Source organism: Sinohyriopsis cumingii, chromosome 5 (genome assembly GCF_028554795.1).
Source record: "Sinohyriopsis cumingii isolate HCF-2022 chromosome 5, ASM2855479v2, whole genome shotgun sequence".
NCBI lineage: Eukaryota > Metazoa > Mollusca > Bivalvia > Unionida > Unionidae > Sinohyriopsis > Sinohyriopsis cumingii.
The window spans coordinates 60181576-60325754 of record NC_142965.1 but is presented as its reverse complement, the minus strand read 5'-3'; the positions used below and the strand labels follow the sequence as shown (position 1 = coordinate 60325754).

General features: G+C 38.3%; 1 protein-coding gene across 2 annotated transcripts; it reads left to right on the top strand.

Moving 5' to 3' along the window:
• The first annotated feature begins 75867 nt into the window (after positions 1 to 75867).
• Positions 75868 to 112144, top strand: LOC149799262 (leucine carboxyl methyltransferase 1-like). 2 transcript variants are annotated; one of them, XR_016421126.1, is made up of 7 exons: positions 75868 to 76134; positions 80185 to 80368; positions 83437 to 83678; positions 88353 to 88459; positions 96548 to 96631; positions 107061 to 108542; positions 108619 to 112144. XR_016421126.1 is itself a non-coding variant. In XM_089958568.1 (6 exons), exons 1-6 carry the CDS (start codon positions 75937 to 75939, stop codon positions 107179 to 107181), a joined length of 936 nt encoding a protein of 311 aa, XP_089814694.1. In that variant the 5' UTR covers positions 75868 to 75936; the 3' UTR covers positions 107182 to 112144. The 2 variants fall into 2 exon arrangements, 1 of the variants encoding a protein (XP_089814694.1); XM_089958568.1 differs by having other exon boundaries at positions 107061 to 112144.
• Positions 112145 to 144179: the final 32035 nt, after the last annotated feature.

The window sequence follows — 144179 nt, the reverse complement described above, 5'->3', positions numbered from 1 at the left end:
TTCCACCACTTGGTATCCTTCCTGTTCCAACTTTAGGCGCCGCTGACAAGTGTCCTGGTACAAGTTTTCCATGGTTCGTTGTAAAAACTGATTTTTAGTGCTACGATCAGGGTAACAGACAGGACATCCGTGAAATAAGCAACCATTAAACTCGTACACGATCTTTGGGTTTTCTAAGTCCCAGCCATCTACCGAATACGTTCCGATGGTCTTTTCACCCCCTCCGTTGCGGGCATGCTGAATCCATTTGTTTTCCTTGTCGCACAAGTAATGTAACCAACGTAGGGCTTTGACCTAGTATTGACGTTTGACAAAGTTGGTCGTTTGAGGGCTGATGACAGCCACGGTGTTTTCAGGCATGAATCGTTGTCGATACACTAAGGAACACGCTTTGGCAATGGTGCAAGCTTCTTTCAAAGGATCGACCCCTCCGTGTTCCATGAACAGTTCTCGAAATTTTCCACAGCAACGCCGTAAAATGTCCACGTCGGAACGACAATACTTTAGCATTTCTTCCTGAAAGTCGAAAGGGTCCGAGGCGTGAGCCTGGTACCAAGCGTAGAAAGCTTCTCTTTGTTCGGTACGCATGTTGTCGGGGTCGTAATAGTGAGCCTCAGGTAAATGGGGTAGAACGGCGTGTTGATTGGCTTCCGTATTGAAAAAGTGTGGAAAGTACCCTTTAGCCATTTCTGTCATTCCAAACGTTTTAGGCATTCGACTCAAAGGCATGGCCAAATAGCTCATCGAATCTTTAAACTGTACTTGTCCCACTTGCATGAAAATGATTTTGGCTCCGTTCAAAGTCACTTTAGGACGTTCGGTGCCATGTTCCGTATAGTATCTGAGAAGAAACTGTCCATCGTATCCGGAGAAATTGTGAGCCATCACCGTGGCATGACGATGACAATCTCCGTAACGTTCGATGTCCTCTTGGCTCCACGTCTTGTCGATGGGGTCTAAGACCCATCGAGCGAAATCGGCTAGCGTGTTCGGTCCCCGAAAGATTTTTTCACGTCCTCCAGGAATCTTGCTGCAGTGAGGGCAATGACTGAATATAGGTTCTTGAATGCACTTCTCGCACGCTCGATGAGCCACGCAGAAATTAGGAATGTGAATGCCAGTCTCTTGCATGCATTCGAAATCGAAAAAGATGAAATTGCTTTTTTTCTTGTGACCATCCTCTTTCTCTGGTTGGGGTTGGTATTTTTGCACGTAGCATTGGTGTTTCAAGTCCACGATGTGATGACAAATGTGACATTTCTTTTTCCTGAACATACGTGTGCCTTGGTACTATTGGTAAGTATGCCTTGTCTACACGTAGGGCACAATCTCAGGAGTTGACAAGCACATTTCTGCTGTGAACCTTGCGTCTTCAGATGTTGTTGGTAACAGGCAGGGCTGACAAACGTGCGCAGACAAGCAGGACAATGCAATGGTTTTTGCCCTTCGCTCAGAAAGGGTGGAGAGGCCAAACATCCTGGGCATTTCGATCCACAATGTTTGTGTTGCTCTCGATTATTATAACCACGGTCACATTTCTCACAGTAATATCTGTATCCCAGGAATCCGGGGATGGCAGTAATGGTATCGAAATGTTCATCGTGATAATAGACATGAATGTATTTTCCGTCCTTATAGTCTTGGCCTCGAAACAACAGAGGTCCGCGCACTTCTTGAGGGTGCACTTTCAAGGTGTATCGTGGAGCTAGGGCATCTTGCAATTTTTGCATCTCAGGAATGCCACAGGGTGTGTCTTTGGATAGTCCGGCTTGTTGTAACAGGAGTTCTGCTTCATTTCGTTGTTTGGCTCGATCGGATCGTTGAATAGTTTTCCAGGTTCTTTTCCATTCTACCGTGTCGTTCTTGTTGGCATAGGTTCGTCCCACCACGATGGCACGGGCTAAACACATCTGGTCTTGAGGGTTGTTAATTCGGACGAGACTTGTTTTGGTGTTGAGAAGGTCGTCCACCAATAAGACCTTTTTGCGTCCAGTCCCTTGAGGAGGAGAGACGTGGGCCATTTTCAGTGTGGCTTTACCATCGGTGATGTCAAACTAATCATTAGATTGTTGTACGTGTTGAATCTTGTCCATGACTTTGGAAGGGGTTAGTTCTGCGGGTCTGCTAAACTCGATCCAAACAGGGGATTTCAAGCTGTCGTGATCTATGGATAGTGTCAAGAAATCGTCTTCTTTGGGTTGACATTGTCGCTTTAGTGTGGTGAGCAAAGAATCCCACATCTCGGTGATAAACCCTTCTGCTTTCTCCAATGATACGTCGGACTTGAAATCTTTAAACTTCACCGTGTAGGTGTAAGTCGTGGTTCTAAATTTTCTAGAGGGTCGCTTTTCCGTCTCTCGAATGTGATAGTACTTTTCAGGGTTAACTGGTGGACTTTGGTTTGGAGTGGGCTCTCTATGCCTGGTCGCAGACGTGGAAGGTGTTGGTTCAGGTTTGCTCATGTCTTCGTTTTGAGCGAACACTTCTTTTCGTGTGTGAGGCGATACGTCACTTCGCTGCCTCTTACGTTCTTCTTCTCTCTCACTGAAATCGTGCGATCGTTTCATCTCGATTGCTGATCCAGAAATGATTTAACCAAGTTCATTCTCTCCATATATACCCTCTTTACCTCTTGTTGTCACAATGACTTGGTATATTTCACAAGGGCAAGTGAAAGCCAAGCATATAGGAGCCCAACGACAGCGGTGCGTCTTAAACACCTCATGCATCTTGATGACCCTTCGATTCAAACCCTACCACGAAAGAAAAAAGTTGCAAGAAAAAAAACCCAGACAGTTGGTGTCTTCAAGAGAGCTAGAGACGCCGGCACTCTGTCGCTGGGACACGTACGTACTCCAGAAAACTACGCCACTCGACAACGTTGTCTCCTTCTCTCAGTCACTTCTACTTTGTCGCTGAATACATTCTACCAACCCTGTTTTAACACACGTTTCTTCATCTGATATTTTTAAAAAATATACTAAACGCATTTTTAAAAGAACTACCCTTTTTCGACAGCAGTGACGGCGTCTCCTCCTGCTGTTACCACTGTTGCTGCACAAAGATGATCTTTCCTTAAGATCAAAATATGAGACAGAGCAAGTAAGTTGTGAAGTTGAGCGGAGGTGTCTAAACAACAACTGTCAAGCTCCTATGTTCCATTTCTGTTTGTGATAATAACTTGTGATACTTCACATTTTCTAAAGTGGAAATCTTTACAAACCGTACAAAAGTTATATGACTTTGGCTTCTGACAGTTGTACAGACTCTTCACTTTATAAGTGTCACGAGAAAATAGTGTATCCAAGTTTTACCATTTTCCAAAACACCCACACACTTGCAACGTGACCAGAATCTGTACTTTTTTATTTGTGGATATCCAACAGACCCGTCCCAGCATATATAGCTGGTTAAGAACTGTAGGAATATCACCTCATTTTTTTTCAGAAATATCAAAGCTTTTATGTGTATCTTCCCTGTTCCACCCTTTATTAGTGCTTAGGTATATTCCCTAAAAAACACAAACAATTTGGAACAAAATTAAATTTTGAATTAAGGTTTCTCTCTGTTTATACATTTTTTTTCAAGTTGTTGGTACATGGCATATGACATCCAAATACTTTCTCAAACTGAGAGGCATTTCTACACATGTCATTGCCTTTGTTAAATTCGGTTTTGTTGGTTAGTCATCGTTAATCTTTAATTCTATTTTTATGATGTATTTCTTTTTTGCTAGAAGATTTAATTTATTTATGTTGTTTAGCCTGTTACTGCAAAAAAGAAAATGCATGTATCTATAGCAAAGTGTTTAAGTTTGTTCAGTTTTTTATTTCAAGCTCTACAAAAGGTACCAAGTTTGTCTTGCAAGGGGATTGAAACTTTAAGTTACGCGGACGTGAAGGAAAACATACCTTTGTTACTACAATTTGCTGTCTTTGTGTTCGTTCTAATCATGCTTGCCTTATATCTTTTTGTTTTAGGATCATATTTCTTCTGATGTAAATACATACATCAATGGATAGACAGCTTGGGTTATCATCTTTGAGGTTCACTGTACTTTTAGTTTCTTTACTTCATACAAACCCCAAAATCACTAGCTTGAAGGGAAAAAAATAACAAAAAACTGACACCTGGTACTGTAACACATCTGTCTCTGTTGATGTGAGTGTGCTTGACAAAATGTTTGAGTAAGATTAAAAATGTTTGTCAGTTTCAAAACTCGAACCAGTACTGTGGCCGTTTAATATTTTCATGTGGCAAGAAGAAATGGTACAATACGCAACAAAGGGATTGTACATTTACACTCCAATCTGTCTGCACTGCAATGGTAACAACGCTCTTGCGTTGACATTATTTTGCCACACTACCTAAGAAAAAAACAATTCATCACTCATCATAAACGATTTCATTGGCTATACATATTTTCTTACCGCCTTCGCTTCGAATTGACTTCAGTACCTTTTCGCACAGTGACAAGATCGGACGTGTTTTTTTTTTTGTTTTTTTTTTTTATTCTGCGGCTGGTCGCTACACTACTTGCTCTGAATTTACAACCAAACATTGTGTTACGCATTGTAAATGACTTCATTGGCCAACCGATATTTTACACTTCTGTCTCTATTCATGTGAGTGTGCTTGTCAAAATGTTTGAGTAAGATTAAAAATGTTTGTCAGTTTCAAAACGCGAACCAGTACTGTGGCCGTTTAGTATTTGATCTGGCAAGAAGAAATGGTACAATACGCAACAAAGTGTTTGTACGTTTACACTCTCCAATCTGTCTGCACTGCAATGGTAACAACGTTCTTGCGTTGGCATTATTTTGCCATACTACCTAAGAAAAAAAAAACAATGCATCCTATCCTCCTAAGACGAACATTGTTACAATTTTTTCCTGAACCCATGTTTTGACTTTAGAATTCAGAGTTAACCATAGGCAGGGTTATACAGTGCAATGTCGCTTGCTTCATTCTTGAAAAAGCCGTGTGATTGTCTTTCTTTTTCTGAAAAACTGTAAATCTAATGTTAGAAGAAAAAAAATTCCGTGACATGTTGCAGTTCCAAAATAGGATAAAGTTAAGATACCAGAATTGTGCAAACTCAAGCTTTTATTTTATCCAAAGATTTACTGATGGAAGAAAAAAAATCGTTCTACAATTTTTTAGAGTGTAAACCTTTGAAAAAAATAAGATGACAAACGGAACAGTTCGCGTAATTATGGTGACCACTGATCACAATTTTGGAGAGGTATCTTCAAACGGAAACATATTTCATTAGGGTATAAATCAAAACCACAGAGAGAGAGAGAGAGAAAGCATGTATTCCTACTTTAAAAATATCACGACACGTACGTTTGTTTTTTTTACGGTATATTTTCCTTATGAAAGTTTCAAAAACAACACTCATTCCACTTACATAAGATAAGATAAGAATTCTTTATTTCAGACTACATAGTCTATATATCTAAATTAAAATACAGATATAAAGTAAAATCACTGAAAACATAAAAGAACATATAGAACATAACAATCACATCCATAGAAAAAATACACCCTTTAAAAAATATCACAAGAGTGAACTGAAGACGCATGTGATTAAAGAGTGACCACAGAAAAGTACATCCAAACAAGTCGTGATATATTTCGTAACACGACTAACATAATTTCCATGAGTCGCCCATGGCGTGATCATTTGTGTGTTAGTTTTATTGTTTGTGAAGTGACTAATGGTCAGGTACAGAAAAACGCGTCTGATCATCTCGCGGTGCGAATAACAAGTGAAACCAATTTGAAGCTAAGGCGGTGGAAAATATCGACTGACCAATGAAGTCACTTACAATGTGCAACACATTGTTTGGTTGTAGAGTAGCGACCAGCCGCAGAATAAAAAAAAAAAAAAAAAAAACCCGTCCGATCTTGTCACTGTGCGAAACGGTACTGAAATCAATTCGAAGCGAAGGCGGTAAGAAAATATGTATAGCCAATGAAATCGTTTATGATGAGTGATGAATTGTTTTTTTCTTAGGTAGTGTGGCAAAATAATGTCAACGCAAGAGCGTTGTTACCATTGCAGTGCAGACAGATTGGAGTGTAAATGTACAATCCCTTTGTTGCGTATTGTACCATTTCTTCTTGCCACATGAAAATATTAAACGGCCACAGTACTGGTTCGAGTTTTGAAACTGACAAACATTTTTAATCTTACTCAAACATTTTGTCAAGCACACTCACATCAACAGAGACAGATGTGTTACAGTACCAGGTGTCAGTTTTTTGTTATTTTTTTCCCTTCAAGCTAGTGATTTTGGGGTTTGTATGAAGTAAAGAAACTAAAAGTACAGTGAACCTCAAGGATGATAACCCAAGCTGTCTATCCATTGATGTATGTATTTACATCAGAATAAATATGATCCTAAAACAAAAAGATATAAGGCAAGCATGATTAGAACGAACACAAAGACAGCAAATTGTAGTAACAAAGGTATGTTTTCCTTCACGTCCGCGTAACTTAAAGTTTCAATCCCCTTGCAAGACAAACTTGGTACCTTTTGTAGAGCTTGAAATAAAAAACTGAACAAACTTAAACACTTTGCTATAGATACATGCATTTTCTTTTTTGCAGTAACAGGCTAAACAACATAAATAAATTAAATCTTCTAGCAAAAAAGAAATACATCATAAAAATAGAATTAAAGATTAACGATGACTAACCAACAAAACCGAATTTAACAAAGGCAATGACATGTGTAGAAATGCCTCTCAGTTTGAGAAAGTATTTGGATGTCATATGCCATGTACCAACAACTTGAAAAAAAATGTATAAACAGAGAGAAACCTTAATTCAAAATTTAATTTTGTTCCAAATTGTTTGTGTTTTTAGGGAATATACCTAAGCACTAATAAAGGGTGGAACAGGGAAGATACACATAAAAGCTTTGATATTTCTGAAAACAAATGAGGTGATATTCCTACAGTTCTTAACCAGCTATATATGCTGGGACGGGTCTGTTGGATATCCACAAACAAAGAAGTACAGATTCTGGTCACGTTGCAAGTGTGTGGGTGTTTTGGAAAATGGTAAAACTTGGATACACTATTTTCTCGTGACACTTATAAAGTGAAGAGTCTGTACAACTGTCAGAAGCCAAAGTCATATAACTTTTGTACGGTTTGTAAAGATTTCCACTTTAGAAAATGTGAAGTATCACAAGTTATTATCACAAACAGAAATGGAACATAGGGGCTTGACAGTTGTTGTTTAGACACCTCCGCTCAACTTCACAACTTACTTGCTCTGTCTCATATTTTGATCTTAAGGAAAGATCATCTTTGTGCAGCAACAGTGGTAACAGCAGGAGGAGACGCCGTCACTGCTGTCGAAAAAGGGTAGTTCTTTTAAAAATGCGTTTAGTATATTTTTTAAAAATATCAGATGAAGAAACGTGTGTTAAAACAGGGTTGGTAGAATGTATTCAGCGACAAAGTAGAAGTGACTGAGAGAAGGAGACAACGTTGTCGAGTGGCGTAGTTTTCTGGAGTACGTACGTGTCCCAGCGACAGAGTGCCGGCGTCTCTAGCTCTCTTGAAGACACCAACTGTCTGGGTTTTTTTTCTTGCAACTTTTTTCTTTCGTGGTAGGGTTTGAATCGAAGGGTCATCAAGATGCATGAGGTGTTTAAGACGCACCGCTGTCGTTGGGCTCCTATATGCTTGGCTTTCACTTGCCCTTGTGAAATATACCAAGTCTTTGTGACAACAAGAGGTAAAGAGGGTATATATGGAGAGAATGAACTTGGTTAAATCATTTCTGGATCAGCAATCGAGATGAAACGATCGCACGATTTCAGTGAGAGAGAAGAAGAACGTAAGAGGCAGCGAAGTGACGTATCGCCTCACACACGAAAAGAAGTGTTCGCTCAAAACGAAGACATGAGCAAACCTGAACCAACACCTTCCACGTCTGCGACCAGGCATAGAGAGCCCACTCCAAACCAAAGTCCACCAGTTAACCCTGAAAAGTACTATCACATTCGAGAGACGGAAAAGCGACCCTCTAGAAAATTTAGAACCACGACTTACACCTACACGGTGAAGTTTAAAGATTTCAAGTCCGACGTACCATTGGAGAAAGCAGAAGGGTTTATCACCGAGATGTGGGATTCTTTGCTCACCACACTAAAGCGACAATGTCAACCCAAAGAAGACGATTTCTTGACACTATCCATAGATCACGACAGCTTGAAATCCCCTGTTTGGATCGAGTTTAGCAGACCCGCAGAACTAACCCCTTCCAAAGTCATGGACAAGATTCAACACGTACAACAATCTAATGATCAGTTTGACATCACCGATGGTAAAGCCACACTGAAAATGGCCCACGTCTCTCCTCCTCAAGGGACTGGACGCAAAAAGGTCTTATTGGTGGACGACCTTCTCAACACCAAAACAAGTCTCGTCCGAATTAACAACCCTCAAGACCAGATGTGTTTAGCCCGTGCCATCGTGGTGGGACGAACCTATGCCAACAAGAACGACACGGTAGAATGGAAAAGAACCTGGAAAACTATTCAACGATCCGATCGAGCCAAACAACGAAATGAAGCAGAACTCCTGTTACAACAAGCCGGACTATCCAAAGACACACCCTGTGGCATTCCTGAGATGCAAAAATTGCAAGATGCCCTAGCTCCACGATACACCTTGAAAGTGCACCCTCAAGAAGTGCGCGGACCTCTGTTGTTTCGAGGCCAAGACTATAAGGACGGAAAATACATTCATGTCTATTATCACGATGAACATTTCGATACCATTACTGCCATCCCCGGATTCCTGGGATACAGATATTACTGTGAGAAATGTGACCGTGGTTATAATAATCGAGAGCAACACAAACATTGTGGATCGAAATGCCCAGGATGTTTGGCCTCTCCACCCTTTCTGAGCGAAGGGCAAAAACCATTGCATTGTCCTGCTTGTCTGCGCACGTTTGTCAGCCCTGCCTGTTACCAACAACATCTGAAGACGCAAGGTTCACAGCAGAAATGTGCTTGTCAACTCCTGAGATTGTGCCCTACGTGTAGACAAGGCATACTTACCAATAGTACCAAGGCACACGTATGTTCAGGAAAAAGAAATGTCACATTTGTCATCACATCGTGGACTTGAAACACCAATGCTACGTGCAAAAATACCAACCCCAACCAGAGAAAGAGGATGGTCACAAGAAAAAAAGCAATTTCATCTTTTTCGATTTCGAATGCATGCAAGAGACTGGCATTCACATTCCTAATTTCTGCGTGGCTCATCGAGCGTGCGAGAAGTGCATTCAAGAACCTATATTCAGTCATTGCCCTCACTGCAGCAAGATTCCTGGAGGACGTGAAAAAATCTTTCGGGGACCGAACACGCTAGCCGATTTCGCTCGATGGGTCTTAGACCCCATCGACAAGACGTGGAGCCAAGAGGACATCGAACGTTACGGAGATTGTCATCGTCATGCCACGGTGATGGCTCACAATTTCTCCGGATACGATGGACAGTTTCTTCTCAGATACTATACGGAACATGGCACCGAACGTCCTAAAGTGACTTTGAACGGAGCCAAAATCATTTTCATGCAAGTGGGACAAGTACAGTTTAAAGATTCGATGAGCTATTTGGCCATGCCTTTGAGTCGAATGCCTAAAACGTTTGGAATGACAGAAATGGCTAAAGGGTACTTTCCACACTTTTTCAATACGGAAGCCAATCAACACGCCGTTCTACCCCATTTACCTGAGGCTCACTATTACGACCCCGACAACATGCGTACCGAACAAAGAGAAGCTTTCTACGCTTGGTACCAGGCTCACGCCTCGGACCCTTTCGACTTTCAGGAAGAAATGCTAAAGTATTGTCGTTCCGACGTGGACATTTTACGGCGTTGCTGTGGAAAATTTCGAGAACTGTTCATGGAACACGGAGGGGTCGATCCTTTGAAAGAAGCTTGCACCATTGCCAAAGCGTGTTCCTTAGTGTATCGACAACGATTCATGCCTGAAAACACCGTGGCTGTCATCAGCCCTCAAACGACCAACTTTGTCAAACGTCAATACTAGGTCAAAGCCCTACGTTGGTTACATTACTTGTGCGACAAGGAAAACAAATGGATTCAGCATGCCCGCAACGGAGGGGGTGAAAAGACCATCGGAACGTATTCGGTAGATGGCTGGGACTTAGAAAACCCAAAGATCGTGTACGAGTTTAATGGTTGCTTATTTCACGGATGTCCTGTCTGTTACCCTGATCGTAGCACTAAAAATCAGTTTTTACAACGAACCATGGAAAACTTGTACCAGGACACTTGTCAGCGGCGCCTAAAGTTGGAACAGGAAGGATACCAAGTGGTGGAAATGTGGGAACACGAGTACGATCACCGTATGAAAACCGATCCCGAGTTTAAACGCCTCGTGGAAAGTTACCAGTTCATGGACCCGCTGAACCCGAGGGATAGTTTGTACGGAGGAAGGACCAATGCCACCTGTTTGCTGTACCAAGCCGACGAAGAGAAAGGAGAAGAAATCAAATACTTGGACGTGTGTTCGCTGTATCCCTACGTGTGCAAATATTGTCGCTTTCCTGTAGGGCACCCGCAATTGTTAACGGAACACATCGACCTGAAAAACATTCGACAATACGAAGGCTTGATCAAGTGTAAAGTTTTGCCTCCCACGAACCTATACCATCCCGTCTTACATCACCATTGTCAAGGCAAACTGATGTTTCCATTGTGCCGTACTTGTGCCGAAACGTGCAACCAAGACCAACCTTGTCAGCACACCCAGGAAGAATGTGCCTTGACGGGAACCTGGGTCAGCGTAGAATTGTTCAAAGCTCTGGACATGGGATACCAACTGTTAGAAGTGTACGAAATTTGCCACTTTCCCAAGACACAACAATACCACAAGGGTGATCCCAGTCAGAAAGGCATTTTCGCTGACTACGTGGATGCCTTTTTGAAACTGAAACAAGAAGCCAGCGGCTATCCTTCCTGGTGTCACACTACCGAAGACCAAATACAATTCAAAGAGAAATACTATGAACAAGAAGGCATCTCTTTAGACCACATCGAGAAAAACGAAGGCAGGCGATCGTTTGCCAAAGTGATGTTAAATTGCTTGTGGGGTAAAATGGCACAACGACCGTGTTTACCCAAGACGGAATATTTGACAGAACCTTCCCGCTACTTCCAGATGATTCACGACAAAACCAAATACATGAAACACGTGGACGTCGTTCGAGAGAATTTGATCTTGGTCAATTACGAAGAAGATCTGGACTTTGTACAAGACGACCCTTTTGGAAATGTCATCATTGCGGCTTACGTGACAGCTCATGCTCGCTTAAAATTGTACGAAGCTTTAGAACTGTTAGGGGAACGCGTCCTGTATTTTGACACGGACAGTTGCATCTACATCGATCGACCGGGTCAGCAACACCCTAACATCGAAGAAAACCGTTTAGGAGCCTGGGCAGACGAACACCCCGACGACAAGATTCTAAGTTTCGCGAGTGGCGGTCCTAAAAATTACGGCTACCAATACCGGGACAAACAAGGACAAGTGCACACGGAGTGCAAAGTGAAAGGACTGACTCTGAATTATCGTACCAGTCGAGTGGTCAACTTTGGGGTATTGAAAGAAGCCTTGCAATCGGGAGAGGATGGAAACTTTAAGGTGACCACTCACCAACCGAACAAGATTGTACGTTTACCCACTCACCACATCGTCAGTCGACACCTGGAAAAAAATCTATCAAATCGTGTACCAGAAGCGAGTGAGACTTCCCAATCACTTTACGTTGCCGTACGGTCACATCGATATTGGTCAGCATATAAAAAGGGACAACGTCCAAGACCAATAGTTCATTGTCACTACCAAGACCAATCGACAAAAATGAATCCTTTCAAACAGCAAGTATAGAGCGTAAGACTCAAGTCCAACGAGAAACTCGGGTGTGATTCTATGCCTCACGATCACATCACCAATGCAATACCACATCTTAGTTGTTATGTACTAATGCCATGACAAACTACGTGCAACCAGTGAAACTTCCAGACCACAAAACTTTACCTTATGGACATGCTGATATCACCCAGTATAAAAAGGGACGACATCCAAGAACGACACTTCATTGCAAGGACAAGCGACGAGAAAGATGAATAACTCTACGCAGAAGAAAAAAGAGAAGGAACAAACATCATTGACCTGTTTCACCACCATACCGTCACAGCAAAGTGCGTTCAAGAAGGGAAAGGATTCAATAGACCTAAAGGAGTATTTTAGCATCCAAATGACCCAGACAGCGACCTCGAGAAAATTTAGAACGACAACTTACACCTACACGGTGAAATTTAAAGACTTCGCGTCTGACGTTCCAGCCGAGGAAGTATCAGGTTTCATTACGGATCTACTTGACTCACTGTTAGAGGAACTCAACTGTCATTGCAAGTCGAAGATGAAGGTCGTTTGAGCCTATCTATGTATCACGACAGTTTGAACTCGCCTGTATGTCTCGGATTTAGCACACCTGCAGAAATAACTTCTTCCAAACTTTTGAGGGCTATTGAAGACGTGCGATCGGTGAGAGAAAAATTTGACATCACCGATGGAAAAGTGACTATTCATATGGCATATGTTGTACCTCCATGGGAAGAAGACGATCACTGCTCTTGATCTGCTTACCGATAAGTGTACCTAGCACGATGGACGTAACAGCAGATTTACGACTGACAGGGAATACGAGATCGGAAACATCTATGCTGAGACACAAGTGGTAGCTGACCAGATTTTAAACAACGTGTGTAACGGATAGAGAGACAAACACGAACTTTCTCTTATTTGATTGTTTGTTACTTGTTTTGTTTTAACTTTTTCTTATAAACGAACATTTCATGTAAATTCGTTGCATATGAAGTGATTTTAGAAAGGAGTGAACGTTAATTTTAAACATTAATTTATTAGAGTCAATAACTAAACAACTCGTAAATATGTTTCTTTTATGTTCAAATGTTTATGTATTTAATGGATAGTGCTTAGACCAAAGCACAGGCCAGAGAGCCCATGTATATATGTACTTGAATAAATGTTTTGAACCCATACAACAGACTTTTCTTTATCGAGTCTCTATTCTATCTGTGAGTCTTTCTTTAGAATATTTCTGTCCTCTTTTCTGTGTGTTTGAATGTGTATTTGTTTGTTTCTGTATGTCTATGTTTGTCCCTATCAACCCTTTGTCCCTACAAATACATTTCACCCTATAAAAGGTTTTGACCCTATAAACCTATGACGTTACCAATGTTTAATTCCCACTGATCCCCCGGTGAAATTCCCATGTTCAATTTCCATGTTCAATTCCCCTTGTCGCTAGAGTGACCCAGGGTTTTTCTCCATGTTAAATTTCCCTTGTCGCTAGAGTGGCCCAAGGGGTTCTGTAATGCTAATTCCCATTGCCGCTAGGGTGGCCCCATATACTACTCATAGGTTAAAAGACATAACAGCAAAACTCCTATGCCTAACGTTTATCTCAGCATTTGTATCCAACTCGCATTGACGAGTCTAAAGGTCTAATCCGTATCGAGCCTGTATGGCATTATCACGTATCGATTGCATAATTACATCGATTTTAATGGCATTATAAAGTATCGATCATATTGATGTATTGGCTTTATTGACAGTATAAAGTATTGATTGTAATTATAAAGTATTGATTATATTGATATATTGACTTTAACGGCATAATAAACTATTGATTATCGATATATTAACCTTATTGGCATTATAAAGTATTGATTATATGATATATTAACTTTAATGGTAAGATAATGTATTACTCGTATTCATGTATTCACTTTATTGGCATTTTAAGTATTGATTATTGTGATTTATTTACCTTATTGGCATTATAAAGTATTGATTAAATTGATGTGTTGAATTGATTTGCATTATAAATTATTTATTATAATAATAAATTGATATATTTACTTCATTGGCATTATAAACTATATGTATGTTTAGATTGTTATATTGACTCTGTTGGCATTATCGTGCATTGATTATATTGATAAAATATCTTTATTGGCGTTATAAAATCTTGATCATATTAATAAACTGACTAAAATTATCTAAAAGATATCCATGAAAAAATGCTTAACTATTCGGATTGAGTCTTGTTCTACAGTTTTCCTTTGTCGCTTTATATCATACAAGTTTTTTTTAACGAGCAAGGATGAAAAAAGTGTTGTTGCGTGTTTTGTACAAGTAACAGCACGTGATGTTACTAATGTGTACACATACACATGACTGCCTCCATATCAATTGGTCCCATTCCTGATTCTGTAGCTCTGCAAACGAAACACGAATCTGCAATAAAATGCTGGACATAATATTGATTGCAGAGTCATTCAATATCATTTTGTTCTTTAATAATGCCAAACTAATCCATTTAACATAATACTAACCTTCAAATAATGCGTTTCGAGTAAAGTATAAACAGTAATTAGTACTTTTTCACAGTAGGACGCTTAATGTTGTGGCATTCTGAGCCATTTAAATTCAATCACAAATATTCTTATCTTTTCTATTGAGTTTAGCGTCACGACACATCGCCTTATAGAAAGTAATCTACTTCCACCGGATATTTTACAAAAGTCATTACTCGTGGGTAATTGGTATTAACTTGTTACAGCATGGAAACTTCTTATCTCTGTGTTGGTGTAATTGTCGTGCTGTTACAAGGCACAATGTCCAGGTAATCTCTCTCTCTCTCTCTCTCTCTCTCTCTCTCTCTCTCTTAAGACCGTAAATAACTTTATGATAATGTTCTGTTTTAATATTTTGCCTCCAAAAATCAACTAGCATTTCACTTTTATTTATAAAAGCATAGCAGTTCATTTGGCTATGTAATGTCTAAACCTCGTCTATGTTTTATGGCCTTAGTAACCTGAAACAGTATAGAGCCATTCTCTTATGTAAAAAAAAATACTAATTGAAAATAATCACAAAAGATAAGTGGAATGAGTAAAACACCAAACCTAATCGGTGATACACACTTAAACATTTACAATTCCTGTCACTTGTAACGCAAAGAAGATTGATCCGTATATGTGGAGTCACAGAAAAACCTGGTGCCAATATTTGGTTACCTCTCAGATTTTATCGTTATCAAGAACAATCTATTGGTAATCATTCAAGCGATATATATGTATTCATGACAATAAAAATTGTCCTATTTCATTTTTCGATGAATTGACAGATATTCAAAGTTATCAAAAGAAGACACTATATTGACACTTAACGTATTTTTTCAAGTTAATTAAAATAGTATATCATAAAACTCGGGAATCTCTGTTCAAAGCCTTGGCGCCAACCTAACATAATGATATTAACTTCATTTTCGTTGATTGTTTTTGCTTAATGAAAAGCTCCTAAACCAAAGTTGCAAATGACATGCTGCATTGCATAGTTCAGCACATGGAAGAAAAAAGACCTTGATAAAACATTCCAAAAAGTACAACTTCTTTATTATTTTCCTTCACTCATTATAAGCAATTAAATATATGCCCATCTGATTAACATTAAATCGCCACTACCCTACGTAAAGATCTGACAGCGACCACTTAGGGGTCATGTTCTAGTAACCTATATTATGACCATAATTGCTACTTTTATCAGCCAATCAGATGAAGTCTTATATCGTCGGGGTTGGGAGACCGAGCAGTAAAGCTGAAAAGCACAAGTGTGTGCCTAACGATTTGAATCACTTTCAAATTTCTGAAAGCTGCATTTCCATTGGCTAACTCAAATGTCATCAGAAAATGACCCCTAAGCGGCCACTATCAGATCTTCACTCATGACCTTGGAAATCTGATATTAAACAGACAGAAATATATAAAATTCAACTGTGCATTTATTTGGCGAATATATACATAGTCACAAGTGCATCCGTGAACAGATTCAAGTCTCGTATAAAGCAAATGATAAATAAAGTAATATCCCTCCAGTTCACCATAGTGGGCATACCAAATAGTATATAACCCCACAAGAAACAATTGTCTGCAAACGTTTGCATGAATTTGTTCAACATTCTTTCCTGTGTAAAAAGTCATCTGTGTTCCATAATTAAGCTCGGATCCAAAGAGAGTATCAAAACGTATATATTTTTACCTTACAGGTAGAACAATGTATTCAATGTGTTCAAAAAGTTGTGTAAATAAAACAATAGATAAATTCCCCTGAACACCTATGTATTTTTGAGTTCGTAGCCATGAACCATTTTAAAATAAACGGCACTTAAATGATTCTATATTTTCTGCTAATTCACCATTGTAATATATTGATGAAAGATATTGTCTTTGTGCCTCTTTTAATGGTTTTTTTTTTTGGGGGGGGGGATATTGTTAACTGTAAGGTTCAAAGGATGGGTATATAATTCTAATTTATTCTGCATGGTAAGTAAATACTATTCAGTTTTTACAAAATTGACTGCGCCTCTCCGGTGGCCTAGTGGTTCGACTTTCAGCTTCGGATGCAAGAGATCGCGGGTTCGAACCCCAGCCAAGTCATGCCAAATGATTTATAAAAATGGTACTAGTAGCTGAATCGCTTGGCCCTCAGCATTAAGAGGTTAGTGCTGGGGAATGGTCAGCCTGGTGTAAGGTCAGTATAATGTGACTGGGTAGGACATCATACTGCATGTCTGCGGCAATGATGCCCAGTAGTAGATATCACTATAAACTGTCACACTGCTGACATCGTAGGGATGTTAAAGCTACGATAAAAATCCAAATCACACACACACACACACACACACACACACACACACACAACTGACTCATTGTCAGCATATACTAAGAAAATCATCTGCAGAGAAAAGAAATTACTACATTGGCATTAAGCTGCATTCAGTTAACAATAATGGTTATTCAAATTATTATCAGAAAGAATTAATATTGTGTTTTGAGACAAGGATTTACAGAATCATAAAGACCGCACATAGTCTTTATCATAAACGAACTAACCCAGTCGCTGGTTAATTTATGTCATAAAATATCACGGTTGATTTTATCGAACGCTTGATGAATGAACAATGGAATATTTATTTTACAGAAACTCAACACTTTGCAAATAATTGTACAGAGGACGAATAAAAAATCTAACCAGATATGTCGTCTGGAAACCATATAACTTGTTAGTTGTTCTGTCTGAATTGTCATCCCATTTTCACAATCTTTCAGTCAGTATATTGGAATAAATGTTTGCTAATTTTCTAATAAGTGTAATATCCCTCTAGTTATTAACGTCTTCAGTATTATCTTTCTAAAGAATATGTACGCATTTATTACGTAATGGGGTAAAGATTATTTAAAGCTCCTCAAGTACATTTCAAAGAGATAACAATTATTTCCGACAGCTTTATCTGTAGCCCATTTAATTTATTTATTCTATTTTTCTTAGATTATTTCACTAGCTCTCTAGTGAATTGTCAATTACTGATAAAAACGATATGCAAAATCAGAATCTATTACAACCCACATGAGAAAATAAAGACGGATGTGCACAGTTAGGTGTAGTGCGATGCCAGCTACATAAATAAATAAAACGCACGTGCATACATACATACAAACAATCCTTTCGAATGCACTGGATCCCGAAACGGATCACGTATGTCAGGAATTGATTAGATAAATTCAAAAAACTGACAACGAACAGTCCGAATCTAGTAACTAACTAGCCTGACCTCTTTCGACTCTTTAATGAGTATTTTCAAAGGCAAATACAAAACATAGACAAGGCAAAGACATAAAACAGAAAAACGTTTATATTTGCGAAACTTTACATGGCTGTTTCTACAGGAATTAGACATTTTAACTTCATTATATTTCAACTAGTTTATTTCAGCTTCTTTCTGAAACTGGAAAATATTTGTATCGACCTAGAAATTGATGAGCCATAACGACATCCGTTATTTTATGTAAATTTATGTAAGCGCAAATGATATCCCCGATATTTCATTGTTATATTAGTCATAAGCTATTAAGCAAATTTAGAGAATTATTTAAAAGAAAATGTGTCGGCTGCAAAAGATAATTTTATTATTAATTTAATCATTTAATTATTTTTTATTAAAATTATCTTTTGCAGCTGACACATGCAACTCTCCCTCTCTCAACTATATATATATATATATATATATATATATATATATATATATATATATATATATATATATATATATATATATATATATATATATATATATAGTTTCAGGCAGTTACCCTCAGGTACATCGTTTGTTCTGTATGATCGTTACCCCGGAAGATCCCTGAAGTGTCCGATTTTGGATTCATTTCATTTCACCCATATCACAGAATGTGCAAGGTTTTGTTCTGGAAATTTTCTGTGCAGATCAGCTAACTTCGTGGTGAATGGTTCGTCTACAGGTGTGTGTGAGCTTTTCTCCTGTGAAGTGGACAAGCCGGATTATCTATACCACAACAGTTCTACGCATTACATACAGCAGCATCCAAAATCAAACTAACTTAAGACCAAGGTGTTACTAATACTTACTGTCGTAATATCGGCCATATATGGAAAATCACATGTATGATTATTTATTCCGATAATATCTAGCCAATATATTTACTAGATAAGAAAATACACCACTTTGTTTATTTATAATTTATGTTTGTGTCTTTCATACCGAAAAGATGGGAAAATATTACATTATCCTATCTGAATAAAAACTACTTAAGTGTCCGTATTAATAACTACATACTTATTACATAAGTATCCGTATTAATAATTATATAACTATAACGTATTATTATTTATATAATTTAATGCAAAAATATCATAGCCATCAAAAGAGACAGTTATGATTAACTTCCTTCTTTCTTATCTTTCGTAGCTGAGATCTTTTGAGGTGTCCATCATTTGTCATTTGCTGATACTTCATACAACTGATTGTCTTGACATAGGTTTGTTTATTAACATCTGAACATTTACACAATGTATACAAGATAAGCTTGCTAAGTATATTTGCCAATATTGTGTATAAATATATGAGACTAATATTGTGTTAGTTGAATTAATGTGGTTTTCGTACTGTTGTACATATACCACAGGCTTGAGAGCACAGCAGCCTGATAATTTTTCCTTGGGGAAGGAATTAGAGCCTCATCTACCGGGCATTTATGTGCACAAAGTGCAGCAGCAGAGGGGGTGAACATAGTTTTTGCTGTAGCGTCATTTTACGAAAACGAAAAAAAGGGTCAATAACGTCAAACCAAAGCCTCTAACCGACAAAGAGTCACTCTCTACCGGGTTCGCTTTTTTGTTACTTTCTTTGTCGTCGTCCTTTTCTAGCAAGTATGCGCGCGCGTTTACCCACCATGATACCTTATTGTACTCGCACCCCTTCTGCTGCCATAATTAAATCATTGTTATATCAATAATGGCACCAGTTAGATTAGCTTGAGAGAGATTAGAAGCAATCAAAATATTTCTTCCCGTTCGTGATTCTGTTAGACATAAACTACAAGAACGTCAGGAGTCTCAGGTGGAATTTGCAGAGGGCGCAGAACAATTATTTAAACCGGTTACGAAGGCTACCGAAGGAGTTACGATGGCTACCCAAGGAATTAAAAGGCTTCCAAAGGAGATACGAAGGCTACCAAAGACTTTCTTCCTACGTTGGAGCAAACCGCTAGAGCAACTTCAAAAGGAGCAGATAGAACTAAAATAAACAAAAAAGATTGTATGAGAACTTCCATGTGAAATAGTGCTGCTCAGCCACAATTACAAGAAGAAATTCAACAAGTAATCGATAGCGTGGATATATAGAGTCCGCGAAGAGGTCAGTGATGTGAGAGATCTTGTTACACCAAAACCATAACTGGAACAAATACCACCAGCTCAATTTACCAAAGAAAGACGTAAACTACTTCGAGAGAAAACGGATATCAACATCATGGTAGATTATTAAATCAAAATACCGCTGATGTTTCAGAAGAGAGTTGGGTTCCTTTCGTATTTCGATAATCTCGTTGTATAACTAGAATTACTCATAAATACAAGGATGATTTTGAAAATTTCAGGAAAGAAGTCGAAGGAGTTTTAAAAAGGTTCCATTACCAGGAGATATGTTATCATTAAAAAAAGTCATTCAATCCACATAGAATTGAGGAAGAATTTTGCGATGCACCCGATATCAGCGCTAATGGAAGTGGTTTTTCTACCTTGACTATGTCAAGAGGAAGTGGTTTTTCTATCTTGACTATGCCAAGTGGAAGTGATTTTTCTACCTTGAATATTTCAAGAGGAAGTGGTTTTTCTACCTTGACTATTTCAAGAGGAAGTGGTTTTATTGCTTGCCCTAACAATGTTCTTTCTGACGTAGAACGACTTGAAATTCTGACTATCGATAAAAAAATGATGATTACCGCAGTGACTAGATAAATAAATAATAAATAAGATGATCGTACACATTGCTCAGCGTGGAACTGTAATGGTTAGGGTGATGAATTCGTGATTACCTACTTGTGAAGCGATTTACGGTGATGGGCGCGGCGATGTTGTTCAGAGTCTATTCAGAATGATAGCCCCAAAAGCAATACCGACTGCAAAACAATTAGGAAATGAAAGCTATTGACGTTGTCGGTGATAAAGGTACTGGTGATGTTGGTGATGTTGCTGGTAAATCATTCTCGACAATCAAATAAAGACTAGCACGATTAATACGACGAAAACCACAGCCATGAGTGAAACTGGCCGGCACTGAAGACATGCCTGCAAATGTCGGTAAAATAATAAGTCAACCCACAATTCAAAAACTAGGAGAGCTGGCTGGAGGACCGCTAGTGGTCCTGATACTGTCATAAAAAGAAAAAGAAAAAAATATAAGTGCAAATCTGATAGCTGGAAATGGAATGTTCCGAAGTGGTCTTCGTGTTAGATGATAACAATTATAATAAAATGTTCAAACGTGTATCTGACACAGAATTTGACATGGACGCACCGGTTTCAACGATGAGTATGTGCGTGATTATCGGTATTAATCTTATGATGCACATGTACCTAACGCACGTAGAAGAATCGAAGTACATGTTCAAGATACAAGTCGATATTTTTTGCCCGCTGAGGCATTTATCGAGGTTGACGGTAGACTTGCAGATGATACAGCATACGGGTTTGGTGATCGTGTTGGTTTCGTTAACAATGGCGTTATGGCGGTATTTAACATGTATTTATGCATGATTGACGGAAAAAATAATGAATCGTGTCTTGAAAACGTCGATGTTAGCTGCTCTTGAAACAGCCGCTGAAATGGCATTAAAAAAGGCGACAGGACAAGGAATAAAAAAGACGTGGTCGGGGCCAAGATTAACAGGAACTCCCTATCGATACGCAAACGGTCTGAGACTTCCAGGAACACCGCGCTAGTGTCCCCAGTGACGGTGCAACTAATGTCAAATTGGGTGGCATACGCGATTGATGCACGTAGAATTATTTATTTTGATTCGTATGCGTTGGCTCCACCAAAAGAATTTATGAATTACGTGAAATCGATAAAAACCAATATGTGGCCGTGAAGCAATTGCTGTACTCGACGCTATATCAAAATCAACATTACAGCCTCACAAAGTTGTGCATGATTATACAAGTACACGGCATCGCCACGCGATTTAAATAGATCTTAGTATAATGTAGATATATAGGGAAGATATTCTTAGTTCAAAGACATGAAACATTCGACAACGTAGATTTATCAAATTATGCGACTAAAGATGAACTTGCCGATATTATGAACTTCTCTTTATTTGACCGAGATAAAGTTGGGGATTTTTTTCAGGATCAATACGGTGTTTTAAAAACGAGTAATATTAAATTGAATGACATAGTTCGTAGAGTTATCGGTGCTACCACGGATAATATTCCAGTATTTACTGACGGCCGTAGAATCAAGGACTCAAATATATCAGTCGCGACTATTAGAAATGAAATCGCAAGACGTGTTGTTAATCGTCTACGATCTATCTAGTGCCAAATGACATTCAAGCAGGCTCAGAGGGCACGAAATAATTACACAAAATAAACCTCATGTCAACTCCTTGGTTGCCAAACAACATTCTAGCAGGCTCAGAGGGTTAGATATTTACAGTAAACCTTAAATCTAAGTACGACACAACTCCCATGTGAACTCCTTGCTAAATTACATTCTAGCAAGTTCAGAGGACAGTACATGTAGTAGTATATGTACATTACATGCAAGGACGGCAAAGTACATATAGTAGCATATTTACAGTATATACAAGGACGGCACAGTACATATAGTAGCATATTTACAGTATATACAATCTTAATTCTAAGGACGGTCAAACATACAATCTTATCTAACTTACTTTTAAGGACGATGCAACACTTAACCTCATTCTAAGGACGGCACAATACATATATGGGGAATTCTCTACGTTCAACAGATTTTGGCACACTCCCCCCATAATCAACCCCGGAAGAGTGCAAACGAGCACCCACCAAGAGTTTGTGCTTGTCTGTTGAAGTTCGAGCAATTTAGGGTGGGACCCCAATGATAAAACGGGTCATATGCTATATAAGCCAACTAATTCTTGGAAATACAAAAATAGCTCACGCAATAGGCGTGGCTTATTTGCTGTTTGTACCCTTCCTTTCTCTGAAATATTATCGCTGACAAATTCTGGATGAAGCCAGAAACCTGACAGATTCAGAAAAATAAGGATACTATTGCTTTTTTATTTAAAAAATACCCAAAAATAAATTGTTCATCAATAAATAAAAATTATTTCATACAATTTCAGACTCTACCCTATCTAACAGAGTTATCCCCCTTGAAGCTGTCAATGACTTTGCTATCGACAAGGTCATAAAATATTTTAATTTCCCTGTCTTACGATAGAGTTATTTTCTGAAGTAAAATACCTTTGAAGTAAAATACCTTTGTTGTATTTATTTGAAAAATATAGTATTTATAACGCCGATTTGCTTGTTGTACCAAAGGAGAGAATTCAACAACAAAAAATTTATTTATAAGCGAGTACTTTAATTAAATATCCGCGAGGTAACTCTAACCGCGTTATGTATCCTCGACAGAGTTATCCCTCTTCACAACAATGAAATTATATTCTTTGTTTACACTTCTGCGAAAATGCCGGTTTGGTTATATTATTTGCGACATGCTGTACTGAACGCGGGTTAATATAAAAATGTCTGCCAGCTGCATTTATCGATGGAAATATGATTTCTTCACCAGTGTCTGTATTTACAGACCTGATCACCCTCCTTGCAATTGTTTTACATCTCCCATTATTTCCACATGCAGAATTTTGACTCTGCATGATAACTCGTAAATTACGAAAACCATTATTATGTTTTCGGACATCAATATGATCGATTAAAAGACCGTCTACGATTGGTCCGTGGAAACATTCGAATATAAATCGGTGACAGTAACATATTTTCTTTCCAGCACTAAATTTGAAATAACCAGTATCATTGACAGCACCGAATGTGTTTGTTAGTAGACAGTGTCTAATGATACCATCACGAGATGCTTCGTAATTTTCCAAGATAAAATGTTTAACAAAATCTGTTTGCTCCATTTATATATATTATTTTTCTAAATTATCATTTTGCAAATCTAACTATATATTCTTCAGCGTTTCTTATAACTTTATCATTGCTGTCGTTGTTATTTTTTTATCATAATATCGCTTCAGCTCTATGTATTTTTTACCTCCAGAACGCACATACAACTGTGTTTCTCCTCTAACTCCAACACCAAATTTCAAACACGGTTTTGGTCCTAAACTCCCCCTCCGTACGCTTTGTGAATGATGCGTGCAGAATTCATTTAAAGAAGCTCTGTTACAACGATTTGTAGAGCCTATCATTAACCAGCTACAGTTGTTCTTTGTTTGGATCATTGTAAATATTATTTTTATTTAAATGTTCGTCTTAGTTATCATATGGAGATATTATCGGCAATTAAAATTAAACCCGCTGTATACATATTCGATCTTGACAGAAGAACTTCTGACTTGCGGAGGCGAGCCCTGGTTGATCCGACGAAAACTCTGATTAATATTATTCGAGATGATAAACAAGAATTTCGCAACAATGTTGCATCTCACGTGTGGTCAACATTCAAAATCATACGCTGGTGTCGACGAAGTTATCACTAATGGTGTCACCGATGCTACATTTAATGATGATCGAGCGGAAAAGATTATTGATAATCTCGCCGATAAAAAATATTTTTTTTTCAGAATAAAGTTTGTTGTGCTTGCAAAAACAGACAATACTTGGATTATCCTCGACAAATATGACCATGTGTTTCATAATGAAAAAAAAATGCCGTATTAAGTAAAAAATTCCAAGCCGTGAATGTTAACTGGTATTGACAAACCGTGTTACGAACGAGCGTATCCGATGACTGCGGTTATTTATGGAAATTTTTGCTAAATGATAAACCCAGCGTCAATGATCTTGCGCCGATGAAATTGCCAAGACTAAACTGTGTAGCCGAACGAGTAATGGAACATTTTACAAACACGATACGTGGAAATGGCTTAACAAATCAGCGACGTGAAAAAATTAAGCAAATAGCTGAATCAGTCAAGGATACGGGAGCTACAATAAATAATGTTGCTGAATTAGGAAAGAAATTAGTATTCCCAATGATACTAAAAACGATTCAAAGAATAAATCTAGGGGGGGAGGCTTCAAATGAAGTTATTGATCATAATGCACATGCGTGGACTAGCGCAGTAACAATATTTCCACGAAATCGAACTTTTAAATTTTACCAGGGAGATATATTTGATTTTTTTAACGAAATAAGTAAGAACGATCCAGTATCAGTATGGTTATTTCAGAATTCTGAAAACGATCATGAATTGTTTAGACCAGATGGAAGTATCTGTATAGAAGAAAAAAGTAAGTTTGATCACTTTGTAAGACCTAACGGTGAAATATATCGCAAAGAATCTCTTCATGAAAAAATGAAAACTCTTGCGCTGCGATATTTATCGCCGAATACACATGACCCTGACGATACTGAAAAATTGCTGATTACTTGTTTTACTGTTCGGGCAGTCGCAACTCATTTCGCTCAGAAGAAAAATTCGTGGAAACCAACAAGAGTTGAATTTCCTGAACACGAGCAGCTAAGTTGCTGAGAATACGGACACGGCGGAATGTGGAATATTAAATACAAACACAATGATGTTATCTCGGTTGATATGGTTGCATGCTATCCGGGAAGTTTTCTTGGTATGGGAGAGTGTTCTGAATATTTAAAGAGATTTGGACATCCCACACACGAGATGACAAGAGTATCGGTAAATCGACCATTAGCCGATTTTGATTTGACTGGATTCGCCTGTATCGAGTCATTTGAGTTTGTTAAAAGTCCTCATCCGATCTGTTATGTTTGGTTTGGTAGACATTTTTCAGAAAAAAAGATGAGCACCAATAGTGATGTTACGATATATGTTCGATGCAAAAATACTGACATCATTGATTGTAAGTGAAGCAATTATATCATATCGTTCTCGGAAAGATGTTTGGTTACCGCCACAAAAGGAATATTCTGAATAAGATTCTGATATAACTGATTATGAAAATAAAACAGAAAAGGGTCTTGGCAGAAAAATAACCCAAGGAGGGGCATATGATCATAAACGACATTGTGCAACATTAATTATATATGATGCTGAGTTAGATTTTATAATTGCCGATACAACGAATAAAAATACGTTTATAAGTCGAAAATAGCTTTCTTGCCAAATGGAACTAAATTAGGTACAATTGTGAGTTATATGGACGGCGGGTCACCGCAGTTTACTCATTTGAGATCTTCAATGCGTGCGTTCGTTTCGCTATATATATTATCGATGAAAAATAGAGTTTCTGAGCTTGCTGCCAGAGTCGCTACGGATTCATTTTATATCAATAAAAAATACACAATTGCTAGAACAGTAGCGGGGGGGGGGGGGGGCGAATCGGACATTTTGTCCAATCGTCATTTGGTTTAATTAATACTTTCTGCATTCAGCGGATCCGGTGTCGTCAGCGCCCGGTAAAAAAAAACGACGTTGTCGTCGGGGGTCGTCCAATCGTCATTTGGTTTAATTAATACTTTCTGCACTCAGCGATCCCAGTGTTGTCAGCGTCGGGTAAAAAGCGCGACGACCGCGTCGATGTCATTGCCCCCCCTGCTGCTAAGAAGTTATTTACAATGAAAATTAGTTACAATATAACCGAATATTTGGTCAAGTCCAATACGATATCGTGTCCGAGGATCATGTAAATTTATCGTTACAAATCCATGTGGGGTCGACTGAGCATGATTAAAAAAGTTTCGAAAACCATTAAAGTCCATGTCACCGCCACACCAAGTTTGCCAGATATTTCGTAGCGTGTGTGTATCAACGCCGTTGAATACAGCAAGAATATTACAGTTGTCTCTGATTACTTTTGGAATCTGAGTGTATCGTTGAGTGACATATATCACGTCGGTGTTTTTATGCCTGCCTCTGGAAAATATCCTAGCTGGGTTTTTTTGATTGTCTAACATAACATCATCGTACACGACTAGATTGTTAACGTCGCCATCAATATCATCAATACCTGGTGCATCACTGATATCTGTAATAAACTCAATAACATTTTTTTCAGCGATCGCTGATGCATTCTCGTTAAAATCTTTCAACACCTCGTAGCATCGTTGATCATCTACGCTAGGGGCGATTAAATACAACTTATCCCACTTCATCCATCTCATTATTAAATTAAGTAACAATTGCGTCTTGCCGGATCCAGATGGTCCGATGATAATCATCCGGATCGAGTTTGGTAACGCTGCAACATGCTTAACTGGTTCTCTCGTTTTAGTCGCCGAAAAATCAATTATATTCATATCTCTATACATAAATTATGGATTTATATTGTGTGAAGTGTAAAGCGCGTACTGGCACAAATGATATGACAACCGTTACAACAAGAAATAACAGATCGGCACTTACTGGTAAGTGTGTACAATGCGGTACAAAGAAATTTAGATTTATTTCTATTAGACCCGGGGGTGTTTTAAAAAAAAGCGAGGAGGTGATATTGCAGCCAAGTTATCAAAACTCCCCGGAACACCGTGGGCAAAGTATCCAGGAGAAAAGCACCTCCCAGGATATAGCTACTGTGACCCCGGAACACGATTAGATATCAGACTCGATGATCAAAATCAGCCCAAACCCGGTGAGTATCCAATAAACGCTATCGATAAGGCGTGTCATGCTCATGATGTTGCTTACTACAAAAGTAGCGATCTGCAACAGCGTCATATCGCGGATGTAAAATTAATTCACGCGTTAAATGCTATTCCTGATAAATCATTCAAAGAAAAATTGGCATCATGGTTGGTAAAATCGGCTATGAAAGGTAAATTAATGATTGGAAGCGGAGCTTCTCGCGCTGGTAATTGAAAACGCTAGCGTTTATAATAACAACATGGAATCCATCTATTATTCTCCGAGAGGATACTGGAAGGGGAAGGCCGCAATTGGTAAACTCGCAAGCGCTGCAAAGGTAACAAAGGCCGTTGCGGATAATTGGTTATCCAAACAGGCTATATGGCAAATTTATCTACCACCACCTAAACAAATCAACTTCTCGCACTTTGATGTTACCGTACCCAATGAAGTTCATCAAGCTGACATATTATTTCTGCCGCATGACAACGGTTACAAATACGAGCTAACTGTAGTTGATGTTGCGAGTCGATACAAACAAGCGGAGCCCTTGAAAACAAAGTCAGCAACTGAAGTAGCCGGTGCGTTTGAGCGGATTTATCGAAGAGGTCCTCTGCGCTGGCCAAATCTTTTACAAGTTGATCCTGGTAGTGAATTTCGCGGCGCTGTTTTATCAACGCTGAAACATCATAGCGTCGCGATACGACGAGGTCATACTGCGCTACATCGTGATCAGGCAATTGTTGAACGATTCAATCGGACTCTTGCTGAACGGTTATTTGGATATCAATACGCGAAAGAATTCATCCAGGAAAAACGATCTCGTGAATGGTTAAAAGATTACCAGGCGTAATTGCAGCGTTACCCGAGCAATCAACATGAAGCCCAGCGACGCGATTAAAAAAAGTATATACCCGGAAGATCAAAATTAAATAGCGTTTCCAAGCCGATTCTCGGCGATGTCACTGTTAGATATCTGTATGAACCAGGAGAGCTTGAAGGCGGTAAAAAAGAGCTACTGATCCTATTTGGAGTGTTACCACACATAACATATCAACGATAACACGATCAACTGGTAGACCACCGATCTATAGACTGGATTCAACTGCCCCACAGCGGGGATTTACACGCGAGCAACTACAAGTGATACCTGACGATACTCAATTGCCCCCGCGTGGTCTTAACTAGCGCCGTTGCGTCTATTGCACTCAAGACAGGTCAACCTCACATTGTTTTTGACATGACCGAGACTGTTATCGATGCTGTCCACGGTAAATTGGCGAGCGTCTTTATCCGAATAACGCCAGCGCATTACACAATTGCAACTCGCGCAGTGATTATTCTGTTGTTGTCGTAACGCAATTATTAATTCGGCATCAATATCAAAACGCCGCTGTTTTTTTTATCCTGTTGGCGGTAACCCGAGAGTTTTCTATCAATGACGCTTGCATCGATGATGTCGTTGTCGGTGACTTTGTCGGTGACTTCGTCAATAACAATTCTTCGAAGCTGATTTATCCTCCGTACTCGGGACACTGCAAGATAGACTAGATTTGACCATTCGATGCGATTATCAACCATCCAAACAATTGTGTCCGTGATGGTTAATCCCTGCGAGGAATGTATTGTCGTTGCGTATCCTAGCGTCCACGGGGATTTATTAGCACGTAGCGCGTCCTCGACGACGCTGATATCAACGAGCACAATATCATTCAGCACGAGAATTTGTTTTTTTGTCCCTGACGCTGTTGGGCCCGAGATTTCAACTTCAATGTTTTGCCGCCGTGTATCCGCGGGTCTATAACATAACGGCACTGGGCGCGTTGGAAACTTTTCCTTATGCAACGTAAACAACTTTTGCTGAAGTGTGTCTCTGACTACTTTCTACTCGCTACGATCAAATCGTTTGGTCTCCATGTTTCCCAGAATTCATTTAACGGCGTTTCCGGAATCACCTCGCGGATTATTTCACATTGAACTCTATCCGGCTGTAATCTGATTAATTTTTTAACCTCGCGCAGTTGTTCATCAAGTGCTCGGTAATCAGTATCGGTTTCTTCATAATAGTCCACAAAACCCTTTAACCAATCATGTGGACCCTCGCCGACAAATGGTGGTGGTTGGCCATGGTCGCCACACATGATTACCGCTGTATTCGCGCGCAGCAACCACTCAAGAAACATTTGTAAAACATCTAACGAAACAGTACATATCTCATCCCAGATGATAACCTCAGGAATAAATTTTTCCCCCATTCGATCAGGAGTCCACTCACCGCCGCTGTATCGAAAAAAGCTGTGATAAGTAACGGCGTCAACATTTCGTTGTTTTATCTCTCGCGCTAGTCTATGGGTCGGTGTAAGCACGATTATACTTGCCCGCGTTCGAAATAATTCAATTGCCCGAGTCGTATTTCCTGACCAGCCACAGCCGCTTAAATAAACTGTTTTATATCTACAAATTGGATCAGAACACGGTGGTGCATTAGACCATTCTGACAATTTATCACCGCGTAAGTAATTATTTTCAACGGTGACATCTGCTGACGGGGAATAATCGCGTCGTATTTCCTTTTTAATTCTCCATGTACCCCAACTCTCGTCCGGACTAGTAAACTCGGCTATGTTTCCCTTATACTTTACGTCTATATAAAATGAATCAACGGCTACTCTAACCGCGGTGTCGGGAAATCTATTTATCATCGAGAATAAATTGATAGCGGCGTAACCCAGCATAGACGCCCTCAGATGTGGATATGCCGGGCTGTCTCCATCGCTGTAGGTAACAACTGTACCCAACCTTGTTCCATTGGACAAGAAAGCTGTTTTGCAGTTCACGTATCTATTTTTTGCCTCTGCGTCCTTGATTACGAAATCATATTCTGCGTCATCTATAATCAGCCGTGAGCAATATCGTTTGTAGTCGCAGTTTTTTCCACCTTGTGTGAACTTACCAATTATTCCTCTACCGAGATCTTTTGCCTCGCGGTTTCGTTGGTTGAATATCTTTTTGGACCATTCGATGATATATTCCTCGTCGGCATCAATGTGTTTTCTGGACTCGTCAATTATGCTATCTAGACGCTCCGGTTCTGGTAACCAGACTTCAGTCTGCGCCCGGTATGATATAATCGCGTCACTGACAATCAACAATACAAGCATGCTACAATCAATCATAAACCGTAGCAGCGCTATTGGAAGCCATCTCTTTTCAGCCATGTGTCTACCGATCCAAATATAACAACAGCGATGAAGTCCTGCCGCGAATTCAAATGATACTATGCGAGCGAATCCGGTTAAATCAAAATCAGGCAGTGGTCCATTAATAGCAACACGAGTCATTTCATGTCTGGGGTGTCCAAATCGTTTAAAGTACTCAGCGGCGGATCCATACCCGAGAAAACTCGCTGGATAACAGGCAACCATATCAACGGAAATCATAGCGTCGCGGTTGTATTCAGTGTTCCATAGTCCACCGTGATAGTATTCCAAACAACTGGATTGTACATCCGGTAGAAATTCCTTGCGCGTTGGTCTCCACGCATTTTTCCTTGCTGCAACATGAGCCACAACCGATGGAATCGTAAAACAATTTGTTAGCAGTTGTTCATCATGCTCTTCAAATTCCATGGCGGTTTTTTTCATTTTGTTGTGAAACGCTTCAGTGCGATATAATTCACCGTTTGGTCTTACAAACTGATCAAAGGTATCCGCATCGTTTTCAGCGCTGCGAAGTAACCACACTGATACAGGGTCGTTTTTACACAAGCAGGCAATAGCATCAAATAGTTTCGACCCCCTGCGGGTCCGGGGTTGTAGAATTGGCCCGACGTGCCTCGCTACGTGTCGTAAAAGGCGACTAAGTAGAGGCAACCTGTTTGCCGTGGGTTGCGTCCCGTGTCGGGGGAGGAAAGGATCCTGATAGTTGAGCAGTGGCTTTCCCTGCAATACACTACTTTGGCCTCTACTTCTCTTAGACGGGTGGTCGGGATGGGCCCGGTTCCGACAAATCGGCTGGTCACGCCGAGCCCTAGGAGGTCTTTATTAACTTTCTCACCTTCTTTCTCTCTCTCCTTGTATCTCTCTTGATACCACCGTTGCCCCTATATTCTTTTCCTTTATATTTCCCTTTTCCAAGTCTTAGAAGGCTTCCTAGAAGGCGGTGGCTTAACGGGTCAATCGGGGGGTAATTTTACCGACCTTAGAAATTGGCGACTTCAGGGTCATTCAAAGGTAATTTTATCAACTGAGTATGGCATCTGTGTATCCCTGACACTTGAAAAGTGTCCCCTTGTTGGGCTCCTTGGTGGGTGGGGAGCACGGGTGCTGAATTTTTAATCTAGCCATCATGGATAATTCCAAAAAAAATCAAAATAAAAGATCGAAACCCTTATCAGAGTCTGACGATGAACCATTTAGTGTGGAGTCATTTCCACGCTTCATGGTCATACAGTCAAAAGATGCCACGAAACCGCTTGCCGCACTATCTCCATTTGTCATCGAAAAGACTATCACAGGACCGATTGGCACACCTAAAAGTGTTAAAAAGTTGAAATCGGGTTGTCTTCTTATTGAGTGTGAGCGACGAGGTCAATCAGACAATATCAGGAAAATGAAAACGTTCTTTGATATCCCAGTAACCTCATTCGCTCACACCACACTGAATACGTCCAAAGGCGTGATTCGCTGCCGTGACTTGGCTGGAGTCACCGAGGCTGACATCATCGAAGGAATGAAAGATGAAGGTGTCACTGCAGTCCGACGAATACGTATTAAACGTAATAACAATCTGCAGGACACCAACACCATTGTACTCACCTTCAACAGGCCAACTGTACCCAAAGTGGTGAAAGTTGGCTTTTTGCAAGTAAAGGTAGAGATTTACATTCCCAACCCCCTTCGGTGTTATAAGTGTCAAAAATACGGCCATCACGAAGACCGCTGCTCCAAGAGCCAAATATGTGGCCGATGCGGAGACAATGCTCATCAGGAATCTGATTGTAGAGCAACTCCGCATTGTGTCAACTGCGGAAAAGAGCACCACGCAAATTCCAAGGATTGCGATACCTGGAAACAGGAGAAGGAAATTCAGAGGGTAAAATACACAAATAATATTCCCTATCCAGAAGCCAGAAAAATTGTACAGGCAAAAAGAGCCCATCCTGGCCCATCCTTCTCCACTGTAGTGAAGAGCAATCCTAAAACAACGAAGGACGCTCAAACACAAACAGAAGCACCCGATTCAACACCAAATTCAAACACCCCCCATTACCAAGCACAGAAAAACACGGCATCTACTCAGACTACATTTAATAATACCCAACAACCTAAATCACCAAAGAATAAAAAATCTCACGGAAACAGGCAACAAAAGGGGTCAGATGACCCCATCAAACTTTATAACAGGTTTGGAGACATCGAGAGCATGGATGCAGAAGAATCTGCTCCATGCGCACAAGGGAACTCCAGACCTACAAACAAAAAATTCACCCCCGTACTTCCTCCAGAGAAATAACAAAACAAATTCCCTCTGCGAAAGGTCTAACCTAGCTCCACAATCTTTAATTTAAATTTATAATGAAAAACACTATCATACAATGGAATTGTCGAGGACTTAAAGCAAATTACAATGATATTCTCCTGCTTTTAAACGAACATGATCCTGCGGTACTATGCCTTCAAGAAACCTTCTTGAAAGATACAGACAATATCACATTTAAAAACTACTCCCTGTTTAACACCTGCTCTCCAAATGTTGACAGGGCATCAGGAGGAGTTTCTGTTATTGTGAACAACAGAGCTCCTCATAGTTTCATTCCTTTAAACACCAATTTACAAACCATTGCTGTAAGCGTCACTCTACATCGAGTGATTACATTTTGCTCTATTTATTTACCACCAAACACTAACCTAGTACCAAACAAACTCGATAATCTTGTTCAACAGCTTCCCGCACCCTTTGTTTTACTCGGGGATTTTAATGCCCATAACATTTTATGGGGATCGAATCATGTAAGTGACAGAGGTCACAAAGTTGAAGACTTTATTTCTAGACACGATCTGTGTCTATATAATACCAAAACACCTACATATTTACACCCAGGCACGGGTACATACACATGCATCGATTTGACAATTTGTTCTCCTTCGCTGCTTTTGGACTATGAATGGAAGGTCGCTGATGACCTTCACAGCAGCGATCATTTCCCAATCTTTCTTGTAAATCTTAACTCTACAGGCGATGAAGTAATTCCACATTGGAATTTAAAGAAGGCCGACTGGGCCAAGTTTGAAACACTCTGTAAAACTAGGCTGAATGAGGATACAGTTTTCACTGTTGACGACACCATTCAGCATTTTACATCTATTTTAATAGAGATTGCAGAAGAATCCGTTCCCAAGTCCTCGCCATATTGTAAAAGAACCCAAAAACCTTGGGTCACTAAGGAATGTAAGGAAGCCATTAAACTACGCCGAGAAGCATTAAGGAAATTTAATAATCAACCGACGCCCGAAAACTTAAATATATATCGCATTACCCGGGCCAAAGCTCGCCGCATAATCAAAGAAAGTAAAAGAGCATCATGGAAGAAGTATGTTTCTTCTTTAAACTCTCGTTCCTCTGTTAAAAAAGTTTGGGACACTATACGCAAAATAAACGGAAAGAGAAAGCAAAACCCTCTCCGACATCTGACACTGAACAATAACAACTTTAGTTCAAAACGTGACATTGCAAATATTCTTGCTGACAGTTTCTCGAAAAATTCCTCATCATCTAATTATTCAGAAGCCTTCCAAAAACTTAAAACTCAAAAAGAAAAGTCACGTTTAAAATTCACATCCAACAACTCGGAAAGTTATAATCAATTGTTCTCACTATCGGAGCTTAGGGAGGCTTTAGATAAGGCCCATGATACATCCGCTGGGCCTGACGAGATACATTACCAGTTTCTGAAACACCTTCCAGAATCATCATTAACATCTCTTTTGAAACTCTTCAATGATTTATGGATTACTGGTAATGTACCAAAAATCTGGAAAGAAGCAACTGTAATACCAGTCCCCAAACCCGGTAAAGATAGCGAAGACCCCAACAGCTATCGACCAATTGCACTCACAAGCTGTGTGTGCAAAACAATGGAACGAATGATCAATTCTCGGCTTGTCTGGTATTTGGAAACTAACAATTTAATATCTCCTTTCCAAAGTGGCTTTCGATATGGCCGGAGCACCAATGATCATCTGGTTAGACTAGAAACATTCATTCGCGATGCATTTATTAAGAAAGAACATTTAGTAGCGGTTTTCTTTGATTTAGAAAAGGCCTATGACACGACATGGAAGTACGGGATACTAAATGACCTGAACGATCTAGGTCTAAAAGGCCGTCTGCCCTCTTTCATATCCAACTTTCTCTCCGACAGAGAATTCAAAGTACGAGTGGGCTCTACCCTCTCAGATCTGCACGAGCAAGAGATGGGTGTGCCCCAGGGCAGTATTTTATCTGTGACGCTCTTTAACATCAAAATTAATAGCATCACCAAGTGTTTGACTCCTGGTGTGGATTGTTCGTTATACGTTGATGATTTTCTAATATGTTATCGGTCAAAGCACATGCATACAATTGAAAGACAACTGCAGCAAAATATAAACAAAATTCAAAATTGGGCCAATGCAAACGGTTTCAAATTCTCGAAATCAAAAACGGTATGCATGCATTTCTGTCAGTTACGAAAACATCACGATGAACCGAACCTCACACTGGATGGAACACCTATTCCAGTTGTTGAGGAAACCAAATTTTTAGGTATAATCTTTGACAGAAAACTGACCTTTATTCCACACCTAAAGAACTTAAAAGCTAAATGCTTAAAAGCACTTAACCTACTTAAAGTAGTAGCGCACACTGACTGGGGTCCTGATAGAAAAGTCATCCTAAATTTATACAGAACGTTTATTCGCTCCAAACTAGACTATGGTTGCGTTGTGTATGGTTCTGCCAGAAAATCGTATCTTAAAATGCTTGATCCAATTCATCATCAGGGAATAAGACTGGCTCTGGGAGCATTTAAAACATCCCCCTGTGAAAGCCTTCTAACTGAGGCGAATGAACCACCGTTATCGCATCGTAGAGAAATGCTTTCCGCACAGTATGCTCTCAAATTAAAATCAAACCCTCTGAATCCTGCTTTTTCGGCTGTTTTTCAACCCAAATACAAAACTTTATACGAAAATAAACCAAACGCCATACCTTCCTTTGGCATTAGAATATCATCCAGCCTTGACACTGCAAATATAGATCTTTCAAAAATTCAGAAAACATCCATCTCCGAAACACCACCCTGGCTAATTAAACAACCAAAAGTACGTTTTACGCTACACGATGGGAAAAAGTCCGAAACAAACCCTTCTATCTTCCACAACTCTTACCATGAACTCCTCACCGAATTTAAAAACTACACCAGAATTTACACTGATGGATCAAAGGATGAGGAAAAGGCTGCTGCAGCCTTTGTTTGTGGAAATCACACAACGCAAGTTCGCTTACCAAATGGAGCATCAATTTTTACAGCCGAAATCAGAGCAATAGACCTTGCTCTGCAACATATAGAAAAGAACCGTATTTTAAACAGTATCATCTTCTCCGACTCGCTATCGGTACTCCAGTCACTACATAATAGAAAACTGGAGAACCCATTATTGAAAAACATACTCGTAAAAAATACCGAGCTGAGTGTCTCCCACAATATAATATACTGTTGGTTACCTAGCCACATTGGTATTAAAGGTAACGAAAAAGCAGATCGCGCTGCTAAAATGGCCCTTTCTCAAGAACCATCTGATTTTAAAATACCATATACTGATTTTAAACCTTGTATCAGAAAGTTCTTACGTCAGAAGTGGCAGGCATCATGGAATGATGCTGTAAATAACAAACTTCATGCAATCAAACCAACTCTAGGAGAATGGACTCCTTCCTACAGAACCATTCGTAGGGAGGAGGTAGTCATTGCAAGAATCCGAATTGGTCATACTTATATCACCCACACCCACATACTAAAAGGTGAAGACCCACCAGAGTGCGTTTCTTGCAATGAACCATTCACTGTCAAGCACTTTATGATAGAGTGCTTTGACCTACAACCTACGCGCGATCGTTATTACGTTGTGCATGACATGAAAGAACTTTTTGATAATATAAACATCACTCGTATTATCGAGTTTTTGAAAGCCGTAAATATTTACTCTAAACTCTGACTTTTATGCTATCACCTTGTGCAGTTTTATGCAATATACATACCGTCCCATTTTAATAGCTATTCATCTTTTTTACATCTCCCGTTGATCGGGAAGCTTTATTTTGCACCGTTACCATCTTACCGTTTTTAATTTCAACCATTTGTTCTTTTATATCGCTGGTCGATATAGAACCTTTTATAAGTTTTAAAAGATTATACAAGTAACACTTTGTTTGGCGCTAAATAGCCTAAAAGTGCTGATGCGCCGTTAAAAAACAAACAATCAATCAACCAATCAGTTTCCTCTCCGCGAGAAAACCATCCTCTCCCAGGAATTCCCTCGGGATATACTTTACTGTTCTATCCCGTGGAAATAATGTGACCGCGGGTGTCCACGCGTGTTCGTTATGATCAATAATTTTGATTGGGGCTCCCTTTGATCTATACTTTGATTCGTATAATACTTCACCGGTTATCGTTGTAACGGTTATTGGAAATCTCAACGACGTTTCTAATCTTGCTATGTCGCTGATGGTTGCTCCTCGCTCGCGCACTGTCTCCTCCCATTGGTTTATTTTGCTACGTCGTAAATCGGTCAGTTTATTTCCTCGACACGCATTTGTAAAATGCTCTATTACTCGTTCTGCTACACAATTTATCCCCGTTGACTGTTTCATCGGCGCTAGTTTTCCGATATCAGGTTTCTTATTTAACGGGTATATTCCATAAACAACTGCTGTTTCAGGATACGCTCGTTCATAGTATGGTCTGTCAATTCCGATTAACAACCCCGGCTTGGAGTCGCGGCTAACAATAACTGTTTTCTTGTCGCTGAGAACTGGTTCAAATTTATCAGGTATGATCCAATTACCTGATTCCACCCGGACAATGAATTTTACTCTGAAGAAATACTTTTTACCGTCAAGTTGTGATATTATCGTTGCCGCGCGTTTGTCGTTCATGGTAGCATCAACAACGCCATCAATTCGAAATGTTGACCAACTATGAGATGCACCATCACGCTTGAATTCATTGATACAATCGCGTATTTTATTCAACAGGGTTCTATCGTTTATTAACGCTTTCGGTGCGTCCTTGAGGGCTCTTTTGATATTGAACTTAATATTTTTCTAGGGCTTAATTGCTGCTAATCTCTCGAACTCCTCCATATAATGAAAACAAGTATTTAAATAAAAGAATATAGTATAATGAATCACTGCAAATGGTTGATGATTGGGTCGACAACCCCGTGCAATAAATCATGTAGAGGTGAATTCTGCGGGTATCATTTACAAAGCGTTCGTAATGGTTCAAATGGCCCCCTCCCGTGCTTGGTTTGCCGCGTTGGGGTGCGTGGTAAATCACAATTATGTATCAACTGTGGCGGCAAACGATACAGGGAACTAAAACGCTATTATGACAAGCGAATAAAAAACGCCGTCATTGACCCCACCGCTGACTCCGTCAAGGACAAAATCATCAAAACTCCTCAGGACTACATTGAAAGGTTTATAATTAAACCAAATAATGAATTAGACAAGTAGTATTATTATACAAATGAACCAAGAATTTCAGCCGCATCCTGTGCTCGTTAATTACGAGGCATCTCGCGACGGCGTTGTTAGAAACCGCAGACTGAAGAAGCCGGTTGGTACCGTAAATAATCAGGGGTATTTGATGTTTGGTGCCGGGAAAAAAAGCTATTACGTTCATAGAATAATCTATGAAGCGTTTAACGGATTGATCAACGACGGTCTTGTTATTGATCACATTGATGGATGTCCTCAAAATAACAGACTGTGTAATCTGCAAGCCATCTCTCAGAGTGAAAATAATAAAAAAGGCCAAACTGGTAAGTTTTCAAAGCAAGCAAGGGGGGTCAAATCGTTTGATACATCAACGAACGAGGAAAAAATATTTCAGTCGATGAATGAGGCAGGAAAATATTTCGATATTTGTAGAGCCTCAGTACGAAAAGTAGCAGAACGAGTATATCAAACAGCGATCTCAAAAAAGACGGGTCACAGAATTCGATTTTCATATATAACATCAAAGGGAGATAACTCGTTTTGTGATAGCGTCGCATGACAAGAGTTACGTCCCTTGAAGTCCAATTAATGTTACGATTAATTAATCATTTTACGATGAAAACTAATGAAATACACGCTGTTATCTAACAGCTGTATTCTTTTTTTTAATGTTTTATTCAAATATTTGGTTTCATTTAAATGCTGTGAAACACCATTAATAAGTATTCAAGGATTTAACGATTCAAGGGAATTCAAATTAACACACACCTTGTGACTGACGCGGTTGTATTAGTCACCTTATATATAAGACGACTCGTTATAAGCCTGGGGCTTTCGAAAGCCGATTCGATCAATCAAAACTAACCCACGCACTTGACCCGGGCGTGTGGTTGTCTTTTGTTCACAATCATACAACCGGGTTAATTTAATTGGGTTGCTTTTGATTGGTCGAATCGGCCGTAGAGTTCCGCCCCGCCGTTTTATGTTTGTGCTGTCCCATCATGTCCCCCCAAGCATATCTTCTGGGCGGTCTACGATGACGTTTGTCACCCTAGGCCTCCCTCCCGGAGATGTATGTTTCGGGGTTCCCTTGGGCTCAGATGGATGCGAAGGCAACCAAGGGGTTCCAAGATGTGAATGTCCTTAATTAAGTAACCGATGGGCCTCTCTGACGTCATAGGGCGCCAGCGGGGTTGCCAAACGGGTGTGCCGTCCAGTCATAATACTCTCTGTTAACACGAAGATGCGGTGGCAACTTTATGTTATACGAGTCCATAATCACGCACATATTTCTCTAGGCAGTAAAGATGTTAACGTGCCTAGAGTTCATTTTTTTTATTTAGAAATAAGATGTTTATAAGAATATGAATACATCAATAATATATTAACCGAGATTTCAAAATTAAAAAATCAAGGAATTGAATTATCTGATGGTCTCAACAGCGAAAGAATATTATCCGATTATGAAATTATTAACGAACAATCGAAACGGGGGCGTTTTACCCTGGCCCGCGAGTACGCTTTTATAAAACGATTACAACATGCGATTAATGAAAACCTGTACCACAATGACGTAAATGTATTCATTGGACTATTCACTGCCGTTGAGACAGTACGAAAAAAACTCGGACGTGCCTATGAACGACGGCGGGAGATTTCTAGTAAGATCAAAAACATTAGAAGGATTATAGACGAAAACTCCGTGGAGCCCCCAATTTAATGGCATACCTGTTCACGTAGCGTACGGAAGTGAATTTTTACGTTGTATACATTTTTTTTCCCCCCGATAGGTCGTGGTAACGTGCGTCTGACGCGACAGGTGTTCTGCCACAGGGAAATTAGAAATTACGGAGCAATTTGCAATAATGGTAGGCGAATCACTTACTACTCGGCTAGCCAGAGAGCGGCTAGCAGCGCTTAAAAAGTTCATACCGTTACGAGACAGGGTCCGAAAACAACTTCAAACGCGGCAACAACTACAAACTGATTTTGCTGTTGGAAGTGAACAACTCTTTGCTCCGATAACGAGTGCAACTGTGCCCGTCCTCGGTGCGCTTGAAAAGATAGCGGCTCAGACCGAGCAAACAAAAGAGTCTCTGGAAACACTTCCTGCGAAAATAGCGGTTGCTACAACACACCAACGGAGGGAGAGGCCGCCACCACTCGCTATAACGGACCCACAAGAACCTTATGTTACAATGGCCGATGAAGAAGAACTAGGCGCCACCGCAAGAGAACCAGAAGAAGAAATACCGGAAGAAATACCGGAAGAAATAGAGAAAGAGGGGAATATACCCCGTAATGTACTTAAAAAGAGCACAATAGACACAATCAGAAATCTTGACGATGAAGAATTAGTTAATTTTACTGTTACAAATTTTGCTAAGGGCACACGAGATGAGCATATCAATAGCGGCTACGAGAAAAATGTAAATTCGGTGGAAAAATGGACAAGAATAGTGTATTTAGCAAGTAGATATAAAGACGAATTATCACGTCGTGGTGATCCCATTTACGACGCATTCCTCGATAAGGTTAAAAGTAGGAAACCAAAAAAAGGAAAAGGATACTCTGTTGGTAAAGACGTTACTTGTCCTGGTAATGTTCTCAGTGATATATCACGGCTGGAGGTATTAATCGGAGGAAAACGAGCCGGAAATAACTCTCCGGAAATAATCAATGAGGCCGCTGATATTTGCAGGCGGTTATTTGCCGGTGGTATCATGGACATTAATGTATATCGAACGCTCATAGACGAACTCGTGGACGGTTTTGATGACCACGGTCATTACAGCGATTGACCAATCACTAATTGGAAAACACTGGTGTTTTTATAATAAAGATGATTATACACTACAACCATGATAAACCAGTCAGCGTCTACGTGGTAAACTCACGATTGCCTGTATACCGCGCGTGGTACGGAGACGGTCTCGGAGCACCATTGCGGGGTTATTTACAAGAATGGCTCCAAAAGTGGCGCCGTTAGCTAAACAATTATCTATGAAGGCCATTGATGTTATTCGTGATAAGGGAATCAGCGCTATTGGAGATGTTGCCGGAAAGGCGTTTTCTGCAGCAAAGGACAAACTAATGTCGTTGGTGAGAAGAAAAAAACAAACGTCGCTGCGTTCTACAACAGTGATGCCTGCAAATGTCAGCAGGGTAATAAATAACGCGGTGGAAAAAAAAACTAGCGTCGATGGCCTCGCCGATGATGGCGGAGCCGTCCACTGATGCAACAACCAACGCTCTCATGAACGCGATAGCGGGAAGTGGTCTTAAACAGGATTCAAAGAATTTACGACGAAAACGACGTTGATGAATTGCAATTGAAAACACTCACATGATAATAATAAAATGTTTGCGCGAACCGCTGATCCCGCGTTTGATATGGATGCCCCAGTGCGCAGGGATGATTCTGTCCGTGATTATCAATTTTATTCCTATCAACCACCACAAGCCGACCTACGATCGCGAATTGAACTTCAAGTCCATGATACCAGTAAATACTTTTTGCCGTGTAAAGCGTTTATCGAAATCGAGGGAGAACTCGTAACAAATGTTGCCGCTAATACACCATACGCAAATGACGCTCGTGTTCGAGTTGGCTTCGTCAACAACGGTATCATGGCGTTATTTGAGAGTGCCAGATATCTTATTGACGGGCGAGAAATTGAATCAATAGAACGCGAGGTTGATGTTGCAACGACGATAATTGGGCTAGCAAGATACTCAGATGATTATACAAGATCGGAGGGCCCATCTATGATGTTCGCAAAGGATACCACTAATAACGCTGATCATATTCAGTACATTAACGTGCTGACACCACAAGATACTTCAGTTGCTAATCAAGCTGAAGCAGCCAACCCAGACCGCAGGGCAAGACCAGGCGCTGATTTTACTATTATAAGAAGTGTTAACAGTGATTTCAATCTAGGGTTTGCAACACGAGTAGCAACATTGCAAGGACAACGCCGACAGTTTTCATGCGCGATTCCACTCCATCACATATTCGGATTTTGCAGAAATGTCAGAAAAGTTATCTATGGGGCTAAGCATACAATCGCGCTAACGCGAAGGGGCGATGATAACAATGCAATATGGCGTGCTGTTGGCGTCGATAACGGTAAAGTCGTTTTAACTAAAATAGCATTGTGGATGCCGGTGTTAACTCCATCAGTTACCACGGAAGCACGATTGTTATCATTTATGGAACAGGGGGGAAAATAGTTGTTGAGTTGGCTAGCGGTAACAACTGATGCTAAAGAGGATAATGTCGCTGATACATTTACATGGCACCTGGCATCAAAACAAGGCGTTTCAGCCCCGCGTCATATATTTATAGCGCTACAGAATAGGGATCGATTGGGTAATCAAGAACGCAGCCATATGATATTTGATCGATTAGGAGTCAGGGAGGTTTCGCTGAGAAGAAACGGACAACAGGAACCATCCGAGGATATACAGTTTAATTACGACAACAACCATGTCGCACGTGTGTACCATCGATTGCTGTCATATATGGGTCGTGATCAAAACGTTGACACCGGTTTGCAAATATCACAACTTGATTTTAAAAACCTGTATCCGATTTATTACTTTTCGCTGGAACATCTTGATTTAACGAGACAGTCCGTCGTTGATATACACTTCCGAGCTCGTATAGCCCCGGGTGGTGTTGATTATAGAGCGGTTGCTGTCATTCTCAGCGATAAATCAATGCTGTTGGAAGGTGTTGGTGGACGAATGAGAATCGTTGATGCACCAGTGGAAAACATGTAATTGAAAACATAAACGCGTTTACAATAAAAATGTCGTATAGTGTTGTCGGTGTAGAGTTGACCGATGGTCAAGTCAAGAAATTACGATCAAAGTCGGCTAAACAATGTGGAACCACAATAACGCTGAAGCCGTCACAGATGGCAGGTGGTAATCATAAGATATCGTTAACGGCGCGTCAAATAAAACATTTCAATGATGCAATGAAGAATAAAAAGGGTGTTCAAATAGATTTTTCGGCCGCAGCGATTAAAAACATGGAAAAGACCGGTGGGATATTTCCGCTGTTAGCTGCGATTCCAGCGTTGATTGCCGCGGCGGCCCCAGCAGTGGCGAAGGCGGCGGCGTTGGGGGCCGTTGGTACCGCGGCGGGAATGGCATTGAAGAAGGCAACCGGGAAAGGCTATAAAAAAAAGAAACGAGGACGACCCGTAGCCGGAAAGGGTCTAAGACTACCGGGAACCCCGTATTCATGGTACTCGGGGAAGGGTCTAAGACTACCGGGAACCGTTTATTAACGCAAGAGTCTATGGTTCCGTTATCCAATTTTGATTTAATAGATGCCGCAAACGCGTTAGCGATAAAAAACTTCAGAGGTGTTTTTATGAGGGATCAATTACCAACGAAACCAAGGAATATTGAAACCGGTATAATTAACCTCGATAAATCCTCCGGAGCGGGAACTCATTGGGTTGCATACGCAATTGATCCGCGTGCGATCGTCTATTTTGATTCATACGGGCTAGCCCCGCCGAACGAGTTCATGCGGTATATCCGGGCGTGTTCAGCCCCGGTTTTTTATTCCACGCTGCCAACACAACAATTAAGTGACCCACCGATATGCGGCCGTGAGGTATTGAACGTACTCGCGGAGATTTCATCATCGCGGAAACCACCTCATGTGGTTGTAAACGAATACACTAGTGGGGTCGTAGAGGCCCGGCGGGTTAATTAAAAACACTGTGTTTTTTTACAATAATAATGATTGATATCTGGGGACGACCGGTTTCGGCGCTGAAAGAATCCACGGAAACGCTCGCCACCGATGACATAAAAAAACTAATCGAGGATGAAATCGCTGATACGTTAAATCTAACCAGTGTTGACCCGGGCGAAATAGTTGTATTTCAAGACCGCCAGGGTAAATTAAAATCCAGTAATGTGTCGCTGGATGACGTTTTAACACGGAAGAGCGATGTCGCTGAAAACAGTATAGCGCTGTATTCCAGCGATGGTAAATTGAAACCGGGTGAACTTGTATCCACGATCACAGACGCGATTGCCAAGCATGCTAGTGAGCTGGAAGAATATATACGAAAGTATAATAGTTTTCGCAGAAACATCGTTAATAAGTTTTTTGGAGACCAGGCCACGGTTGTTATGACCCTCGCTGAAATTAAAACGTTCATTGACAGTCATAACCACAGCAACGGGTATATTAAAGACCTTGAACGGATTAATCTCAGAGACCTTTTTACTAACTTCTTTTATAACAACAAAAAAAGTAAATTGTTTACCCCCGCCGAGGTTAACGACATAGACCTTGAAAAAATTCAAGAGAGTCTTTCTTACTTAAAAGAGTTCATGGGCAAACAAAAAATCGCCAACGACGTTGTTGATAAATTCTTCGAGGGGGTTTTGAAACCCGGAGATACCATGAAATTTGCTAAAATCTACTTGCATATAACAGACCAACAGCGCCTTAAGGTTAATGAGATCATCGAGAATTTTTTTCCGGGTGTTGTCGACCCCCAATACTTCCCGATGACTTATCATAGCATCCGCGATCATATTTTTGCTCAACAACGACTTAAGATTAACGAGCTTAGCGCGGATTTTTTTGGAAACCCGGCTACATCTAAACCGACCCTAGCTGAAATTAAAACATTCATTGATGAACAAAAATTATTTGGTGGAAGAAATATCACTGGACAGGAAATAGGAACAATCAAAAGTGATGTTTCAGCGATTAAGAAGGATATAGACGCGAATAAATGGAAAATAGGAACAATCAACGCTGATGTTGCAGATATCAAAGACAGACTACCGAGAATGACAGGGCAATTTGAAAAAATAAAAATCCCTCATGAGAACACCATCAACACAGTATACACGATTCGGCATGGATCATTCACTTGGACTCCTACACAGAATATAGTAAATATTACCGCAACTGTTAAGGGCATTTATCGATTGACACTGGTTTCAATGATGCAGTTTAATATATTATCGTCGAGTTCATTCGGGTTTAACAATACAATATCAACAATTATAGACAAGGACGCAACTGAACCGTTTACAATTAGAGCCGTTGATAGAAATTTAACCAGGGCAAACATTACATGGTATGTGGAATTTGTAGCGGATCTAAGTAATTAAAAACACTAGCTCTTTTAAAATAAAAATGACCACCAAGGTAATTGAATCAGAGGTATCACCGACGTCACATCAATATCGATTCGATACCGTAAAAGAATTCTCCTCGAACTTAAAAACGCTTTCCGAACAATACCGTGTAAAAATAAAAAAATACCGCCGAAAAATAACCGCCATCGACGCGGCCGTGTATTCGGTGTCAGGTATAGTAGCTGGTACCGGTGTCATTTTATCCACGGTGACCATGATGGCCCCGATCGCTGTTCCAATCGCTATCTCCGTGGCGACAACAATTGCTAGAGTCGCCAACGCAATCACTAGAAAGATATCATCGTGTTCTCAGAAAAAACTCAACGAGTATACAGTAAAACATCAAATAGTATCCGACGCGTACTCGAAATTATCCGGGTTGATCTCGTTGGCGATAGATAATTCGTTTATATCCGATGTTGAATTCTCCACGATGGTCCAGTTGTATGACTTCGCAATGTCAAAAATCGAGGATTTTCAACTGGAAGCTGGAAACCACGTCGCTGAAACCACTTCAATGGGCTTAAAACATTCTCCTGAAAACAAGCAGGTTGTTAATATTCGGTGTTGAAATTGAACACTAGAAACAGCGAATAATAATAATGTCGCTGAACCCCGAAGGGTTTCAATTACTTCAACGGATCGCGGAGAACACCACTCCGGTACAAACAAGTATGATATCGATAACATCAACGAAGCCAGAATTCAGTGTAAACTTCCCTTCTCCGATTCCAGTGAAGGAAATAGCGCTGGCAAAAATGCGAGTATATCACAGTTGGCCTAATATCCGAGCGGAAGCATTTAACGGACAACAACCTAATAACTCGCTGATTTTTGCATGGACAAATAAACCCGATGGGACCCCAGACTGGAAGGAGGTTACAATACCAACTGGGTCATACCAAGTAGAACAAATCAATAAAGAATTTCAACGCAGGATAAAATCGATCACAGGAAAAGAATCAAAAATCGCTATTACGGTTCATGAACCGACGTTATCGTCGACGATTGAAATAAGCACACCGGGGTATATGGTTGATATTTATAACAGTTCAATAAGAACCATACTAGGTTGGCCCAAGAATCCACCTCATGAAATCTCCGCGGACTTGCACACGAATGCGCAATCGTATCATGAAATTATTCCCAGTTATCGAGATGATTTGTCTATTATAAAAAACACGTTATTACCCAGTATGTTTATATTTCAAGACAGGAATACCATGCAATGGTATTTTCAGTATAAGGAAACTCCTGAATCGTTCACCATATTCACAGTTAATTTAAATGATATCGCTGGTGCTTTTACCGAAATTAATCGTAATTACCAATTGCAACTAGAACAACTACGGAAAACAAAAGCACAAAAACACATTGAGGTGTTAAATCAACTTATATCAGACATGGAATATATCAATGAACGAATCTTTAAAATAATATCCGCTAACAGCGATGATAATAAACAAAAATTCCTAACCGAGTATAATATCACAGAAGCCGATTTACCCGATTTCAAGTTTCCAGGATACAACGCGCCAGAACTAAGAAAGTCTCTTAATGATTTTCTCGGTCCATCAACTATCCTCAGACACGATAACGGAGATGGTGGTAGGCATATTGCTCCATACAACGTAAATATCGCATCGGTGATAGCAATCAATCTAGTGTGTGATGTTATCGAAGGGAGTTACCAGGTAGATACCAAGCAATCAAATCAAGCTCAACAGGGGTATATCCTTTATTCATTTTCACCAACAGCCCCTCCCGGATTCTTAATCGTTGAGAGCCCGATTAATCCGGTCTATATGCGATGCCATAATCGGTTTTTAACGAGAATTAATTTCAGACTTACCGATCAGTCAAATAACCTAACTGATCTACAAGAGGAGGAGTTAGTGATCACTCTGTTTGTAAGATCATTGTAAATAACTTCTTAGCAGCAGGGGGGGCAATGACATCGACGCGGTCGTCGCGCTTTTTTACCGGACGCTGACGACGCTGGGATCGCTGAGTGCAGAAAGTATTAATTAAACCAAATGACGATTGGACGACCCCCGACGACGACGTCGTTTTTTTTTTACCGGGCGCTGACGACACCGGATCCGCTGAGTGCAGAAAGTATTAATTAAACCAAATGACGATTGGACAAAATGTCCGATTCGCCCCCCCTGCTGCTAGAACAACTACATATCGGCGTTTATGCATCATGGCATGAATGGAGAATAACGCGAGAAGAAGTACTTGACTATTCTGAATCCGCTGATGCTTCGATTAAAGATATTTATCGTCAAAATAATCAAATATCAAAATTATCATCTGCACAATCTATATTTGATCATGTGGCTAGACATAAGACGGTTTATCTCAATGGACCTGGAGTTGTGGTAAAACAACCCGTGTGATCGAATTATTTAGACAGAGTTCTCCAAACTCTGTTGGTATAATTGTATTAACACCTACGCACAGAATCGCAAGAGAAATGAGAGAAAGAAATATTAAATCGTTAATTTAAGAAATTAATAAGACTACAACCGAATAAAATTCAATGTGAAATAATGTGTGAAATAACTTCAGAAACTTCTATGAATGATTTTCTGCAACTGTGGAGACCAAATGATTTAAAAGTGGCAAGTAGAAAGATAGTTCGTGATACACTTCAACAGCGGTTATTTCAGTTGCATAAAGAAAAGTTTTCAAATCTACCCGTACCGTTGTGCTATCGACCAGCAGACACACGACGACAGAATATCGACGTTGATATCCTAGGATCGTCAGAGAAACAGAATCTTGTATTAAATGATATCGTCTTAGTCGATGTCAGTGTTAACCATGGAAAACAACTCCATGGACACTAGGATATGCAATGACAATTCATTCATCACAAGGATTAACTGTCTTTGATACGCGAGTTTGGATCGTCGATGATCGTATCGAATAGTCAAACTTGGTTTATCTCGCAGTGTCTCGAGTCAGAAGAATATCTCATCTGCGGAAAATTGTCATAACGTTCGACAAAACAACAGTTTTTATAGCACTGTCCAAATTCCTTTTTGTACAGTATTAAAATTCCATTTAACCTCATTGAAATAGAAACAGGTTTCAGGTTCGTTAGCATTCTGTTTGGCTGGTTTTTCGACGACTCTCTCTCTCTCTCTCTCTCATCAAGTCCGCGTCAGTGCTATTTACGACTTGATATTAACCACTGTACAATTGATTATAAATCCTATCATACTAGAGGCAAAATGTTTTCCATTTCACAGTGTTCATTTCTACATTCGTACACTTCAGGGCTACTGCAAATAATTTATTAAACCTGAAAGTGCGGAAGAGCATGATACGAATCTTTGCGACAAAGACTTTATCTTTTAAGAATACGAATCTTTGCGACAAAGACTTTATCTTTTAAGAAATTTGTAAGCAACATACACGCGAACTCCTAGCACACGTGTAATGAATATATACACGTATTTTACTTCTTCTGTGCCGATAGAAATTGTTATGTTTACATTCTCTTGGTTTTAAATTTTACATCACTTTCTTTGGTGCGTAGAAGCATATAGAGCATTATGTTGTTTATTAACCGCGTTCCTAAACCTTGCCTTTGCCGTTTTTCTTTCAAGTAGTCAACTGTTTCAGCTATGCTTTCATTGAAGTTTGCCTCCGTATCACGGCGAATTCTTTCTTGTGTGGTTGCATCTGGATCGGACGGACTGACCCCATGATTGTTTCCAAATGTTAGATCTTTAGCTGTTCCTCCTTCAACCATAACTGCTGTTGTATCCGACTTTTGTTCCGAACACAAGCTCGTCTTAAGCGAATTGTTTGCAAAGAAGCAGCATGATTAGCGCTTGCTTTCACAAATGTTCTGAGCAATAGTAAGAAATGTTAATAGTGCGGCCTAGTTTTCCAGGAATGCGGCCAGATTTTAATGTAAAACCTTTACAACTGTCTCCAGGAATGATGCCAGGTTTTAATGTAAAACCATTACAACTGTCTCCAGGGTCTTGTAATATTGTCACCAAAAATTTAAATAGTTTTCTTCCAGACAGCACAACCACTTAAAACTAGTTCTTTTTGTAGATTCGTTGTATAAGCAGAGCGTTGATTGTTTACCTCCAGTTTTCTATATAACCCATAAATAATGGAACACTGCCATTTGTAACATGCATGTTATATATATATATATATATATATATATATATATATATATATATATATATATATATATATATGCATACTGCTCTTTAGGTCTTTTGTTTGTAACTTGTATTCAGCACAGCCTGATGTAGTATAGTTACATTTATATATTTCTGTCCTGGAGTTTCAAAGTTATAACAGTCAAACGGCTCTTTTGTCTCTTCATTATCATTATGAATGTCATCCGATATTTGCACTCTTTTTTTACATTATTATTCCATTCATTGATATTCAATTAATTTAATACCATTCTGATGCTACTCAATCGACAGACTACAAAACTAGCAAAAGAGTATGCATTCTGGGACTAGATCTATATTTTATATATGATACATTTTCGATATTTTTCAGTTTTCTAATGCTATCAAACAATGAAATACTATTTATTACATGCTCATGTTTCCTCCATTAATTAACTTCACATTGTCTGAATCGTGTTTTATTTCTCCATTTTGTACTGTTTCATACTGTACGAAACGTGCATCGAAAATAGTATCGTGTGTTACATACTGCTTTTTTTTCTAAACAAACAGTGTACGCTCATGTAGTATAGGCCGGGGCTTTTTATTTATTAGATTTGTCTGTGGGTGAACTAAGCAAGCTGTTTGATCTATTTCAAAGTAGAGATGATAAAGTTGATGATGTGGATGCGTTCACAGAACACAAAATAAGCTTTCAACTAAATGAACGCCTGAACGTGATATCCACAATATCTAGCGATGGCTTTATGAAGCAGCAGAGAGGGTGAACAGACCACTTAGGGGAATGGTCACCCTTGTGTTTTACCAAAAAAAATAGTGACCACTCATAGAGGTCAATTACCACTTCTACGATTATTGTTTGTCCCAAACAGAACCGTAGACGCCCCTCTCTGCTGCTATCAATATTGGGAATCATCATCTGAATCAATGGGAATCTTCATCTGTTTCATCTTTATTTGTTTCATCTTTATTTGTTCTATGTTTCAAGTAATATTCAAGTTCTGATGGTGGTTTTTCTATTTTTGGATTTATGTTCTTTCTGTGTTTATAATATATCATCAAACTTCTGTATCGATCTCCACCGCAATTTTTACAAATCTGATATAATCCTCTAACGCCGTTGTTACATCCAACACATTTTCGTGGACCAGCATGAGGATTTTTCTTTATAAGATAATTATGTTTCTTGCAATATTCTCCACGGCACCTTTTGTTTCATTTATCTGTTGTTCCTTGACGCAGCCACGCACAGTTGTTCATTATATTAATGATATCTATTTAATTAAATTTAATTTTATCATCACCCCTCTCTGCTGCTCCTCTTCTGCTGATATTAATTAAATTATTATGTTATAATAAAAATGGTACATCCAGAATCTCATACTGCAAGAACAGCTTGAGAACGATTAGAAGCAATTAAAAAATTTCTTCCTGTCAAAGACTCATTTAGAAAAAATCTACAAGCGCAGCAAGAAGCAAAAGTTGAGTATGAAGAGGACACTAAAAAACTGTTTAAGCCCGTCACTGCAGCTACTAAGAAAGCTGCATCGGCTGTTGAAAAAACTATATGGGGAGATATTGCGGAGGAAGATGAGAAGAGGAAAAGGGGTATTTTTCCGGTATTAGAACAAACTGCAGTGCAGGCTGAAAAAACAGCAAGAAGAACCAAACAGACAAAGAAGATTTTACGAGATCTTCCACCTGGCATAGCCAGGGAAATAGCCGCAGCTCAGCCTCCACCTGTTGGTGAGGAAATACTTGAAGGTATTGAAGAACTTCGTACTGAAGTCGCCGATGTGAGAAAAAAACTTGCATCTGAACCCAAATCAGCAGAAGAAAGCTTAAGATTAATTGCAAGATTTAAAGAAGGAGTTGTTGAGGAAATTAGAAAAACTGAAAGAGAGAGATTACCTGAAGCAATATTAAATAGTATATCTAATAAATCTAGTATTTTAAAACCCGGTCATGAAAAAACAAATGATGATAATTTCATTAAATGGATATATCGCGTATATTACAATAAAAAACAAGCTAGAGGTCAAGAATTTAAAAGACTTAAAGAAGAAGTAGAAAGACTTAGAGGGAGACGGGAACAACCAGAACAAGGAGAGTCCTCCCAGTATCAGCTTCCTCCACCTCTGCAACAAATAGAACAACAACAATCTTCTTCGCCACAACAAAGGTTGATGTCGGAAATTAAAAAGGCTAAAAAGTCACTTAAATCACCCTTCTCGAAGAAAATTTCTGCACCGAAAAAGACATTTACACCGACAGGTTCACCACATGGATTTCGAGAAGGTGACTCACCCCCGGACACCACTGAAGTACTTACTTCGGTAATGCAACCAACACCTCAAGATGAACCTAAAACAGGATCTGGTTTATGTCCTGATAATATCATCAATGACGTGTCACGGTTAGAGGTTCTCATAGGAGGAAAACGAGCTGGAAATAATTCACCAGAAATAACCAATGAAGCAGCTGATATTTGTCGGCGACTATTTCAAGGTGGTATCATGGATATTGGCGTTTACCGAGAACTTATTGATGAACTCGTTGATGACTAGTTGTTAGATAAATGGTAAATAAAATAAGATGATCGTGCATGATAATCATCGTAAACCCACACAGGTTAGAGCGGTTACCAATCTATGAAGCAATTTACGGAAATGGACTTGGTGATGTCATTCGAGGATTATTCACGAGGATAGCTCCCAAAGTAGCACCTGTTGCAAAACAATTATCGATGAAGGCTATTGATATTGTTCGTGATAAAGCTCCTGGTGCAATTGTCAATGTTGCTGGTAAGGCGTTCTCGGCGATCAAAGAAAGATTATCACGATTATTGCGACGAAAACAACAACCACCGGTGAAACTGGCAAGTACTGAGGTGATGCCCGCAGATGTTAGTAAAATAATAAATCAGGCTGCAAATCAAAAACTAGCGGCGATATCTGAAGAAGCAGAAAAAATATAACAGCAAATTTAATAGCAGGAAGCGGTCTTCGTCGACGATGATTATCATTTGGAAAAATGGTAACTATAATAAAAATGTTCAGGCGCGAATCAGACCCAGCATTTGATAAGGAGGCACCTGTCCTTAAGTACGAGTCAGTACGTGATTATCAGTTTTATTCCTATGACGCAAGACAACCAAATCATCAGGGGAGAATCGAATTACAGGTTCATGATACAAGTAGATATTTCTTGCCCGCTGAAGCGTTTATTGAAGTAGAAGGTAGACTTGTAACGAATGTTGTAGCTAATACGCCATATGCTGCTAATTTGCGTGTTGGTTTTGTCAACAACGGAATTATGGCACTGTTTGATAGCGCCACATACATGATTGATGGAAAAAATATTGAATCAATTCAGAAGGATGTTGATGTTGCTACAACAATAATTGGTCTGGCGAGATATTCTGACGACTTCACAAGATCAGCTGGTCCAACAATGATGTTCGCTAAAGATATCACCGACAACGCTAACCATAATCAGTATACCAAGGTATTCACTCCAAGGGCTACTGCAGTTGATCCACAGGCAGAAGCTGCCAACCCCGATCGTGAAGCTAGACCAGGTGCTGATTTTGAAATCATAAAAGATACTGCCCCGACTTTCAACTTAGGGTTTGCAACACGCCGGGCGGCGCTGTCAGGAGATAATAGAAATTTTTCGTGTGCAATTCCATTATCTCACATCTTTGGATTTTGCAGAAATGTTAGAAAAGTCATCTTTGGAGCTAAACACACAATTGTGCTCGTAAGAAAAGGTAATGATAATGATGCAATCTGGCGAGGTGCTGGTGCTGTTGCTGATGGTAAAGTAAATATATCAAAACTTTCACTATGGATGCCAGTAATGACTCCATCTATTACTGAGGAACAAAAATTACTATCTTTTATGGATCAAGGGGGTAAATCATTGCTATCATGGTTAACAGTAACCACAGATGCTGCTCAAAGCAATATTAATGGTTTATTTACATGGCATATAGCATCACAACAGGGTGTTTCTGCACCACGACATATTTTTATTGCACTACAAGATAATGCTCGGATAAATGATCAAGAACGTTCACATATGATATTTGATAACCTTGGAGTTAGTGAAGTTTCTTTACGGATAAATGGACATCAAGAACCATCCGAGGATATACAACTAAATTATGCACAAAATCATGTAGCGCGCGCATATCATCGTTTAATGTCATTCATGGGACGTGATCAAAATATAGATACCGGGTTGCAAATATCACAACTAGATTTTACAGGTCTATATCCGATTTATTATTTTTCACTAGAACATCTTGATTTATCCAAACAATCTGTCGTTGATATACACTTTCGAGCTCATGTTACTGCCCCGCCAGCTGGTGGCTTTTACAGAGCGATCGCGGTCATACTTAGCGACAAGGCCATGTTACTTGAAGGTGGCAGTGGTCGAATGAGGGTCGTTGATGCACCGGTGGAAAATCTTTAATCGTGCTATTTAGAAAAATATATTTTATATAAAAATGTCGTATAGTCATGTTAATGTTACTCTGACTCCTGGTCAGGTAAAAAAGCTTCAATCAAAAACCGCCAACAAATGCGGAACTAAAATATCACTAAAACGAGATCAGATTGGTGGTGGTCCAAACAAATTATCGTTGACAAATAATCAGATTAAACATTTCAATAAAGCCCTAGAATCAAAAACTGGAGTTCAATTCCATCTCTCCCCGAGCGCCATCAAAGACATGGTTAAAACGGGTGGTATATTCCCACTATTTGCGGCCATTCCGGCATTACTAGCTGCGGCTGCTCCGGCCTTAGCAAAAGCGGCCGCGTTAGGTGCCGCTGGAGCGGCGGGTAAAAAATTTTTCGAAAAAGCTACTGGTGGACGATATAACAAAAAAAAGGGACGCGGTCTAAGATTACCGGGATCTCGTTGGGGGAGAGGCCTAAGGCTTCCAGGGTCATTTCGTTAAATGTTCCATCATCAAATTTTGATTTACTTGATGCTGCTAAAAAATTAAAAATATCCGCCTTTAGAGGTGTTTTTATGCGAGATCAATTACCGAAACAACCAAACAAACTAGAAACAGGTATTATTAATCTTGACAAACGTTCCGGACCTGGTACTCATTGGGTATCATACGCGATTGATCCGCGTGGAATTGTCTATTTTGACTTGTACGGGTTAGCTCCACCTGTTGAATTTATCAAGTATGTCGCACCACTCCACGCAACAACTAGCGGTTATAAAGTTTGGTATTCAACGCTACCCACACAAACAATGACAGATCCGCCAATATGCGGCCGTGAAGTAATTAATGTACTCGACGCAATATCAAAATCATCCAAGCCGCCACATAAAGTCGTGCACGATTATACAAGCAACCGATATGTTGCGCGTAAAGCATTTTAAACAACGGATCTTATTATAATGGTTGACATTTACGGAAGATCTTCTACTGGTAAGAAAATAAAATCCGACGTTGATCTGTCAAAGTATGCGACTAAAGATGACCTCGCTGATATCATGAACCTTGCTGGAGTTGACCCAGATGAAGTTGTTATTTTTCAAGATCGATATGGTAAACTAAAAACCAGCAATATCAAATGGAATGATATAGTCCGGCGAGTACTCGGTGCAGTTACGGATAATATTCCCGTGTTTACTGACGGTGGTAGAATCAGAGATTCAAGTATATCGTTTGCAACAATTAGAGATGAAATTGCAAAAAGTGTTGCTAATCGCGTGAGAAACACCGGTGACACGATGACAGGTGAACTTAGCATGAACGGGAACAAAATAGTAGCTGTAACAGCTCCAAAATCTGACAATGACGTCGCAAACAAACAATACGTCGACGACGTGGATGGAAAACTATCCACGCTACGGGCCGAGTATGACGTTCACACGGGCGCGTTTACAAGGCTTCGAAGAAATTTTCAAGAAACCGATGATGCCATAAATAAATTCTTTGGAAATCCTTCCGTCATTGACATGAAACTTTCTGATATCAAAAGTAACCTAGACACGATCAAACGAACACAACTAGACATCGTAGCGGGAATTCCTGAGATTATCAGTAAAACCAATCTGATTAAAATTCCAGCTGAAATAACTCCCGGGCATATCACAAACATCGTATGCACGGTATCATCGGGATTTGCAACATGGTCGCAGCAAAATAAAAATATCAAATATACCGCAACAGTCACTGGCGTGTACAGGCTATCTGTGTTTAGTGCTGCAAAATTTGAAATATTTACAACGTTTCCATGGCGTCATTCCACAGACAGGTTTTCCGGGGTTGTATCTGTTATATTAAATAGCGGAACCGAAGAAATATTTATTCTGGAAGCAGATGATAAGATATTAACCGCAACATCCTTCTGGTGGTGTTTGGAATTTGTAGCTGAAACACCTCAATTGTTTACTGGTGATGTTTGGAATTTGTAGCTGAAACACCTCAATTGTTTACTGTATAAAAATATATATGGACGGTGCACAATACAGATACAATCAAGCGCGTGAATGGCAGGCGGCGCTAAAAGATCAAGTCGATCAATATACAGTAAAAGTAAAAAAATATCGACGACGATTGGTTATCGTTGATGTGATTGTTTATTCAGTATCCGCTGTTGTTGCTGGAACCGGTGTAATATTATCAGCGTTGACAACGATGGCACCAGTAGCTGTAACTATTTGTATTTCAGCAGCAACAACTATTGCAGGTGTGCTTGGTATCATCACAAAAAAAATATGTACTTGTACGAACGAAAAGTTATCCGATTACAAAATAAAATTACATACAGCGACGGTAGCATATTCGAAATTATCCTCGTTGTTATCAGCGAGTCTCAGTGATGGAATTATATCTGATTTTGAATTTTCAATGATGACCAAATTATACGATGAAGGTATTAAAGATACAAGTATCAATAATGACAGAATTACTCCAGCAGATCGTGACCAACACAACTCCGCCAAAGATAACGATGATCTCGGTAAGTTCAATTAATCCTGAATTTAGTGTTAATTTTCCTACTGCAATTCCAGTAAAAGAAATAGCACTAGCACAATTACGAGTATATTACAGCTGGCCAAATATCAGATCAAAATCGTTTCATGGTACACCAGCAAATAATTCGCTCGTATTTGCCAGTAAAAATAAATCCGATGGAACACCTGACTGGGTTGTTGTTGGAATACCAACTGGCAGTTACCAGATTGAAGAGATCAGTGAGGAATTTGCGCGCAGAATAAAATCAATAACGGGAAAGGAATCAAAAATATCAATAAACGTTCATGAGCCGACGTTGTCCTCGACGGTTGAAATAAACTCGCCTGATTATGCCGTTGATATTTATCAATCTTCAATCAGATCCGTACTAGGATGGCCGGATGTTCCCCCGGTGCATGAAGGACCACCAGAACCGAAAAAGTCTGATTATGTCACGGATAGACAATCATATCATGAAATTAATCCATCATACGGGGAAAAACTACGTATTTTTAAAAATAAATTAATATTTAGCCATTTTCTCTTTCACGACTCCATGGAGGCATGGACTTTTCTAAGTCGGGAGGGGGAAACAGGACATGTTTTTGGTCTTCATCGAGGTGATATTATTGAATATTTTCAGGAAATCAATCAAGAATGTAAAAAACAACTAGATCAACTGAATCAATATTTTAACGAACATATGTTTGACATATCAGCGTCATCGCGTGAAAAAATCATCACGCGTGTGGAAATATTAAATCAGCTTATATCAGATATGGAATATTTTAATAACCGAATAGTTCAAGCGATGGTTAGTTTAGGGCCATCATTTAAAAAATTTGATGCATATAAATGGTTAGAAAAATATAAATTAACAGAAGCAGATGTACCGAATTACAAATTCCCCGGGTATAGTGTAACCGAGTTAAGAAAATCTGTCAATGATGTCATTGATGAGTTTTTTCCTAAAATACTCGATGCATGGAAAAAACTAGCACCATTAGCAGTTGTTCTTAGACATGATAATGATCCACATGGCGGCGGAAGACACGTATCCCCGCGGATCGTTAATATAACATCGACGGTCGCGGTCAATCTGGTTTGTGACGTAATCGATGGCAGCTATCAAATAGATCTCGGAAGATCAAATCAAGCTCAACAAGGATACATCCTGTACACGTTCACACCACAAGTTCCCCCTGGAAATTTAATCGTGCAAGAACCAACTAATCCCGTGTATTTGCGGTGTCACAATAATATGTTAACACGAATCAATTTTAAGCTCACAGACCACCTTAATCGCTTGATTGACATACGTGGAGAAGAACTTGTGATAAATCTGTATGTGAAATCTTAAGGATTTCTGTCGTAAAGACCTCCGTCGTAGATCTTCATGTGGAGGAGGGTTTTACACGCGAGGATTTCTTAACAGTTAGAAGAACATTTGTAACAGAGATCAGACTCAAATTCGATCAACTTAAAAAAATATTTTATTATTACTGGCACAAATTTGTGTTTGGTACAAATTAATCGGCCTAGGCAACTAAGGCCTAGGCAACTAAGGCCTAGGCAACTAAAAAAGCTAGTCGATGAAAGTAAAATTAAAATTTCTATCACAAAAAAAATAATATTTATTAATTTTCCTGATTTTACAAATTACTTGATTTTGACTACCAACTACCCCCTCAGAAACATAAAAATGCACGAACTACTTGATTTTGACTACCAACTACCCCCTCAGAAACATAAAAATGCACGAACTACTTGATTTTGACTACCAACTACCCCATCAAAATCAAGAAAGTTCTAACCTTGTCAAATTGTTCCTAACAAATTTTATTTATTATAAATTAATTTTATTTATTAATAATATTATTTTTATTTTTTTTTTTACTAAAATACAACGAAATTGCTCAATTTTCCTGATTTTGACTACCAACTACCCCGTCAGAAATCAAGTAGTTCGTGCATTTTTCTTTGATTTTGACTACCAACTACCCCGTCAGAATCAAGTAATTTGTGCATTTTTCTTGATTTTAGTAAAAAAAAATAAATCCTCAGTAAAAATAAAATTTCTAATAAATAAAATTTATTAGGAACAATTTGACAAGGTTAGAACTACTTGATTTTGACTACCAATACACGTGGTCAGCGTTGACATGGACCCCAGTTACCAAAACTTTCATTTTCATTATCATCAGTAACGAAGTTACCTTGGATCGTTTCATCAGTAACGAAGTTACTCTGGATCGTTTCATCAGTAACGAAGTTACTCTGGATCGTTTCATCAGTAACGAAGTTACTCTGGATCGTTTCACCAGTAACGGGGTTACCTTGGATCGTTTCATCAGTAACGAGGTTACCTTGGATCGTTTCATCAGTAACGAGGTTACCTTGGATCGTTTCATCAGTAACGAGGTTACCTTGGATCGTTTCATCAGTAACGAAGTTACTCTCTGACATTATTTTTCTTAATAGTCTTATGCGAGTACTAATCGTTTTCTTTGCCTCATACTCGTGGGATAATAACGACTTAATTCTTTCTACGGCGGTAGAAAGAGGAACGAACTCCTTCACATGATCATCTTCTACGGTAGCTAGCGACTGAAACATTGCCGATTGAATCCGTTTCATGAGACTGTATTCAGATGATAGTGTGTGTGTCCCCATGGTTTTACGTTCTTGTAAAATCTCAAAGTCAGAAACTATTTTTTCAGGATTAAGTTCATCAGATATATTAATTCCATCTTTTTTTAATTTTTTAATAGCGACAATTACATCATTGATATTTTCATGGTTCATTATATAATATATAAATCTTTAAAATAAAAAAAATATCCCAGAACACCTATCGAGTGTATTAGCGAGTTCGTCGGGATGTTTCAAGGACAGCACAGCCAAGAACTCGTAGCTTGCCACCGCAATCTACCAAGTTCATTAGGCAAATATTCCCTCTACGAGAGCCCCTAACCCGCCAAACAACGGTCTAGAGGCCCAAGAGGGAGGACAGCACAACCCTCATTAAACTCGTAGCTTGCCACCGCAATCTACCAAGTTTAGAGGTATACACATAACATATAACTAACTGAGGACAGCACAGTCCTCATTAAACTCGTAGCTTGCCACCGCAATCTACCAAGTTTATCGGACATACATACAATGAATGAAGAGCCCCTATCGAGTGTATTAGCGAGCTCAGATTATGAATACGGCACTAACTAAGGACAGCACAGTCCTCATTAAACTCGTAGCTTGCCACCGCAATCTACCAAGCTTAGAGGACATACATATATACAATGAAATGGTTATATACAATGAATGAAGAGCCCCTATCGAGTGTATTAGCGAGCTCAGATTATGAATGAAGTACAAACATATAACTTAACTAAGGACAGTACAAACATGTACGCTCAGCAAAATCACACCCACAATAATTAATCCAGTGGGTGATACGAAAATATGTATCAACCACAAGTCAATATTGTGGTTGTGAATTTGCTGAGCGGAGGGGTTCTTGCGGTTCCCCCCACTATTATAAAAATCGCAATTATGCGCACCACCGACAAATTGTCAGCCATGGGGATTCGATCCTGGACCGCGAGCGCCACAGTCCAATACCATACTGATCGAGCTATCAAACATTGTTACGAACATATGTTTCGGAAGTTAATATATAGCTAAGGAACCAATATTTACACTAAACAGCGGTTTCTGAATAATAACGGTTTCTGTATTTAACAGTTTCTGTATTTGTAGCGGTTTCTGTATTTATAACAGTTTCTGAATAATAACAGTTTCTGTATTTATAACAGTTTCTGAATAATAGTTTCTGTATTTATAACAGTTTCTGAATAATAGTTTCTGTATTTGTAGCTAGTTTCCTAAGCAGACCGAAAATCAATAATAACAGTAGCATTAATGCACCAGTCAAAGAACTTTCCAGAATTGTAAGTTCAGTGAACACACAACTGCAGGTCAATTACAATGAGTAACGGTTTCTGTTTCACACACAACTTCCTACGGATCAATAATATTATCATGTGTTGTATGATGGGAAAATATTTAAAAACCATAAATAATACTTATGAGTCTAATGAGTTAGGTTCGTCGGCACTATACGATGTAATTAGTTAAACTGACTAATTACGATCATAAAAAACCAACCATCTACGAAGAAAACTATATATTACAAAGTAATCTCCCCTTAAATCAAAAATTCAGTAGTGTATGGAGGACCTACTGTGACATAAATTAAAAAAATTAATTCAATGTGGTGATGATAGTTAATAATGTGGTGATGATAGTTATTGATACTGAAAGATGATTTTCTGCTTATATTTTTTCGAGAGAGCAGATCTGGTTATATTATCTGCTACTTTTTGTACTGAACGCGAGTTAATATCAAAATATGTCGCAGCCGCGTTCATAGACTGAAACATAATTACTTTACCGGTTTCTATGTTTGTAGAAATTACCCCCCTCTTTCCGATTGTCTTATATCTTCCTGTATTACCACATGCAGAGTTCACGCTTCGAGTGACAACACGAAGGTTGGATAAATTATTGTTTTGAGGATTTCCATCAATATGATCAATAACAAGACCGTCATTGATCAAACCCTTGTGACACTCGTATGTAAATCTATGACATAGATATCTTCTCTTTCCAACTGTAAATCTAAGATAGCCAGTATTAGAAACATTACCAACTTGTCTCTTCAACTTGCGGTGTCTGATGATACCATTAATATTTGATTCATAGTTTGTTATGACAGGATGTGGGACAAATATATTTTGCTCCATTATAATAATATTATATGTTTAAATCATTGTTTGTCTGAAATCTTGATATATAATCCTCCACGGATTTTATAGCGTTTTCACCGCTATTATTTTTTTTGTCATAATATCTTTTAAGTTCTCTGAACCGTTTCCCGCCGCACTTCCCACATAATTTTGTCTTTCCACGTACTCCAATACCACACCGTAGACATGGTATTGGTCCTAGACTTCCTCGTCGTATGTTTTGTGAGTGCATCCAACAAAATTCCTTTCTACAGGATTTGTTGCATCGATTTACTGAGCCGATCATCAACCATCTACATTGGGACATTGTATATATATATATATAATTTTCTTTATTTAAATATTTGTTTTAATTATATGAACGAGTTTGAGAGATTATCCCAAACTAGGCCTGTTAAGTATAAATTCAACCTTGACAGATTATCTTCTGACTTGCCAGTACGAGATCTGGTTGATCCGAAAAATAAAAGTTTGATCTCGAAAATTCATGACGCTAAGAAAGAATTTTACACGGATGGTGCATCTCATACATGGTCAACGTTCAAGATTATACGCAACACTGTCACGGACGCTACAATGAACGACAAGCGAGCGGCAACTATCATTAACCACATCGCTGAATACGAGGGCAATCAAAAATATTTCTTCAGAGTAAAATTTATTGTATTAACAGAAACAGATAGTTGGATTATCCGTGACAAATATGATCCTGTCCTTGGTAATAATAAAACTATCATATTAAGTAAAAATTCCAGACCGGGTCTACTGACAGGTATTGATAAACCGTATTATGAACGAGCGTATCCTGTAACGGCGGTTATTTATGGAATTTATGAGATAAATAAAAAACCCAACGTTGATAAACTAGCGCCGATGAAATTTTCAAGGTTAAATTGTGTAGCTGAACGAGTAATAGAACACTTTACAAACGCGATGCGTGGAAATGGATTAACTGTTTTAAGGCGTGAAAAAATAAACTCGTGGGCTGATTCAGTTAGGGATACTGGTGCTACAATAAAAGATGTTGCTGAGTTAGGAAAAATATTAAAATTTCCAATAACCGTAGCAACAATAACAGGAGAAGTACTGTACCAGTCGAAATATAAATCGAAAGGAGCTCCAATAAATATTATCGATCATAACGCGCACGCATGGACTAACGCAGTAACAATATTTCCACGTGATCGAACTGTTAGATTTTACCCCACAGAATTATCTGTGGCAGATATGAGTATGTTTGATTTTATCAACGAAATAAGTAAAACCGATCCTGTATCGGTATGGTTATTCAAAAGTAATGAGGAGGGTGAATTTGATCAGTTTGTCAAACCGAACGGTGAAATATATCGCACAGAATCCCTCCATGACGAGATGAAAAATCTTGCGACGTTTTTACAGTGCAAGCACGCGGAAAATACTGACAAATTACTAACTAATTGTTTTACCGTTCCATCTGTTGCGGCTCATTTCGCCAGAGAACGAAATTCATGGAAACCAACACGATTTGATTTACTCGAGGACGTACGCGCAAGTTGCGTCGAATATGGACATGGCGGATTATGGAATACCAAATACAATTACAATGATGTTATTTCGGTTGATATGGTTGCATGTTATCCAGGAAGTTTTCTGGGATACGGAGATTGTTCTACGTACTTTGAAAGATTTGGTCACCCTACAAACGAGATGACGCGAGTGGCAATTAATGGACCATTACCTGATTTTGATCTGACTGGATTCGCCTGTATTGAGTCGTTCGAGTTTAACGAAAATCTTCACAAGATTTGTTATGTTTGGTTTGGCAGACATTTTTGTGAAAAACGTTGGGCACCTATAGTTCTGTTGCGATATATGCTAGATTGTATGATACTGACATCGTTGGTGGTCAGTGAGGCAATTATATCATATCATGCACAGACCAAAGTTTGGTTGCCCATGTCAGATTCTGAAGTTATCAGCGAGTTTAAGGAAAAATATCCTGAAGTTTCCGAAGATGATATTCCTAAAATTCTCGAGAATAAACTCAAAACCGCAAAAGATCTCGGTAGAAAAATTATAGGTAAATTTACTCAAGGTGGTGCATATGATTATAAAAGACATCACGCACGATTAATTTTAGATGATGCCGAGTACGATTTTATAATCGCTGATACAACGGCGAAAAATACATTTGTAAATCGAGAGAGTGTTTATTTATCCGACGGAACAAAATTAGGTACGATCGTTAGTTACATAAATGACGTATCCCCGCAATATACTCATCTAAGATCTTCCATGTTGGCTTATGTTTCTATAAATTTATTATCGATGATTAATAGATTTCCTGAGACCGCAGTCAGAGTCGCAACAGATTCGTTTTATATTTCAAGTAAATATTTAGAACCTGTTATGAAATTTACAAGTAATGATGAACGATGGGGTTCGTGGAGAATAAAAAAGGAACTATTACACAATTATACAGAATCAGCAGATGTTCCAGTGAGAGATGTTTATCGTGAGGGTAATAAAATATCAGAAATGTCGAAGGCACCATCGTTGAGTGATCCAATAACCAGATATAAGACAGTATATCTCAATGGACCTGGTGGATGCGGCAAAACAACTCGAACGATTAATGTTTTTAGAAATTCAGATATAATCGTGCTGACACCCACACATAGACTTGCACGTGAGATGAAACAGCGGCAAGTACAATCGTGTACGTATCATAGTTTCTTTCGGTGGCGCGGGGATACATGGACTCCTGAACGGATGGGAGAAAAATATATACCTAAAATAATTATTTGGGATGAGATATGCACGGTGTCATTGGATACATTAAAAATGTTTCTTGATTGGTTGTTGACGAAAAATACCGCCATAATAATGTGTGGCGATCATGGTCAACCTCCGCCCTTTGTTGGACCATCTCCACATGATTGGTTAAAAAATTTCGTTGATTATTACGAAGAAATAGATGATGATCATAGAGCTCTTGATGCAAATTTGAAGGAGTTTAAAAAATTAATCAGATTACAATCAAACAAAATTCAGTGTGAAATATTACGTGGAGTGATCTCAGAGACATCAATGAGTGATTTTTTGAACTCATGGAGACCCAACGATTTGATCGTAGCAAGCAGAAAAATAATCAGAGACGCTTTACAACAACAGTTATTTCAGCTACATAAAGAACAATATTCAGAACTACCCGTACCGTTGTGTTATAGACCATCAGATACACGAAAACAGAATATTAATGTTGATATTCCAGGACAGACAGAGTCAAGGAAACAGAATCTCGTATTAAATGATATTGTCGCCGTTGATATCAGTGTGGTCGAAGATGCAATAAACGCTGACAAATCTCCATGGGTGTTGGGATACGCCATGACAATCCACTCGTCTCAGGGATTAACTATTTCTGACACACGAGTCTGGATTGTAGACGATCGCATCGAGTGGTCAAATTTAGTTTATTTAGCGGTATCGAGGGTCAGAAATATATCTCAATTACGTAGAATTATAATTCCTGAAATCGTTGATAAATTTAACATCATCGATGATGATATAATAAGAAAAAAATTAATCGGATACAAACAATCTGACAAAAAAAATAAACGTGACTTTGATCTTGATGTTGAATTTATTATTGAGTTAAAACAGCAGCAGAATAATCATTGCACCAGTTGTAATTGTATAATGTTATGGCGGTATTCGAGTAATGATTCAAGACAATTTACCGTAGATAGAAAAGATAATAGTCGCGGTCATACACGAGAAAATACCATGTTAACCTGTCTTGAGTGTAATCGACGTAGAGGCGCTAGTGCTAGTTAAGTGATCGAAATCACCGAAGTGATCGCGGCGGTAGTTGTGTATCCGCGGAAATTATTTGTAGTTGTTCACGTGTAAATCCACGTTGAGGAGCAGCAGAATCTAATCTGTAGATTGCAGGTCTGGAAACGCCTACATTTCTTCCAGTGGATCTTGTCACGGTAGATATTTTGTGTGTGGTAACACTCCAAATAGGATCAGTTGCTCTCGCGCTACCACCTTCAAGTTCACCAGGCTCATATAAATATCTAACTGTAACATCACCCAATATTTTTTGTTTTCCAGCATCTTTTCGTTGTGTTGGTATATTTTTTTTTGTGACCGCGCTAATGGGTTTCATGTTGGTTGTTCGTGTGATCTCATTATTTAATGCAGCTATCACGATTGGTAATCTTGCAACCCATTCGCGAGATCTTTTATCCTGAATAAATTCCCTCGCGTATTGATATCCAAATAACCGTTCAGCAAGTGTTCGATTAAATCGCTCAACAATTGCTTGATCACGGTGAATTGCAGTATGACCTCGTCGTATTTTGGTATTATGTTGTTTCATCAACGATGATACTGGACCAAGAAATTCCTTACCAGGATCAACCTGTAGTAGCTGTGGCCATCGTAGACCACCCTGTGGTCCAAGTCCTCGTTGATAAATTCGTTCAAACGAATCAGCTACTTCAGATGATGTTTTAGTCGTTAACGGTTCTGCATCTTTATATCTACTTGCAACATCAACTACGGTTAGCGCGTATTTGTACGTTTTTCCACGCACAGTATCATGCGGTAAAAACAGAATATCAGCTTGATGAACTTCATTAGGAACACTGACATCGAAATACGAGTACTGAATTTGTTTAGGACGTGGTAGATAAATTTGCCATATTGCTTGTTTGGATAACCACGTTTTAGCAGTAGAATGTTTAACCGATGCTGCATCAGCGAGTTTACCAATTGCTGCTTTGCCTCTCCAGTATCCTCTCGGCGAATAATAAATTGATTCCATTATTAATTACCAGCCCCAATCGCTAATTTCCCTTTCATCGAGGATCTTACTAACCAATTAGCTAATGATTCTCTAATATTTTTATTTTTTATAGAATTTAATGAATGAATTAATTTTACATCTGCAATATGCCTATCTTGTAGATTTTGACTTTTATAAGCTACATCATGAGCATGACAAGCTCGATCAATAGCATTTATTGGTTCCTCGCCTGGTTTTGGTTGATCTTGATTATCGAGCCTGATACACTGGACAACAAATTTTTACAAAAGTCATGTTACTGAAATAAAATTAGTCAATTCTTATCAATTTTTATGTGCTGAACACGAATATGACAGTCAAATTGCAAAATTGGCTCTAGTTTTTTTGTAATCTGCAAGAAATTAATGTTTACATAACGAAATGCATTCCAATAGTAAAAGGTCAACTGTAATAGCCTACCTATAAAAAATCAAGTCATTGACTACATCTTAGATTTCTTCGCCTGTCTCTTGTACAGCTGTTCGGGAGCATCTCTGAGGAGTGTCCAGCAGTAGTCAGCCAGCGTTGTAGTGGACCATTTTCCCTGGTATCTTTGTTCCATTGTTGCGATATCTTGATGAAAACGTTCGCCGTGTTCATCACTAACAATACCACAGTTGCTAGGAAAGAAATCCAAATGGGAATGAAGGAAGTGAATCTTTAGAGACATATTGCAGCCAAGTTTCTTATACTTCATCAACATGTCTTCTACTAGTTCCTTATAGTTTTCTGCCCTAACATTTCCGAGGAAGTTTGTAGAAACTAGGCGAAAAGCATTCCATGCTTGTTTCGCGTCACCTTCCAGCAAGTTGTTGAACCAGTCATCTTTGAAAAGCTCTCGAATCTGAGGACCCACAAAAACTCCCTCTTTAATCTTTGCTTCGCTGAGTCGAGGGAATTTTTCATGCAGGTATCGGAATGCTGGCAAAGTCCGGTCAATGGCTTTCACGAAGTTCTTCATCAAACCTAGTTTGATGTGAAGGGGTGGTAGCAAGATTTTCTGAGCCTCAACCAGAGCTGGGTGTTGGATATTCTTCTCTCCAATGGCTACATTCTGCCTGTGAGTCCATTCCTTCCTCATGTAGTGCATTTCCCTTGCTCGGCTATCCCACTCGCATAAGAAACACATGTATTTTGTATATCCTTGCTGCAGTCCCATTAAAAGGGCAACTACCTTCAAATCACCACAGAGGTGCCAGCTGTACTTGTTATACTCAATGGAATTCAGTAGCTGCCTTAAGTTATCGTATGTCTCTTTCATGTGGACAGCATACGCTACTGGAATAGATGGAAGAATGTTTCCATTGTGCAAAAGCACAGCCTTGAGACTCAGTTTCGAAGAGTCCACAAATAGTCTCCATTCTTGTGGGTCATGAGTGATTTTTAAAGCATTCATGAGGCCCTCAATATCGGAACAGAATATCAGATTACTTTCCTTTCTGAAGAAAGGCTCCAATTGCTGGTGGCGCTTTCGATATGCAGTAATTGAGACATCTTCTTCTAGAAGATTCCATTGTTGGAGTCTTGATCCTAGCAATTCTGCCTTGTTCTTTGATAAGTCCAAATCACGAATCAGGTCATTTAGTTCTTCCTGTGTTATTCTGTGTGGGGTTGATGATGCACCACAGTGAAAATCTGGATCACTGCATGCTGATGGACCAGGAGAAGAACAGGTCGACTCACCTTTGTCTTCGTCAGATGAATCAAGAGAATATTCTGCTGGAGGTTCTGGAATAGGAAGTCCCTCACCATGTGGAACTGGTCTCAATGCAGACGGAATGTTTGGGTAGACTATTCTCGACTTCTTTCGCTTCGTTATTCCGCCGGAAAGAGGAGGAACCAAGCAGAAGTAACAGTCATTTAGGTGGTTGCTTGGCTCTCTCCACACCATTGGGACTGCAAACGGCATTGATGACCTTTTGCAATTCAACCACTGTGAAAGCTGTGTTGTACATGTAGCACAGCATATATGCGGAGCCCAAGGCTTGTCTAGGTCACCAACCTTGCATCCGAAGTAAAGATGATATGCCTTCTTCACTTGAGAATTGATACTTTTCTTCTGGTTGGCAAATGTCACTTCCCCACAAATATAGCAAAAATTGTCCGCGGTATTAACACACTTTCGAGGCATTATTGTTCTTTATTGTACGTAAATGGATAAAATAATAAGTTTTATGTAACAGTAGCTTGAACTGTCTCGCACAACGTCTAAAATATTTTAAATGCTGAACCTATCTGATTGGGCTTTATATAGTACACTGCTTACGTCAGCTTCAGCAGCCGCCTGGCATTAGTATAATAGGCCTACACATGTATAGTACACTGCTGACGTCAACTTACTTCAGCAGCCGCATGGCATTAGTATTGCATTGCATCAGAAAATGATGCAATCAACTGTGGATGATGTGAGCATGATGGTATTATGCAATGTTACATCATTATTCCGGATGTTGCTGCAGTCCTACTGGAGAAATTTACACAGTGAAACATAGAAAATGAGGTATATGAATATCTTCAAAACGAGAGCCAATACAAATTTTTCACGGTTATATTCGTGTTCGGCACACCAAAATACTACAGATTAGGGCCTTTTCAAGTCAGTAATGATTTCACTGTTGACCAGTGATATCAAGTCGAGTACCAGGACCGCAATAATTATATCCTGGTAGATGTTTTTCTCCGCTGTATTTAGCCCATGGAGCACCTGGAAACTTTGACATCAAATTAGCAATATCACCACCGCGCTTATTAGGTAAAAACGAAAATTTCTTTCTACAGCATACAGAACATTTTCCACCGTACGCTATTTTTTTATTTTTTGTTGTAACTGTAGCTAAATCAATAGTTGGAGTTTTAACTTTACAGCGTAAACAATATAAATTCATGTTATAATATATATGGATATAATTGATTTCTCAGCAACTCGGCAGCGAGAGCCAGTTAAGCATCATCCTGCGCTACCGAACTCCATCAGAATGATTATCATAGGACCATCTGGATCGGGTAAGACGCAATTATTACTTAATCTGATAATGAGATGGTTGAAATGGGATAAGTTGTATTTAGTAGCACCATCCGTTGATGATCAACGATGTTATGATGTACTTAAAGATTTCAATGAAAACGCGCGATTACTGGATGAAGATAATGATGTTATAGAGTTTATAACCGATATTGATGAAGCACCATCCGTAGATTCCATAGACGGATTTATTAATAATTTAGTTGTATACGACGATGTGATGCTAGATAAACAATCAAATCCAGCCAGAATATTTTCCCGAGGTAGACACAAAAATACAGACGTGATCTATGTTACTCAACGATATACACAAATTCCAAAGGTGATCAGAGACAACTGCAACATTTTAGTTGTGTTTAATGGCGTAGACACACACACGTTGCGAAATATTCATCAAACCTGGTGTGGTGGTGACATGGATATAATTAAATTCAAAAATTTCTTCTCACGAGCGCAAGCTACCCCGCATGGATTTATAACAATAAATTTACATGATCCAAGAACAAGATATCGTGTGGGTATTGATAAAATATTTGGGTAACAGGGGTGATGATAAAATTAAATTTAATTAAATAGATATCATTAATATAATGAACAACTGTGCGTGGCTGCGTCAAGGAACAACAGATAAATGCAACAAAAGGTGCCGTGGAGAATATTGCAAGAAACATAATTATCTTATAAAGAAAAATCCTCATGCTGGTCCACGAAGATGTGTTGGATGTAACAACGGCGTTAGAGGATTATATCAGATTTGTAAAAATTGCGGTGGAGATCGATACAGAAGTTTGATGATATATTATAAACACAGAAAGAACATAAATCCAAAAATAGAAAAACCACCATCAGAACTTGAATATTACTTGAAACATAGAACAAATAAAGATGAAACAAATAAAGATGAAACAGATGAAGATTCCCATTGATTCAGATCATGATTCCCAATATTGATAGCAGCAGAGAGGGGCGTCTACGGTTCTGTTTGGGACAAACAATAATCGTAGACGTGGTAATTGACCTCTATGAGTGGTCACTATTTTTTTTGGTAAAACACAAGGGTGACCATTCCCCTAAGTAGTCTGTTCACCCTCTCTGCTGCTTATGACAAGGACCGTGAGACATGCAATACTAAACTGTTCGTTCAAACACTTATTTAAAAGAAATGTTCAAATGAAAATTGACAGACATAATGTAATAATCGGGACTTCGCTGCGCAAAATTGAGAGATATTACGAGATCGGGAGGTAGATGAGGAAATACCTCCAAAATCGGGAGGTTTTTCTCCCGGATTGAGAGTTGACAGGTATGAACTGTCCGGGCTTGTGGAATTTCATTCAGGACTTTAGTTTATTTAAGTCACCAGCCCGGGGCCTGTGCCTAACAAATTTCTTTTAGCACTTATCAGTACAGTACATAAACTATTATATCAGATTGCAGATTCAACTTTTGAACGTGCAACCCAAATGTGGTCTCCTGTCTGCCTCGCTCGCCAATGTTTATGTTTGTATTCGAGGACTGGCTAGTATAGCGTCACGGTACCACGTGATCTGTCGTCTCATCAAAACTCGGAAAAACTCGGCAATTTACGGAATCGTGGTATCTTCCACGCAATATAATCACTACCCCCTTACGATATTTAATTTATAAGCATTGCAGTCGAATTAAAATCTGAAGAGAATGACATGCGTAAAAGGAAAATTTTGATTTCTAGTCTCCTTTAATCTTGCTTGGAATACACTTTGCTTCGAGTCCATTATAAATCATACCCCCACCTCCGGTCTTCGAAAGTAATGCCTGACACAGTTACTGCCTAGCTAAGGATTATTTAATTCATTTAAACTTTCATATTTCAAACCAAACCCCTTGTTCTGTCTGCGCAAATATTTTTAATCGGAAAAATAAAGTTCTCAGTGGCGCGTGCAATGTTCAAGAAATGCTACTTTCAGTAGACGTAGCAGCCTAATCTACATAAATCGTAAGGCCCATAGTTACGGCGTGGATGCTTAAGCAAGTAAGGCTAAAAGTCGGTACATTTATACTGTATGCAACGTGCAAGATACAAACCGTTATAACCGGCTTTTAAAAAAATTAAAAAGGAAGAAACTACAGTGAAAAAATATCTCAATCATAAAAATGTAATTTAAGTTTTTAATTATATATATATATATATATATATATATATATATATATATATATATATATATATATATATATATATATATATATATATATCATAACAGGACCAAAAGAACAGTAAAAATATTTTCAAATCATCAGCATGTAATTTTCTATATGATAAATGTAGTATAATATCTTCAGCAAAGTAAGTGTGTGTGTGTGTGTGTGTGTGTGTGTGTGTGTGTGATTTGGAATTTAACGTTGCTTTAGAAACAAATATTCAGTCACATCGCTCCGATGTCTACATTGTAGCAGTTTACAGAAATGTCTAGCACTGGGGCATCATGTCGCAGACATGATGGTACAGTATAGCAGTGTTATGGACCAGCTTCGCACTGCTAAAAGAGACCGCCGTAAAGCTGAGATGCTTTAGTTTTCCACCAGACTCACTATTCAGAAGCAAATCTATGAAGCCGCTAAGAAGAATGTCACAAATATAGTCCATACGGCGAAATCAGCCCACTACACAACTAAGATCATGGAAAGTTCCAGCTGCAAAAAGCTCTTCGAGATTACTAACAAGCTAATGTCAAGGAACAAATCTACACCACTTCCAACTAACTTCTCTCCAGTCGACCTCCCGGACATGTTTGCAAATTTCTTCCGTGACAAAGTACAAACTATTAGAGATAAGCTTGAAACAACAATTTCAATTGACTCGTCGTCACCATACAATTCGGATACAGAATTTGAGAGGCAACCATTAGCAGCATTGGAACCTGTCTATATGGATTCCGTACTTACAATACTGATGAAGAGTGCACCAAAGTCATGTGAACTTGATCCAATTCCAACATCACTGCTTCTTGAGTGCTTAGATCCAGTATTGCCTTCACTGACTGATGTTATTAATACCTCTCTCTCATCCGGGGAATTTCCATAATTTTTCAAAACTGATATTGTAAAGCCTCTGCTGAAGAAACTAACACTAGAACATAACGATTTAAAGAACTACCGCCCAGTTTCTAATCTCCCATTCATATCAAAAATCTTAGAAAAGGTTGTTTTATCCCAGCTTGTATCTCATCTGAATTCAAACAGTCTTTTTAGCAATGTACAATCTGCATATCGCCCTTGCCACAGTACTGAAACTGCTCTTCTAAAAGTAGTTAATGACATTCTCTCTGCGTTGGATAGGGGAAAGATTACAGTCCTCACCCTCCTTGATTTTTCTGCAGCATTGGACACAATAGACCATGATATATCACTTCACCGTCTCCAGCATGTATTTTGCATTCGTGATCCAGCCTTACTGTGGTTCAAGTCCTACTTGGTCAACATGACACAAATTGTATCTGCAATGGAATACACTCCATCCCAGTCGATCTATGTTGTGGTGTTCCACAGAGGTCTGTTCTTGGACCTGTTCTCTTTATTATATATACTCAGTCGCTCTCAAGTGTCATAGATCATCATCCAGTGTTTCGCCAATTGTACGCTGATGACACCCAAATATACAAATCAAGCCACCCAACTGAAGTTGATGCTGCCATCCAAGGTGTAGAGAGGTGCATGTCTGGTGTGGACGACATGTAACAAGCTGCAGATGAATGATGATAAAACTGAGGCCATTCTGATCACAACACAAAGACTTTCTCATTCACATCCTTTACCTCAAACAATAAATATCAGCAACACCAACATTAAATTCACACAATCAGTACGAAACCTAGGTGTTACTCCGGACATTACTCTCACATTGCACCAATATGTCATGAACATATGCAAGGCTGCATATCTTGAGTTGAGACGCATCAGCTCCATTCGCAAATATCTTTCAGTTGATGCCACTAAAACACTTGTGTGTTCATTGGTACTTTCAAGACTGGACTGTTGTAACTCGGTTTTGTCTGGTTCATCTTAATATCTGCTCCAGAAACTTCAAAAACTTCAAAACACAGCTGCTCGGATCATATTTAGAGTACCACGATCAGAGCACACCTCCCCGTTGCTCTGTACCCTACACTGGCTATCCATTCGATCCCGAATCAAACATAAAATTTGTTCTCTGTGCTAAATTTCACTGACGGACTCTAGTCCAACATACCTATCCGACCTCACCCATGTGTAATCACCAGCAAGATACTTACTCTCCTCTTCTGACAATCGTATATTCATTATTCCCACTATGAAAACAAAGTCATATGGACAGCGTTCTTTTGCATACCAGGGCCCAGCAACGTGGAATGAATTGCCCACTGAACTTAGACACAAAGACACAGTGATCCCATTCAAGAGTGCTCTCAAAAGTCACTTATTTCGACTGCAAGAACAAACTTGAGGACATAAAAATGTTTCCTACCTTAAATATTCTCAGCATGTTTTTTTATGTTTTCTAATTTCATATTGTTTGTTTTTGTAATCATATCATTATATGCTTTTTTTTTTTAATCTTATACAGTATGTGTTGTCTAATGTTGTAAAGTGCTTAGAGCTTCTAAAGATTAGGCGCTATACAAAGTCCTCATTATTATCATTATTATTATTATTATTATTATTATTATGTAGCATCATGTCCCAGTCAGTTATATTATCCTGTCACCAGGCCGACCAGTCCTAATACTAACCTCTTAATGATGAGCGCCAAGCGAGGCATCTGCTAGTATCATTTTTTGCAAGTCTTTGGTATGACTCGGCCGAGGTTCGAACCCGCGACCTCCCACATTTCAACATTTAAATATGTTTAATTCATATTTAGATGACTTCGTGTATGCTAGCAATTTTATAAACATTTAAAAAGAATATTTAATTTAGATAATATTATTGTCATTGATATTGTTGCAAATACAAAATAAATGATTCCAAAGGAAGTGTAAATATCTGATGAAAACATAAATCATTATTTTAAAATACAATATTTCCTAAAATCAAATTCATGAAATGTATCATCCCATATTTTAAAACATCATTTCTATTTTTATTTGTATTCATCATTTATCTATTTAAAAATGTATTTCCTTCTGAATATTGTGATTATTTTTTATTATGTATCCATATGTACATGGTTCTTTCTGTCTTCATTAATAATAATAATAATAATAATAATAATAATAATAATATTTTAAAGGTAGTCAAAGCGCTGACATTTAAATGTTATTTGTTATGAATTTTACTATAACGCCATTTTTTTTTTATTCAAACTGCATTAATTTGGAATGTTTGGCATGTAATAACAAAAGAAAATTATAAAGTCTATGTTCTACTTACATTACGTTCTTTTTATTCAGATAATTATGTCACTGGAGTTTCATCCACTTTATTTTAACTCTACGGGTCATATTAATTGGTATCTTGCACACTGTAGACATTATATATGAAGCGATTTTTATATGCGCTAGCATCCACGTCATAATCATGCACCTTACGATGCATCAATAGGGTGAAAACGTTTATGCAAACGGAGTAAAGTTTGCTTTAAAAATTGTGAGAATTAAATCGATAGAAAAAATTCCTCAACTAGATAGTGACTGTGCCAGGAGCATGTATATATCTTCGAAAACCTGAGGTGGACTACCATTCATAATTTACTTGAAACAAACTATTTTTATTGTTATTTAAATAAAAAGAAGCAAAACTAGAAAAAGTACACAAAACATAGATAATTTCAGTGGATAATTTAATTTTCAACACGAGTGTCGCCAGGGATCCCAAACACTGTCAAATTATTGGCGTTTCGCATCAAAGTGAAATTTGTGTAGTACTACGGTCGCCATATTGACATGGGTGAGTCTATGTTTCCAAGCAACAGACGTGATGCAGTTCATCGTTATTGATAATCTCAATAACTCCGCAAATGTTGGGGTTATATCTCTTTGAACACTTATGTACAAGAGCTGTGTATTCTTATTTGTTAATTTCTTTTAGAAATATTACAATTAGACATTGCAAATATTGGACGCAGACGACATAGTGTTTATTTAAATTGACTATTCTAAAAACAATACGAGGCTATTGCGAGTTTCCGTTTGGTTTGAATAGTCAAACGTTGGCGACAATCAGATTAGAAATTATAAATGGATAAATGAATTGACCGAATCTTTTTGCATTTTTGTATATCCTTGATGCTTTTCTCTTTTTAAATCTCGAGAGGCTACAAACAAACGAGAGGGTGTGCCAATATAAATATGTATGTCGATGTAGCATAAACTTTACTGGCTCCATTGAGGCATTGCCGGATTAAGGCCTTTGGGGGCCCTGGGCACAGTCAACGTAGGGGCCCATAGCTATCCTGCCTTGTACCTAAATATCTTTACAGTACTATCAACAACACTGCCTGTAAAATTAGATGATAATATACGGGGCCACTTGAGTCTCGGGGACCTGGGCACGTTGCCCACTTTGTCCTATGGATAATTCGGCCCTGCATTGAGGTCACATTTGCGGAGATTGAAATTTTTTAAAGTATGACTTTTAAGACTTTTAAAAAAAAATATCTAAATTAAATATTTTTACCAGTATTGCCATCTTTCTCAACAAGTTCTGCTGAAATGAATATCAGATTGAATCCGTATTTATAGTTTTCGTTTCCAGTTCAACAATGAAGCCCTGTAATTCGGTCCAAGTTTTAGTTGGAACCCAATATGGTGTCCTACATGTAAATTCAAAGCACTGTAATTAAACAATTGCATTAGTTTGTTTATAAATGGCAAGCGAGGATGGCGTGAGAGCCACAAATGACGATGCTGCGCAATGCAAAAGGCATGCAGTCGATAAGGGCTACTGGAAAGACCCATATCTTCCCCTAATTTGCCCAAAGGGACAACCCAAACTGCCAGAAATCAGCATTGGATACTACGCTCGTGTTAAAGGGATGCGAACGCTATTGGATAAGTTTTTAAATGTAAATTAGTAATATGCCGAATGAAATAACTATAAAAAGTTTCTTTATCGTAGTTTATATTTTTCCAGGTAACACACAGGTAACTCTAGCAGATTTGAGAAGTTTTTTTTTTGCCTTAAATTATGAGCTGATTCGGACATCATAGTTTCGTCCTGGATTTAAATGTGACATTTCGATTTGTTGAAAACATAAAGTTTCTCATTGTTTCCTTGGCACGCTGAGCAGTTCAAGTATGTATTTAATGAAAGGAAACCCTGATTTTAGGGGAGATAATAGAGTTATATTTTTAGAGTGACATTTTTAAAGCAGCTTATTCACTTTGGTGCAAAATTTCAATATTTTTTTTTCATAATAAAATTATTAAAACTGACATGAAACCAATAAATCAGGCCTCATGTATTAATTTTTTTCAGATACATAATTGAGTATGTTCATACTTCTGTTAGATTAATTTAGAATTAATCTTTATCCCATATTTGTTACTATATATATTTAGTGCTAAATAGCACATATACAATGCTGTTGGGCATTTCTGCACACCTAAGGTTTCCATCACCACTTTTGAAGCAAAACACACACTATATTCGACTGATTGGCAAAATTAAAATAAGGCAATGCTTACCATATGGAAAGAGGCAATTGTCACCAGAATATTCTATTCAAAATAATATTAATTTTCCATACACGGGATATACCACTCCCATGTTTTCATAGCTCACGATATGTCGGCCTATTCTGTGCACAGTTTTGAAAAGATGTAATGTTTATCCATCAGGCTATAGAAATGAAATACATTACTTTGGACTGTTTCTGTCAGCAGTTCAGTCGAGTAATTAGATCAGGTTTATAGCTAGTTTGACAAAATTCAACATAATGATGCCAGTAAATGGCAAGAAATATTAAGCAAACTAAACCGATCTTGTAACAAAATTGGTGATGTTCAACATTTTAGAAAAAACAAGCTATTATTTTGAGAAGAAACAAGAATGAATAGGATGTAATGTGTCTGCAATGTCTTCTTTATGGGGAAAAATTACTAATGAATTCAGAAACAGACTGTATGCCGGGGAATTTCTTAAGAATACCATTCTAGCGGCAAGTTGACATGTTGGGTAGCAGACAATTTTGTATGTGTGGGACAACTTGCAAAATTGAAAACTTGGATTAAGATGGAGAATTTTTTAAGGTAAACATTTCCAGCTTTTAAAAAATGTATTTATTTGTATGATTCTAACAGATACATAGTAAATAGGATTTTCTGGATTACTGGTTCAAGAAGTTCATGGAGTGGGTTTCCATGTTGTCATTTAGAAATCATATTTTTATATGCGTTTTCAGTCCAAATGTGGGATATTTTTGTACACTTTATGAATGTCACTTTTCTTAATTAAAATATGATACAAAATGGATTTTTGACTCAAAATAACACGTGATGCAATGTTTACAGAAATTATGCATTGTTGCACAGAATTACCCAATGTAGAGTTGCCTGACATGGTGGTATACTAGAAACTAAAATGGGGTCCTGTCAGATTTATGATTTAATTCAGTTGAGCATCATACATCTATATTCCAGTAATCTTGTGGACCTTGTAATAATTAAAATAAAGAAAATGGTAATATAACAATATGGTGGTGTTATTTGAAAGATGAAATATATTTTACAACTCTTTCTGTGATGCAGAGTATGTTATTTGTCTTCTGTGAGTCCATATTGAGTCATTTAATAGTATACAAATTAATAACGACAAAAAAATCATAAAAACATGGCCTGTGTAGAATTATGTAGAATTCATCATTATACCATGTATTGTACTGTATACTAATAGTATTAAATAAAACTTTTATACTAAAAATGAAAGTGGGGTCATGTAAAATTTATTATTTATTGAAATATCTCAGGTCAGTATCATATGTTTATATTTTCTTCTATTTTTTGGACCTCATGGCATGAAATATATTGTATTATTTTTACAGCACCAGATGTTAATTTGTGTTCTCTGAATTCAGAATCAATTATTAATTGTTCTGCATATTACTAATGCTGAAAAAAATCAATGCAGTTAATTTTTTTAATTCTGTATAGACTGGTCTTGGTATGCTAAGACCAAAAAACAATGTGTGTGTTTCTGGTCATCACATTAAATATATATAATGTTTAAAAAAAAAAACTACATCCCTACCCTAATTTTATAATCATTGCAATAGGACACATTTTTTGCCTAATGTTTTAGCTGTATGTTTTTGTCTATATATACTGGTCTGAGACTATTCATGCACTTTTAAAAACTATATGTAGAATATTTCTTTGTTCTAAATATACAAACACAGCGAGCACCATAAGTGATTTTCATTAGCTGAATTTATAATGTATTATTTAAATGTATGTGTATTATTATTGACAAAGGATGCTGTACAAGAGCAAAGATAAAATCGCATATTATTTTTTAAGATGATTTTATTGAAATAATATAGCAATAGAGAAACTAACCTGGTCCATAAGAAGCTGCCATAGTACTTCAATATCTGACTGGTGGAGGTCCATTTCTTAATGTAGGACTTCCACATTCCCATCAAGCATGCCTGTCTCTTCTTGTCTTCATGTTGCTATCCCCTGAGTTTACCATTGGATACCATCTTAACTTAAATTATCACTGTTTGTTTATTACTTTGATCATTATGTCCTTAATTAGTTGAACTGTATATACTAATAATGTGATCATCTGACCATGAATTGTTTTAACCCTTTTGACCAATGCTGCTCTAATTAAATCACTTTTCATTTAATTTGCAATTTACTACATTTAATAAATTTGAAATAATATGGTTATCTTTGGTTTCATTGAAGTGTTATTATATTTTATATGTATTAATGTACAAAAATATATATATTCAGTAATCAATATTTAAGGGATTTAATACGTGCTTTAAATGAAATATTTTCAAAAGTTTCAAAGGTTCAAATGAAAATAAGTTGGTTTGTTGGTTTGAGATTTTAAGGCAAAAGAAGAAAAATGTTTTCTACACAAACAATTCAGTTTTGACATTGTACTTTCACCAGAATGTGTGATCACTTACATATTGAGTAAGAAAAACCTGTTGATTTTGGGTTCAAAAGGTCTCAGTGACTGCAATAAGACTTTTTAAACCATAATTACTTCATTTGTGGACCACATCCCTTAACCAAAGTATCTGGATGGCTTGCACTAATGGTACGGAAGAGGGCATGAAAAAAACAAAGCTAAAGGTCATTGTGGCTCAAAGAAAAATGGATTTTGCAGAACAACTTTTATTCAAGAGTAAGTCCCTTGAACAAACATTTGTGGAAGGCTTGTATTTAGGGTAATAAAGAAACATATAGGTTCTGGGGTCTAAAGGTTAGAGGTCATGATCATGATAAGTCAGGTAAGAAAATAATGGTTTTTCTTTACATTAGGTTTAATTCAAGACTGCTTACCTTGACCAAAGGGCCAGGTCATTGAGACTCATTGGTCAGTGATCTTCTAGTACCTAAATAGATTATTAAACACTAGATGGGCATATAATGTGTCCCATTTACTGTGCTTTTTTTTTTAATTAGGTAAACTTTGATGTTATTCACAAAACTTTGCATTGAAATGGCAAAGAAGTAAGGACCAAGTTTAGACTGGTTTTTATGTAATTTTAAAAGATACGTTAAAAGTCAAAAATAATGGTAAGCCAGGCTTTGTTTCTGCTATTTTAGTGTTGATTCTTTTGAAAAGTCTACAAGGGAAATTTGCAAGAAATTGAATTAAATGCACAACAGTCATAAAGAGCTAATTATTTCTTAAGAGTTGGTGACATTAATATTTTAATATCTTGTCTTGTATTTGTTAAAATTCTCAAGCATGCTGTAGGCTTATTTGGTCAGAAACTGTAATGTGATAATGTCCTCTGTATTCATTATATCAATGTCTCAAAAACAATTACCGGTATCATATTATCTGGACATAGATATAGATGTTTCAGTAATATGATAGTTAATGGCAGTGTCATGTATTTAATGAAACATTTGTGATATCTTTGTAGCTGACATCCTGTGCTTGTCAGGTGGTGAACTTGGGTGCTGGTTTTGATACAACATACTGGAACCTCAAAGATCAGAGGCTTGCCCCCAGAAACTTTGTTGAAGTGGACTTTTCAGGAATAACATCAAAGAAAGTCTCCTTCATTAAACGGTGGAAACCTTTATTAGAAAAAATAACAAGTGAAGGTACGTGGTTTTTACCTATGTGTATCTGTTTGATCTGTACTTGTGTTATTCACTGATTTTTGCAGACAGATCTCAATCAGATTCTGCATAGGTGCCATTATTTTGCTGTACAAAGTCACAGTTCAGAACTGATGCTGTTTGGATGTCAATTATAGAGAAAACTAGCATTTCATGAAGTTTTCAAGACATACTCTATTACCATGTTATCATTAAATTATGTAGAAGGTTAAATAAATAGAAAGTTGGTAAACAATCTGCATGTATATATATATAGAAATGGCACCTCAGTATGAAAGTGGTTATGTGGTGCCAACAAGGTACAGTTCACAAAATGTAAAAGAGAATTGCATACAAAGACGAAACCTTCCCAAAATTGAAGACATTAAGCACAAGATGAAAAATAAAACCTAAAAATATTACAATTCTGTAAAATGTATATAAAGTAGCATAAAGATAAACAAGTTGCCATCTTTCAGCAGTTTATAAGGATCAGAATCCATGTTACATTTTCATAGATGTATTAAATAATTCACCATTTATTACATGAGGAGATTAGATTTTTAACCATGAAATGAGTGTGAATGACATCAGTGAAGTTTCCATGTACACTTTGTCATTAGATTTGAGTAACCTCAAAATGAGGTTTGATGACACATGTGAAGTTTCAAAGTACACTTTGTCATAACATTTGGGTAACTTCAAAATGAGGTTGGATAATTTTTCTGAAGTTTCAAAGTACACTTTGCAATAAAATTTAAGTAACCTTGAAATGAGTGTTACTGACACATGTGAAGATTCAAAGTCATAACATTTGAGTAACCTCAAAATGAGGTTGAATGACATGTTTCAAAGTACTTTTTGTCGTTAAATTGTGAGTAACCTTTAAATGACAATTGTTACCTTGTGATGCAAGTTAGTCTTCTTGTAATGTATCAATTTGCTGTTTCAACACTTGTCCCAACCAATCAGTAGGTATTAAAAAGTTATCAACACTTGTCCCAACCAATCAGTAGATTTTAAAAAAGTTATCAGAACTTGTACCAACCAATCAATAAGTTTTAAAATGTTATCAACACTTGTCCCAACCAATCAATAAGTTTTAAAAAGTTATCAACACTTGTCCCAACCAATCAGTAGGTTTTAAAAAGTGAAAGGCTTAAAGTAGATGTATGCTTCAGGCCCCACTATAAAAGTAACTAAATATGGAAAGAAAAAAATACTGAATTTTAAACACTGTATATTGTTTACTTGTTGTTTTTGATCATTTCCAGGCACAAAGTGCATGTATAGATCATTTGAATTGGGCAATATTAACCTTATTTTGGTGACATTTAAGTTTTTGGCAAGCCATTGAGTAAAACATATGTATGCATGAAAGAGACTTTGTCATAAATGGATGACATTTCAACATTTCTTTAAGACAGGATCTGGAAATCTTTGATATTTGCTTGGTCCAAAACTGGGGGGGGGGTTACAAAAAAAGTCTTTAAAAAATAGAAAATAGAAAAAGATTGTATTTAATTTATATGGTTAGAGTTTCATCCATACATGCCATTATAGTTTAGCTTTCAGCTAGGAGGACTGACATTTTGCCAAACTCGTTCTTGGCCTGACAGCCTCAACATATCCCTTGGCCATATCAAACTTGTTCTTGGCCTGACAGCCTCAACATATCCCTTGGCCATATCAAACTCGTTCTTGGCCTGACAGCCTCAACATATCCCTTGGCCATATCAAACTTGTTCTTGGCCTGACAGCCTCAACATATCCCTTGGCCATATCAAACTCGTTCTTGGCCTGACAGCCTCAACATATCCCTTGGCCATATCAAACTTGTTCTTTCTGCCGAATCAATACAAAACATGTCAGCACTGTTGTATATTTATTGGGCAAATGCATCTACTTCTCTGAACAAGTGACTCCGTTGGAAAACAAATTGTCTATACATTTTGTCATTTACATTTAAGTACAATTTAGAAGTTACTGTTTAAGATTAAGACTTTGGTAAGTCAAACATCTCTTCAACACTTAGCATTTCTTAAATGACACAGTTATCGCCGATGAAAAGTATTGTCTACGTCCCAGGAAAACTCAAAACCATGAAATACTTGAATCAAACGTCTTGACTTGTAGCACTTTAAGTATTTACATGTAATACCTGTAATTAAGAAATGAGGTCACAGTAGTCTTTCTGTAAACATATCCTGGCTGTATGTAATTATTATTTCATATCCCAAATCCATGAGTTTGTATCATCATACAAGGGATGTCATTAGTTCAGAAATGTTTTTTGTAGGTTTTGACTTAAACTTGATAAAAACTTGCCTTTTGCAACAATACTAATGAAATTTATTAAGTTTTGATACCTATTTAAATTTTGACAATCCTCATTTGAGAGTGAACGAGTTTATTGTGCTTGGAAAGAGAGCCACATTTACTTAAATTCATAATGCATATAAAAGTTGTTTATAGCTTTATGGTTCCTGACCTATATTCACTGTCAAAAACATCTTTTTTCCTAGGTAAAAATGGGGAACAAATCCAGTCAAAGATCAGAATCTAGATAAACACCTGATAAAAGTGTAATTCTTGCCAAAAGAGCTGCAAATATCAAAACCAAATTTTCTTTTCATTCCTGAAAAAGAAAGAAAAAAGTTTTGGATTATTTTTGCATTTATTTTAAGAGGTTCAATGCAACCTTGTGGAGACGTGTAGAATTGCCACAAAAATATCTATGATAAAATTTGGTACAACTGGTCAGACTTTGGCATCTCACTTTTGATGATTTGAATTGCATGGATACAAAGCTTGATCTTTTTTCTGATCAGGCTAATTATATTATGTCAAGATGCAAGCTTCTGCATTAGAGTGATCGCTGTTGTGAAACTGAATTCATTCAGTTGCATCATAAAATGTGTTGAAAATCCATCACCATTTTTTTGTGAAGTACCAGTAGAAGTATTGAATTGGTTACTAAGCAACAGAGCTTGAAATTATCTATAATATTTTCAGATATAAATATTTGTTTCTGTTACATGACTGAAAAAGTTTTTTTTGTTTCCCCGTAGATGGAGAAATCCAGGTTAGCAGTACAGAACTTCACAGCCAAGACTACCATCTGGTGGCAGCTGACCTAACACAGCTTTCGGAACTGGAAAAAAGACTGAAAGATTCTGGCATAGATAAGAGCATTCCCACTGTTTTTATTGCTGAATGTGTGCTAGTATATATAGAGCCTAAAAAATCAGAAGAACTTTTAAAATGGATTGTAGATAACTTCTCAACAGCATTCTTTATCAACTATGAGCAGGTTGGTAAATAAGATGTATTTTTCAAGAATACTTACCAGCCAATTGTTTATACAGCTAACCCCTCATTTATGATAGTTGCATTCCCATGAGTTTTTTTAAAACTTGAAATCATATAACCTCAGATTTTTGGTTCCACAGCTTTTAATTTTGCTTGAAAATTATGTCAGCTTTAGACCATTCATTTTAGCCGGTTTTAATTGTTTTTGTTTAGAAAAATGATATCATTATTTCTTAGTCTTAACTGAAAAAATTGAGTTAATATGAAATCGCATTACTGCAAAATTCACATAAGTCGACATCATGTAAGTTGGCAGATTCCTGTATCTTGATAACCCAGCATGCATTGGGATACACCTGCTCAAAGATGGAGCACATCATGTAGTGACAGCTGTCCATCCAGTTGCTTGTCCATCTTGTCTTGAGATACACCTCTTATAAGATGGAGGGGCCCCGAGTGGCCGAGTGGTCTAAAGCGCTCACCATTCCGGATCGCTGCCATCTCACCTCTGTCTGTGTGGGTTTGAGTCCAAGGCTCAGCTAGTGTAGGTACATGGGAAAGCCTGCCAGTAGCTTCTCATGGGTCGGTGGTTCTTCCGTGGGTTTTCCAGGGTTCTTCCTCCACCTGTTATAGTGGCCGCCATGTATAGCCTATCTTGTGCTGAAAAATGGTGTTAAACCCTAGAACAACAACAACAACAATCTTATAAGATGGAGCACATCATGTTATGACAGCTGTTCATTTGTTCGGCTGGTTAGCTGTCCTTGTTTAATTTTGGCATAAAATCTTAATTTCACAGCCACATACCTTAAGAAGAGTTTGTGGATAACTTGCACATATAAGTCAAATTGGAGGATTTTAGGGTTTATGATCAATGTCAAAGATTTCAGTGACTATTAATATTACTTAATGAATTATTAATTATTAATATTTTCCATGCAATGCCTTTGGTTAAAGATCTGGTAAATTGAAAAAATTTGGAATGCTTGCTAATATGGGCAAGAAAGCAGTTTATTAATTTAGAGGCTTGAAGGTCAGGGTCACAGTGACTCGAAGAAGACTAATATTTGATGACGCTTTCCAGATACAAGGGCCATAACCATCTTACTAACTCTATAGATTGATGTAGCACTTTTCATTTGAATAAACTTGAATTTTTGCCAAAACTTTCTTAATTTTAATAGAGGAATACAAACTTTGCAGTATAAGGTTATTGTTTCCACTTAGATCACTACACCATTTATTTTGGCCATGTAGTTTCAGATAATCCATCAAAACTACACCGTAATTAGCAGCACTTAGGTTGCATAATGGTTATTGATAATAGGTAAAAATATTAAATAAACTGCCACTGGAACAAACAATACATTTTGTTTTAGTTTAAAAAATTGTGCTAAAACAAGTCCAAAATATTTCAAACTGATTTTGAAACAGCCCCATTATACCATAGAGCAAATGCACAATTGTTCTAACACTATTGTGGTCATGGGTGTATAACCTCAACTTTACAACCACAAGTTTGAGGGGTCAATTCAGATATGAATGGGAACACTTTGGACTTAATTATTTTATAAACTTACTAACAATAAATTATTTGTTCTAGTTCCAAATTAACATATATTTTTACCTGTTTGTAATTACAATGTAAAGTTTCTACTGCACCCATTTTAAATCATATAGCCAAAATACAATGTTTGGTGTCAGACCAAAGCTGAAACAGAAATCTTGATAAGGCAGGTCATTTTATGGACAGAAATGAATTCTCAGAATCACCAGGCTTGTATTCATTTTGTGTCTTTTTAGTTTAATACCATAAAGTAGAGTAGCTTATGCTACCCACACCTGTGTCAACACCTGTGTCTGCTTGCATAAAAGCATATTATGTTTATGCTTGCATAAAAGCATATTACATGTGTACAGTCTCACTGCATCTTAACCATTCTTTCTACCTTGGTCGTAGGCAATGCTTTGGAGTCTGTTTCATAGCAGCTACACCTGGGGAAGGATGGTAACATTATATATATATATATATATATATATACATATATATATATATATATATATATATATATATATATATATATATATATATATATATATATATATGTACATTAGTTGCACATTCTTGGTTAAGCTTTTTTTATTTAGTTCAGGTCTTTTGCATCCTTTATACACACAGTTATACCTGAAATTATGAACTTGTTGGGGGATGGATCTTTACAAGTACCATATCCTCACTTCAGTAGTTGAGCACAGTGACCCATATTTATTACTTCACTGTCTTTGGTTAAACATTGTGTTTTAACTTTTCATGCAAGAATCATTAAACCTGATGACGGTATATATCTTTATTTGTAGCTCACCTGTACAAAGAAAACCTACTGTTATCAACATTTCACATTTTACTGGTGCATGTTAAGTTTTTTTCATTTAGCTTTTGACTAGGTAGGGTTTTTGTGTATTCAGTGTACCTATTAGTGGCTCTGGCCAAGAGTTTTCATTTAGTTCGCAATATGCCTACTATGATACCTGTAATATGAAACTTGGCATGAGCTGTATCTTGATAAGTATTGCAAAATGAGGTCTCTGTGGAATGTACTTAATGCTTAGGGGACCTTGTTTGAATTTTTAAATTGATTTTCATTAATTGGTGCTGCTTATATTAGAGTGATAAAACTTGATAATTGGATGCATCTATGTTGGTACTCCGAGGTTATTCAAAGTCTGTGACTCACACCTGGTAAAATCTTGCTTTCAGGGTTGAACAGTGATAATGGCTATAAAAGATTTTAAGATTAATGATTTTTAAAAGGAAAGAAAGAAAACTAATAATAATCTCTGGATTTTGTCAGCTGATTGAAACACCTGTCCCTTGATGGAATAGAAAAGAATGTTATTTTATCTTTTATTTTAAATCATTTCTACTCTGTCAAAGCAGCTAACATCTCATGGTCAGGATCGCTTTAGTCTGAATCTCTTTTCTGCCTGATAATTAATATTTACAATGTCTGCTGAAGACTACAGAAACTTTGCATAGGTGAGCTACGTAATCATTGATTACACTCTGGTTTCATGTGCTAATGTTTGTGCTATAAATAGTGCAGTTGGACATATTACAGTGGTGCTATTAGATTTACCTTACAAAAATGCTCTTTGAAAAATTACAGATATCCTTGACTAGTCTTTACAAGAAAAATGTCACCAGGGCTTTACAAGAATGGCCTTTCTAGCTAAAGGTTTAATACCACCGTTCTTTATATATATGTCTCCGCACATCTTGTGAAGAAAATTTGAATTTAATTGAGTGTTAAACAATACAGCAGCAGAGTGGGCTTAAATGTCAACCAACCTGAAGTTGTCAGAGGTCATTATTGAACTACCATAGGATTCTTTATCTTTTACAGAATAAGTAATATAAACAAATTCATATACTATTTCAGTGGAATCTTTGGATTTCAGCTGAATGTCAATTAACAATCTAGGAATTTTCATGTAAATTTAGAGAAATGTTAGTCTGGAAGAGTACATTTAACACACCTTTGGTATTGTTTTATTGTTTTTGATATGTAGATTGGTGTAAACTGGCTTCAGTTTAATTTTGTCCCAGAGAATTTCTATACAAGAGTATTTTCATACTGAATATTTGATTATTCCTTTACTTTATATGCCTTATACATTCATGATCAAAATTTTTTGGTTTTGAAGATCACAGTGCATGATAATATTTTGAGCCAGTACAAGCTTTACAAAATGCTTGAAGGCTCCACTGTTTTCATTTCATTGTTCGGTTTAGAAGAAAGACACTCCTCTAAAAATGTACAGTGGGAGTGGGGGGCAGAAAATGTCATTTATTTGAAGCAGGAATATTATTTTTTATGTTGATCAGGTGTAGAATATTGTTTAGGTGGATTTTTTATTTTGTATTTAATGATTTTCTTTTGTTTTGTTCTTGTCATTGTTAAGCATAATTGTATTTCTAGAGGTTTGGAATCTCCTACATGTTGAAATATCTGTGAGGAGAGAATCCATCATAAAGCACGTGTTGTCTAAACATGTTGTCTAACTCTAGTCACACTCATTTTCTAACTCTAGTCACACGTGTCTTTGGTATGATACAGCTATTGCAATATTGTATGCTTGTGACCATCAAAACATGATGGAGAAAAATAGTATCTTGTTTTATTTAATAATGTCATAAAAGTCTAGAATAACACAAAGTGTTTTCAAGCATTTCCTACATCAACTGATATTTCTAAAATGTTGTTGTGGCACTGGCAACTGACAGGCTGTTAAACTGATGGTTGTGGACTTCTTTAAAGCAGGGTGCAAAAAGGCACGCCATGTACTATGCATGTAATTTTTACTTTAGACCATTTCAGGGGGTTTTAACTTTATTAAAATACCTAATAACATACTGGGTATGTCTTTCTCTTTACCATTTTTTGTGTAGCAATTGAGGTACCAGGAGGAATTTTAAAGATTTTCCCATTTTTTATTTTGTAATAACTTATTGAATGACATGGAATTAATTCAAATAGTTGTGTGATACCTGAAATTGGACAGGTTAATATTATCACAAGTTGCTTCCTATACATGTCTTTTGAATATTACATTCGTCTTAGTACACAGCATGTACCAAATAACTACATGCCTTCTTTACAAAATAATGTTACAGGTCAATATGATTGACAGATTTGGAGATATAATGCTTGAAAATCTCAGAGCAAGACAGTGCACTTTGCACATAGAAGCCTGCAAGAATCTGGAATCTCAAATTAAAAGGTATGTATATTTTTAGCATGCTTGGCCCTGCATTTATTGTGCATTCATCAACAATTGTTTTTTTCCAGTTCTTCTCAAAAACCATTGGGCCAATTGCAACCAAATATACTGGTAGGGATACCTTTAAGGTTTATACAAATGATGCCATTTATGTGGAAAGATCTCATTTATTTTTTCTTTTCAGATGTAAACCATGTTGCCTCTGCTTGTGTTACTTAATTTAAGGGAGTGGGTTAACCTTCATATGGAGAATAAAGTATTCTCCCCTTAGATGTTACCTGGAGTGTAGGTTGGATGCTCAACATTCCCTCAGCTTATTACTTATTTTCAAAATGTTAATGTGATCAGGGAAGATGTTTGAAAGAGAAAGCGAATTTTTAGTAAATTATGTTTCTGCTAGAATACTTACAGATCACCTTACTTTAATACCCTCCCATCCTCCATTCAATGTGAGCATCCCTTTACATGATGTTCTGCTCAGCTTAAAACTAGCACCAACTGTAATTGGCATGAGGAGGTAATGGGCAAGAGTTATTGTCCTTTGCCTATATTTAGATATAAAAGGGTAGGTTGAATTTGGAAGGTATTAGGGCTTATATTCTTAATGTTAATGTGATTGAGTAAGTATCCTAGGAGAAACATAACTTACTAAAATAGTTCTTTCATGACCAACTGCTCTTGCATTTGGCTGTCGGGCAGATGTCATCCTGTTGAGCATTCTCAGGTTCTTTTTGGGTCTCATGTTTTTTTGTTTTTGTTTTCTTTCTTCCCAGCAGTGAATATCACATATATTAATGCATACCGCTTTGATGTTTATTGACAATGCTGATCACATGATGCATAAATGTGTTCAGCATAATAAGTGAGGCAGCCTGTTACCCGGCTACATTATAACCAAGGATACATAAAGGCGGGTATAGTTTATGCAGAATGTTACTATGACAGGCTTGTTGAGAAATTATATAATGCCTAGAGCAGCAGTATGTTAGGAGTGTAATGAGAATCATTCACTATGTGCTGGTGTAGTTGTCACCTAATTACACCACACTTTGCAGACTAGCATCAAATTGATGTCAGGCTTGTGTTGCACTTTGGTGTGGGTAATAACCTGTGATAGATGTATGATAATCTGGGGGTTCTGCCAGCTGTTAGGCCTTTGAAGTTGGAATGAAATTCAAAAGGTAATTCACTAACTGGCCAAGTCATGGTGTTAGCACCCACCAAGTGATATTCAAGAATTGCATGAATTACATCAGGTATATGTCACTGAACTTCACTCAACATTGCTCTTCATCAGTGCAAGTGTAACAGGATCAGTGCACTGTATGTGTAATGCATTAAGTTGAATTTTTTGTGTAAAAAAGCAATTTTAAAAATAAGATTTACCAAATGATCAATGATCATATCAGTATTAGTAAAGGGACTACACTATAAAAAGGTGCTTTAAAACGGGGGATCATTATTATGTAAATTACATTTGCAACATTTCTCTCATTAACCTTTAAAACCATGGAAATGTTTCTTTGTATAATCAGATCTTAAAACAATTTTATTACAGAACATGTAAGCTATCAGTGACTTATTGCAGAATTTTACATTTGTTGGAAAATTATCTATTGCATATGTGTGATTGATTTATTTTATATGTCCTAAGGCATTTCATGTTCTGATGTCCTTCGGTCTGCTACCAATTACATATTATAGCTCAAAATTGTCCTCCCGCTGCAGTTACTAAACTTTGTATATTGCTTACACTCGAGGTAAGGAAAAACCCTATTGATTTTAGGCTCAAAAGTTCAAAGGTCAAGGTCAATGGAACTGAAAGAGCATACATAATTTCTGCATAATAACTTGAATTGTCTACCAGCAACAGATACCAATCTTGGTGGAAGTTATGCAGATTTGGTAAGGAAGTGTCCTATTTATGTGGGGGGGCAGAAAGTCAAGATCATTGCGACTGAAACAAGAAAAAAGGTTTCTGCACACTAACATTTACAATTACCAAACTTTGCAGATAGAAGAACCTTATTAGTTTGGGGATCAGAACGTAAAAGGTCATGGTCACTATGAGTGAAATAAGGAAAATTGTTTGTGCAGAATAGCGTTAGTTCTACATGACAGACCTGGACTAAACTTTGTGTACTTGGGGTAAGGAAGAAGCAAATCTGGGTTGAAGGTCGGGTCACTGTGATTGAAAGAACAAGAATGGTTTTTGCATAATGACTTTGGTTCAAGACCATCTAACTTAACCAGTGTTCGTGGAGGTGAAGTGTGGAAGAAACATATTGATTTTGAGGGTAAAATGTCAAGTTCATTGTGGCTAAAAACAATGGAGTTTGTACAATAACTTATGGTACTTGATCAGATTTTTTTGGGTGTCTTACATATATGGTAATAAGCCTAGAGATTCCTGGGTAAAAGGAGGGCATGTATAATCTTTGAAATTTAAAACATGGATTGATTTTTTGACATTATATATGTGCATCTTATTGTATGCCTTGCTCAAAATGTTCAAGGTAGTTGTACCATATGTCATTTGTATGGTGGGTGGACCATCTGTCATTTGTATGGTAGGTGTACCATCTGTCATTTGTATGGTAGTTGTACCATCTGTCATTTGTATCAGCTTTCTTATTTCATTTTCAAAGACCAAAATCATGACATCATTATGTGACGTTTCAGTGACTAATGTCTTTGATATTAACTTGTTTACTATCATATTCTGGTATCACAATGCTGCCAAATCATACACTGGTATCACAGTGCTAACAGATCATACACTGGTATCACAGTGCTAACAAATCATACACTGGTATCACAGTACTGACAAATCGTACATTGTTATCACAGTGCTAACAAATCATACACTGATATCACAGTGCTAACAAATAAAACACTGGTATCACAGTGCTAAAAAATCATACACTGGAATCATGATGCTAACAAAGCATACACTGGTATCACAGTGCTGACAAATCATACATTGTTATCACACTGCTAACAAATCAAGCACTGGTATCACAGTGCTAAAAAATCATACACTGGAATCATGATGCTAACAAATCATACACTGGTATCACAGTACTAACAAGTCATACCAGAAAAAGACATTGATTCTGAGACATCAGAGGGACCTGCAAAGTAATTGCAAGGCTTACTGAATAGTCATTAAATATTTTGAATCTATACTTGCTTATAGTCAAGCCAGCTACAAACAACATAGACACTTATGTGCCATTGTATAATGTGCTGGCAGATCATGGTCCATGCTGTATGTTCATCTGATTACTCCAAATTACACAGACCTAGATATACCAGCAATTTGTGGTGCAGCAGATATGGGTCCATGCAGTTTGCAGTGGGCTCAACTTAAAAGAGAAATTATGGTAATAGAGTCTTACATATGTCTTTAATCTGTGCTTATTTTATGTTAAAGTAACAGAACCAGTTATTTATATTTTTCACATTAAGTCACACGAAAGAGAGATATTATTCAACTTGTTGATTTACATGCATATGAAATGGGCTCCTACTTGAGATCTTCATTTGATTGGTTGATTCAGTCTCAGGATGTATGGTAGTAAGGGGTAACAATTCAGTATTGACCTGCTTGCCTTGCCAGGATAATAAAATTTCATTTGCCCAACATTTATTTTTAGTTTTACTGGTCATAGACTAAGTTGATGAAATTTCACTGGCCTAACACTTATTTTTAGCTCTACAGACCAGGATGATGAAATTTCACTTACCCATCACTTAGTTTTACTGGTTATAGACTAAGTTGATGAAATTTCACTGGCCTAACACTTACTTTTAGCTGGTCATAGACCAGGAATATGAAATTTCACTTACCCATCACTTAGTTTTATTGGTTATAGACTAAGTTGATGAAACTTCACTGGCCTAACACTTATTTTTAGCTCTACTGGTCATAGACCAGGATGATGAAATTTCACTTACCCATCACTTATTTTTAGCTCTTTTGATTATAGACAAGAAGACTATGGGATGGTCTGATGTCTGTCATCCTTCCATCAATTAGCATAAGTTTGTATCGCTGATAATCCTAACTTGGAGAATTGGTCAGCCACTCTGCATGATGTTCATCGACCTCACCAAGGCCTTTGACTTGGTCAACAGGAAGGGCCTTTTTGAACTTCTCAGTAAGATCGGTTGCCCCCCAAAACTCCGCAGCATGATAATCTCTTTCCATGCAGATATGAAGGGAACAGTCCTGTATGATGGATCCTCCTTCCCAATTAACAGTGGCGTGAATCTTCTCCCTGCTCCTGTCCTATGCCTTCGACTCATCCACTGATGGCATATATCTACACACCAGGTCCGACAGGAGGCTGTTCAACCTGGTACGACTGCGCTCAAAGACCAAAGTGAGGGCTGTGCTCATCAGGGAGATGCTTTTTGCAGATGACGCGGCTCTTATGACCCCCACCGAGGAAGCCCTCGAGAGACTGGGAGACCGTTTCACTGATGCCTAGCATGAAGTTTGGGCTCACCATCAGCCTGGAAAAGACAAATATCAGTGTGCAAGATACCACCATTGCCCCTTCCATCAAAATTAATGGTGTCACCCTGGAAGCAGTCAACAACTTTACCTACTTGGGGTCAACCATCAGCAACACTCTCTCGCTTGATATGGAACTGGACAGAAGGCTTGGAAAGGCAAACACCATCATGACACGACTAATGAAGAGGGTGTGGGAAAACAACGCACTGACAGAGCACACCAAGGTCCAAGTCTACCAGGCCTGCATTTTCAGCACCCTTCTGTATGGAAGTGAGACCTGGAGTACATACATGAGGCAAGAGCGCCGGCAACTCCTTCCATTTACGGTGCCTAAAACCCATCCTGCAGCGTGCAAGTACCCCCAGCATGTACTCCCTGCTGAGCAAATGCTGCCTTCAGTGGCTGGGACACGTCCGACGCATGGAGGATTGTAGGCTGCCAAAGGACATCTTATATGGACAGCTGGCCACTGTCACGAGAAGAGTCAGCTGCCCCTCACTCCATTTCAAGGATGTGTGCAAGAGGGACATGAAGGCATGTGACATTTCACCCGATGGCTGGGAAGTGCTGGCCGAGGACCGTGGCACCTGGAGACTGACTGTAAACAAGGGCATATCAGTCACTAATGCGAGGAGAAGCCAGTTGGCGGCAGAGAAACAGGAGAGAAAGAAGAATGTGGCAGCAACCACAGTAACTCAGACTTCCCAGTATGTCTGCATCAACTGCAATAGGGACTGTCACTTGCATATAGGCCTGCACAGCCACAGCAGATGATACCAAGACCCCAGAGACAGACAACACCCCAAGGGCGCTATTTGCATGGTCTTGAGACTGAGTCGCCAATGAATGAATGAATGACTTGGAGAATTGCTGTGAAACTATACACACACATTCATTCCATGGTTTAGTTGGGCCTTACTGAAAATGGTGCATGTCAGTCACAGTGGTCATCTTGAAAATCTTGTTGTTTTTGTTGTTCTTTAGGGTTTAATGCCATTTTTTAGTGCATGATAGGCTATGCATGATGGCTGGTATGTCTGGTAGAGGAAGAACCCAAACAAATCCTGGAAAGATCCACATACACATGTGAAATGTATGTGTTCTGTAAAGGATAGGGTCTTAAGACCACATGACCGCTCAGAGCCCCTGAAAATTTGTTATTACTACTCTTGAATGTATGGACTTTATATGATGTATTTTAAGTGGAAATATTTCCAGTATGACCACCATATCAGCTAATGTTAAATTCTTGTTATTGGTGAAGAATATCAGAGATGGTTCAACACAGCATTTAAAGTAAGAACTGGTCTTATCTTTAGTTCTTGGAATTTTGTAATGCCAGTCGAGCATCAGTCTATTATGATAACTCTTGTTATTTGTCAGAACTTGTTGGGCTAAGCAATGTTCATCCCATGGGTAATGATCACCTTCATGACCACTGTTGATGGGTCAGGTTTCAGGGCTGTTGGAGGATCTGGAATTATATTTTTTTCCATGTACAGGGCTCAAATTTAACACAAATTTCTTTGTAGCCAGAAGGACTAGTATATTGAGAAATTTATTAGTCCTGCCAAATCTTTACTAGCCCTGTTCGCAAAACAATGTCACAACAGCTTTCATGTATGTTTACCGATTCAATTTTGAAGTTCGAACAACTCACAACAAAACTGGATGTTTTCTGTGTGTTTGTTTTGCGAATCGCGTACACCAGTTACACCACATAACCTTCCTTTCCTCATCATTATTCAATCATTCCCTGTCTTTTGTCCATTTCTTCTGAAACTTTGCTTTAGTCTTTTCCCTATCATAAGAATTATTCCTCATCATTCTCATTCAACTTTTGCTTTTTTCCGGTGGCTGAACACCTATCAAATGCCACATTTTGCCTATCTTCTAAGGAGGGAATTGTGCCTTGTTTTTAAATATAGTTGACGCGAATTATTTAAAGCAAGAAAAGGAATGGCACAGTGTCCTTTGCCCCCTCCCACAATTAAATGGCATCTCCCTAACAGAGACTTAACTTCAGCGGATGTTCTGCATGATCAAAGCAGTGGCTATTGTAAACCCTGTTATGAAATATTACCATCAGAAGATAGTGTTAGTTTCATCTTGGAAAAGGTGTGTTCCCATCAAACGAAGCCATCTGACACTTGGCACATTGTATTTAACAGCTCCAGTTATGGTATCATAAGTCATAAGTTTGGTAAATGTTCCTCAATGTATGGTTGAAATTAATAATAAGGCGGAAAATTGTCAAATCTTAGATGCCCATGCTCAGAGATTTAATTCCAACAAATGTACAGCATTCTGCTTGAATATCTCCACCTGTACTCAATTTTTTGTTCATTCTTGTATGGGGAAAATAGATCATCATATAAAAGTAGTTGTATGGAAAGGATGTGTCAATAACATAATTGTAATAAATTGATCTAATTCTCATAATTATTTCGATGCAAATATAAAATATGTAGTTTCCTGTTTGTGACTGTTGGAGTGTTTGGGTAGCAAGCAACAACAAAAAAGAACATTAAACAAAAAAACTTGCAAACTAATTTCTTTGAATAGTTTTTGCCATGTTCTTTTGTGTGGTATACTGCTTTGTAGTTTGTTACTGTGGTCGAGTGAATAAAGTGTGATACCATGTCATTTTTTCATTTAATTGCGTTATCAGATTAATTAGGATCAATTACCAAACTTCCGTTGTTAATGACAGGACAATAATTTGCGCTGTTAAGTGAAATGCACAAAATCGGATGGATTCTTGTTATAGAAGTGCACCTTTCAGAGGCAAAAATTGACTTCATCTTCTCATGCTAATATTTTATGACTGTTTACAATGGCCACTGCTTTGATTCTACAGAACATCTACTAAGTCAAGTGTTTATTAGGGAATGGCATAAACAAATGCTGACTATTAATAACCATAACTTACTAGGCCATCAGACTATAAACATTATGAAAGTTGCTAGTCCAACAGGAAATCTGCTAGCCTGAGGCTAGCAGACTACTGCTAATTTCGAGCCCTGATGTATGTATGCGACTGTTAGTTTTTGCATATATGGTTCAAATCTCTTCATTAGCCCGTGAACTGAAAATATTTTTATTTACTATCATAGGTTGCAGATGTTTGGCTGTTAGTATACAGACAAACCTGTACGAAGCACCACCTATTTGAAGGATGAAATATGGCCTCCTAAAACAGGTGGTAGCTTAATTGAGATTGACTTATTTTGGGTCTCTTTCTATGCCATTAAAAGGATGGTGTATACAGCTTATTTACTGAATTGACTCCAAGAAGCAAAACTCATTTTTTTATCATATAAAGAAGGCAGTATAATATCTTTCATTACTATATTTGATCTTTACATAATTTTAATGTGGTGATTTTTCAAATTCTGTTGATACGGCAAATCGACAACATATTTTTGGTTTATAGTACTCAGCTAAAGTTATTTACTTTAATGTGCTGTCATTAACTTGGAAAGTATTTTGTATATACAATTCTCTTTTATGCTTGTGAATTTTTTTTTAATGCTTGGTATTTTTTCCCTTCATTTTTACAGGTATATTTCTCAAGGCTGGGAAGGAGCTGATGCAATGGAAATGATTCATGTATACTCTTGTCTTCCAAAGGATGATATACATAGGTAAGTACAGTCAGAAGTTCCAACTCTGTTATCTTGTTCAGACAGGGTTATTCTTAACCTATTGTACAGGTGTACTGTACTCTTCCAAATGATGGTATATTGAGATACATATAACTGGAATGTGTTGAGTCCTGCTAGATATTATTGACATCAGGTGAATGTGTGGAGACCTGGTAAATATTACTGATGTCAGGTGAATGTGTGGAAATTTGGTAGATATTATTGACATCAGGTGAATGTGTGGAAGTTTATAGTCATTTTCCTACTAAAATTTATCAGTTGTAGAATAGATGCAGATTTATTGGTCTCTTCTACTTGCATCGCTTATTGAAATGGAGATGAGCAGGTATATTCACATCTTAACGCATTAACCCCTTGCAAAGACTTTATGGGGTAGGAGGTAGTAGCCTACTGCCGAGCTCTGTAGCGTCATGGTCATGCATGATACACTTAAGTGGGTGGTATTATAGAAAGTTAGACAGATGTAGCTCTACAATGATACCAAATAATCTGGAATATCTAGTTGCACTACAAAATACAGATAGAAAAACCTCATCTTTGGGACCCGACTTTTTTTTTTACCCAGAAATCGCAATCCGATTTTGTGTCCGGATTTTAGATTTTTTGGTCTCAGATCTAAGGCAAACCAGTATGAACTGCAAAATGACAGATGAGCCTTTGCACAAAGTAGGATAAGATGGGCATTTGGAATAAAGAGTGGTCTCCATACAAAACTAATGGCTCCATTTAGCAAAAAAATAAAAAAATAGAAAGAACTCCAACTTTTATTCTTCTGCTCATGCACAAGTCAAATAACCAATGAAAAACGATGTTTCTGACACAACTAGGCAGTATGTTATTGAAAGATGACTGGGGATTTGGTGCTTTTGAGTCTAATCAGAAATAGCTTTCAAAATGTTTCCTCTCGATTTTCAGGCGAAAATGACAAAAAGCTCCTATGGTTAATGTGTTAAGTCACATTTCTGGTGGGGGGGTATCAAAACATTTGAATTTTTTAAAAATTGTTTCAACTTTTCATCTGGTTTTAATTTGTTTAAACTTTCTTTACTTTACGTTGATCTCATGACAAGCAGGCCTTCCAAACAGCCCTATATTTTATGTAAATCCAAATATTTTGTACCCATACACATTTTTCATACAATTTTACCCAATATTTTGCGTAAATCCAAATATTTTGTACCCTGTATACATTTTCCATACAGTTATGCCTTATATTTTATATAAGTCTAATATATTTGTACTCATATACATTGTCCATGTAATTTTGCCCTATATTTTATATCAATGCAGATATTTTGTACCAGTGTACATCTTTGTAATTTTTTCATAAATCCCTAGTATAAACATTTATTTATTGTTCTAAATCACTAAACATTTTCAATGGGAATAAATGTTCTAAAGGATAAAGTTACTCAGTATATTAGTCTAGTAATTTCTTTGATTTGGTAATTATATTATTTAAAAAATATTCAGTGAGCACATTTTCTTAATGTATTGAAGTATTATGTAATACCACTACAGTGTTCACCATATTGTTACCTTTGGCTGTTCTTCCTCCACCAAAAATACAGGCTGCCATGTATAGTCAATCATGTGCTGAAAAATGATGCTAAACCCACAGTAAGAACAACAACCTTGGGCTTACCACCTATCCATCCTTCTTTCTGTCCACCTAATCACATATTGGCTAAATTCTGGGTTTGGGGCATTCGTGTTCTATCAACATATTTCTGGTTGTAAAGGTTTTTAAAACAAATGACAATATTCAAAATGTAAGAACTTTGTGTGATATTTCTGATATTTGTTTCTAACAAGAATTGTGGCTACTAGATAGTGAGTTAGACTGTACATGAGTTTTGCTTATCAGGGGAGTCGCCGGTTGACTCTTCTAACAATATTGATACAGGTAGACCTTGCGGAGGTGTCTGGGTACATTACCATAGATCTCATGCAAGTGTTATAGAAGTACAACACTTCAGTAATCACAGATTAATATGTATTACTATCAGGACAAGGGATTCCTCCTTGCTTTTTGTCAATATATATTTATCTTGTGATCGTGCAGAAAATTTGGGGGAATTCGTAGATTATTTGGGCAAGATTAATTCTATTGTAGAAAATATTAATACTCTAAATGCTTATTTAATAGGAGATTGGAATGCTAACATGCTCAAATCCACTCCCTTTGGAGATGAACTTCACCTATTTTGTGATGAATATGGTTATATCATATCAGACTTAAAACTAATAGTAGACCACAAAACAAAATGTTATTTATCTAAGTGATTCACACAGTACAGTATCTTGGATGGATCATTGTGTCTCTACAAAATCTACTTATTCCATTATAAGTGATATGAAAATAATGCACACCCAACTTAGGTTCAACAATTGTTATACTTTAACGACTGTCAACACTGATCTGCTTGCTAGACTTGATTCTGGCCCCATTGAATTACAACAGCAGTTGGTCAGACCTACTGCTGACAGAAACAGTGTGTGTGTGTGTGTGATTTGGATTTTTAATGTAGCTTTAACAATTTTAAAGTCATATCGCTACGATGTCTGAAGTGTGGCAATTTATAGTGATGTCTAGCACTGGGGCATCATGCCGCAGACATGTAGCATGATGTCCCACCCAGTCACATTATCCTGACACCAGGACAACCAGTCCTAGCACTAACCTCTTAATGCTGAGCACCAAGTGAGGCAGCTGTTATTACCATTTTTGTAAGTCTTTGGTGTGACTCGGCTGGGGATCGAACCCTTGACCTCCTGCATCTGAGGCGGAAGCTCTGACCACTAGGCCACCAGAACGGTCAACAAAAAACAGAATAATACTCTGGCATATGCATTCGTATTAACAAGATTGAGATCCCACATTGTGTTGCAGTCTGTAATAACAATGGCGGTACTAATCAGGTACATATGAAACAGATTAGTGGATTATACACAGATATAGTAAAACCTTTTTGTCCACCTCCAGTAAAGAATTAACTAGTAAATCCAAATATGGTCTCCAGGTTATACTCAGCTGGAATGATTGTGTTAAAGAACTACCTGACTTTGCACAAAATGCTTACCTTATGTGGCATGGTAATGGTAAACCTTGTCATGGTCAAACCAAATCCACCAAACAAGAGCACAATTTAAGTATGCTCTTAGATTATGTAAATAGGAAGAGGTAAAACAGAGCAGACTCACTAGTCCAGAAATTTAAAAATAAAGACCAACATGAATTCTGGAAGCAGTTTAAACAAAATACTATGACAGCTTCCAATGGACTACCAGTTTGCATTGATAGGAACAATGGTCATAATAATAAGCAACATGTGGAAAAATCATTTTGAAGACTTACTCAATAGTGTTAAAAATGAATCAAGTATGAAGTGTGTTCTTTCGTATTGAAGTAATCACACTGAGATTTTTATATGTAGAATTTTTTTAATTTTCAGATACTAGATTTAATTACCTTTTGTTGATTTTATTTAATTGTATGTTCATACATAACTTTGTTCCAGATGGTTTCACATAGTTTACAGTTATACTGCTACTGACAAAATTGGTAACCTGGCAGACAAAATAACTATAGTCTATAGCTCTTACAACATTTATTTAAAAAATATTTGAATGCATCATACTTCAAAGCTATGAAGTCTTAATCTCCAATAATTAGTTTGGTTTCAAAAAGCAACATTCAACAGATTAATGCCTCTATGCCTTTAAGCAATCTGTCAGCTATTATGTAGAACAGCAGCACAATGTTTGCGTGTTTTAGACATTAGTAAAACATCTGATGGGATCAGTCATTGAACACTTTATAAAACATTGCTTTTCTACATAGTTCATCATATAGTATACTTGTAAATCAAACAGTTGTACTATGTGCGCTGGGGAAGTGTAATATCCAGCGCCTTCCATGTAACCAATTGGATGAGGCAGGGAGGAGTTCTGTCCCTTTTGTTATTTAATCCATACCAAGACGAATTAAATCGTAAGCTGGGTCAGTGTCACGTGGAGTTACATCTGCTACCAAGCATGTAGTTTATGAACAATTTTAGTTTTGCTGATGTGTCATTGATAAGTCCTTCAATTTTAGGGTTACGGATATTATTCAAGATATGTAAATAATATGCATTAGAGAATGATATCATCTATAATACACAAAAATCAGTATGCATGGTCTTTCAGTCAACTTCTTGCAATCACCATCACCTGAACATCTTAATGGCCATGCTCTTATGTATATCAACAGTTATACATATTTTGGTCATATTTTAAAATCCAATCAGTCAGATGATGAGACATTAGATTTTTGTGTATTCAAACAAACATGCTTATACGTAAATTTAAGAATTGTTCATGGAATTTCACAATTAGATTATTCAGATCTGTTACTGCACAACGTATCGTCCTTCTCTGTAGACAAACTTTAGTGACTATTTGAAAGGAACACTAGATTGGTTATAATAATAGTCTTTGTATTCTATCTTGCCTTCCAAGATAGAACAGTGCCTCCACCATGTTTGTAAATTATTATGTATTCAGTTTTGATGAAGTAATGAGAAAGTATGTGTTCTCAGTGATGACAATTGCTTTAAATGATCACTCCTTGGCTCTCCACACTACATTGTTCTCTAGACTAAACGAACTGGGACTACATTCATCATTACCTAAATGTAAACAGAACTGAAAAAAGAAACGTTATTTCAAAGCTGACCGGCGTAGAACAGGAAGAAGAATTCCAGTTATCTCTCTTACTTTGGCTCTACAATTTTAAAAAAATTTGACCATTAATTTAGATAACCTAATTCAAATCCCTATTAATTCATCAACCTTTGTGTCAACTATCCAAGAAATACCTCTGCACATTGCGTCATTCAATGCCCAGTCAGTAGGACCACCAGAAAAGTGCACAGAAATAGTTAATTTTATCAACAACCAGAATATTGACATATTTTTCCTGACAGAAACATGGCTAAAAACATCAGGCGATGAGCCCAAATGTGCGGATCTAACACCCACTGGTTACTCCATCAAGTCATTCCCCCGTAATTCTCGTAGAGTTTGAATTTCTGTCATCACAAAGAACTCCATGATAAAACGTCTTAACCACACCACAACATTCAGTTTTGACCACACATCGTTTGAACTAGTCCAAACCACACTCACAATGGAGCAAAGGTTAGTCCATTTTTTCTGCCTATACCGCCCTTCTCCTAGTAGAAAAAACAAGCTGGCTGACTCTCGTTTTGGAGCAGTTTCCAAATCTCCTCGACTATGGAAATTCAAAACTCATAGATTCCATTAATGTTTTCAGCCTCAAACAGTCAGTTAACCAACCCACCCATAAACATCCCATAAACATGGCCACATTTTAGACTAGATTCTTCATCAGACAACCTCTGCATTATATGCCATCTTGACGTATCAGTCCCTAACCCTCCACCATTATCTGCTACTATAAAGAGAAACCTCAGTATGATAAATAGAACCAAACTAATGCATGACATCCAAGCTAACCTAACAACTTTCTTACCTCCTACTGCAGAACAATTTGATAACTGCCTGTGTTCATTGCTTGCCAAACATGCCCCAGCTACCAAGTGCAGAGTATCAATTCAGAAGTGTTCTCCATGGTATAGCAGTGTTAGGGACCAGCTTCGCACTGCTAAAAGAGACCGTCATAAAGCTGAGAGGCTCTGGCTTTCCACCAGACTCACTATTCATAAGCAAATCTATGAAGCCGCTAAGAAGAATGTCACAAATATAGTCCATGCAGCGAAATCAGCCCACTACACTACTAAGATCATGGAAGGTTCCAGCTGCAAAGAGCTCTTTGAGATTGCTAATAAGCTAATGTCAAGGAACAAATCTACACCACTTCCAACTACCTTCTCTCCAGTTGACCATCCGGACATGTTTGCAAATTTCTTCCGTGACAAAGTACAAACCATTAGAGATAAGCTTGACACCACAATTTCATTTGACTTGTCGTCACCATACATTTGGGATACAGAATTTGAGTGGCAACCATTAGCAGCATTTGAACCTGTCTCTATGGATTTTGTACATACAATCCTGATGAAGAGTGCACCAAAGTTATGTGAACTTGATCCAATTCCAACATCACTGCTGCTTGAGTGCTTAGATCCAGTATTGCCTTCACTAACTGATGTTATTAATACCTTTCTCATCCGTGGAACTCCCATCATTTTTTAAAACTGCCATTGTAAGGCCTCAGCTGGAGAAACCAACACTAGACCATAACGATTTAAAGAACTACCGCCCAGTTTCTAATCTCCCATTCATATCAAAAATCTTAGAAAAGGTTGTTCTATCCCAGCTTGTATCATTTAAATTCAAACAGTCTTTTTAGCAATGTACAATCTGCATATTGCCCATGCCACAGTACTGAAACTACTCTTCTAAAAGTAGTTAATGACATTCTCTCTGCTTTGGATAGCAGAAAGATTACAGTCCTCACCCTCCTTGATTTCTCTGCAGCATTTAACACAATAGACCATGATATAGTACTTCACCGTCTCCAGCATGTATTTGGCATTCATGATACAGCCTTACTGTGGTTCAAGTCCTACTTGGTCAACAGGACACAAATTGTATCTGCAAATGGAATACACTCCAGCCCAGTTGATGTATGTTGTGGTGTTCCACAGGGGTCTGTTCTTGGACCTGTTCTCTTCATTCTATAAACTCAGTCGCTCTCAAGTGTTATAGATCATCATCCAGTGTCTCACCAATTGTACTCTGATGACACTCAAATATACAAATCTAGCCTCCCAACTGAAGTTGATGCTACCATCCAAGGTGCATTTCTGATGAGAAATCACGGAGGACATGTAACAAGCTGCAGATGAATGATGGATCTTAAATTTTAAACTGCCACATAACCATCAGTAATTATCTAATTAGGATCTTAAATTTTAAACTGCCACATAACCATCAGTAATTACCTAATTAGGATCTTACATCTTAAACTGTCACATAACCATCAGTAATTATCTAATTAGGATCTTAAATCTTAAGCTGCCACATAACCATCAGTAATTACCTAATTAGGATCTTACATCTTAAATTGCCACATAACCATCAGTAATTATCTAATTAGGATCTTAAATCTTAAACTGCCACATAACCATCAGTAATTATCTAATTATTATTTTAAATGGCCACTAGAGTCTACTGCTTCCAGTGATTCTTGCCTCAGCTGGCAAGGAAGTATAGACCTAGTGAAACATGTCTCTTTCAAAACAACTTTAAAATAACATTAAATATTCAGAGGTCATGTTTAGTTAGAAAGACAATCAGAAATTGTACACTTAAGAACATTCATTTCTCCTAAAACAAATTCAGAATGATACACCATCACTCATTCCATGAGGTCCAATTACTCACATTGCAGGAGGTTAAACTAAGTGTTAAACCAATAGTCATTTGCTCCTGTGCTAAAACTTATTCGAAATTATGGTCCAAATTTCAATCCACTCTAATAAACATATAGAAATATGTCTACACCACAGCAATAGCAACAACAATTACAAGCACTACAACTATTGATAATGTTAGGATCTTACAGTGCAGCAGAGATTAATAATAATAATAATAATAATATTATTATTATTATTATTATTATTATTATTATTATTATTATTATTATTATTACTGTAGTATTGTGATAAGAAATTATCAAGATGGTATCCCACATTATGAAGTTGTGAACCTAGGGTGATCTATGGTCATTTGAAAATCTATATATATATATTATTAAAGTTTTTCTGTTGGGTCATAAGTTTCAAGTCCTGGGACTTGAGCTGTCAAATCAAGAAGATTTACCTTTTCATTTCCAAATGCTTCTACCCTCTGTCTGTCTCTTGGGAAAGGTTGGAGTCATTTGATATGGTAAATACATCTGTATGCAACAGGGGAGGAGGACATGATCCATGTTTATGTAAACACTTATGCTGCATTAATGCGTGTTAAACACACCATGCTTGAAGAATATATATTCATAGAAAGAAATATTTCTTTTTTCTTACAAGCTATGTGGATAGTGTATTGTTACTTTCATTTACTGACCGCTCCGGTGGCCTAGTGGTTAGAGTGTCTGCCTCGGATGCGAGAGGTCGTGGGTTGGATCCCCAGTCGAGTCATACCAAAGACTTACAAAATGGTACTAACAGCTGCCTCACTTGGCACTCAGAATTAATAAGTTATTGTTAAGACTGGTCGGCCTGGTGTCAGGATAATGTGACTGGGTGGGACATCATGCTACATGTATGCGGCATGATACCCCAGTGCTAGACATCACTATAAGCTGTCACACTGCAGACATTGTAGCAATATGACTGAGAAATTGTTAAAGCTACTTAAAAATCCAAATCACACACACGCTTTCATTTATTCAAAATAATTTGTGTTCATATTTAAACAATCCATCTTCTCATATCAATTAGAACCCACTAACCAATACCTCTGATATCTGGAAAGTTTCTGTTAAATATTTTACCTGTATTTACCTATTGATTGTTAGAATTTTCCCATCATATTGCAGGATTCATACTGGTTTTATTGTGGACCAAAAATTGATTAGACGATCAACGAGACCATAGAAAACTACCAAAATTATTGCAAGGCAACAGAAAGGAAAAGAACTCCTTTCTTTTGAGTTAGATGCCTGAAATTAAGGGTTATATGGACACTAGATGCCTGAAAGTAAGGGTTATATGGACACTAGATGCCTGAAAGTAAGGGTTATATGGACACTAGATGCCTGAAAGTAAGGGTTATATGGACACTAGATGCCTGAAAGTAAGGGTTATATGGACACTAGATGCCTGAAAGTAAGGGTTATATGGACGCTAGATGCCGGAAAGTAAGGGTTATATGGACGCTAGATGCCTGAAAGTAAGGGTTATATGGACGCTAGATGCCTGAAAGTAAGGGTTATATGGACGCTAGATGCCTGAAAGTAAGGGTTATATGGACGCTAGATGCCTGAAAGTAAGGGTTATATGGACGCTAGATGCCTGAAAGTAAGGGTTATATGGACACTGGATGCCTAAAAGTAAGGGTTATATGGACGCTAGATGCCTGAAAGTAAGGGTTATATGGACGCTAGATGCCTGAAAGTAAGGGTTATATGGACGCTAGATGCCTGAAAGTAAGGGTTATATGGACGCTAGATGCCTGAAAGTAAGGGTTATATGGACACTAGATGCCTGAAAGTAAGGGTAATATGGACACTAGATGCCTGAAAGTAAGGGTTATATGGACACTAGATGCCTGAAAGTAAGGGTTATATGGACACTGGATGCCTAAAAGTAAGGGTTATATGGACACTGGATGCCTAAAAGTAAGGGTTATATGGACACTGGATGCCTGAAAGTAAGGGTTATATGGACACTAGATGCCTGAAAGTAAGGGTTATATGGACACTAGATGCCTGAAAGTAAGGGTTATATGGACACTAGATGCCTGAAAGTAAGGGTTATATGGACACTAGATGCCTGAAAGTAAGGGTTATATGGACACTAGATGCCTGAAAGTAAGGGTTATATGGACACTAGATGCCTGAAAGTAAGGGTTATATGGACACTAGATGCCTGAAAGTAAGGGTTATATGGACACTAGATGCCTGAAAGTAAGGGTTATATGGACACTAGATGCCTGAAAGTAAGGGTTATATGGACACTAGATGCCTGAAAGTAAGGGTTATATGGACACTAGATGCCTGAAAGTAAGGGTTATATGGACACACAGATTTGATGCTGCATCAGCAGAGATTCATAAAATATTAGAAATGAGTTATGTCAAAAATGTCAATATTTTTGGGTCAACTATGATAAATCAATACAAATCATTTGACCCGACAAGTCTATACAAGTGTATAGCAAATGAATATTATGCATCCCATCCCCAAATTCACAAATGCGCTTGTCATGTACTTTTTTTATAAATCAAAGTGATACTTATGGTATGAATGCAGTCTTTAACTCAACATTGTGTTTTAAAAAGGTTTGTACAGTTCAAAACAGTTGCCATTTAGGCCACATTCGAGTTCAATGGAAACAATAGGACACCTTCTCCAATCAATGAATTTAGTTACCCAAAAAGATGTGGTTGTGCAAAATACTAAAAATTGATCTAGTGAAGAAAACAATTTCACATTATTCATTTTTATGTACACTTTTTGACTTTTTGTACCTATCTTTTTTGGACGAACATCTTGTTTGCATGTTTAAGCATAAACCAAATGAGGTAGAGCAATTAAAATTTCATAGGACTGTTTGGACTCAATTTTCATACAAGTCCGTGTGGTATTTTACATTTCAGCAGTGTTTGTTTTGTTAATACTTAGCTATGAATAAAGAATATTTTTTGTTTACAGGGTGGAAAGGATAGAATTCCTGGATGAGAAGGAGTTACTGGATCAGCTATTTCGCCACTACTGTATATCTTGGGCATACAAAGATCCCAATAAGATGGGCCTGTCGCAAATTTCTTTTTGAAGAGGATTGCCTGCCATATGTTTGCCTGTGATTTGTTGTATTAACTAAACAACTTTGTTAGCAACTATAAGTGGAGTGATTAATGTACATATATTTTAAAATATGCTTTAAATATGTAAAACAGTTTTTCTTCTGTTAAGATTTTATTTGACTGTTGTGATGGTATTATTAAAAGTTGCAATTTGAAAAACAACTTACATGATCAAACTGCCTTTAGAATAGTGGCATTGTAAGGAAAGAACAGTTGGAATGTGAAACATATTTAGTACAGTAATTTCAGTTTTGTCCAGCTTACCCTGTTAAACCTGCCTTGATGGAAGTTCAACATTGTGATCACTTTTGCCTCCATGTCTGTATCCATCCACACCCTTAATTAACCTTGATACTAAATGTTTTGGTACTTCTGAATCATCATTGTGGTTGTTCTCTCCAGTAGTTAGCCACAGACTCCACACCTTTAACCTTGGTAGTAAACTGTATTTAAGAAACTAATCACATTAGCGATGTTACTTGGTATGTGGATACAACTTTTTCTGTACAACACCAATTTACAAAAACCTCAGGAGTTGAGAAGCTGGTAAGTTTCTTCAAAGGATTGTTGGATTTCAGACAGATTCCATCTGGCCTGGGTGGCTATTGAACCTGTATTTCTTGAAAATTATGAGTCTGACGTTCCATCAACTGTTTTTCCTTGGTTCCAGGCACAGATGGGTTTGGTGTATTTTGTGAAGGCAGTTCCAAATTTGTAACCTCTCCAATTGACTGTATGATATATTGCAAAACCTACCTGCTGTAGTGTCTATACAGTAAAGCCTTTGCAGCTACTGTTGTCGAGGTCAATGAAGTAAAGCCTTTAGAGTTATTGCTGTCAGTGTCAATACAGTAAAGCCTTTGGAGTTATTGCTGTCAATGTCAATACAGTAAAGCATATTGCATTATTGCTGTCAATGTTGATACATTAAAGCTTTTTGAGCTACTGCTGTCTATGTCAGTACAGTCAAGCATTTGGAGTTATTGCTGTAGAGGTCGATACAGTAAAGTCTTTTGAGTTATTGCTGTTAAGGTCAATACAGTCAAGCCTTTGTTGATATTGCAGTAGAGGTCAGTACTTTAAAGCCTTTGAAATTATTGCTGTCAAGGTGAATACGACAAAACCTTAGAGTTCTTGCTGTTGAGGTCTGATCACTTAAAAATTTGTAGTTATTGCTATGGAGGTAAATACAGTATAGCTGTAGCAGTTAATGCTACCAAGGTCAGTAACCCTTTTGCAGATATTGCTATTAAGGTCAATACAGTAACCCTTTTGCAGTGACTGCTTTCAAGGTCAATACAGTAATCCTTTTGCAGATATTACTGTCAAGGTCAATACAGTAATCCTTTTGCAGATATTACTGTCAAGGTCAATACAGTAATCCTTTTGCAGATATTACTGTCAAGGTCAATACAGCAACCCTTTTTCAAATACTGCTGTCAAGGTCAGTACTGTTACCCTTTTGCAGATATTGCTGTTGAGGTTATTGTAACAAAACCTTTCCAGATATTGCTTTCACGGTCAATGCAGTATAACTTTTAGAGATACTGTTATTTTGCCAGTCTGTGACATATTGTGCTTTCTTATACTCTATGTTTTACCCTTGTTGTAAGTTTAGCTGTTATTTTGTAGTTATGTGTAAGCAAGTGCAATATTGATTATTAATGTTGTTAACCTTTCCCCAGGTCTCTGAATGAATAGACTACAATGAGAGATGGAGAGAGAGTGAGAGAGAAAGTTAAATTTTCAGATTAGATTGGCAGATATAATGAAGTACAATGCATTGAAAATAAAGCGAATTGATTGTGGTATTCAATATATAAAAAATCAAAGAAAGTATCATGCATATAAAAAAACAAGAAGACAGAACAAAATGATGGGAAAAACTAACCTACTCGAACATTACTCTACAAATGAAATATAGAAAGTATGCAATTTAAATTCTGTAAACATGTCTCATTGTAGCACAAGCTGAAAATAAATCACTGCAATATGTCCTTGTAAATTTGAATTTGACTGATAAAAGGAACTTTGCATTTTTTAAGCAGTCTTCTTTCAACAATCAGGAATTCTGGTTTAATATCAAGTGCACATTGTTGCCACAATTTACGTAGGAATTATACTTCTTCACATCTTTTGAATATGTACAGTTATAAATACCCTAGCTACACTGCTGTTAGTGGAAATACAGTACAGTTTTTCCTCAGCAACAAAAAGTTGTCTCTAAGCATTCTTGATTTTGTCACAGTGTTCCAGTTCTTCTTTAAATGTTTTGTTTATTTTGTGAAAGTTCCAGTGAATTTTTCAAAATATCAATGACTTCAGCAAGATTTATAACTACATCTTCACTTTCCACTTTTCAAACTTGTTACAAAAAGATGTCTTTGTGCTTGGGAAACAATTAAATCCTTACCAATATGCATGTACAGATTATGACATTAATGAGCTTGGAAAACAATTAAATCCTTACCAACATGCATGTACAGATTATGACATTAATGAGCTTGGAAAGCAATTAAATAAGTAACAAAGCTTTATGCAGTTTGGTCACCTGACCAAATACCTCTATGGTATGTCATGCATCATGCTGTGTACATCAACACATTCAAAACTGCCTAGTCAGTTTTAATCCATATGGATATTTCATAAGTTATGCATTTGGTGGATTTCATGGCAACTAGTTGGAAATATGGTTCTAAATTGCATCTATGGGTGAGTACCCCCACATTAAAAGTGCATTTTCTTGCTCCTAGATATGTTTTACTAGAACAGCCCTAAGCTAGTATTTTGACCAAGCTTTGCAGGAATGTTACCAGGACAAATTCTAATAAAAATGAGGGGAGGGTGCTGTGGCCTACCTGACAGCATTATGGAAAATGAATTTCGTCCATCTCCAGTACTACCTAGCTGATCTTTGTTTGGATATCTTCAGTCATATTTGTGTTTGTAGTGTCTTCAAAAGCAGCTTTGTGCCTCAGAGCAAACAGGTGGAATGTATACTTTTGATTTATTATCCACATATATTTAAGCCAGTTTTAATCAAATTTTTGCAGCAGTGTGCCTCTGCATATATTTTTCAAAGATGTGTAGCAGCTTAACTTATAGCAGTGTGGCTTCTATAGCCACCACATGCAAAATATATTTCTGACATCCCCACAGTGAGCATGGGGCAAACGAGCAGCACAAAAAAGGATGGTGCCTTCTATCAAGATTTTACAATATTTTGCCTTGTTTGTACCTGTTTCATGTGTTTCAGAATTTCTTCTTCAAATATCTTACCTGATCATAATAATTGAGGAAAACCTCTACTACCTCTTAAATCTGTCACTTCCAGGCAAACACAATTTAGGTAAACATAACTGTTTCTGTCCAACCATAGCAGAAATTATACAGCAATAATATACAGGTTTCTGGATCACACACCAGACATGCACATAATTAAATACCACTATAAAAATGTGAGGGAACGCATTAGTGATATCTACCAAAAGTGCTTAAATGAGTGAAGATGGCAAAGTGATGATGCTAAAAAGTCAGAACTTTGTCATCAAAGGAAGAAAGAAAAGTTTTATGTTGTTGTTGTTGATATGGGGTCTAGCGCCATTTTTCAGCACACGATAGGCTATACATGGCGGCCAGTATTAATGGTGGAGGAAGAACCCGGAAAACCTCCGGAAAGAACCACCAACCCATGAAAAGCTACTGGAAAGCTTTCTCGCATACCCACATTGGCTGAATCTGAGACTCAAACCAGCGCAGACAGAGGTGAGATGGCAATGATCCGTAACGAGAGCACTTCAGACCACTCGGCCACTCGGGGCCCCAAGAAAAGTTTTAAATTACTGATAGAGTATAGTTCCCTTCAAATGATTCTTATTTATGGTTGAGAACTTCTCAAATAACTGAGGCCTCTTTGTAAAAGCAGAAGTAGTAACTGAAGCATTTATAGGATTTGACACCAGTTACATATCAAAGGGAGATCACTCCATATAACTGCCACCTAAGTAGGCAGATAACTTAGCTTTTGGCTGAAAAGTTCAGTCTGAGAGGGCAGGATTTGCAAGGTGGTGGTAGTTTTCTTAAAGTATTATGATCGGATGAGTAGCATTCAAGAAACATTTATCTGGAACAAAATTGGTTTCATATTGCCATGAAGGTTTGATTTAAACCTCCATCATCAGAAGAGTCATTTGTTGTAAATAGTTAATATACTTATATGTGTCACTACTAAATTTTATTTGCAACTTAACAATTCAAATCCCAGTGGATTAAAATGCAGAATAATTTCAGAATTTGTATTGTATCATCGTTGTTACATCCAATATCCATTATCATAGTGCCATCCTTTCACATATTTTTTGGCTTAGACGGATATCTCCAAACTTGTGGCTTACTGTGTGCTCTCTTTTAAAATAGTTTGTGTTTCTGATTAAAGGCATATCTTATATTTAGCTCTGTTGAAAAAGTGATGCTGGGTAATGAGTAAAAACTAAAATTCTAAGAGGAAACTATTAGATTCAGAGTGGTTACCTCCCTTGATATAGTTTGCCATCTATTGGGTACTTAATACATCGTTTCACTACTAAATGCTAATAAATGGTAATTACTTAGATATTTTCCTTCAGTTTTCATTTTTTTAAACAGTTATCTGATGAGAGAAAAATAGAAGAAATTTCTTAACATTTATTTCAGATTATATGATTAGATAGAAATATTGGTATTTGCTAATGAATATAAAACTGAACAGTTATCAAAATTTATGTTACTCATTTTCCTCCTGTTTAATGTGCCATATTGTCATAACCCTCCAAGTCATCAGTGTTCTCACTATTTCGATTTTGATAGTTTTGTCTATTGTTTTATCTTCATTGTTAGAACTAAATGTTTTCAAGGCTTTTAATTGCTGTCTCTAAATAAAGTTGTTTTTCTGTTTTTATTAATTCATTCATTCACTTTATATTGCTCCAGATAAAGAAGTCATTCGGATTATACTTATGCACACAGAAATCCAGTAGTCATTGTTTTGTGTAGGAACATTTTTGTGACAAAAGATAACAAGCTTCTTCTGTTTAGATAAAGATAATTTTATTGAAATTAAAACATTTCTTGGATGCTTGTGATAATGATCATTTTTCAACAAACATTTAAAAGAAAGTATCCATATTTAAGAGTTTTAACAAAAAACTGGAAACCTCACTTTAGGAATAGTGTTGATCATACTTTACAAAAATTGTGGACAGATGTAGATATTTATGATGGTTTGATTGATTCACACATTGACTCCCATTGGTTGATATGACACCAGCATAAGCTAGTAAGGTGAACACCAAAAACAAACAGAATGAATCACTTTATAGGATTAAATTAATTACAGTGTGCATGAAAAGTCAAACTATAGACTAAGGGTAAAGAAGAGAACTGAGTAATGTTTTAATAGACATTTCAGTTGAAATTGTAAATTCAAGCAGACTGTTACTGGTGATCTACTTATATTGAAGCTAAAGGGTTATATCCAAGCTAAAGGTATTGATGTGAATGATATTATTGATACTCTATTTTATGTGCATGCACTAGCCTTCTATATAAATGTATCGGTATACAACAATACCAATAAGAGCACAAAAATATAACCCTACTAACCGCACCTAAAATTAATAGAGCAAAATAATAAAAAAGTGAATTATGTAGAGAAGATTGGTGAAGAAAGAAAAAACACCTGTGAATTGTCTGAAAATCACCCATACAATTTATAATGGAAAGAATGAATTTTTTTTTAGAAAAAGAAGAAAGAAAAGATGTCCTTAGAATACAATTTTTAACACTGGTTGTAAAAAGAGAGCATGAAAAGCTCATAGAAGAATTGGACTAGGACATGGAGTAGATGATGCTTTTAAATATGCTTATCAAAGTGTGTTTGTGGCAATTAGGCTTTGCATATTATTACTTTAGTAGAAAGAAGAATTTTTTTTTTTATAAATATATCTGAAGTAAGTTAAATATGAATCGACAAGATGGTGCCATGTCTGGCGATAGATCAAGGGGTTTGGTTTGGTTTGGTACCTTGCGGCACAGCAAAACAAATAGATTATTTATTGCTGAGTCAATCTGAGTAATGTACCTTGCCCAAGGACACACCACGGTAGATGATCCAGGCTGGTCCTTGAACAGGAGTTAAACCCTTTCCGATGTGAGTCTGTAAAACTAACCACTGAGCCATCATACCTCAGATTATAAAAATATTAGGGCAATTACAAACTGAGGGAGAAATTCAGTATCAGTTATAATGAAATACTAAATATATTGTTATGGCAATACTCGTTCTGAGTTCGCCGAAGTAGATATTTTTAGCTCCACCCAGATATATTGGATTCAATGGCCGGCATTGGCAAACAGGCCTCGGGCAGCTGTTCCTGATTGTTTTGCTTTTTAGCATGCAATATGTGCTCGGTGATTGTCTTCATCTATGTTATGTTCATCATGCATTGGCTTTTATGCTGAAATGTGTTTCTTCATCTACTTGTTTGGAAACGAGATCAATTAGAATTTATTCCCCCCAATATCTTGCCCCAATGCTACAGCCGCCATTGTTGTTCATATCATCGCCATCACGTGATACTGGCAAGGTTATCTGATAATGCGATGCTACTATATTGTGCACTATACTAAATAAATATAAACTGCGGTGAAATCCAAAGTTATTTCGAAGCCGGCAAGCATAGAACAGGAAGAAATTTCCAGTTACCTCCCTTTCTCCATTTCATTCACATGGATTTGAGACAGAGACTGTCAATTTCAAGAGCTGAGTTCAAATTCTTCAAAAGAAGTCAACCTTTAAGCCAGAGCAGCCCATGGCGTCATGTTATTCCATGCAAAATTAGTTGGACCACCGAATATGCCTGCAATTTTAAGGATATACAGATGTTCCATTACAGCGGTACATGTTGCATTTTACCAGTAAAATGTGACTTTGTACTGGACAAAGATGAGGCTGTCGGTATTCATGTACCGACAAACTGTAAAACGTGTTTTAAGTCTTGAACGTTTACTGTGTTAACATCAAAGATTTGAATGAAGCCATCTTATTCTTTTCAGACAGTTAATAGTCCCGTATCCCTGCCGATTTGATCAGTGATTGTCGGTAACAATGCAACACCAGAATAAGTCAGCTTGTCTAGTGTATTTCAAGGGTTTGATATTCAATTCAAGATAGAAATTAAAGCATTCCTCTTTCTCTGTCATAGACGTTAATTTCTATCTTTCTTTTGGCTTCATTCTGTTTCCTTTGATGTGTGTGTGATTTGGATTTTTAACGTAGCTTTAACAATTTTCAGTCATATCGCTACAATGTCTGCAGTGTGGCAGTTTATAGTGATGTTTAGCACTGGGGCATCGTGCCGCAGATATGTGGCATCATGTCCCACCCAGTCATATTATCCTGACACTAGTCCTACCAGTCCTAACACTAACCTCTTAATGCTGAGCGCCTAGCTGTTTCTATTGAAGAATCCGTAATCATGGCACAGCGATCGATAAGTTCATTATTGTTTTAGACAGCACTACGCCTTTTCCCAATAAAAGTGCTGCAGAAGACGACGACCATAACCTCCCATATGAAAGGATTACTCGTCAAAGGTTTATTCGCCTTCAGTGGCAATTATATAAAGTTCGAATGCCGAGAAATCAACAATTGCTTCAAAGAAATTAAGAAACAATTTTTATTTAAAGAGGCAATTACATAGTTCAGTTCCGTGCGTCAGCGTCAACACAAGATCAGTTGCACTGAGACTTCAGAACCATCACTGATATTCTCTGATTTGTGAAACAAATGCTTGAATATCAAGATATTTCTTTGTTACGGAGTTTAATTTTGTTCGGTATACCATTGGTGCTTTTTATTTACTCTTGTTCAAAACAAATTAATAATCACATATTAGTTGCTGGGAGACCGGCTTGGTTTGGATTTTGCCGGATTTTATTTACAGATGACTGTAAGTCATATGATCTAACCATGCTGAAGTTGAAAGCTTTAACTTTTACCAAGCTACCAAAGCTAAAAATTTTATCTGGTGCATGGAACACTTGAACTATTTACTTTAAGTGAACTCTAAACCAAAGTTGTTAATTGTGTGTGGATTGAGTTGTTTACTGATAGTGATAATACTGGAACGGGATTATGCTATTATTTGCTCAAAAACGCATAGCGAATATTATCCTATATTCTGTAAATGTTCAGGTAAGCTTAATTAAAGGTGGCTAAAAGTACTTAATCCGTTTTAAATACTTCGTCTGAAATGAATCAGGTACTTTCGTCAATATTTTGTTGTTGTTGTAGGGTTTAACGCCATTTTTCAGCACACGATAGGCTATACATGGCGGCCAGTATTAATGGTGGAGGAAGAACCCGGAAAGAACCACCGACACACGAGAAGCTGCTGGCAAGCTTTCTCACATACCCACATTGGCTGAATCCGAGATTCGAACCCATGCAGACACAGGTGAGATGGCAGTGATCCGTAACGGAGAGCGCTTTAGACCACTCGGCCACTCGGGGCCCCTCGTCACTATTTAATGATGTTGACATAATAATTTACCTAGTTAAAGATAGGATAAAATTCGCGATGCTGTGTGGAACAAACTTGATTTATGATGCTGTCCATTACAAACGCAATGTATATAAAGGTCAGAAAGTCATTCAGTTCATTTTCTTGATCTAAAGTAATATTTATAACATACTTCACACCACGCAAGTGATAAACCATGCAATCATGAGATTAATAGATTAGCGTTGTACCAGTAAAATTTGGTATTGTACCAACTTCTCCGTCCTTGTCGGCACGCGGTATCGGTAATAGCGCAAACTTAGCGCAACGCTGTCAGCTAAATGGGCATTTTTTATAGCTAGCCCTGTAAATCAGTTTAATAGTATATGTCCTACAGACTGAGTATGTAAGCGATGTAATGTAATGTGTCTGCGGGTTGATTTGTTTTAACCAATCTTCAGAATTCAAAAATATTGAACAATCTGGCCGAGAAACTTTCATATTTACAACCACATGAACAGAGTGAATTAAAACAGTTATGTGAATATGAGCACTTGTTTCCAGATGTTCCAACACGAACAAACAAAATCGACCATAACGATGATATTGTATATTCTACACCCATGACACAGCATCCTTACAGGATGAATCCAAGCCGGAAATTTAGCCATAGCGATCCCAACTGTTTAGCCAAGCCAACACTTGTACTCGAGATGTGCTACAGGGTCTTTTAAACATCTCTAAATAATATGGATTGTGACTAAGTGTGCGTTTTTTATCGGAAAAGAATATATACGTTACTTCCATATACCAATTGTGGTTTATTTAAACTTAGAATATAATTTTCTTTCAGCTCCTCTCCACTTTCAATCCAGACCTTATATACGGGAGCATGGGGTGTAGTTTGCACAAAACATTAAGTACTAAATTGTAGTGTTTTGTGGAATCTTATTTGACAGTACGTCCATCGTTTGCCGGTGATTCATGCAACCCATTATACAACAAGCAGATACCTTTTATTTAATCTTAAAATCCCAATGGTGCAGTAACGTGTAGAAAAGTTGTGTGTTAGAATAATACTGAATCTTGACAGATAATGCTCCTAAATATCATTGGGTTCCATTACAATCAGATAGCATTGATGTTTCATCACATTATGAGTCATGTATATTCTCCTCGATCTCAGAAACCCTGTCATTTTTTACGTGTATGAATTAACCTTCCAATTGATGACATGCGTGGGGCAACCGATTTCAGTCGAAAGATCGAACACAAGATTTGATGACTTTACCGTTTTAAACATAAGAAGTCAACACCACGCTATGACGGATTGTCTTCAGCCCAACATCGTGCTTTAAAGTACTTCAACGTACCAGCGGATGGCCAATATTCACTCGAGTCTTTTGTTTTTATCTAATGCACGATTTTTTCTTCTCATATCCGCTTTTTTTTAAAAAGCGGGCTAACCTCTCTTCTTTCCCTTTCGAATTGTGCGCCACGTGCTTGTGTTATTGTGATTAGATTAGTCACTAACGGACTCACATTAGCGGAATTAAGGGATGGCACTTCTTAATTGTAAACTAAATATTTCAACGTCGTAATCCTTAAGCACCCATTTCCCCGCGATATGATAGATAATTGACTCACTTGCTCAAATAAATTAATCCATATTCGATTAGTGCTCAATCATTCCATCAAACGTCAGCAAAAAATTAATATTTGGAATAAAATATGAGCTTTACATTTCAGGCGATTTCGAAGGGGTGTACTCTTTCACAGGCTATAAAATATGGCTAAACTAAAACAGGACAACTTCCCGTTTTACAGGGATTCCTATTTTAAAATAGTCTCCATGCTTATGCGCTATTTATACACTGATTAAATTAACTGGTTCACTGTCGTCAATAACTCGTCCTGACTGTATGTCGTATGGTACTCTAACTCATCATATAGGGAAATTCCAGTTCTGAGCAATCTGGAGTACTACAACATATTGTTCGGATTTCGACCTTAATGCTGACATCGAGCGTCCACAAACAAACGGTCAAATGTCGACGATGAGTGCAAAAAAAGTCACCAGTTAGCAAACATTTTAAGTCCATAGAAAGCACGTTTAATACTAAATAACCCCCGTATACTGATAATCTGTAAATGCACCCTCATTAGGCGTTTTTGCTATGTTTTTTAATATAATTTGAAAAATTGTAAAGTAAGGTATTTCTAATATTTTCAATTAAGTACATGTGGTTGGGTAACTATACAGCTTTAGGAATTGAACATTACATGTGGACAGATATAGAGTTAATCGATTGTTACATTACGTTTGTGGCAATACAGAATCGTTTGAGAAGTTAACGTTACGTTATAGCCACTATGGAGTCTAATGGAAATTTAAAAGTAATACCTAATTACATAAACAACGGAACTAAAAAAACATATATTTCGTCTAATATCCACTAATAAATTTCTTTATATAACAACATTGTAAGTCGGAAGAGAAAGAGAGAGAGAGAGAGAGATGATCACGAAAGACATTTGTTGTTTTCGATGTTGTATTTTCAAAATCATTTAATGCGTCTCGCTTAACCAACTCAACAACTCAGTAGCATGTACAGTCACTATTCATCAGCAAAAATAGTTACGTTTTAAATGGAAATGAACGGAGAACAAAGCACAACACAACACAAACATTTAATAATGAAAATATTTACAGGCTTGGTAACATCGGTTTGTGAGAATTGCATTCCAATGTCCTACCACGGTTTTATTTTGAGGTGGACTTAAGCTACAAACAAAAGAACGGATAGTCAAAAGAAACTTTGTCACTACAATTCTACTTTTCCGTCGTTTGTAGAAAAATGTGTGACGAAAATGCAGTCGGTAAATGTACTAGGGGGAATCCAGTGGTTGACTGATGAAGAAACTACAAACTCTATTGTCCACACGTGATATAATCTGATACCTGTAGTCTCACGTTATTGAAATGAGCTCAAACAGTAGTTCTACTGATAAACAATGTGATATCCTCTTTGGACGGTGGTCATCCATCCGAATCAAAATATTCAACTACGTTCCCAAGTGAGCCGGGTGACCTGATTCGGGTCATTACACTATCATACTACTGGGGTGGGTGCGAAACAATTCTTAGAAATTCACAAATCTGGCAAATTTGTTGCGTCCAAATTCCCGAAATATGCCGTTAGATGGTCCAAAATTGCCGACTTTTCACGACTTCCCTTGACTAAGGCTCGATTTTCTGTCATATATGATATTATGCTAGAACTCGCCAAGGACCGTAAAGAGCGATCATGGGCCCTGGGGTAAGAAACACCCGGGCCTCTCCAAGTTCTTGTTCAAATAGAAAAGTTGTTGCAATGCGCATTCATTCACAATATGACTCCAAATTTAAATTTTATGTTGACCAAATCGCCATTTTCTTTCGAAAATTATGTCTAGCGCACGACTAAGTTCAAATTTATCTGGGCGGAGTTATGTGCGCATTAATAATGTTGTTGTTGTGTAATGATGAATCTGCGCTTGTGTATTTAGTTTGGAATATGGCATACATTCAGTTAGTTTGTTTCTTCTAGCGTATTTTTGTTTGTATAATTAAGGCTTAGGTAGAATAAGAAAATGAACATATAATAAAAAGGTTACTGCAATTGTATGGAAGAATATGAACTCGTTTTGTCGAAGAATATACTTCATTCCCAAGGTCGTGCAGTATTTCCATCCGAAAAACTCATATTTTTCTATGCAAATGCAGTAACCTATAAGAACAGTCGAAATGTCGGGAAATATATTTAGATTCAAAGGATGCGGGGTCCCTTAAATACCATTTTGATTTCATTATTTTTTCTCTCTATCTACCGATATTTGATAACGCTAGTCGTTAAATCTCCCAAAGTTCCTAAATTACCACATTTCATAAATTATTTCAAATTATCTGCACTATCATCTCATGCATACATACATACATACATACATACATACATACATACATACATGTAACTTTGAATTCACCATCGAAACTTGCAACAAATAAGTCAACACACACACACACACACACACACACACACACACACAGAGACAATGGCTTATTTCGTCACAAAATCAATATCCTGTGCTATTGTACGTTATGTAACTAAACAAGATGTGTCCAATCAGTGAATGTCATTGACCTCAGAGCAGTCGATACTTTATTTTGTTTGGAAATTAGAATTTGGACCAGTGCTGTCCAACCCGCGCGCCGCGTGGGGCCCGCGGGCTTATTTTAATTAGCCCGCCAGAGCTCGAGCAGCTATATAGTCGTTGCTTTTCAGTTTTCTGCTGCGGCCCTCTGCTTCAAGAAAAACATTTTTTCAGTAGCCCATGGTGTCAAAAAGGTTGGACTGCACTGATTTAGACTATCATACAGGTAACGTATACTATGACTGCAGGAACGGATGCGAGCATCAGGGACTGAAACACATTAGTAGTGAATGGGGATCCTATAGGGTCTATGGGACTTATCATTAAAAATACCCTTGGGACAATATAGGGTCTATGTAAATTTAACATGGAGAAAAATCGTGGGACAATATAGGGTCTATGGGAATTAACATGGCCAAATACCCTTGGGACAATATAGGGTCTATGTAAATTTAACATGGCCAAAAACCCCTGGGACTATATAGGGTCTATGTAAAATTGAAACAGGGAGGGTCTCTATCTCTAAAAAATAAAAAAAGGGGTAGGCAATGGAAAGGCTATCTCTTTTCAAGAAATATGGCTGGCCCTGTAAAGGGCCTTTGGGTTTATGTTAATATTAATATTAACATAGATGGCATCTGTTACATCTTCTTCTTCTTCTTAAACTCCTTCTAACTGCCGGTCCATACACAAGTACCCTCTTGAGACATCCTTGTCTTTCTATATAAACTCTCCTCATCCATAGACTTGTATCTGTCCTATCAACAACAGTCCACTTGGACCGGACATACATGAGCATGTCCGTTCTGAACATCATTGTTGACACAAGGGTTGAAGATTGAACGTCGGTCCACATCTTGAGGCTCCGAGAAACAGGTGAATCAATGCACTGAACTGTGCTTATTTATAGGCAGAGGTAGGATTGAAACGGATTGAGTTCATTCACCAATCCGAACACGCGTTACAAAATTCAGCCAGCCGCATCCAATCCGAAGAGAGCAGTCTGCGACGTCACGTAGTCAATATAGATCTGCTAGCGCTTGTGTGCAGTCAATCTATGCGACAGTGATTCAACATGACGGAAACTCAGAAAGCGATCCAATGGGGTGCACCAGCAGCGGAGACCGCCCAAGGGAACCCGGACTTACTTTCAGAAGAGGTGAATTGGGATTTTGTGGATTTTCTCTCCTCGCAAGAATTTGTTCCGGAACCTTCGTTACCTTCTTCATTACCGCAAGTGGAGAATTTTAGACAGAGACAGAAAGAAGAATTGGAGAAATTTATACAACGACAAAAGGAAGCGGAACAGGCTTTTCTCCTACAGCAACAGCAACAAGAAGAAGAGGTAAGAAAAAAACAACAGCAACAACAGCAAGAAGAAGTAGCAGCAAAGAAACAAGAGGGTGAAAATCAAACGGTCACGGTACTGTTGGACATTTTAGCGGAGTTAAGAAGTCTCAAACAAATGTATCAGACTTCTTTATCACGACCGAAGAGAATACGACCTTCCCAAGCTAAACACGTCAACCCTGTGACTAAGCCTACCGTACCACCCTTAGTGATTTCAACCCAATCATTATCATCATCATCATCAACATTACGCAGTCCAGAAGTAGGCCTTGGCCGTGGCAAAGGCATAAGGCAGTTAAAGTTGATTGCTTAAACTTACCCCTACATCATAAAGAGAAAAAGGCCCTTTTCAGGGCCACCCACATTTCTCGAAAAGAAATACAATTTCAATTTGCCAATAACTCAAAAAACCCCACCCATTTTACCTTATAGTACGTGTCTGTGTATGAGTGCGTGAGTGTACGTTCTTATTTTAAAATCATAACTAAAAGACTCTTACCTTATATCATTAATTTATTCTTTTATCCATTTTTTACAATCCAATTCACAATTCACAACACAACACTTTAATAAAAAGTTCATTGACTTCTTCTTTCTCCTTGTTTAGTCTCTCTGTTTTTTGAATTTCTTCACCGTCTTTTCCTCATTTTCTTCCCTTCTTCTTTTCTTCTTCTCCTGTTTCTTTACCTCTTGTAAATAGAATTGTCTTTTTTCTTCCTCTTCTTCCTCTAAAGAATCCCTCTCTTCTTTCGAAGAATCCCTCTCCTCTTCTGAAGAATCCCTCTTTTCTTCTGACTCCTCTTGTTTCTTTTTTGGGCAATCTGGAGACCAATGTCCTTTTTCTTTACAATAATAACATGTATCTTGACTTTTGTCTCTTTTAGTCCCTGTTTTTGTTCTTTTTTGACGGTCTGGACACTCTGAAGACCAATGCCCTTTCTTCTGACAGATATAGCAAGTATCTTGACTTTTATCTCTAAAGGAAGGAGAGTAGTCCGTCGGCTGGTCTGAAGAGAATTTTCTAATGACCCCTCGCAAAGCTCTGACGAAACGTTCCATCTGGTTAGTCTCTTCCATCGTTGTGCTCGGCTTGAGAGTGAAATGAATAGTGAAAGGACAAGACACACACCCTTTTATATACGCTGGTCTGCTATGACTATAAAGAAGCTCATGGTGTTTGAACTTGAGTCATTTGACATTTTGCTTTCAAGATGAAACGATCTAATTCATTCGAGAAGAAAGAAGAAGAAAGTAAGAGGCAGAAACGTGATCTATCGCCTCGAACCAGGGCTGAAATCTTGGCACAAATTCATGCCAGTGATTTTGAAGAGGACATGAGTGAACCAGAATTTGAAACCTCTAAACCAATTTCACCACCCTTAGTCAACCCTGAAAAATACTATTCCATTCGAGAGACGGAAAAGCGCTCCTCTAGAAAATTTAGAACCACGGCTTACAAATACACGGTGAAGTTTAAAGATTTCAAGTCCGAAGTACCGTTAGAGAAAGCAGAAGGGTTCATCACCGGAGTGTGGGATTCTCTGCTCACTTCACTCAAGCGACAATGTCAACCCAACGAAGACGATCGCTTGAGACTTTCCATACAACACGACGGTTTGAAATCCCCTGTTTGGATCGAGTTTAGCACCCCTGCAGAATTGACCGCTTCCAAAGTCATGGACAAGATTCAACACGTACAACAATCTAATGATCAGTTTGACATCACCGATGGTAAAGCCACACTGGACATGACCCACGTCTCTCCTCCTCAAGGGACTGGATCCAAAAAGATGTTATTGGTGAACGACCTTCGCAGCATTAAGCGTAGCCTTGTCAAAATTCACAATCCTCATGACCAGATGTGTTTAGCCCGTGCCATCGTGGTGGGACGAACCTATGTCAACAAGAACGACACGGCAGAATGGAAAAGAGACTGGGAGAATATTCGACAATCGGACCGAACCAAACAACGAAGTGAAGCAGAACTCCTGTTACGACAAGCTGGCATGTCCAAAGACACACCCTGTGGCATTCCTGAGATGCAAAAATTGCAAGATGCCCTAGCTCCATGATACACTTTGAAAGTGCACCCTCAAGAAGTGCGCGGGTCTCTGTTGTTTCGAGGGCAAGATTTTAAGGACGGAAAATACATTCATGTTTATCATCACGATGACCATTTCGATACCATTACCAGTATCACCGGATTCCTGGGATACGGTTATTACTGTGAGAAATGTGACCATGGTTATAATAATCGAGAGCAACACAAGCATTGTGGATCGAAATGCTCAGGATGTTTGGCCTCTTCACCCTGTCTGAGCGAAGAACCAGTGCCTTGTTCAACTTGTCTGCGCACGTTTGTCAGCCCTACCTGTTACCAACAACATCTGAAAACGCAAGGTTCACTGCAGAAATGTGCTTGTCAACTCCTGAGATTGTGCTCTACGTGTGAACAAGTCATACGTACCAATAGTACCAAGGCACACGTATGTCGAGGAAAGAAAAAATGTCACATTTGTCACCACATCGTGGACTTGGAACACCAATGTTACGTGCAAAAATACCAACCCCCACCAGAGAAAGAGGATGGTCACAAGAAGAAAGGCAATTTCATCTTTTTCGATTTCGAATGCATGCAAGAGACCGGCATTCACATTCCTAATTTCTGCGTGGCTCATCGAGCGTGCGAGAAGTGCATTCAAGAACCTATCTTCAGTCATTGCCCTCACTGTAGCAAGATTCCTGGAGGGCGTGAAAAAATCTTTCGGGGACCGAACACGTTAGCCGATTTTGCCCAATGGGTCTTAGACCCCATCGACAAGACGTGGAGCCAAGAGGACATCGAACTTTACGGAGATTGTCATCGTTATGCCACGGTGATGGCTCACAATTTCTCCGGATACGATGGACAGTTTCTTTTGAGGTACTATACGGAACAAGGCACCGAACGTCCTAAAGTGACTTTGAACGGAGCCAAAATCATTTTCATGCAAGTGGGACAAGTACAGTTTAAAGATTCGATGAGCTATTTGGCCATACCTTTGAGTCGAATGCCTAAAACGTTTGGAATGACAGAAATGGCTAAAGGGTACTTTCCACACTTTTTCAATACGGAAGCCAATCAACACGCCGTTCTACCCCATTTACCTGAGGCTCACTATTACGACCCCGACAACATGCGTACCGAACAACGAGAAGCTTTCTACGCTTGGTACCAGGTTCACGCCTCGGACCCTTTCGACTTTCAGGAAGAAATGCTAAAGTATTGTCGTTCCGACGTGGACATTTTACGGCGTTGCTGTGGAAAATTTCGAGAACTGTTATTGGAACACGGAGGGGTCGATCCTTTGAAAGAAGCTTGCACCATTGCCAAAGCGTGTTCCTTAGTGTACCGACAACGATTCATGCCTGAAAAGACCGTGGCTGTCATCAGTCCTCAAACGACCCACTTTGTCAAACGTCAAAGCCCTACGTTGGTTACATTACTTGTGCGACAAGGAAGACAAGTGGATTCAGCATGCCCGCAACGGAGGGGGCGAAAAGACCATCGGAACGTATTCGGTCGATGGCTGAGACTTAGAAAACCCCAAGATCGTGTACGAGTTTAACGGTTGCTTATTTCACGGATGTCCCGTCTGTTACCCTGACCGTGGCACCAAAAATCAGTTTTTGCAACGAACCATGGAAGACTTGTACCAGGACACTTGTCAGCGGCGCCTAAAGTTAGAACAGCAAGGATACCAAGTGGTGGAAATGTGGGAACACGAGTACGATCACCGTATGAAAACCGATCCCGAGTTTAAACGCCTCGTGGAAAGTTACCAGTTCGTGGACCCGCTGAACCCGAGGGATAGTTTGTACGGAGGAAGGACCAATGCCACCTGTTTGCTGTACCAAGCCGACGAAGAGAAAGGAGAAGAAATCAAATACTTGGACGTGTGTTCGCTGTATCCCTACGTGTGCAAATATTGTCGCTTTCCTGTAGGGCCCCCGCAATTGCTGACGGAACACATCGACCTGAAAAACATTCGACAATACGAAGGCTTGATCAAGTGCAAAGTTTTGCCTCCCACGAACCTATACCATCCCGTCTTACCTCACCATTGTCAAGGCAAACTGATGTTTCCCTTGTGCCGTACTTGTGCCGAAACGTGCAACCAAGACCAACCTTGCCATCACAGCCAGGAAGAACGGGCCTTGACGGGAACCTGGGTCAGCGTAGAATTGTTCAAAGCTATGGACATGGGATACCAACTGTTAGAAGTGTACGAAATTTGCCACTTTCCCAAGACACAACAATACAACAAGGGTGACCCCAGTCAGAAAGGCATTTTCGCAGACTACGTGGATGCCTTTTTGAAACTGAAGCAAGAAGCCAGCGGCTATCCTTCCTGGTGTCACACTCCCGAAGACCAAATAAAATTCAAAGAGAAATACTACGAACAAAAAGGCATCACTTTAGACCACATCGAGAAAAACGAAGGCAGGCGATCGTTTGCCAAAGTGATGTTAAATTGCTTGTGGGGTAAAATGGCACAACGACCGTGTTTACCCAAGACGGAATATTTGACAGAACCTTCCCGCTACTTCTAGATGATTCACGACAAAACCAAATACATGAAACACGTGGACGTCGTTCGAGAGAATTTGATCTTGGTCAATTACGAAGAAGATCTGGACTTTGTACAAGACGACCCTTTTGGAAATGTCATCATTGCGGCTTACGTGACAGCTCATGCTCGCTTAAAATTGTACGAAGCTTTAGAACTGTTAGAAGAACGTGTCCTGTACTTTGACACGGACAGTTGCATTTACATCCATCACCCGATTCAACATCACCCTAACATCGAAGGAGACCGTTTAGGAGCCTGGACAGACAAGCATCCCGACGACAAGATTCTAAGTTTCGTCAGTGGCGGTCCCAAAAATTACGGCTACGAATACCGGTACAAACAAGGAGAAGTGCACACGACGTGCAAAGTGAAAGGACTGACTCTGAATTATCGTACCAGTCGAGTGGTCAACTTTGGGGTATTGAAAGAAGCCTTGCAATCGGGAGAGGATGGAAACTTTAAAGTGACCACTTACCAACCGAACAAGATTGTACGTTTACCCACTCACCACATCGTCAGTCGACCTTTGGAAAAAGTTTATCAAATCGTGTACCAGAAGCGAGTTCGACTTCCCAATCATTTCACCTTACCGTACGGACACGTTGGTATAAAACATTGGTTGTAAGAGGATAGCCACCCACCAGAAAGATGACTTCGCCACAGCAAGAATCGAGTGAGAAACCCGATGAGAACTCCAAGTTCAAACCCTACCATTTTCCAGTCTTCTTACCTGACTATTGTGATTGCGCCCGTCGATTGGACACGTTTCAGAAATGGCCTACGGATAGGGAAGGATTACCTTCTTCGCATGTTTTAGCTAGAACAGGATTTGTCTACTTGGGACCTGAGTCAGGATTGGGATACGAGGTACAGTGTTTCGCTTGCGGACTGAAGTTACGAATGGATCTATGTATCTATAAAGATTCAGCTATTCTGGAACATACTCGATGGTCTCCGCACTGTCCTTACCTTTCTATGGCCTTTCCACCCATCACACTACGGTACAATGTTGACGGTACCTTAGAGACGGTGCCTTCCAGAACAGGACATAAAAAACGTAAAAAAGGAAAGATGTACAAGCTGGAGACTGCATTGCGACTAGTATAAAAAGGGGGCTATGGTCAAGTTTATTGGGACTACCAAGACCGAGCGAACAAGATGAATACTTCCAGAGAAACACAGAACAAGTTGTTTAGAAAGGCACAATTCAAGTGTGAGGCTTCGGAAGTGGAATGCGATTGTGAGCCTTGCGATGGATACGATGCTGTACCTTGTGACCTGAGCGATGCCATAAAGCATCATGGGAACTTTAGTGTCCCTACCCCTATCATGGAAAGGGATGCTGTGCGTGTCAAACCTGAGGGATGCGAAAGTGATGCCGCTCGTCCTCTTGGACATTTTACTGGGTTTCGTTTTAAAGGGGAATGTTCACCTTCACGTCTACCCCCCTACGGATGTCATCCAGCCCTGAGCAAACTCCTACCCATGTCACTCAACCCTCATCGAAACGAACCTGTGAAAGACGAATATTCGTTCCCTGTGCGTTTGTCGGAATACTGCGACTTTGAAAATCGTCTTCAATCGTTCAAAGGAAAATGGCCTAAGTATCTGGGAGGACCGACCCCCGAAGAATTAGCCAGAGCCGGATTTTTCTACTTGGGCGAAGGAGATAAAGTCAAGTGCTTCAGTTGCGGTGTGTCACTTCACCACTGGGAACCGCAAGATTCGGCCTGCGTAGAACATGCTCGATGGTCACCGAATTGTCATTACTTACCCTTAGTGGGACCGAGACATTGAAGTAACTTCTTACCATAATAATCTGTTCATGGATACTTTACAAGAGAACATTCGTGCTTTGCCTGTGGAGTTGAGAGAACGCATTTACCGAGAACTGATCAAAATACAAGTGAAACGCAAACTCAAAGTGATTCGTCCGTTTTTAAATTATGCTATGTTCCAAAGTACAAGAAGACTGATTATGAGTGGATATTACATTAGGCACAAAGGTAAACGAGGCTATTGGTCACCACCCAACGATTCCAAAAACAGTGTATATACTTATGGATACTTTACAAGAGAACATTTTGGGCTTGCCTGAGGAGTTGAGAGAAAGGATTTACCGAGAGCTGGTGAAAATACAAGTGAAACGTAAAGAACAATTGCATCCGTTACGTCACCAGATCTTTAACCACTGGTACCTGAATGGTATAAGAGAACTGATTCGTCAGAAATTGTTTCAATGGTCAGACCTTGTTCAATACTTCCAAGCCCCCGATGATTCATGTGTTGATCATTTTGGTTACTTCGAGATTCACCTAGAGCAACCCCTTGAGGAAGACGAGGTAAAGGATTACCAACATTTGTTACGTGGAATCTACTTAGCGGAAGAGGAAACTTCTAATCGAACTCTGACGTTTCGGTTACAGTATGCAAGATTTACATTCCCAACTGGAGAACGAAGATCACTGGCTAGAAAGTACGTGTATTCTTTTCGAAACAAAGAGACTATAAAAACAGGCTGCTATGCCACGACTTATGTCGTATGTCATCCAACAGATTCCGTGGAAGGAACTCAATGACCATATTCAAACTGTGGATCATTACCATCGATTATTACAAGAACTGTATCCATTCAATTTGGGACGACAAGTGGTGTGTGTCTTAGTGACTTGTTTTCTGGGATTTCGTTTACCAGCCGATTCTTTGTGGACTCTTTACGATCAGTACTTACCACCTCAATGGCCTTAAATGGTCACGAAAAACTCCCTTTGCTCAAAGCCTTGCGGTTTCATCTGGATACTTCTCGACCTCAACAGGAAAAAAAGATTCGTCAACTTTTAGCTACCCAAGACGTGTATGACGATGTGTGTGTAGCTTGTGACTTACATCCCCATTGGACAGATGTCCGTGCCTGGAAAGAATGGGGTTTTGAGGCTTGGACCCAAGAAGTGGCCCAGTATGCACGAGAGTTGTTCAAGGAAAAAAGTTACTTTTCAACCCGTGTTAGTGACGGTGCCAGAAGAACCCGTCACCCAGGACAGGACTGTCGTGGACAGGCCTGAAAGACCCTTTCGGGAGGACACTTGTGTGACCTTACCCCCTACTATAGAACTGGTTAGAACATTACCCAAAACATGTTGTACAGACACTTGTGTTTATTCCACCTTCATGGTTATCATGTGCCTTTTATCCTTGTACTTAAGCCTTTGGCTTTTATGTATTTTTGTCTTTCGTATTCGTGTTTGAAAAAAAACATTCAATAAACGTGTTCTGAAAAAGTATATAAACTCTTGTCTTGTTTGTTTTTCGTGTCACAAGTGACATTTCTCACACCATGGCTACCTCTGCTGTCTCTGCTCCCTCTTCCTCTACTGTCAAAGTCATCGACGAACACTTAGATCGTGCCAGTTGGGAGGCTTTGTATCTTCGTCATCCCTTTAACATGCTCATTGCTGGACCTAGCGGTTCAGGCAAAACCGAATTCGTCAAACGTTTGATCGAACATAAACATCATTTGATCGATCGACCCCCTCAACGGATCGTGTGGTGTTACAAAGAGTGGCAATCGGCGTACAGCCTTTTGCGAGAAAGTCAAGGCGATTCCATCGTGTTTGTGGAAGGCATTCCTAAAGAAGACGACGGCATCGTCTCTGACTCCCGTCAAACCCATTTGGTCATTTTCGACGACATGTTAGGAGAAGACGAAGAAGAAATTAAATTGTGGTTCACGCGCAAAGGGCATCACCGTAATGCCAGTGTCGTTTACATCACCCAAAATTTGTTTCAACAAAGTAAAGCCCATCGCACCATCAGTCTCAATGCACATTACGTGGTCTTGTTTAAAAGCCCTCGAGATAAATCGCAAGTGCAAGTCTTAGCCAAACAGTTAGGAACGCCTTGGCTGACTCAGGCGTACGACGATGCCACTCAAACTCCACACGCCTATTTACTCGTCGATTTGAAACCTACGACCCCCGAGGATTTGCGATTTCGTACCCACTTGTTTCACCACTGGTGCCAAGACGGAGGGCCTGTCCTGTACACGTCTCCGTCCTCGACTTCATTTCACTCCCCATCAAAAAATATATAAAAACCTCAGACCCTTTTTCGTCTGTCTCACACAGTGTGAACATGACGTCCCTTCAGTCGCATCTTCCCGTCAAATTGATTCGTGCCTTGTATGGCATCAGTCGAGAAAAAGATCCACAAACACGAGCTCGTGTCTTAGAAGCTAGTCTCAAAGAAGTCTTACGATGGTTTACGGTGACGGCACGTCAATTACTCCAAGGAATCATTCAGATTCCTCATCAAACCAAACGCTTTTTCGATCGAAACAAAGTCGCTTTGGTCCAACTGGCCGATCCCCGCATCGACATTCAAACCAAAAAACAAATCATTTTGAAACCTGGAGGGAGCGGTACTCTAGGAGGGGTCATCATTCGCTCACTCTTAAGATGGGATCCTAATGCCCCCAAAGTTATCCCCAAGACAAAAGTTCAACGAAGCCCCAAGAAGAAAAAGAAAAAGACCAGGTCCCCAAAGAGAAGAACTTCTCCGGTGGCAGGACCCTCCTCTTGCCAGACACCACCCCGGAAAAAGAAAAGAAGCCCCCAGAAAAAGAAACAGAGAAAAAGTCCTCAGAAAAAGAAAAGTCCACAGAAGAAAACTAGTCGCAAGAGAGGCACTTCGGCCAGGACGCAACCTTACACTCGCAAACCACGACCTGCCACAGCGGTGACTGCGTCTCCGGCAGCCTCACGTTTATCCACTTCTCCGTTGATGTCACCAGGAACTGAAGAGTACTTGGAGACGTTGATCACACCAAGAACTTCTCCGTTGATGACCCCCAAAAGAACTTCCCCAGTGGCAGGACCCTCCAATTTAGTGGCAGTGGCTGCTGCTCACAAAGTACCTTCTCCCAAAATCAAAGTCCATGAAAGATCGGGCATGTTACAAAGTTTACTGGATTTGTCCAAGCAAGAACTGGCTCGATTTAGTCCGTTGCGTACCCCTGCACGACGTGTCATGCCTGTCTTCAAACTGATACGACGTAAAGACAATCAGTGGCGACGCGTTCCAGTATAAAAAAGGCCTGTGACCGAGTAGGGTATCAGTGTTTTTTGGTGCTCCTGAAGACTCAAAGATGTCACCCTCCAGAAAACCCCAAGGAAAGAAAAGGAAAGGACTGCCACCACGTTTAGCCAAACATGGGGACCTGTTATCTGTCCTGTCCAAAGCTTCTCCACCCCTACGAAAAAAACTCATTCAAACGGCCTCCAAAGAGGTCATCGATACCGTGTGCGAATGTTGTTTGAACGTTTTGAAAGGCAAGATCCCTTTGTCCAAACACCAGAAACAATGCTTAAGCAAGCATCGTCACGTTCTTCGCCAAATGGTTCGAAAAAAAAGTCCCATTGGTCAAAAAAAGAAGATGTTAGTGCAACGTGGAGGTATTTTGCCTCTCTTGTTAGGCCCCATACTGAAAGGAGTCTTGGGAACCATGTTGGGAGGACTAGTGGGAGCAAGATAAAAAGGCCTTCGGAAGTCCCAAGATCTCAGAATCGACCCCTGACAACCCCATGGAAGGACGAAAACTATCTTTAGTGCCTTACAAACGATGGATGGAATACCATCGGTGGCAAGAACAACGCACCCCGCATTTACCTCCCAATCCCAATTTGAGCGAGATGTCCCAGTTACAACACGAATTGCAATCCTTGATGGATCGCCAAGATTTGTCCGAAACAGAAAAATCGCAAAAGTACGGTCAACTCTTGCAACGACTGCAACTCTTTCACCAGAAAGCTTTAGACGAAACAGCTTTACCCACTCTGAAAGATTTTAAGACCTTGATGAAAAGTCCAGCACCATCACCAGTACCAGTACCAGTCCCACCAGTACCAGTGACCAAGACAGAAAAAGGAAAAGAAGGGTTTCAAACTCCACCAGAAAAAGTACGGAAGTTAACAACACCACCTACCTCCAGAATTGGATGGATTAAAAAGATGATGGCCACCCCTTCTTCATGACAAGAGAAAAAGAAAGTGAAGACAGAAGTGAAACAAGAACCGATATCCCCCGCTCAGACATCCTCCTCCTCTTCAACACCTTTTGCCGGTCGCACACGCAAAGCATTGCAATCCAAGAAAATATCCCAAGAGAAAAAGAGTAGCCTCTTCCAAGAGTGGGTGCCTTATTAACACACCAATCAACACAAAAAAAATGGAAAAAGTCTTAGCTAGCATTTACTACGATCCCTCGCATCCTGCAGGTTACGCAGGAGTTCAAAAATTGTATCGTGCTGCCAAAACGCGACTGAAAAGTCTCCGTTTACCTCAAGTGCAACGATGGTTACAAGAACAAGCTACCTACACTTTACATAAACCCATTCGACGCAAGTTTGCCAGAAGTCGCACCCGAGTGGAAGGCATCGATCATCAATGGCAAGCCGATTTAGCCGATGTCTCTCATTTGGCCAGCTACAATCGTGGCTACAAATATTTGTTCTGTGTCATCGACGTCTTTTCCAAATTTGCCTGGGTCGTACCCTTGACTTCCAAATCGAGCAGCGAGTTAGTGCGAGCCCTGCAACGAGTGCTGAAACAAAGTGGTCGTCACCCTCTTCGATGGCAAACGGACAAAGGCACTGAATTTCTGAACCAAGCTTTCCAAAAAGAATTAAAGAAACGTGACATTCATTTTTTTACCACCGAGAATCCCGAAACCAAAGCCAGCATCGTGGAACGTTTTCAACGTAGTTTGAAAGAACGCATGTGGAAATATTTTACGCATCACCACACTCTGAAGTACATCGACATCTTACCGCACCTGGTGCAAGCGTACAACCAATCTTACCATCGAAGCATCGGACGGGCCCCGCAAGACGTGACTCCCGACAACGAAGTGCTGGTGTTTGAGCGTCTGTTTGGTACGTCCCCGACGAGGGCTGTCCCCAAGAAAAGTGGAGAGTTGACCGTAGGAGATTGGGTGCGCATTGGCAAAACCAAACGCACTTTCGACAAAGGTTACTTACGTAACTGGACGACCGAATTGTTTCGCGTCACTGGATGAGTGCATGGTCGTCATCCTACCGTCTATAAATTGGAAGACATGAACGGAGAAGTACTCAAAGGAACGTTTTATTTACCCGAGTTACAACGTGTCACCAAAAAAGAAGACGACGTCTACGACATCGAAAGCATTCTCGAACGCAGAACCCGTAAAGTTGGCAAACGACGTGTCAAAGAAGTCAAAGTACTTTGGAAAGGATATCCACCCAGTTTCGATTCTTGGATCGACGCTTCGCAAGTCATCGACTATAAAAAGAAGAAGTGACCATCATGCCCTTTCACACAGCAGACGCAGCTACGTCGACCACTCCTTCTTCACCCAGTTCTTCTGTGCAAGATTTACAAAAACAACCCTTGTGGGTGTGGTGTGGAGAGCGTGTGCCTAAAACGCAAATCGTCTTTTTCTGCCAAATCTTCGTGGTGTATTGTGTCATCGGGGCAGCCATCGCCAATTTGAGTTTGCAACAAGGAGACAAACAATTGTGGACCATTTTATTGAGCAGTTGCATCGGTTACCTGCTTCCCAATCCCTCCCTGAAATTCTCCTCGAACGGGAACGTTGTGTCCAGTGCCAGTGCCAGTCACCACTCCAACCACAACCAGAACCCCATTTTGGGCGGAGACACGTCTCTGACGTCTAGTAATATCCCCTTGGACAGCCACAGAACTCTGGAATTATGAGTCACGAAAACCAATTTTACTTAACTTTACCCAGTGACAGTTCCATGGAGGTGTTTTCCCACAACACGTTGTGCTGTTACACAGCCAAATTACCTCAGGGCATCCCCTTAGATCATGAAGCCCATTGGGAAGTGGCTTTAGTAGAAATGATTCATCCTACACAAATCCAAAACATGATCGAAAAGCAAAACACTTTTGAGGTCGAAATCCTGAACCAACAATTACAAGAAGCCATGAATGACATCGGGTTTTCAGGGGACACAAGACCAGCCAGCAATCCAGCCTTCATTATCTACACCTTGAAAATTCCAGCAGGGTTTTATTTTAGTGGCCAACATTTGGTGGAAACCATTACTTCCAGGTTCGACTTCGCCTTTGGCAAAGCCCTGAACAGGGTAAAAAAAAGTGTCACCCTAGAGTACCATAAAGTGGCTCGTCGCTTCCTGATGAAATTTCAGGATACCCAAACGTTGTCCATCAGTTTTAATCGTGACTTGTTTGATATTTTAGGTGGAGACGCAAAAATGGCTCCAAATTTTAAACCCAAGATCAACAGCAATACGGAATTTTACAAGTTCTTTCGATTCCCTGTAGAACTGAACCAAGGACTGAATTTGATGTTTGTGTATTGCGATGTGGTGGAGTATAACGTGGTGGGACACACCTCCGTGCCATTACTGAGTGTCATTCCTTTCAAAGTGGATAGTACCACGACCAGTGACCAGGAAGGTGGAAACACTTACCACGTCGACCGGGAATTTGTCCATCCTCACTATTTACCTGTCAGCAAGTCGTATTTGGACACGGTCAACATTGCTATAAAAGGAGATTTGGGACAAAATATTCCATTCACCAAAGGAAAAGTCACGGTGAAACTCCATTTTCGAAAACGGTTCTCTCACGACTCGTAAGTAAGTCATGTATCCAGTGTACCGAGGGGTTGCTCGACAGCGAGGACACGGTTTAGGAGACATGTTAAAATCGGCCTTTCGTTCGGTGGCCCCGGTGTTGAAACCGATGGTGACACGCGGATTGCACGCCTTGAAAGATGCAGCACTGACGCAAGGCAAAGAATTTCTCCAAAATGTCATCATCGACAAACAAAACCCTAAAGAAGCCTTCATGAGGGCAGGCAAAAATGTCTTGCTGCAAACGGGCAAAGACATTTTGGGTCGACGAGACACACCTATAAATGCCCTGCACGCTACCGAGTCAGGCATTCAGCAAGGACAAGGCAGAAAGAGACGACGAAGAAAACACCCTTTCACCAGACTTCAAGCTAGAAAGGCCAAGAAAAGAAGAACCGTTCGAGACTTAGACGTTTTCGATTATTGAGAAAGAACAGAACAAAAAAATGATGCACCGAGAGTCTTGCGCTTGTTCCAAGACGGAACTGGATCTGTTTGCCATCCCCCCCACCATGATGACGATGCAAGAATCCCAATGGGTGGAATTTCACCCCGTCTCCTCATTGACAGCCTCAACTCCCATCGAGTTTGAAATCAAAGGACAGCCCGAAGATTACATCGATCTGAATAGCAGTTACTTGTACCTGAAAGTGAAAGTTATCGATGAGGATAATACGCCCCTAGAAGGCACTGAGGTAATAGCTCCCGTCAACAATTTCATGCATTCCTTGTTCAGTGAAGTGGACTTGTACTTGAACAACAAACTGGTCAGTAGCAGCATGGATACTTACCCTTATCGAGCGTACCTGGAAAATCTCTTGACGTACGGAATAGACGCCAACAACACTTATCTCAATGCCTGTGTGCTATGGGAAGCTGACGAAGCAGGCCAGTTTGAAACAAAAGAAATTGAAACAAAGGATAAAACTAAATCAACAAATGATGGATTTATAGAACGAAGAAACAGAATCATAGGAGACAACAAAAGTTTAGAACTGATGGATCGTTTGCATTTGGACATGTGGTTGCAAGATAAATATTTGCTAAACGGGGTGAATGTTCGCCTGAGACTGAATCGTAGCAGTGCCACTTTCCATTTGATAGGTAGTGACGCTTGCAAAACTGTCATCGAGGAAGCCAGGCTCTACGTACGCCGCGTGGAAGTGTTACCTAAAGTGGGAAACGACATCAGTCAAACATTGAGCAGAACGACCGCCAAGTATCCCATACGACGCGTGGAAGTGAAAACGTTCACCATTCCTAGGGGACAGCGATCTATGATCGAAGATCATCTGTTTCAGGGACAGTTACCCAAACGTTTAATCCTTGGTATGGTCGAGAATTCAGCCTTCAACGGAGATTTGGGTGAAAATCCTTTCAACTTTCAACACTTTGGCGTGTCCAAGATCGAAGTCAGTCGCGACGGCAAGACCTTGTGTACCCGACCTTTCGAACCTGACTTTACCAAGAACAATTACTTGAGATCGTACTTGTCCCTGTACGAAGCCACCGGCCAGTTAGGAACCAACACCAGTCACGGCATTACGTACGAAGATTATGCAGGAGGCTATGCTTTGTGGGCTTTCGATTTCACTCCAGACCAAGGCAGCGACGAGGGACATTTCCACCCTATAAAATCTGGTCAGATTCGTGTGGAACTTCAGTTTGCAAAACCACTGGACGAGACAGTGAACGTCATCCTGTATGCCGAATTCGACAATACCATAGAAATCAACAGTTTGAGAGAAGTCATTCTAGATTACTAGAAACCATGGAAGACTGTTATCCCTCTTTACCTAGTGGAGAAACTTTGGACATGGAATGTGAGGAGACCCTGGAAAAAGAAGAAGTAATTATGATGAAGTCGAGATGGCCAGAACAAGAAGCCCATTTAGTCTCCTGTTTTGCCAAACACTTGGCGGACAAAATGACGGAACTGATCAAGAAAAATTGTTATGGATGTCAAAACGATCATCCCAGTCAAATTCAACACGATAAATGCCTGATGTTAAGTCAAGAAGAAAAATTGGACGAGTATCTGGACGAAGCTTGGAGTCTCATCTCGGACAAAGACGTGTTGCACCAGTGGTATAAAGACTTGCGTGAACATTCTTGTCCACCATTAACCACTCAAGAGATCCATCGTATCGAAGCTCTCCTGAATCAGAGTGAGGAAACAGAACGAATAACCGTTTATTCGTCAGACATTTTCAAGCAAAAAGTCAGGATCGAATTGACGACGTATTATTACCTGTGAAGAAGAAAAAAAACCACACAAATGGATACCTGGGAACTTTATTACCTTTTGAACCACAGTTCGTATACGTCTTCTTGGAATCCTGTCGTCTGTGCTAAAGATGAACTCCCTCATCGCAAACCTAAAGACCATCAAGCTTACGTGATCAACACGGACGACAGTCATCTCCCAGGAACCCACTAGGTAGTCGTCTACTTTCCTCAAGAAGGATGTGTGGAATATTTCGATTCGTACGGATTGCCCCCTTTGGAAGACGATATAATTGACTTTATGAGAAGAAATGCTCAAACCACCCGATTCAATAATGTGAAATTACAAGGCACAGATTCCTTGGTGTGTGGACAGTACTGTGTGTATTTTCTGCATCATCGCAGCCTGGGCTATTCCTTAGAACATTTAGTGACTCATTTTGATCCTCGTTCTTCTGCTAGAAATGATGTGAAAGTAGATCGATGGTTTTGTGACCATTATGCTTATCTTTTGTCTCAAGCTAGGAAACGTAGTGTCAATCAATGGCCTAATGATTTCCAACATTGGAAATCACGATTTCATTCACAACGTTGTCAGCCTTGTTTAAAGTAGATTGTATATTGAGAAAAAATGTTAGTGATTTGAAAAAAAATTGTTTGATGTTATAGTTTTGGATTATTGTTAAAAAATGTTAGAGTTGTTGTTAAGTGTTAAGTGATTTTTGAATAAAAAATGTTGTGTTATGAAAAAATGCCTTTGTGGTTTGTTTAGCTATAAGAATGTTGGATTGATGCTCTTTCTTTTCTTACTATCCCTCTCATGACACTCACTAAACGTTGCGGCTCGAAAACCGTGTGGGGGATGTTTTCCTTCACGTCCGCGCTTTGACTTTAAGAACCGGGTTATTTCCAGTCTAACCATCCATTGTCGACTCATCCTCCTACGAAGATGTGCTCCAAACTAGCTAAGCTCAACGAAGCCTACGTGAATTTGCATAGGGTCAGACACAGTCTGATGCCGAAGCCAGAAGAAATAGAGAATGTGAGAATGCTAAAAATCACTGAAGACCTAATAGAAGAGCTCTTCAGAGAAGAAGTGAACAGGGAAAAAGAAGAATGGACAGAGAAGTACAGACTTCAGAGACAGCAGCAACAGCAGCAACAACAGCAACAACAGCAGCAACCTGAACCTGACAGAGGCTTTGTCGATTGTCGTCTCGACACCAAAGAGTTCTTCTTCTCTTTCCGAAGAAGCAGACCTATCGCCAGAAAGTCCATCCTCAGAGGACATCGCATTCTTAGAAACTAAAAAAGAATGCCATAGCAAAACAAAAAAAAAACAGCCCTTTTCAGGGCTACCCAATACTCTAGAAAAGAAATAACTATTAATTTGCCAATGTGTGTAGGTAGAGTAGTGTGGATATAAACACTAACTCTTTTAAAAAATGTGAGGGTATGTGTTGGTGTGTTTGTGTTTGTAAGCGCTCACATAAGTTGGTGTGGATAGTAGATTAAAATGATGTTTTTTTGGTGTTTGAGGTGTATATTTGGAGTTAGATTGAATTGCTTTGCGTATGTGGATAGTCTATTGAAGTGATTTATAAAAAATTTTACAATAGTGATGGGTAGCATAAAAAAGTGAGTGAGTGTTTCTTTTAGGTCCGCGCGTTGTTGTTGTTTTTTTTGGTTATGATCTAGGTAAGATCAATTTTATGTTTTAAGGGGATGTTTTCCATCACGTCCGCGCTTTCAGTATAAATTGAAACTCGCTCGGCAGTCCAGCTACCCTTGTTGATTGATCAACACAAGAATGAATAGCAGAATTGTGAAACTGTTAGAACTCCAGATGCACCTGGAATATGCCAGGCGCATAGTAAACGAACTATCAGCGGAGGCTATCGTAGAAGAAGCAAGAATGAAGAAGGAAGGGGAGGAGAGAAGAGAGAGGGAAGAAGAGGAAAAGAAAATAGGAGAGAGGATGTCATACAATATTCCCGAGACAGAGGATTGGGGTGCTGAAGCGAATCATCCCGCCTCTGCACTCTCAAGACAAAAAGTAAAAAGAGACTGGAGTCAAAGATGCGTGTGCGGCGCCAGGCCTGGAAGGTGCAACCATTAGATAGGTGCATCTGGAGTTTTAAAAAAAAACAGCCCTTTTCAGGGCTACCCAATACTCTAGAAAAGATATAACAATCGATTTGCCAATGTGTGTAGGTAGAGTAGAGTGAATATAAACACTGACTCTTTTTTTTGTGTGTGTGTGTGTGTGTGTGTGTGTGTGTGTGTGTGTGTTTGTTTGTAAGCGCTCACGTATGTTTGTGTGGATAGTAGATTTGGGTTTGTTTATTGTTTCTTAGCGTATGTGGAGAGTATAGTTTGGGTTTTGTAACCGCTCACGTACGATTGTGTGGATAGTAGATTATGTATTTTGATTATTGTTTGTTAGCGTATGTGGAGTGTATAGTTTAGGTTTTGTAACCAATGACGTACGATTGTGTGGATAGTAAATTATGGATTTTGTTTATTGTTTCTTAGCGTATGTGGAGAGTATAGTTTGGGTTTTGTAACCGATCACGTAAGATTGTGTGGATAGTAGGTTATGGATTTTGTTTTAATGATTTGCGTGTGTAAATAGTAGATTTGGGATTTGTTTATTGTTTCTTAGCGTATGTGGAAAGAATAGTTTGGGTTTTGTAACCGATCACGTAAGATTGTGTGGATAGTAGATTTGGGGTTAGTTTATTGCTGATTCACTTATGTGAATAGTATATTATATGAAATGAGAAAGTAGGGGGATGTTTTCCTTCACGTCCGCGCTTTCACTATAAGAACCCACCATGTTCGTCGTTGGAACCATTCTACGGAATAATAAAAACGAAGATGGTGGTTGCAAGTGACTTGTTCAACAATTTGGTACATATATACAACTGGATAATAGATGGTATCTATGTAGTGGAGAGACTGGAAAAAGAATGGAAGATAGCAGAGTACCTGGACTACGCTAAATGTCTAAACATAGCAAAAGAAGTGATAGCAGGAATGATTGAAGAAGAGGAAAAAAGATTGAGAGGTATGATAAATCCCACCTATGTCAGAGTGGGAAGCCTAAAGGAAGCACTTGACAATGCAAGCAAAGTCAGGTGCTTTCTTGAAAAAATGTCACATGGGACAGAGTGCTCTTATGTGGAAAGAGGCCAGGAAAGACTGAGGAAAGGAGAGGAGTTGATGAGAAAAGTGATGGAGGTAGAAGTCAAGAAGATTAAAGAGAGATGGTATAAAGAAAGAAAAGATCAGGAAAACAAAAAGAAACAGGCTGATTTTGAAAGGCTAAATCAAAATTGGATCAAAGTCCAGGAAAAGTTTAGAGCCTTGGGCCATCCAGACTGGATGCCAGAAAAGGAGAAAAAGAAGACAGGAATAGTGACAAAAGTGAGAAGATGGTTGAAGAAGTGGAAGTGTTAGAAGAAACCCAAAGGCCCTTTTCAGGGCCAGCCATATTTCTCGAAAAGAGATAGCCTTTCCATTGCCTACCCCTTTTTTTATTTTTTAGAGATAGAGACCCTCCCTGTTTCAATTTTACATAGACCCTATATAGTCCCAGGGGTTTTTGGCCATGTTAAATTTACATAGACCCTATATTGTCCCAAGGGTATTTGGCCATGTTAATTCCCATAGACCCTATATTGTCCTACGATTTTTTTCCATGTTAAATTTACATAGACCCTATATTGTTCCAAGGGTATTTTTAATGATAAGTCCCATAGACCCTATAGGATCCCCATTCACTACTCACATTCACAGGAACAAAATACGAAATCTGGTTGATGGACTCTGATTATAATTATTTTATCCAATATAGTCTCTACATTGTATTTCTCAGAAGTGAACTTTCGATTTTATTCAATTCCTAATAATATCAAGTCCCTTCAAAGATAAACTCTTGTCATAGGTTATCCGGCATTTCGTGAGGCTGTACTGTAAACACAATAACGTGCAATGATTTCACTTCCTGATCAGCATCAATACCTCATTACTCACTGTATACTGTCGTCAAAATGCACACAGACAATCGCACTATAATGCGTAAATTCTAAAGAATAATAATTTACCTTTAAATAAATCGCAAGGGTGTAAAAGTCTAAATCTTGTATCACCACCAAACTGAGAGAGGAGAAAATGCTCTAAAAATAGACTGGGATAACATTTGTAGTGTACTGAACCGAAAGTAATAATTTTGACCTGAGTCCTGATATCTGTATGGATGGATTATTTTCTGTTGCGCTGAAACTGCGCTACTTCTTCTCGTGGATAGATACTTTTCACCGCATTTGTTTTCGATTTTGATGCTACTAACGTCAATATGTATAAAGTTTAGATCGAGTACGTAAAACCACACATTAAAGAAATACCTGCCATGAATGCAAGTCGATGACTTGTATATATGGCTGCCATATGCTGTATTGACGGTGCTAAGTGTCTATGCTCTTAAAATACGTAACAGAAAAGAGTGAAGACAACAAGCTTTGTAAAATTGAACAAATAATTTATTTTCCTTGACTACAAAAAAAAGAAAAATAGAAAACGAACTTCCTGAATTGAGAATTAAATTCAATTGTAATCCAAGAATTAAAAAACGCAAGTCCTATAAATGAAAAGTTCTAAGTGAACCACAGTTCAAATCCCGATGAAAATCCAAGATTGAGGGCGATGACGTATGCAATATTCAGCGTTGTACTGATGTGTCAACAGTCTCTTGTTGAATCACAGAAAATATTATTGCAGTTTTTGAATTCTGTATAAATTTCGGTAAATGTCCTTGTCCAATAATTATCAGATCACTTTAGTATTTCCAGGGAAAACAATCACATGAAATTCAATAATTTGAAGAAAATAAAATTTCAGCCCCGATCTGGACAAAACATAAAAGAACTTTACTTTTCAAGTGTTAAGGTCTCACTGGATAGTTTCGTATTTCGACACACACATCCCTAATTTTTAAGGTAGAAGGCATGAACCTAATTATCACAAGCCTAGCATTTATAAATTCACACAGAAGCTAAATATGTAATGTGGTTGAGATTTACTTTGAGTTATGGGTTGACTTGTTGGTGACTGCCTGTCACAGTTAGATGAGCATTGGAGATCAAATGCATAACTTGTGCTGCAAATGAGCAGCCAACTTGGCTTACGTATTTACATGTGTCTGCTACAGAGGTAAATATCTAAAAATCTTGATGGTTCAGGGGCGATGAAAAGTATGCTAATTTGTTATAGTACTAGTGAACTTGATTCATGCATAAGGCACATACTGATTCTTTTAGCTGCCTTGTCACAGGAAAATATTCAAAATAGCTCTTTCCTGTCAAAAAAGAATGTAAAAAAGAGGGATTGGTGGCAGTGTTGGTTCAGTATAAAAGTCACCAGTTACATTAGGAATTAACCTGTTTTCCGCAGTCAAAATCTCACATGTAAGCTTTCTACAAAAATCATTTGTTTTTAATTGTATCTTCAGTGTAAAAATTATTCTCATTTTTCTGCAATAGGTCATTGTCGGATGAAAATTCACCAGATAAACTGTCCAGTGAGACCTTAAGGCACGACTGATAGAGTTCTAATCATAACAACAGTTATAAGAATAACTACAACGCAAAACAGATTCCCGGATGGGGGTCAAGAGTTCACACTTCTGGAAAAAATAGAAGTTCGTTGACGGATTAACACGTGCCTCACGTTGCGTAGTCCTGGTATGACCTTGACTCAAATCAATGATTCTTACTCTGAGAAAGAATAAAAATAAAATAAGTTGTTTACCAAAATTGTCTCTGATTCTAAGGTCAGCGACTAGATACAATGTTTCTATTACTACGTATTTACATCAACGAAATAAAAAAATATCAATCAAGTCAAACAGAACTGAACTTAATACTTTTTTAAAAACAAAATCAAGTCCTGTAAACAGTATTACATTACAATAACAAGTAATGAAATAAAAAATATTTTGAAACTAACAGACAAACAATTAATTTAAATATACACAACAACGGTGTTTGCTTTTTGTACTTTCTTTTTTCACTGAGACCGTGTACGTAATTTACTGTTATTTTATATTCATCGAGAGTGTACATTATTCTGTGTAAAATATTTTTAGTTTTAGTTTTCTTTTTCGTTCCTTTATTCCCGACTACCTTCTGGCCGGGAATACTTCCTCTATTTTTTCTTTCTTTCTCTCAGAATGAAAACAGAATTAAAGAAGACATTTACGTAAAGATCTCAACTGATGTGGTAGTAAGCTACAAACTTAAATACCTGGAATGATAAATAAATAAATAAATAAATAAATAAATAAATAAATATTATTTATTTATTGAAAACCCTATGGACTCTGTTGTTTTTAGTGACACATTTTATACATCTCATTAAAATTAACAACATTGTCTAAGAAATGTATTTCATTAAAACTGACAATGCTGTCTAAAGTTGCATCTCATTAAAAATTGATACTGCTGTCTAAAGATTTTATCTCATTAAAATGACAACGCTGTCTAAAAATTGCAAAGCTATTTTTGTGTCTGTAAGATCAACAAGGTAATCTATATTCGTGAAATATCCTTAGCAATCATTTTGTGTTTTCATTCATAACACCTGTTTAACATATAAATACTGACTAATTGTGAATGAAAGCCAAGTTATCGTTTTAAATGCAAGAATATTACACATTATCTATCAAAGATAGCTAAATGCAATATGGAATAAGTCAACTTTTTAGAGAAATATTTCTGACTGGAAAAATATGTCAATCCAGATAAAACTATAAGAAATATTTACCACATAAAAATAAATTTTGTTCAATAGATAATCTTTGTTCTTCTTGTATATGTAACATGATAAATCTACGAATTAGCAGAAAGAATGTTTGGTTTTTTAATTAAAAAAATGTATATGGATACATGGCATTCTAAATATTTAAATATACGGTACCATATAGGTTTGATATAGATCGTCGTAATTACCTTAAATATACGGTACCATATATAAGTTTAATATATGGAATCCTAAATAGTTTAGACAAATGGTACCATAAATGTTTGATATATGGCAGAGATAGTACAGCCACGAGAATACTTCATCTGCCCTACATTTAACCGACTCTCGAATTTAAACTATATGGAAAAAAAGCAAAAAGAACCGAAAATGAAATGCGTCGGTCTGGGATGCATGGATACATATTTTATGACTGTTTACATACGTATATATTATTAGCTATGCATTCTAATGATATAGCCATCATACGGCCTTTATAATCATAATATCGCCAACTCGGTTTCTTTACATAGGTTTAATTTTAATCGACACATTCAGAGCGTTTTGTGCTTACGTGCTGTTAAACC

What these genes read in the sequence shown, in the direction of transcription:
- LOC149799262 (XM_089958568.1), top strand. Translation starts at nt 75,937, where the DNA reads ATGGCAAGCGAGGATGGCGTGAGAGCCACAAATGACGATGCTGCGCAA. An exon ending in AGAAAAAATAACAAGTGAAG is followed by an intron (nt 80,369 to 83,436) that starts GTACGTGGTTTT and finishes GTTTCCCCGTAG; the next exon opens with ATGGAGAAATCCAGGTTAGC. An exon ending in TCTTTATCAACTATGAGCAG is followed by an intron (nt 83,679 to 88,352) that starts GTTGGTAAATAA and finishes ATAATGTTACAG; the next exon opens with GTCAATATGATTGACAGATT.